At 42.1% G+C, this 144179-nt stretch overlaps 7 protein-coding genes and 1 long non-coding RNA gene across 10 annotated transcripts in view; 4 read left to right on the top strand and 4 right to left on the bottom strand.

Moving 5' to 3' along the window:
• LOC308295959 overlaps window positions 1-2839 on the bottom strand; it is a 4876-nt gene extending 2037 nt beyond the window's left edge. The window contains exons 1-2 of the long non-coding RNA XR_013962596.1: window positions 2257-2839; window positions 1031-1168 (exon numbers count right to left, since the gene is read on the bottom strand). This is a non-coding gene — a long non-coding RNA (uncharacterized lncRNA). The remainder of the gene's footprint in view (window positions 1-1030; window positions 1169-2256) is intronic.
• A 1587-nt stretch (window positions 2840-4426) lies between these two features.
• On the top strand, window positions 4427-10807 carry LOC308295041 (breakpoint cluster region protein-like). Its single transcript, XM_080737984.1, has 6 exons — window positions 4427-4552; window positions 5517-5656; window positions 6035-6169; window positions 6577-6682; window positions 9192-9354; window positions 9954-10807. The coding sequence occupies exons 1-6, from the start codon at window positions 4512-4514 to the stop codon at window positions 10041-10043; spliced, it is 675 nt and encodes a 224-aa protein (XP_080594110.1). The 5' UTR covers window positions 4427-4511; the 3' UTR covers window positions 10044-10807.
• A 19964-nt stretch (window positions 10808-30771) lies between these two features.
• Window positions 30772-45774, bottom strand: ddx28 (DEAD (Asp-Glu-Ala-Asp) box polypeptide 28). 2 transcript variants are annotated; one of them, XM_080739575.1, is made up of 3 exons: window positions 45680-45774; window positions 32585-33803; window positions 30772-32136 (listed from the first exon to the last, which is right to left on the bottom strand). In XM_080739575.1, exons 2-3 carry the CDS (start codon window positions 33779-33781, stop codon window positions 31609-31611), a joined length of 1725 nt encoding a protein of 574 aa, XP_080595701.1. In that variant the 5' UTR covers window positions 33782-33803; window positions 45680-45774; the 3' UTR covers window positions 30772-31608. The 2 variants fall into 2 exon arrangements, with proteins under 2 accessions (XP_080595701.1, XP_080595700.1); XM_080739574.1 differs by lacking the exon at window positions 45680-45774 and adding an exon at window positions 34070-34234.
• Window positions 34967-56644, top strand: smarcb1a (SWI/SNF related BAF chromatin remodeling complex subunit B1a). Its single transcript, XM_080739577.1, has 9 exons — window positions 34967-35073; window positions 36720-36831; window positions 40180-40309; window positions 45012-45149; window positions 45728-45855; window positions 47138-47307; window positions 51444-51634; window positions 54889-55020; window positions 56261-56644. Exons 1-9 carry the CDS (start codon window positions 34990-34992, stop codon window positions 56298-56300), a joined length of 1125 nt encoding a protein of 374 aa, XP_080595703.1. The 5' UTR covers window positions 34967-34989; the 3' UTR covers window positions 56301-56644.
• Window positions 56645-57966: 1322 nt separating this feature from the next.
• derl3 (derlin 3) lies at window positions 57967-65578 on the bottom strand. The gene is made up of 7 exons (XM_080739578.1): window positions 65432-65578; window positions 65063-65128; window positions 64889-64962; window positions 63819-63912; window positions 60870-61065; window positions 59077-59167; window positions 57967-58203 (listed from the first exon to the last, which is right to left on the bottom strand). The coding sequence occupies exons 1-7, from the start codon at window positions 65519-65521 to the stop codon at window positions 58113-58115; spliced, it is 702 nt and encodes a 233-aa protein (XP_080595704.1). The 5' UTR covers window positions 65522-65578; the 3' UTR covers window positions 57967-58112.
• An 8386-nt stretch (window positions 65579-73964) lies between these two features.
• On the bottom strand, window positions 73965-106441 carry mmp11a (matrix metallopeptidase 11a; the record flags this gene model as incomplete). The annotated part of the gene is made up of 8 exons (XM_080739611.1): window positions 73965-74101; window positions 75899-76159; window positions 77241-77445; window positions 80042-80274; window positions 80735-80868; window positions 83092-83238; window positions 92577-92806; window positions 106313-106441. 8 exons carry the CDS (start codon window positions 106439-106441, stop codon window positions 73983-73985), a joined length of 1458 nt encoding a protein of 485 aa, XP_080595737.1. The 3' UTR covers window positions 73965-73982.
• Window positions 106442-123687: 17246 nt separating this feature from the next.
• gstt1a (glutathione S-transferase theta 1a) overlaps window positions 123688-144179 on the top strand; it is a 308697-nt gene continuing 288205 nt past the window's right edge. Inside the window, exons 1-5 of one of the 2 annotated variants that reach the window (XR_013962615.1) lie at window positions 123688-123876; window positions 126720-126807; window positions 129499-129655; window positions 130792-130968; window positions 135912-136178. Coding sequence is in view for 1 of the 2 variants with exons in the window: in XM_080739640.1 (XP_080595766.1) it covers window positions 123771-123876; window positions 126720-126807; window positions 129499-129655; window positions 130792-130968; window positions 135912-136112 (729 nt within the window). In the remaining variant the exon portion in view is untranslated. Of the gene's footprint in view, window positions 123877-126719; window positions 126808-129498; window positions 129656-130791; window positions 130969-135911; window positions 137063-144179 lie in introns of those variants that run through there. The other variant, XM_080739640.1, reaches the window with a different exon arrangement.
• p2rx7 (purinergic receptor P2X, ligand-gated ion channel, 7) overlaps window positions 139100-144179 on the top strand; it is a gene marked incomplete at both ends in the record, with an annotated part of 16229 nt that continues 11149 nt past the window's right edge. Inside the window, 5 exons of the mRNA XM_080738474.1 lie at window positions 139100-139218; window positions 139926-140073; window positions 141111-141182; window positions 141438-141507; window positions 142964-143060. Coding sequence (XP_080594600.1) covers window positions 139100-139218; window positions 139926-140073; window positions 141111-141182; window positions 141438-141507; window positions 142964-143060 — 506 coding nt within the window. The remainder of the gene's footprint in view (window positions 139219-139925; window positions 140074-141110; window positions 141183-141437; window positions 141508-142963; window positions 143061-144179) is intronic.

Genomic DNA, 144179 nt, shown 5'->3' with positions numbered 1-144179 from the left:
TCCCACCGTGGAGAATAGACTTTCAACAACACAAAACTACCTTTGGTTAAGTGAGTAGTAAAGTAGTTTAGTTTATTGACCTAAGTTGAGCCCTCGTAGGGGTATAGAAATCCTGGTCTAGTCTTTGAGTCAGCCGCTTGTCAGAGTGTCAGTGAGAATCGCTGACACTCTGGACCAGAGCTAGGACATGGTTGTCCCGGATGTTTTAGGGTTCTGACATGTTCCCTGTGTTAGCTGATCTAATTTAGAAATTTAGCAGACACTTATATCTGCAGAAGGGCTGCACGATTCTTGTAAATGATTATTTTTCTCCCTAGGAATTGGAAAATTATTCTCACACTTTTATTTTATTTCCCAATTTGACTTATTAAAATAACAAGCTCATGACTTAGTGTACAGAGCAGGCAAGGCAACATTAGAGTTGAAAGAGGCTTTAGAGTAGTCTAATATTGAAAAATTAGATCACATTGCTGTATGAATCGAGAGAGTAAATAATATTCCTGGGAGTTCCTAGTAAGCTGCTTCTTCTACGGCATCTCCAGGGGTTGACACTAAGGTCTCAGAGGCACTTGCCCATCGGGCAAGTACAGGTCATGTTCTACTTGCCCGAAGGTAATGCCCACTTGCCCGAAAAGTAAATCGTCCATTATAAAATGATAGGTACGATTTTAATTACCGCAATTTAACACTTATTTCTTTACTTTCTGGGGCTGTGCGATAAAATGTCATACCTCAATACCTCCGAATCCAAATACCAAATACTTTAGCTATGATTGAATATGTCTATGGTTTCACACTTGTTATTTTATATTTTTTAATGTAGCAACAGTAAAAACAGCACATTATAGGTAAATAGTGCTCTTATTTTACATTCCACAGACCAGAAGACACAGCGCACTGGCCATGTTCAGGTGTTTAGACAGATATCTCGTGTTGTGTTTATAGACATTTGTGTCCCCTCTCAAATGAGCGCACTTGCCCTGTCGGGCAACCTGAAAGCCAACTTCACCTGCCCTGACGTTTTATTTACCTGCCGGGGGCAGGTGAGCCTTAGTGTCAATGCCTGATCTCTTCATTCAAAGGGCGATGTAGACAGTTGTACCGCTGTCTTCCCGCAGGACTGCTATGGACATCATCTTGGACGGTGGATTATGTGATGTGTCAGCACCTTATGCAATTATAGACAAAGAGGAGGAAAAAAGTTTCAGGGTAAACAGATTTTTTACAATGACATTTCAAAATGTTGCCATAGCTTTTACCCCATTTCTAGTAATCACACCATGCAATAATGAGAATCCTAAACCAGTTTGCTAAAAAAAAGAACAGATCTATAAGCTAACAACAGTAACACTGCATTTTACCATGTTACATATTTCATGTAATGTTGGGGGGTTGCTCTCGGGCACAAACCTCTTATCTCCATATTTAAACAGTTTTTTGTTTGTAAGTTTAAACCCTACTTTATAAAACAGTGTAGTACAAAAGAATAAAAAGTAACTGGCAAAAGTGCTGGATGATTACAATTTAGGCATTTAGCAGATTTTAATCCAAAGCGATGTACAATAAGCAGGTAATACAGTATATCAATATAATAGGATAATGTCAGTACATCAACAACAATATAACAAATGCATAGCAATATCAATCTAGAAAACAATAACATTTAGACCACGCACATCAGTAAAAAACATTTTTTTTAAAAAACAATGCGATCTAGCTTCATGTATGGTCAATGAGGGAAGGGGAGTGTTACAGTACTGCTATGTGTTTTAATGGAGTTATGTGGATTCAGTTTGTTTATGAGTTTGTCTGAATAAAATATATTCTAGTGATTCACACTTCACAGTTGTAAGTACCCAACGTTTGGTTGCCTACACTAGGAATCAGAGTGTAGTATCATCATCATCATCATCTTTTATAATAGCTCACGTTACATCATAATTACTGTGCAGCCACTGGGGGAGGGGTTGTTTGTCGATTCATATACATTATAATACAGTCCCCTCTGTTGACTTTTATCTCACCACTTTTGGGTGCCCCGCACATTACATTACAGAGATTAGCATCGCTAGCAATAACAATAGCCTAAAAGTAGTCCTACCTCTTGAAAGAATACACCTTGATATGAAGGCTCTCCACCCATTAGATGGGAACAAAATAAGTGTTACAAACATGAATCAAGTTGCAACCTTTGCTTGTACATTATACATTATGTTTCGTAGAGTGGCATTTTAATTCCAAACATACAGTACATACCTATGTTCTGCTTTACAAGGGACATTTAGCTTTGCATTGTGTCCATCAATCCTGCCATTACATCTCGGTGGAAGTCATCTGTTGTGAAATGTTTACTAATCACTACACAACCGCAGATTCATGTCCCATCGTTCTGCAGGCAGCAGCAGCACCCGGGGCTCGCTCCGTCGCTCGGCTTCATTCAATCATAACACCACGGTAAAACAACAATGCCATGTTGTTTCACCGACACAGTTGCACACGTTTCAAAACTTCTACAACTGCTCAGCATCACTGCGGTCATAACATCCCATCTTCTTACTACGTGACTTCCAACCAACAGCAACAAACAAACTAAAACAGCAACGCAGCGAGGATGTTATTATGGTTACGCTGTTAGCTTAGCTTTGGCTCTCTTCTCCAAGCGCTGCTTGCGCAAAGGATTATGGGTGCTGGAGGAAGTGAGGTTGGTGCTGTAGGAAGTGAGGTCATAGCTTCGCGTTTCCCAAAAAATGGAAATGTACCACAAAAATAAATTTCTTTTTTGTTTTCCAAGTTAGAATATGATAATATGGGGTTACAAAAGCCCTTGAAAACGACCGGAGCTCCCCTTTAAGTACAGTTTTGAGGTATTTTCACTTTGCTTGATTTCCAATATCCAATTATTTTTTGCACTATAATTATTTGAAACCTTTATAGCTACTTTACAGGTATTCATTATAAGATTATAAAGCACACTTTGAAGCTCTTGTACTTTTACTAAAGTACATTTTGAAATCCGGACTTTTACTTGTAATGGAGTACTTCTACTTTGCATTATTGATACTTTTACTTTGAATACTTTTTTACACCACTGCTGTGTGTGTATGTACAAATATATCCTATTTGAAACCTCACAATGGTGAGGTTCCAAACAGAGCTAGCCCTATGTATAGCCTACTATATTATACATTTAGGCATTTAGGTACTGTATACTATGGAATACTTATCTATGTTGTACCTGTATACTGCATCATTTATCATAATTATACTGCACTTTACTGTGTTGTTTGTACTATACTCTGCTGTACTGTGATGCACATGCAATACAATCAACTACAGTAATAGTACTCTGTATTAATATATTCTACTCAACACAATGTTTCTCTCTCTCTCTCTCTCTCTCTCTCTCTCTCTCTCTCTCTCTCTCTCTCACACCCACACAAAGACATCAAGCTGATGAAGTTGGAGGTTGAGAATCAGTCGTTGCCTACGCCAAAGAGGTTACAAACTGAGAAAGCCTACACCCGAGACCTGCAGGAGTGCCTGGATACATACTCGTGGGAGATGACCAGTGGAGTGGAGGACATATTAAGGCTGGTCTGGAGGTGATGTTGCGTTTTCTCAAGAAAACAATGATGCCATGACCATCGCCTTGCTGGAGGGTTGTGATGATGTGGATGTCCGTGGGGGACTTGATGCTTCATGGCCGTGTTCAGGTGTGGAACCCCAACTCTGTCCTCCATAACGTCCGCATGTCTCTCAAGCGGAATAGTCACTACCACCACCTGTTCCTCTTTGAGAGGTCACTGATCTTCTGCAAGGAGATCAAAGACCAGATACCAGTACAACAATAAAGTACAGACTTGTGACTTATGGGTGACTGAACACAATGAAGGGGACCCCGGTACGTTCATTCTGTGGGCAGGATCAGGAAGGACTCCACCCTTTCACAAGACTCTACTTAAAGCCTCCAGTGTGAAAGAGAAACAGAAGTGGATGAGTAACATCTGGGAGGTGAGCCAGGACAGAATGAAGTCACCTCTTCACCTGGACGACACACCAGCACTGTCCAAACCCCCCAGGAACAGGACAGAACAGATAGCCAATCTGCAGCCCCAGGCCTGGCTCTGCTCCCGACACTCCAGCCAACCAGGTCAGAGATTTTATGGATCACTGTGGAAATTGCTGACCAGCCGCAGTAGCAGGCGACATTAGCAATTAATTGCAATGACTAAAACACTTTTACTGTTGTTTGTACTATACTCTGCTGTACTGTGATGCACATGCAATAAAATCAACTACAGCAATAGTACTCTGTATTACTACAATATATTCTACTCAACACAATGTTCTCTCTCTCTCTCTCTCTCTCTCTCTCTCTCTCTCTCTCTCTCTCTCTCTCTCTCTCTCTCTCACACACACACAGACATCAAGAGGTCCTCATACCAGAGGAAGAGGAGGAGGAGGAAGATGAGACAGAGGTGGAAGAGACAGAGGAAGAGGCTGGCATAGAGATGGAGATGAGAGTTAAGAGGGGAGGAGAGCCGAGACTGAGGTAAATTTACAGACTAAGGAGTAGCCTGTATAACTTTATATACGAGGTATAGTGTAAACAATATACCTTATTTCTTTTTTCTTCTCATTATTTTTATCCCACGATTTTGTAATCCATTTTTTCACCCAGTGCCAATTATTGCTTATGTAATCCTGGACTCTGCTCTCCCTCTGCTGCGCCTGACAACGGACTGAACTCATGTTTCCTTCTATGCATGAGTAGTCTAAGACTTAAGTTGCTTCTTTTCACCTGACAGTGGGGATTTCCCTGGTTTGGACGTAGCGTGTGGAAGGAACGCGTTATTCCAACCAGTTCCTTCCCCTTCATCAGGTGCCCCAGCTGGCCAGGGGGAGGCATTATAGAGACCAGGATTACTTCATCCTATGCATATCAGAGAGTGAGACACATCGTGTAGCGACCATTAGTGAGGACAGATATATTGAGTTAAGGTCAAAATAAGATACTGTTCCATTGACATTGCACACAATCTGATACTATGCCTTGTGCTATTTCATCTTGTGTTTTATAGCAGGGGAGGGTTGTTGTTCTTTGTCATTGGGGTTATGACATGCTCACCGTAATGCCTACAGGTAACTTCATAGAGCATCGCAGTGAGGTGTCGAAGTAAAAAACCCCATTCATTTTCACCATAGGGTTTTTCATTATCAGCCACAAAGTCGTAGCAATTCAATGTACACTTACCACTAGGCTGGTGGTTGTAAAATGGTTCTATATGCTCCTGTAGACAGGAACCATAAAGTATTTATGACAATCTTTAAGTTAAGAAAATCAAATGTAAAAGTTCGGGGGAAATGAATGGAATCCTATGGAGAACATGTTGGTACCAGAACAGCGCAACTAGCGGCCAATCCTCCTTCAACTTCCGTGTTTGCTTCATTTTAAATCCAGACAACTGGCCCCCTGGTATTAAGCTACTACGTCTATTCATTTGTGTCTTTTACAGGAGAGAACGCTCCAAAGTGCCCCTAATTGTTAAACAGTGTGTGGAAGAGATAGAGAGGAGAGGAATGGAGGAGGTGGGAATCTACAGAGTGTCTGGAGTGGCCACGGACATCCAGGCACTGAAGGCTGCATTTGATTCAAGTGAGTTCATCTCAGATGCTTTACTTCATACAAAGTGATTCATGTTTGTGTGAACCAGACTTACAATAGACGTAATATTACAATTAATAATTTAGACATTCAGAGTAGCAGGCATTGTTACCCGGAGTGTTGAAAGTGCAAGGTTGGAGTAGTACAATAAACCTAGGTGTCAACCAAGGTTCATGTCTCTATATTATTTGCAAATATTTATGTTTTGTTTTGACCCACCTGGACTGGCAGCTGGATGGGGATTACAATATTAAGAGAATTCATAGTGTCAAGTACTGTAAAGGTTTTGGTCAGAGAAAAGTATAGAAAGTCTGGTGAACACTATGAAACAAATAATTGTTGAATTTCTTTTTATCATTCCCTCAATAGACAATAAGGATGTGTCTGTCATGATGCGAGACATGGACGTGAATGCCATTGCTGGAACATTGAAGCTGTATTTCCGCGAGCTGCCAGAGCCTCTATTCACTGATGACATGTACCCCAACTTTGCTGGAGGCATAGGTCAGTTGCTCTTTTCACACCCATACTTTGTCGTATGATGAATAGCCCAAATAGCTGATCTACAGCTCACTATGCACCACACAATGTGACTTGTTGGGAGCTTTGAATATGTTTTTAAATGTGGAAAATGTGTAGATTTCTTTGAACATTTTCACTGAGAAAATGTTCCACAATGATGGATGCCAGGTTGAAAGTAAATAATAATAATTTGACATTCAACATTGATGAAAGATATATATTAAACTTGACATAAAAGTCATAACAGTAGCCCATTTTAGACACATCCCCTAACCTGCAGTATGCGTGCCATGCTCTACCCACTACCCAGTGAGCTGTGCCAATCAATATTCATGAATACAATAAGTCTGCATAATGGATTTACAGTTGATTTTCCTTTTTTGTCCCAGCTCTTTCAGACAGTGTGGCCAAGGAGAGCTGTATGCTCCACCTACTGCTGTCTCTCCCAGAGCCTAATCTGGTGACTTTCCTCTTCCTGCTCGATCACTTAAAGAGGTAACATACAACACTTCATGTCGTGGACCTCCAAAGTGATGTTATTTGACCACAAATGTCCTTGGCACAAAGACATTTTTTAGAGTAAAAAAGAATATCTATATATCCACCTGTTTCCGCGGGAGTTTACTGGAGATTATTTGGACCTGTTTGGACCACACTTCCAGTTTAACAGCAGACATACAAGCTCACGTCGCGTCGCAGATGTAGCCCGTTGTGAGCTTGTAGATCACACTCGGCTGTGGCGCCGGAAGCTCGGTATAGCTTGTGCGCAATGCACTATGGGGCGTTGGAAACTCATGGATAGAATTCAAAAACAGCAGATCTACAAGCACACAATGCATCGCAATTGTGAGCTTATAGATAGGCAATTTTTTTAATATCCAATGTATAAAACAGGGTTAAAGTGGTTCATCTGATCGTGATGATACTGTATATGAATTCATTTTGCCGGCAACCCTGTGGAATCCCAAGATTCCACTAGCCTCATGTAGCCAGGCTTACTCATCTGCAAAGAGAAAAGCCTGGTGACAATATAAGGCAGAAAGCGTTCAACTTCCGCCGTGAGAATTTCACCGGAAGACTGCAACGCATGACGTAACTTCCGTTAAACGCAGGACTTCCGCCACTTCCGCTAGAACCAACCGGAAGGCATATTGTCTACAGGGTGCCGGTGTACACAGTATACACAGACACCAGGGACGTACTGGGCCCCTGATTCAGCCCGGGAAAAGGAGTTGGAGATGCCCTCATTGCGCGCGGGCATCGGCCACGGACCAGATCTTTTCCCTTCCGGACGCGCCGCGAGGCCCCAAATACTAACCGATGAACGGTTACTGTGATTTTAGGTCTCATTGTTTTTCTGGTACAAAAATAGTCTAATTATGTTGTATGAAGACCACCCAGGAGTAGTCAAGGAAGCTAGGGAGTAGAGGGCCAGTATTCAGATTATATACAAGCCAGTGGGGCCAATGTGATGGCACTGTGGGCTGCTACTCAGCGCTAAAGAGAGAGACCTCTCTCCATAGTTGCTGCTACTCAAAGATTGTCCATTTCAGATCATGAGAGACAAGCCAGTGGGCCAATTACATGAGTTATATTTACTTTGTGGGAAAAAAAATAAAATAATAAAAATACTTTGTGGGCCGGCCATATTTTTTAATGGCTGGCCTGGACCGGCCGGGAATGGACCGGCCTTTCGGGAGTTGTCCCGCTTTTCCCAATGGCCAGCACGTCCCTGACAGACACATGTGTGCCTGTCCCTGCAGGGCAGGGATTTCATGGGGGCCATGAAGGTCATGACCCCTGTGCCCCCTCAGTTTGGCCTTATGCCCCTCAAAAGATGATCTGCCCTGAGGCTACAGTGGTCTTGATGTCCCTCCCTCACTGGCACAGCTGATTTAAAGGATAACTTAGTTTTTTTACAACAAGGGGTCATATTTTAGATAGTCATTAGAAAAAAAGAAAAGATGAGAGTTAAAATGTTCTTCTTTCTATCATGTTAGTGATTTTAACAATTTTGATTTGCATGCATGCATGCAAGTGGCTAAATATGCATGTTTAGACACAATAAGCCCATTCCCAAGATGCGCCGCAATCTTTCATGGGCAGATGTGACTTAAGGGGGCTGGTGTAAGAAATTGCTGGCTTATTGTGTCTAAAAAGACATATTTAGCCACTTGTACGCATGCACAATAGAAAGCAGTAAATGAAAACATTTTAACACTCACCTTTTCTTTTCTCTAATTACAATAAAAAATATGAACCCTTGTTGTAAAAAAGCTAAAGTTGTCCTTTAATAGTTTTCTCCTCTGCCTCTTTCTTGTCGATAGTTTTCACATCAAGTGTCTTTTGTTGAGAATTTTTAAATGCTCCTGACTCCCCATCCCTATCTTGAGAGAATTCCAGTAATTTGGGTTAGTCGAGGGTTGAGCATATATTACCTTTGTGACTACTGGCCAATCACAGTGTGTCTTTTCCGGGACTTATCCAAGGACCACAATTCAATTCAACAGAGCCAGTTCCGATGTTGCGCTTCTCAGCTGTTCTTACAGGCTGCATACGTAAAGACCAGCCCCCACCTGCCTCTGATTGGCTTACCGACTTCCGTATGTGTGACGCACGCGGAAGCAATGAACACGGAAGCAATGAAGATTCCCTTAGTTGCTCAATGCATACGCCCCCTAGCCGAAGGAGGCGTCTACCTTTCTATATGCCTAAAATGATGAAATTCCAGGTTTTCTGGGGAAATAAGCTTGTCTGCAAACAAGCAGAAAATGCTGTGCCTCTCACGGTGCATTGGCTGCAAAGACTGCCTGAATGTAATTAGGAAGAACAATGCTAGATCGGACTTGGAGAAGATCCACATTACAAGAAGAATTGGGAAGATTGCTACCAGTACTAGCTAAATAAACAGTTCTCCCCAATATTGTCCACTAAGATTATTTTGATTACTGTGATTATTCATTAACTGTTAAATTAAAACGTGAATTTCCTATGTGCTTTATAGGATTGCTGAAAATGAGATTGTCAACAAGATGTCATTCCACAACCTGGCCACAGTCTTTGGTCCTACTTTGCTCCGTCCCTCAGAAAAAGATAGTAAGATCTCAACCAATTCCACACAGCCAATCTCTATGAATGACAGCTGGTCCTTGGAAGTTATGTCTCAGGTAAGGTGTTTTTGTTCTTTTCTGTCTTTGTATTAAAAATCTCTTCATTCATTTTGGCTTGATTGTATAATGCAGTGGTCCTCAACCTTTTCAGGCCGTGACACCCAAAATAATCATATTTTAACTGGGGGGACCCCCCCCCCCCTGACGAACACTAAGGCATTGAGGCATTACATTTCATAAAACACGGTTCTATTGTGAAAATAGCAGATCTACGCCGAGGTGTTGTGAGCATGTAGATAGGCTATTTTCAGAATTTCTGCCTCCAATATTTGAAAATGTTGCCAATGTTTAATTTGTCATTTTAGAGGTATTAAAACGTCCTTAAATTGTCACTTTATGAATGTTCAGATAGCCTCCATACACTTAAACTTTATGTTGGTTTGTTCACTGTTGATTGGGAAAACAATGTTGCACATTAAGTTAATCATCTGGGGACCCCCCAAAATAATGTGGGGACCACCTTGGGGGTCCCGACCCACAGGTTGAGAACCACTGGTATAATGTATATAATGTTAAACCAAAAGACAAACAAACATAGGAAGTCTCAGCTAATTAATCCTGTGCATCCGTTGAGCTTTTTTCCTTTATCTCCGCAGGTACAAGTCCTACTGTATTTCCTTCAACTTGAGAGCATTCCAACACCTGACAGCAAACGTCAGAGCCTTCTTTTCTCTACTGAAGTATAGCACAAACATGGAATTGTTAAGAAAGGGTGAACTTCCAGTTCAGAACCAGAATCCATGCTGCTGATTGAATGCTGAAGGCTACTGAGCAGCGATCATTGTTTGGATTACTGGAGATGCCTCTCAGTTCAGCCACCAGGTGGAGCCAGTCACACAGTGTTAACTGGAAAACAGCTACACCACAACCATAGTGTTGTTGATGTGCATTGGTGTATCCTATTGTTTACCTATCTGCTGTCTCGCAAAACACCAACATATGTACAGTCAATACACATCATTACTTGTTTTATGTATGTAATTTACAACTTGTTTTAATTGGAACAATTTATTTTAATCTCCCCATTCCAAGCCGTTATTGAGCTCCTTGCGTTGTATTCATGGCTGAATGGATGGGCGGGTGAATGGAAGGGTAGATATTTCTCTATGTATATGTTCATTTCCACCCAGAAACGTTTGACGTTTGTTAAAAAAATGTACCTCTAACCTGTGCCAATGTTTCCCTGCTGATAACCAATAGGAAAAATGTTATGTTTACAACACTCTTAATTTTGTACAAAGCTTAATGTATGAGACGTGAGACACACAACATGCAGGCATGTTGACCTGACATTTTTACATTTTTCTTTCTCTGTTATACAATTTGTATATTGCCCTACTCAGCTCACATGCCCTTTATGTTGGTGTGCAACCAAACAGGACATGCACGTGTGCGTGGCACATGATTGCATTTTGGGAGAGAGTATTAGATCAAATAATTCCAGGAATTAGCAACCATGTATCCCAGAGAGGCCTTGTCCAGACAGATCTAATCCTTTACACACATGGAATGCAAATCTGTGCGGTGTTTTGCTTTGTAGTCGTCCTCTGCATCCTTATGTCACTTTTATTTCAGTTATGTTGTTCTTGGTTTATTTGGACGACAAATATGTTGCATTGCTTACTCCATTCCTTTGGGGCTTATAGGGTTTTAGTTTACCATGATAGGGCAAAGCCAGTCCGCTGTCACATAAACGAAAGCATCTGGACGTGGTAGGCTGCTTATTTCACGTTACAAAATGTTCTCCGTTAGCATTGTTTTAGCACAGACTTCCAAAGCATTTGCAAAGTGTCCTGGGATGTTAAGAGTTAACTGTTCATAGGCCTACACTGCTTGTAGTATTTCATTGCCTACTGTTGCTATGAAAATGCTCAAAGCAAAGTGAAGATATGTGCTTGCTTAGAGCAGAAAAACAAAACAAAAACCGTCCAAACACATATTCAGCTACTTTATAGCACACTCCCATAGCCCCAAATGCTTGTGATTCATGTAAATCTAAGCAACAATTCCCTGTGATTCCATAATACAAGAATAGCACTACCAAATGATGTATGATTTATGTAAATAAAAATGTTGATTACATGAATCTTGTACTGCTTCCTCTGTCAGTTGTTAAATAAACATGTGGGAATTTTAACCAACTCTTGGGTAATGTTTATCAAACAGTCTATGTTCTATTGCAGTTTACAAACCAAAATAAATTTGAATGTTCATTTTATCCCCAAGTCATGAGAAGTTGAAACATGTTCTTTGGAGTTGCCCAAAGGTGCAAGCTTGCTGGTCTTTTATACATAAAAGATAATTGGTTCCCAGATTTCTGTCCTATAGGTTATTCATTCTGGGTGACCCAGCCTATTTACAGATTTATCTAGTTTTATTACACTTGGTGCACTCATGCTTCATTGGTAGGAGACAATTAATACTGTCAATCTGATCAAAGCTCCATCCAGTGGTATCTAATTAGCAGAATTGTGACTTTAAGTAATCCTATTATAAAGTTGTCATAACCTAAAATGAAATACGTACTTTCTAGTATGATATAATAGGAACCTAAAGATGAAAACACAATGAATCAGGGTATCTTTCCCAAGTACAAATTCAATACTTTTTAAGGCTTTTTAATACCTCTAAAAGACGAATTCAATACCATTACCGCAGCAAAAGAATCGACAAATGTAAGGCTACATTCATAAGTCAGAGAGCAGTGTTTTGTCAGTGGCAAAGTAGTGTCAGTAAAAAGCTACAACATACAGTAGGAATAATCAAATGCACATGCAAACCTGGCCAACCAATATTCTTATTCCGGTCTCTTCATCATGTAGGCAAATTATTGACCTTCATTGTAACTTTGACCTTTCAAATCCGAAAGGAAATCATCTCTCCCAATTCACTTTAGTACAATCCCAATACTCACAGCAATACTGCACAGGACCATTACCTGTCCAATTTGACCCAAACCGGCCTGTGGTCCTAAATGAGTTTGACACCCAATGTCACTCAGTATCACTTAAAACATTGAATATCAACTATTTAATACTTTTTGGGCAATGCTAGTCGCTCCAATACGTGGCTTTGTGTATTTATGCATTACTGAATTTACCTGGGTTATTAATGACCAAGTGCCTGCATGCTTGTGTTCAACATGGAAAAGGCTAGCTTCACTCAGGCGCCCCACAGGGCTCAAGCCCACTTCAAGTGGTCAGAGTTGAATACAGATTGGACTGAATACTTCATACACAATTATTAGCAATACAGGTATTATAGTGAAAGGTTATGCTTAAAGGATAACCAAACAAGCCCCAGGGGCTTTGATCCTTTACCTGTAGCTACTTAATTTAAGAACAGCACTTGAGTAAATGTACTTTCACTAGTAAGAAACCACACCTCTGCTCAAGTTGAACATGTTTATTGATCGAAGTGAAAGTGAATGTTGATGTGAATGTGGTGCGATGGTGAAGGAGCCCGGGGTATGGTGAGACGCAGTATGGGGGTCGTCTCTGGAGTGACGGCAAGGATGCTCTGCCCGGGAGCTATCTCAGGCCTCGGCTCCATTGCTCCCATGCCTTGGGCTCCTGGAGGATGGAGAGAAAAATTATGTTAGGAGAGCAAGGATTGTAAAATGATTAGGTGTTTGGGGAGGGAGGGCGTTTGGGATCTACTTTTGCAGATACAAACAGGTAGGGGAGGCAAACACAGGTGCTTTTATACTGTGGTGATTGCGACGTGGATTGGCCAGGAGATAGTGAGGCAGGTGTATGTGATAAGGTGATTGTGACAGGGAAGTGGCAAGGATGAGCAGAGGTGGGTCTCCACTCCTGAACCTACGTTGCAAGTAGCTCCTTTCGTTCCTGTATTTACTTTTTTTTATATTTTTATATTTTATATTGGTAAATACAGTTACTTGCTTGTAGATTGGGTCTCCTTGATACGCAACGCTACCACTGTCTGGTCTCGGACGAATACAGCGTCGCTCAGATGTTGTTGAGATTCTTTAAAGATACCCAGAACTGCACTAGGAGAGCGCGGAAACGTGTGCGAAGCGCCGCAAATCGGCGATGATGTTAAGTATCATTAATTTATCTGTGAAAATTTAGTAGCTTTTTCCAAACTGTCTCTCGCTTCCTTATTACGTCACATGTCCCGCCTCCCCACGGCGTCTTTTGGCTAGCTGGTAGTGTCAGCATGTCTCTGATAGATCAGAGGCAGGAACGTAGCCAACCACACTGCGGGGAGGCGGGACATGGAAGCGAGATACAGTTTGGAAAAAAGCTACTAAATTTTCACAGATAAATTAATGATACTTAACGGTATCGCCGATTTGCGGCGCTTCGCACACGTTTCCACGCTCTCCTAGTGCAGTTCTGGGTATCTTTAAACAATCTCAACAACATCTGAGCGACGCTGTATTCGTCCGAGACCAGACAGTGGTAGCGTTGCGTATCAGAGAGAGTGAATTAAGGAGCAAGGGACCCCATAATCACCGACGTCAAAATACAAAAAGAGGTGATTTTGGGGTTACGTTGCAAGCAACTACATTAGTAACTTTACACAATTGGGAGACGGGAGATCAAATGTAGGGTCATGCTTCTCAGTGCCACTATGTATGCAGTACTTATGCTAATAATAATAATAGATCATAAAGTCTAATGAACAATCAAATTCAGAACAGAGTAGCTAAGCATTAAATGAAAAGGAAACTTTATATGCCTATACAAAATGACATTGACCCATGGACTGTCAGATTATAGAACCTTCAAAAGATCCAACCTGCCCTTTGAACCAAAAAATAAAATAAAAGTAAGACTGAACAGTCTTAATTCTCAGTCTTAAAAGTAAAAAGGAGAATAGAAGTACCCAAGTTTGTCCATGTGTGCAGTGGGAGCAATGGTGAGTTCTAAGGAAACAGAGGCGGGTTAAGCAGTGGGTTCTCCAGTCACGATGAGCAGTCCTCTTTCCTCACAGTGTCCACTTTAAACAGAAGAGACACACAGAAAAGTGATGTTAGATGAATGAATGCAGGACAACATGTCTCTCACAGAAAGGCAAAAACCATCTGAACCCATTTAGTCTTCTTTTACATCAATCACTTCATAAAAGAATAAGGGTGCCCGCTGGCCTACTGGTCCGGGTGCATACCACTTAGGCATTGCCACAAAGGCATGGATGCCTGGTGGCATCGCCGGTTCGATTCCTGATCCGGACGACCTCATGTCAGTCTCCGTCTGTCTCTCCCCCCATTTCCTGTCAGTCTACTGTCCTATTAATAAGGGCATAAAAGCCCCAAAACAAATCTTTCAACAGATAAAAAAAATAAAAATAAGAATAAAACAATATCTTGTGAGGCAGCACATTAAAAACAGCATAGACTGTTTGTTTATGTTTTGACCACAGAGGTACTGTGATTAATGATGACATTAATTTGGTTGTACAACATTACCATAAAGCAGATTAACAGATTACCATAGGACATACCGTTACACCTCACGTTCAGTGCACACATAGCAGTGAAGTGTCACACAGAAAAGTGATTTGAGATGAATGAATGACACCATAGAACGACTATCAATAAAACGGCCATAAATCACTACACATTGAATGAGACACACACTTATTTAACAACTGGCTAATACCGAGTTACACGTGAGGGATGCATGCTGACCCCAAGTCTGTCACGATAATGACATTTTACATGACGATTAATTGTCACTCAAATAATTGCGATTAACGATTCAATTGTGTTTTTGTCGTTGACAATTACATTTCTTTTTGGCTTTTAGGCTTTGAACTGAAGTTGCACATGGTAGACATGACACATAACCTAAATAGACATTACTGACATATTTGACAACTTTATACTTAAAAATGAACATTGATAGTGGAAATAGCCGACCTACAAGCTCACGTTGTGAGCTTGTAGATCGTCTATTTCCGATATATTTATTTATGTAATAATTGTGACAGCCCTAGCTGACCCCTGTCTGCTAGTAGGACTCCACAGAATGTACCCAGAGTGTGACAATGACGATGATGATGATGGCTGATGATCTCTGTCTGGTAGGTGTAAGCGTGGGATCTCTTCATCCAGATGAGATCTTAGCACTGCTCTTTCAGCCATCGCCTTGAGAGAACTGAGAGGATCTGGAGCCTGGAGCACAACAGACAGAGAGGAAGGAAAGAATATGGTTAAGTGGATAGATGGATGGGGAGGCGAGGACATGATTGAGTGAAAGGGGAGGGGGGACTGAAAGGCAAAGAGTAAAAGCAATGCAACACAATCTAACAACACAAGATGAGGGTCATTTGACTACAGCGCTATCCTCTACATCAGGGGTTCCCAAACTTTTTTGTCTCAGGGCACCCCATACATCTTTTTTTAATCCGAGGCACCCCTACATTATAATTTTCACTCCCAGCACCTTATATTTATAGTATATCGTCGTTGTCGGGTGGAAACCTTTTGTATTTATAATCTATAAAATGCACAAAACTAGTGAAAACGCCTCGCATGTAGATCGGCTGTTTTCACTAGTTTTGTGCGACAGTCTTGTATGATGAAGTAGGGCTATGCTTTAACAAAAGACATACACATTTGAAACTTGAAGATACCTTGTATGTCCAAAATGTAATATCTTAAACATTTCATCAACATCATACAATATTACAAGAGTGTCGCACAGACAAACGTAAAAATGTGATTATAGTAAATCTACCCCCATTGATTCCGGATGGATCCGGAGAGGATACATGTATTGTACATACATCAATGTGTTGTCTTAGGAATGCGACAAAAAACTAAAAATATTATTGAACTCAAGTCTCCACGTGTGAGTAATCAATAGGGGGTGAACTACTCCTTTAAGTGAGCATAGGGAGGCCAGGAAGGAGGGAGTTACATCAGTTTTGAGATGACAGAGGCCTGGATAAGCTAGTAAACTAGCCTCCTGCCTTCTCTGGCCGACTATTCTGCTGCTAGAGAAAAACACACATCGATTGTCTTACTGCTGCAAACTAAATAAAATCAGCTAAAATGCACTCTGATGTTCAACCCACAGAAACAAAAATATGAAGAAATCCATCATCTGAAAAGAAAGAATCACCTCTTTCTTCCTGCCCAGCTTAGCGTAGAGTCCTGACACATCACTGGTCCTGGCTATATTCAGCAGCTGGAGGGAACAAACAAACAACATCACATTAAGGTGGTGGAGTGTTAGTGTTCAGCTTCCTCACAGAGCAAAATGCATTATTTACAGCACAATAATGAATGAGTTATTGCTAATAAATCTACTTTGTGATTGATTGCACACCCACTCCTGTATGGTGCATTGAGAGAAAAGTGTTGACTAAGATAATCTACTCGTTGCTGCTATGTTGACGCACACAAAGTCAGAAACATGTATAACTGACAGTGTACAAAAGGAAAAAAATGGACCTGTTTGGTCCATTTGGTTTTAGACCCCCCTAAAGGAACCCACAGAGTCCCTAGAATCCACTTTGATAATAAAGGTATCCATCTATCTACTTTGATTGCGATTGAAATGGTTCTTATCAAGAGAAAACTCAAGTGAATAAAGAAAAAAAAGAAAAAAAACGTTTGTATAAAGAAATCTACTTTAATAGGCCTGCTGTTCCATTCCAAGACAGACAGAATCGCCAGAGTTCATAACATACTCCAACGCCTACTAATCTTTAGGATCATTTTACACTTGACTGCCCCTTTCTTCTCTGCAACCCAGTCAGTTAAATCTACAGTGCTAAAAGCCATAGGCGGCTGCCCACTCTCACCTGGTCTGCAGTGCGGTTGTAGGCTACAGCTTTTGCTGGGTGGAGGTCAGCTCAGTGAGACGTTTTCTTTTTGTCTCCTCCAGTTGGTCTCCTCTAGCCTGTGGTGTGAACAGAAAACCAGGACATTTACTCATTTTAGTTACCAATGAAAGTCTGAGCCTGATCTACATTTTGGACTGTAAGGTAGTGCAGACAATGAAGTGGTTTTCAAAGTGTTCTCCGGGGACCCCCAGGAATCCTTGAAAGGGCTCCCCAGCTACATTAGTTCATATTAGCATCACAAACAGTTTAAATAGCTTTAACCCTAAATACATTGGCTGTTTGAAAATAACCGATCTACAAGCTCACACCACAACGTATTGTGAGCTTAGATCTGCCGTTTTGAGAAAAGGTTATTTTTTTTTTAATAAATACCGTAAATGTATGGGGGTCCTTGGCAGAAATCTTTTCAGATGAGGGTTCGCAGCCAAATGCATGCCAATTTGGAGGTCCTTGAAATGAAAAATACAACGTGCTGTTCCACTAAGCTTATACGTTGTTATGCATAATTGTAAACATTTATAACCAGTTATTTAAATGAGTGCATTATAGACCTTTAAGTAAAGTGTTACCTCAGTTTCCTTCACAGCAGAGCTCTGGTGGTCTGCACACCATCAACAATACTAAGGGAATATTGGTATAATGAGTCATATAACAGTTTATATAATAGTCCTTACATACCAGGCTCCATCTCTAATGGATTCTTTTGGAGGGGATACAACCTTGCACAACAGTTGTTGTGGCTGGCATCTCCTTGGACGTCTGCTGGAGTGCTTTGGTTTCTTGTGGTGATTTCTGTAACATGTTAGTTTTATCAATGGATTGCTCTTGGTCTGATCCCTAATACCCTTTGAGCTGTCCGGCATGATGGTAGCACCTGCCAGAAGCTTGGGTCATTGGGTCATTTAAGCTCCCCCGCCACTACACGGCGGCAATCCATCGGAGGAGTCCCAATTTAGTCGTTGTCAATTCCCAACTGTCCCCAAGTGTCCTTTCAGTCCTTGTTGCTGCACTAACACCTCCACCGCTGGGGATGTATAAACTACTGTGTGCATCCTCCCATATACACTTGCCAGTAGCTTCTGCAGTGCAGCAAAAAGAACGGTCACTTGATCCAGCCAGCTTTCCACCCCAATTTTAAGTTGCTCTGGGTTAAGAGCGTCTGCTAAATGCTCAATTGTAAATTGTCTAAACACGGCCAATTGTGTTTAGATTGATGAAGCACCAGGCCAAGCTGGAGGCATCGCAGTTACTGCTGCGGTGGTGGGAAGAGTGCCTTTATCTCTACCACACCATGGTGCTCCATAGACAGGCTCAGGTGCAAGACGCTACCTAAAGCCTGGCCCCGCAAGACGCCAAGGCCAGTCACCATCACAGGGTTGAAGGGCGGCTCGAGCGAGCCCGCCAGGCCAACAGAGTGGTGATGACAGATACTGCACGCAGGACAGACTCCCCAAAGGGAGAGGATGAAGCCACGTCAGTAGAAACCTGTGAAAATACATTAGATAGACAGACACTTTTTTTTTGGTTAGTTTTAGTTTTGTGTTTTTTTTTGTTTTGTTTTTTTATAGGTTTTTTCATTTTTTTTGGTACAACAACAACAACTATATTTCTAATACCTACCATTATTACTTAGTTAAAAAGTTAAAAATCTAAACCCTATAAAGTGGTGAAATTCAGTGCTATAAAAATGATAATGAGATCTTAAACAATTATTTCTAATACCAAGTAGGCCTAGTCAGCCAACAGGAACAAAAGTCAACAACCACCCTTTAACTTAACCTTAAACAACCTATCAACATCAACATTATAAACAATGCTATCATCACAATGCACTGAGGCGTCCTCTACACGTTCAAACTTTCAAACTCCCCTCTTGAGAATAATAAAATAATAACTAGAAGACATTTTAAGTGTGTGCGTCATTTAACATTAGCATCAGCATTTTTAAATTTAACATTAGCATTTAACGACACACAAGCAACATCACAAACTGATGACGCCTCCCCTTCAAGTGGTGCATCCTAAATTGACTACAACAACTTGATGTTAAAACTCTAAACCATATAAAGAAACAGACAAAAAGTAAACATGCTTACCTCAGAGTCGTTCCCTTTCTGGAAGCGCTTCCACACGCACCAGGAGCGATCAGGAGGGAGGCTCGACTGACCAACTTCAACTGGGGGGGACATCCACCTCCAGTCCAGGGAAACTCCAGCACAGTCCACAACAAACAGACAGATTTTTGTTGATTTTTTCCCCTTATCTTCACAAAAACTATTTCTAATATATGACAATTACTACTTCATGTTAAACTTTAAACCATATAAAGGTAACATAAAACAGTAAATGTTCTTACCTCAGCTCAGGTTACACAAATAGCCTGTGTTAGTCGTTCCCCTTTCTGGAAGCGCGTCCACACGCAACAGTAGCGATCAGGAGATAGGCTCGACTGACCAACTTTGACTGGGGGGGGGACCTCCACCTCCAGTCCGGGGAACCTCCTGTGTGGTACACGACTGACAAGACAGACAGATGCATTTATGCATGTGGTTTCTTACCCGTTCGCCACACACCGACCTCTGACCCTACATGGACATCAAGGAGGAAACTCCAGCAAGCCTCAACTCCACTAACCCGGTCTCAGCAGCTCCCGCTATCCAGACTCGGCTCCTCGCTGAGTCCTACACTCTTCAAAGACTTTGTATTTAAGCTCTGCCTTCACCCACATCCTGAGGGATCTTTCCCACAAACTTTCTGCATATTAAGAAATAGGATCTCCCTGGCGAGCCCAGAGCTGTCACCGGCTGGGTCTCCGTACGCAGCTGGTCAGCCATTTCCACAGCATCGGACCTGGACGGCTGGACTGCAGCGAGGCCTGAGGCTGCAGGTGAAGAGGCTCCTTCAGGGGTGTCATTCTCTCCTGGATGTTCTTAACCCACTCCTGTTTGGCCTTCAAGCTGGATGCCTTAAGTACAGTATGGTTGTGAGAGGCGGGGGTCCTTCCTGCCCACAGAGCAAACTTACAGGGGTCTTCTCGAATGTGCTCTGTCACCCCCAACTCTGATGTCAGTACTTTATTCACATACCTGTACTTAGTTCTGCCAGCTGAGTCCCTGACCTCCTTGCTGAAGACCAGCGAGTTCTGGAACAGGAACACATGGTGGTTGCGAACCTTCCGGATTAGAGTCTTGGGGTTCCACACCTGGAAACTGCCATGAACAATCAAGTCCCCCTGGACATCCATGTTGTCATCGAAACCGTCCAACATGGCGATGTTCATGGCATCATTCGCCTTCTTAGGCACACTCAGCATCAACTCAAGAGCATCCGCAAGCTCTCCTCCCTCTCCATCCTCACAGCAAGACAGCAAGTCCTTGAGCAGTAGCTGGTACTTGGTGATTCTCTGCACAGGCTTGATGAGGTAGGAGTCGATGGAACTAGCGAAGCCCAGGCCATGTTTCTGCCGGATGTCATCAAAGAAGGTTCCAGCGTGTTCCAGTATGAGTTGACTGGAGTCAACTTTGTTCTTACAGTAGTTCACATACATGTGAAACTCATCAGCCCAGGTAGCAAAGCAGCGTCCCACATCCTCTGGTACCTCACAGTTGGTCAACTCACTCAGGAAAATATTGCTATGAAAGTCATATATCTCCTGGATGTTACCAAAGATGATGTGTTGCTTGTTGCGGATGCCTGCAGGTACCTCCTCAAGCCCACTGGCCATCTCCCACCAGTAAGTCTCCAGACCACGCAGATCTCTCACGTAGGCCTTCTCTGACTGCAACAACTCGGCCATGATGAACTTCATCTTCCGGGCTGCCTTCCCCTTCCTCTTGTTGACCTCCATGTTGCAGTTGCGGTCGCGCAGCTCGACTTTCTGGTCGTCTGTCAGAAGAGGCTGGCATGGATGTTGTTCATGGAGCCTTGAGTAGGCAGCGACTGCGTCCTGTGGCTGGGTGTTCTTCATTGTCAAGTACTTCTTCAAAGTGCTGTGAATGTAGTTGTTAGGCTCTTGGTAGCGTTGGTCTTCACAGATCAGCGCAGTGTTGTTAACGTTGCTCTCCACCGTCACCAAGCGACAGGATGAGTCAGTGATTTAAACGACAACGGCTTCCCGTCTCTCAGTCAAACGTTAATCACCACAACAAATGTAAACCGCAAATGTAAACCACAAATGTATCACTTAATTTCAAAAAGCGACAGGATGACCGAGTTAGTGATTACAAATGCAAACAACTACAACAGTGTACTCAAACCGAAACACGGTTGAAAATGACCCACAACTGTTGCAAACAAGCCTCTCACGGTGTAAATTAACGTCAACGTCCGTGTGTGTGTGTGTGTGTGTGTGTGTGTGTGTGTGTGTGTGTGTGTGTCGTTAAGAAGAGCACACTTACTTACCTCAGTTCAGTTGGTCAAGCTGAAGACTAGGGATCCAAAAATAATTGTTATCAAATGTTTAAAAATATCAAATTAAAAGTTGAAATGACCGGTGAAACAACAGCAACAGATGGACGACAGGCGTCGATGTAAACAAGCAGTCAGCAGTAGTTCGTCAGTAACGTCTCTGGTGGAGCCGCTAAGATGCACGTCTGTTCTCAATAAAGTCCAGATGAGCACTGAACGTTCTAACGTTATCATCCGAAGAACACCTGTTTAAACCGGAAGGATGCTCGAGCGCTGTCCCTATTGGTCCGCTGCCGAGCAGCGTGAGAAAGCCTGGTATCGCGAGGTTACATCGTTACATCCTCGCTGGTCCAACACTGTTTCCCAAACTTGCAAGAGCGTACTTATTATTGTTATTATTTGTTCACAAAATGTCCTCGTAGATCTATACTATTTTCCAAAAACGTAACAATTATAATTAATAATTAATAATGTATTTTTGTAGGATTTGCGCCGATCATTTGCTTCTTCCAGAGTAGTGACCACTGGTCAACAGTAGAGGGCGCTAGAAGCTTGAATGGTGAATGCTTTGTATAAGGTATTTTCCCCCCTTCACAACAACAGGTAGGTCGCGAATAACTTTTGGCGGATAAGTTTGATATTATATTGGAATGGACCTGGCATACATTGGGCTTTTAGTCAGAAATGCATAAAAATGCATTATGTTGAGATGGTTATGTTTTATTAGGGTTAAGAGAGGATTTGTTTAACCCAGGTCTTGTTATGTACTATGGGAAAAGAGCACCTTATGGCCACAGTCAGCCTCTGTGACTGGACTCGCAATGGACATAAGGTTGCCTACTGGAAAATAACCATGAATGTAAGCAATCTAACATGACTTTCTGAAGAAACTTTCAGTGAATTAATTGAGTTTGGAAGTCGTTTTTGCATGCCATGCACATATTACACACATCACCACCATCAAGCCGGGAAGTGTGTAGGACTGCAATGGTTTTTATGCACGTTTATTTATCACTGTGCGAGGAAGTTGAATTTATTGTTGTTTGTTCACCTCTCTCTCTCATTTGCAGTGCTGCAGAGTATTTTAGATGATAATACAAGACATCTGTTGGATCAAAGATCAACAGCAATAAGCTGGTCTTCAAAAGGATAGGCTATTATGTACTGTATAGTGTAGCCTATTTTACTGTTTTCCTTGGAGTAATTCTAATGTAAGGAATTCTCCTACACATTTGGAAGCAGGACAAGCAGAACAGAAAATGACATCACATTTCAAATGGCTATAGTGGATTCACAACACAGCATATATGCAGCCATCATTCACATTCTTATGTAGAGGCGACACAGGCTGATCTGATGCTGACCTCTCTTTTGTACACACATACCCTCTCTAATTCTTGCTCTCAGGCAGAAACCTTGTATTCAACGTGCTATGTTTTCATAAATGAATGCCCTACTTCAGTGGTTCTCAATCTTTTTTGGCTGGAGTACCCCCTTATACTGATTTCTGAAGCCATGTTCCCCTGACTACTGAAAAATTGACATCAAAAGTCCAGTTCCGATGCCAATATGTTCAAAATAAAACAGCATAATGGCAAATAAATACTGCTTTCTATTCAATAACTGTTACTACTAGTAAATGTATTGATGTTATTTGGTTTAGAAATGTACAGATGAGCAGGTTCACACAAACTCTGTCAATGTTTTATCATTAACCATAATAGTAAAGTACAAATTCACATTTTCTAGTTTTTCTGACGTACCCCCTGCGGTAGCCCTGCGTACCCCTAGGGGAACACGTACCCCCATTTGAGAGACACTGCCCTACTTCATCATACAAGTGTTGCACAAAAGTAGTGAAAATAGCCGATCTACAAACTCACAATACGGCGCATTGTGAGCTTGTAGATAGGCTACTTTCTCTCTATTTTATATATATTTTTAAAGGTAATCAACAGACTGATTGCTCACTGCATTGTTCCCTGCCTCCCCCCACAGCCTTCCAGGGATGCACAGCGGCTGATGACAAGACTGCAGCAGTGGAGGGTTTTCTGCACTACCTGTATGGTGCCATGGTCCGTGATGCCATCTGGCAGTATACTAGCAAGGACCAGTTGCAAGATGTCCAGATGCCTATCGAACACAGCATTATGAACCACATCTTCAAACTGGCCTTTTACCCCAACCAGGATGGGGATATTCTCAGAGGTCAGTCTAGACCAGCAGTGCCATGCTGATTCAGTCTGTCTCAATTAACAGTGATTCAGTTCCCTCTGCAACTCTTCCTGGCAGAAATGTGTAGAGGTAACCACTTAAACCCTCTAGACCAGGGGTAGGCAACCTTAGGCACGGGTGCCAACAATGGCACAGGGGAGGTTGATCACTGGCACACTGGCAGAAGTGTGAGAGAGAGAGTTTTTATTTTAAAATCACATGTTGTTTTAAACATGGTCAATTAAATGAAGTCACACAATTTGCACAAATTACATCCTGCACATAATTCTACATTCACTAAAACCCTGAACTTGGGGGAGAGAGTCGGGAGATAGATGGGTTATTGCTTGAGTCTAATGATCATTATAACAATTTCCTGACACTCAAAATGTGTCTGAATCTTTGATGGCGTGTCATTAAAATGTATGTTGACATGGCACACTGACTATCTAGAAAATAAAAACATGGCACTTCATTTCAAAAAGGTTGCTGACCCCTGCTCTAGACTTCCCTACATGGGCCGCTTTCTTCCATCTACACCAACTTTCTTTGCCTAAAATAGCACATATAAGTTCTCAACTTGCTGCATTGCAGCTCACTGTGAGCTTGTCGATCTGCCATTTTTTGCAATGTTCCCCCCAGAATAGGTGTGTTCAAGTGGTTTAGGCCATGGCTACACGGAGCTGGATATTTCTGAAGCTAGACATTTTTTTGTGCTGTTGGGGCTGCAGCCACATGAAGCTGGATATTTCGGCCGCGAAGCTGGATATTCACTGGATCCTTGTAGACACGGAACCCGGATATCTCTTAAGACTTTACTGTGTGTGCTTGTCTGGGAGGTCTGGGGACTATTTTAGACCTAGATATCTTTCTCGTGTGGACCTAGATATTTTTCTATGTGGATATCTGAAAAACCGGGATATATGAAAAATCCAGCTCCGTATAGCCATGGCCTAAATAGCAGGAGCTGTGTTCTCTATTTTCACACAATTATCTTCCAATGTATTCTTCCAGGCTTTTCCGCGAACATGTCCCTCGGCTTCGGCTCTTGAGAGTTGTGACAGCCAATCACAAAGCTCTTCAGATCCCAGAGGTAGGGATGGGTATCGAGAACCGGTTCTTGTTGAGAACCGGTTCCCCGTGGATCGATTCCATGGAATCGTTAGCCAAAGTCCTTAACGATTCTGCTATCGATTCCTGCATATGCGCAATGACATCACACACGCGACGCGCTGCCTTGTTTAGACGCAGCCAACATGTTGTCTAAACAGAGGCGTTCTAAAGTCTGGCTGTATATTTCACGAGAATGTTCATGTTTTGATAATGAGGCGTCAGCTTTCCTAGTTAAGTTGTTACTCAAGCTCACTGCATGAACGGACAAGTCTCCCGCCGTTCTGTGTCCGAGCTAGTGTTTGTTTTGCAAGCCCGCCTGCCGCCTCCCACGTTCTTACTACAAAACGGGCTACATGTCCAATGTGCTCCGTGTTGCTAAATCCTCCCCTATAAATCACATGTGCAAGAAAGAAAAGCATGTAAATCCTTTGATCCAAACTGTAGAAGACAGTGCTTCTGCTTTAGCTGTGTACAGCACACAGAGCTATGTTAAAACAATAATGTATTTGACTTTGGGGAATACACTATGTTGAAACAAGGTGTTTGATTATCACATAGTCACCTTGCCACCTCCAGACAGTTGGAAGGGAAGTTGAATTTAAATTTTGTTTTCAAATAAATCCCGCTTTGATGGCACAACAAAGTCTATTTATTTGAGAACTAGAAACTGTCTGTAGGCTCATTGTTGCAAACTAACACCGTTGTATATGGGGAATAAAAAACTGTAGAAAACCATTACAAAAATAATACCAGATGTTTTAGTGTGTGTGAGTGAGTGACTGTGTGTGTGCATGCGTGCGGCGTGCTGTGTGTTGCACTGTGTGCTAAAATAACTAGTAAACAGCTACTTGTTACACCGTTGTGCGGGAAATAAGCACCCAAAACAGTAATAAAAATAACCCAAAACCTCTCTAGAAAAAGAGGAAAATGACAGGAGGAGAATAAGGAGTGGAGGAGGTAGAAAAGACCATTGGCCACTATTTCTGACCAGCCCCCAGCATGGCGAGGGGGCTGAGAATCGATAAGAGAATCGAATCGATAAGCAGAACCGGAATCGGAATCGCTAAAATCTTAATGATACCCATCCCTACCCAGAGGTAACAACTTGATGATCCAATGTCAGATGCATTCAATGAACATTTTATAAAATAGGCCATTATGTCTGTAATAACTGCTCCACAAAGTGGCTTTAGATGTTAATGTTTTTAAATGTTTACAGGTGTAGCTAAAAGAGGCTCCATGCCTTCTGAACAGTCTGAGATTAGGACCACCAATGCCTGCAAGACCCCAAGAGCCCAGTGTTACTGCACACGTGTTCCACCATCATGAACTTGACAAATCTGGTCTATGATGACTCTGTCCCCGGAGCAGATGACTTTGTAGTTGTACCCGTACTCGTTCAAGAGGTTGAACCTGACCAGTGTCCTGCAGTGTCTTCAGAGGGAGGTATGTATGTACTTGAACTTTAAAGAAAACCTTAATGTATACTGTTAATGTGTTTAGAAACAGCCAAAACAGAAGAAATGGCCTCCCGTGCTTTCAGAGGATTCCTCCAACATAAGGATGTGTGATGAAAGGCTGATTTCCAAACTTACAAAGAGGATAATCCAAGCTTTCCATACAGCTGCTTTTCTGTTTGAAGATATAAAAAATAGGATCTAAGCACATTTACACATTTTATGCTACACCTCTTTTAAGTTGAAATGTGAGAAAGACATTTTTTCCATGTTCATTTAGAGGTAGTCATACTTTATTTTGCAGTAAATGTGTACAGATAATTCAATATATTATCACTGTAATAACTATTGAGTTTATTATATGATATTGTCTTTTAACTCCAAAATACTTGCTTTTTAGGAAAGGAAAGAGCCTGTGTTACAATGGATCCGGTTCACTTATTATTTAGTGTAGCGATGTTTTAAACTTGAAGATGTCAGTTTACAAGTATGCATGTCCTTTTTTAATGTCTTCAGACACACATGGAAAACCCCAGTGGTGACAGAGGAGAAGATCATCCATACTGTACGCCCCCAGAGAGCACACAGATGATATCTCCCACTCCCAGAGACCTTACTAATTTCCTTCACAGGTCTTACCACGTACAGTACACTAATTAACCATTAAAACTGGTAAAGCATCTATGGGTGGAAACTTTGTGTCCAAAACTTTTCAGGATTATAATTCTAAAGTAGCAGATCTAAAAGCTTGCAATCTGCTAATTTTATGGAAAACAAAACATAATATGGAGGTAAGGCTTGCAATGGATTCAGAATCATGACAAACCTCTAGTTAGAACCCTCACATCCTACTTAAAGCAGATTTATTTCTGGGTATTTTCCTCCTGTATAGAGCATCGCAGCGGAAGTGGATGCCTGGGGTCACTTTCACTTTCACCATTCATTTTCGCCATAGACTTTTACAAAAATATTTATAACAATTATGTTAAGCCTCGAACCAAGCCATCCAGGATGGAGGTGAATCATGATCATATAACCTTTGATCCTATGTGAAAACATATTTTAATATTACATTATTTGATATACTACATTTAATAACTACCCTTTGTTTAGCGATTTTCAAAATGTTCTTTTCATAGAAAAAAAGGTTATATGGTCATGATTCACCTCCATCCTGGATGGCTTGGTTCGAGGCTTAACATAATTGTTATAAATGTTTTTGTAAAAGTCTATGGCGAAAATGAATGGTGAAAGTGAAAGTGACCCCAGGCAATCCACTTCCGCTGCGATGCTCTATAGAAAGTCGATAGGAGCCCAACTTGATTTGGCCACTGTGGTGAAGGTTGCAAACTCGGGCACCCTAGCTAAATCATGAGCATGTACTGGGCTACATCTGTGCAAAATTTAGACTGATTCGCAGGAAATGTACATTTTCTCCCCTTAAGGCCCCCGACTATCTCAGGTTCTGTTCCATTAGTGGTTCTCAAACATTTTAATTTCAAGTACCCCCATAACTCTGAGTGTACCAATGGAACCAATTGTACCTGAGTTACACACCCGTAAGGGCCATATTTGAAACCTCCTAAAGGAACCATGAGTGTCCCTGAACTGAAGCCCATTTCTTTCCAATATGGCTGCTGTGCATAGAGAATTTTGTATTGTGCTTAAACAACTGTTGCCTTGCATGTTGATGGTTTGGAGAGAGACTGTCCTTTAAGCACACTTTCACTCTGCAAAGGATTTTCATCAGATTTTCTGTACTACGTTTTATTTTTATTTTTTATCAACATTATTACATCATTTGGTTATCACATTTTTGTCCATGTCAGACATTTGTGGTGTCATTCTTTTGGGTTTTATATTCAGTCCATTTCTCCCATTTCTCAAGGAACAGTTCTTGTATCCTGAGTTTGTGTGTAAATTTCACATATCACATATTTCCTCCACAACGCACAGCCACTGCTCACAAGTTGGAGGGTCACTTTTATACCACAATCTTGTTGCTTTTTTGCTGGCTACCAGCAGCACTTCTGTACTGCTACTGTTTTGGAAGGAAGTGTATCTGACTGTAGAACTATATCTTTACAGTATTAGCCCATATACATTTATACCAATACACACACATTATGAATGTCATGTCAAGGTATATGGAACTGGAACTATAACTTTACATTACAGGGAAAAAAAGGTAAAAAATAATCAGTATTATCCCCTGGTCTACATGGGGTTACGAGCCTTCAGTCGTTCTGCCCCTCGTCTCTGGAACTCCCTCCCCCCTGCCATCAGAAACTGCAATTCAGTCGCCACATTTCAAACCCATCTCAAAACCCACCTGTTTAGACAGGCATATGACTGATGTTGCTCTGCTGCAAACCATTTTTCTTGTTTTTAAACTGTGATTTCTTGTACTAACTGTACGTTGAAAAGCCAATTTTCATTGCACTAGTTTGCAATCATCTGACCAGAAACTCCCCAAGTAGTAGTACTAGTTTAGAACATGGCAAATCTCTGTTACATGGGGTGTTTGCTACGTTTTTTTAGTAATCACATTGTTCAGGCAGTGATAAAATTAAGTGTGTCTTGTGATTTTAGGATACAGCAGTCATTGCAATCAGTAGTATGACTAGAAGCCATTTTGACCGGTTTAGCTTATTTTGTATTATTTGTTCAGAGTTTATTGGTTTAAGGGAATTATTGGCTAATTTGTGTTAATTTGCTCATTTGGGCACGCCTCTCCCAAGCTGGGGCTGATTGATACAGAGGCCATATCAGTGAGCAGGTGAGGGAGGAAGGGCAGTCACAGAGTGGGAATAACAGTTTTTACCAGTACAACAGAGTAGAACAAGGCCAAGAAGCTGTTTGTTTGTTTTTGTATGCATTTGCACATTTTGAGCAGTAAAAAGAGCACAAACTCAACCTGAACTTGTGGACATTGTTTTATTCTTTGCCTGCGTTGAAGACACTCATCGGTGCACTCAGTGGAGTTTGACAATTATTGGAATCCAACAACCTAGCACTTTCAGCTATGTTCTTGAAACAAAGCAGTCACATAATGGCTATATAGTTTATCAACAATAAACTTGAAAACGTACCACAATTTCTATATCCATAATATATGGTTGTGTAATGCAAAGAAGCAGTGAACATTCAAAACTCCCTAATCTTACTTTTAACGAGGTATTTCGTAATTGTGATGCAATAGCCAATCTTTCTTATTGCCAGTTATTAGTTGGTACGCAGTGACATAAGATAAGTCAATAACCTCACATTGAAATAGAGAATTAATTTACAATTTTTTTCTTTCCTTTTTTTAAAATCACAAAAAGACTCTTCCACAAGTAGTGTCAGCAGGAATAAAGCGTCACTATATAGCATATGTCCCACAAAATTATAAAGTTACATGTTTTTAGGCCCAGAATTATTGAATGCTTTAACCAGTGAAAAATAGCAGATATACGAGCTCACAGCGCGGCACCGAGTGCCGCACTGCGAGCTTGTAGATCTGTCAAGTCGTGAAAATGTGTGCAAATCTTTGAATATATGTATTTTCAAAGCAAACGTTTGTAACTCAGATTTTGCTTCTGGGGGGTCCCTGGAACTAGATAATATTTACTTCCAGGGACATTTAGAGATGGGGGTCCGTGGCCAAATAAATATCATTTTGGGGGTCCTTGACATGAAAAAGTTTGGTTAAAGCATTCAATAATTCTATGAGTATTCAAGCCACAACTGCCAGTCAAAGCAAAGACTGGCCAATCAGTGCGTCATCGCTGGACATGCTTTCAGAGACTCTTGGGTAATGTAGTCTCTTTAGTTTTCTGACAAGACTGCTATGTTAATTGTGTCCAAACTAAAGTGCAAACTGCTTCAACCAAAGATGGCTTTCACTAAACATCAGTAGGGTAGGCCAGGGAATGCCTTTTATGTAAAATCCTACAAAGTTGTAACAGTCAAGTTAAAGTAGTTAAAAAATAAATGCATAAAACAAAATGTATGTAAAAAAGATATTTCTATTAAATAAGTTAATCCAGTTATTCCACAAATATTTTATTATTTGTATAATTGTATTTATAAAAAATGTGTTTTGCAAAATACTGCAAACATTTATTGGGGGGAATGGATTTAGACAAAACAGAAAAAAACAAGCTTTAATGTATATATAGCATCTCAGTCTTCATAATACAATATATGCAACTGTATGTTTTGCATTAACCAAAAACGAGTCCAAACGATATATCAGTCTCTGATTGATCAGACATTATTTTACCTTTTGGATGATCGGAATGCCATCATTAGCTAAATTGTTTTCAAGTTTTCAAAGTCTCAAAAAGAGCTTATCTACCAGTAAGACGCCCAAAGGGCGAGAAGCGACCACGCATCTGCCTGGGTGACAGGCTGACAGCAGACTGTCGTGCTGGCGCTTTGGCATGGGATCAACTTTTATCAAAAAAATGCAGACCTGGTTGGTTGTTTAAGTTGGACAAAATGTGGCCATATTTTCCTAAATATGGAGATGACTGACGTCTGACGTCACATCATAGATGTTTGACATCATAGACCACATGAGACTGACACAATATGTCCATATATGGGCATTCCCAGATGTGGGCTTAAATATTGATGACATCAGGGATCTCCATATATGGGCATAAATGGGCTTGTATTAGTGTGGTTGCCCTAACAGGGCATCATCTGGGAATCCCCATATATGGACTTAATAATTAATATTGACGTTTCCGGGCCGGGTAGGGTGTAAAATGTATGCTATTTAGTAAGGCCAGACGGGGCCTTGGGCCGGCCCAGTTAGGGCCCTTCATTTTCGGGCCCGTTGAGAACGCCGAGCTGGTCAAGTCATCATTGTGATGTCAGAACAGGTCAGTGCAAATACATTTTGTCTTGGCCATTCATTTGCATCATTGTGATGTCAGAACAGGTCAGTGCAAATTAATTCTGTCTTAGCTGGAGATTTTCCATACTAAATAGCGCCTACAGTACATCGCAACAAGCTCACAATATGTCGCAATGTTGTGAGCTAGCTTGTAGTGAGCTTACAGAATGAAGCTTTAACCAATAGTGAACTTTGCTACCTATGCCCAGCCTTCCAAGTCAAGCAAAGCCCTTCTAATTAACAGTCTGTGTGTGTGTTTATATTGGATCACTTTTTGAAGTGCTATTGTACTCTTTCTTTTTCACCAAATTAAATCAATCCTACTCCTCTGGTTCCAGTGTTTTTAGGTCATGGAATATGGATAGCTGACTCTAGTGGTTTGGGTTTAGGTTCATGGATCTCAGACTCCATGCCCGGCAGGCTGGTCCTCCTCCTGGCCGCCGTCTCGATCTTCTGCACCTGCTCCACGTCCCAGGGATGCGTGACGAAGCTGAGCACCTCCCCGTCCTCCGCGCTCCCCGCCCTGCCCACCCGCCCCACCCGGTGGATGTAGTCCGTCGCCGACTCCGGGAAGTCGTAGTTGACCACCAGGCGGACCCCGGAGGTGTCCAGGCCCCGCGACGCGATGTCCGTGCAGACGAGCACGTCCGCCTGGCCCTTCTGGAAGGAGCGGAAGACGCCGGCGCGGACGGCGGCGGGAATCTCGCCCTGCAGGCGGAGGTGTTTCACGCCCAGCTCCTCCAGAGAGTAACTCAGCCAGTTCACCGTGGGAGCTTTGTTGCAGAACACCAGCGCACTGCCCCCACCTCCTCCTCCTTGCTGCTGTAGGACCTTCAGGACCCGGTTGAGCTCCAGCACCTTGTCGGCTCCTCGGACCTAGGGGTGGGCGACATGGAAAAATACAACATCACGATATTTTCCCAAGCTGTATCACGATACACAATTTTATCACGATTCTTTTTCACGTTGGTTTTTATGGTTATTTTTCAAGGTACTTGACAAAGACTAGACTCTCTGGGTTCCTTTTGGGAGGTCTAAATTGAACTTTACAAGTATGTAACTCTGACAGTATACAAATGAAACCAAATGGACCCGTAAGTGGAGACCTTGACATTTTAATGTTTGAGAACTACCGATTTAGACCAGAACGAAGGTTTAAATTGAATTCTGCAATGAATCTCTGTATCAACAATTAAACAGGATGTTTTACAAGGCTCCCTCAATTGTATCACGATATACACGATACCTCTGAAAAGGCATATCGGGTAGACATTGTATCGTCTCAACGATAATTATCACCATATCTGCCCACCACTACTCTTACCTTCAGGAAGGTCTGCTTGACGTGGGGCATGAGGAAGTGCAGCCCTTTGCTCTTCACTGTCACCATGCTGCCCAGGTCCGTCACCTTGCTCAGGACCTCGCCGACGCCGCCGGGGAAGGTGGCCCCCACCACCAGCAGCTGAGCCTTGTAGCCCCCCAGGCCGCCCCGCGTCTCAGAGGGGCCCGCGGCGATCTGGGCCTGGAGGAGGACGGTCTCCAGCATGCCGGAGAAGCTGGGGTCGAACATGGTGTCGGCCTCGTCGACCACGAAGAAGCGCAGCTCGCTCAGGTCCACGAGGCGCCTCCGCGCGGCCTTGACCAGGGCGCCCGGAGTGGCCACCAGGATGTCCGGCGGGCCGCCGCTCTTGAAGACGTTCTTCATGTGGCCGACGCCCCGGCCCCCTCCCAAGGTCTTGGTCAGCAGGCCGAACGGAGCGCACAGGCCTCGGGCCACGTACGACACCTGCTCCGCCAGCTCCCTGGACGGCACCAGAACCAAAGCCCGGAGCGAAGAAGAAGAACCCGCGTCGGCCTCCTCCCCCGACGCCTTCTGGGCTTGAAGTCTGTGAACGATGGGCAGGAGGTAGCTGAGCGTCTTGCCGCTGCCCGTCTCGGCGGCACAGAGGACGTTGAGACCTTTCAGGACCTTAGGGATGGTCTGCAGCTGCACGGTCGTGGGGTGCGTGACGTTGGCGCTGGCCAGCGTGTCCACCAGCTGCTGACAGATGTGGAGTTTACCGAAGGTCACCGGCTCTCGCCGACTTTCAGCGCCTCCTCCCTCCGCCTCCTCGTGGTGGGCTTCGGTGACGACAAACGGCGCCACGGTCCTGGTGTTGTTTATGGTGAAGTAGTCGCCGAACGACTTGTTGTGTTTCCAGCCCTTGGACGACAGCAGGGGCTGCTCGAACTTGCCCAGGGTGTAGCCCACCGACTGGTTCCGTTCGCTGTTCTTGCTCTGGATCAGCAGCTTGCCGGCCTTGGTGGTGCTGACGCTGCCTTTAAGACCTCCTCCTCGGAGCTGCTTGGCGTCGTCGACCCGCCTCTGCATGTGTCGCGGGATTCGGATCACTGTGAGCCTGCCGCCCGGACTGGCCGACGTCTGACAGTGATGATGACTGATCGTAATTATAGGATTATTCTTTGATAAGAAAGTCCTCGACGTGAACAGACCCAAGGTGCCGACCTTCACACGTTGCATTTTGTTGCTCTGCTGGGTAATACTGTACAAAGACAGAGAGAGAGAAATGTCAGAAAATCACGATGCAAGAAGACTATCTCAACACTCTGTGTTGCATTATTTGAGCTCTTCATTTATACAGATTTGAATTGCACATTCAATGAATTAATTCAAACCTTTTTGTTTTTGTTAGAATGTTGAATTTTTATGGCATACAGTTCATGAATATCAAAAGTCTATATTTCAAAAATATTACAATATTACACGAGGGCACTCAAAACAAGGATTTATAAAAGAAGAAATGTCAACCTTGTGAAGTCAGAGTAGCTTGAAGTCCAGTGGGAAGTCTCCACAGTCAGTTATGATTTGGGCATCTGCAATGATCTTTTACACAATATTCTAATTTTCTGAGGTGGATCTATCTGGATGTTATGGATAGTGTAAATTGTGGTGTTTCTCACAGCAGTTAGTTGTTTACAGTCCCATTACATGATGCTAGTGTGCTGCTGTGCTAGTGTCGTGGCGAGTAGTGATGACCTCATTGACGTCATATGGCAGCGTGTCGCCACTCTCGACTTTTCCAACGGGTCTGAGGCGTATGCTTATTATTATAGCTCTATGGGCGTATGGTCTGAGGCCTTAAGCTAGATGCAGAATAGACCCAAATTTAGAGTGAACATGTTTTAACTCAAATCTTTGCTTCTCGGGGTCACCGGAACAAAATATTTTGAGATGGGGTCCGTGGGCAAATAGCCAAATACATATCATTTTGGGGGTCCTTATAACCATTGATATTGGCCGATTCTAGGCTATAAATGTCTTCAAAATCCAAACATTTTCTGAAAGAACGTAGGCCTGTGTTGCAATCAGCGTTTCACAGGTTCTTTATCTCCTTGAAAGCGTCTAGTCATAAAGTATAACTCTTGTAGAGTACTTCTATTTTGAAGACGTTTTCTCTCACAAGAGTTGTATGGCTATCAGCCTATCAAAGACCACCAAAATGATATGTATTTTTTTGTCCACGGACCCCTATCTCAAAATAGTTTGTTCCAGGGACCCCTAGAAGCAAAGATTTGAGTTAAAAATGTTCACTCTTTGTGTGGGTCTTTTCTGCATCTAGCTTAAGGCCTCAGACCCGTTGGAAAACGCCAGGTCACCGTCAGCAGCAACGTCACTTGTGTCACTCGGCGCCTGCGCAGTGGCACAGGGCTTTGTTATTGGGTTCCAGTATGGCGCTTAGCAAGACGTTTGGTCAGAAACCTGTCAAGTTTCAGCTCGAGGACGATGGAGATTTTTACATGATCGGATCGGAGGTTGGTATATCATCTACCTGACAGAACGCTGTACCTCACAGTTGTTATTTCGCAGCAATACGTCGCCCTGTTTGATCGTTTGACCCGCCGGTTCGCTAGCCCACAAGCTAATGATACTGACTGATAGCGGTCTAAAGGGGCAGTTATAAGACTCATTCATTTCTTTGTAATTTATTTTAATCTAAAACAACGTGCGGGTCGTATGCGTGTTCCATGTATAACACGCACAAAGTTATGTTTCCATTCATGAGGGTTTTGTCAATGTCTGAATTGAGTACAAAGGACCCCATTGGAAATGAGGTCAAGGGTGCCATGGTGGCATTGGTCCGACATCCCATTAGTCCGACGCTGGTGAATGCTAACCTGGTGAATTCTAACCCTAAAAAAACCCTAACCCTAACCAATGAAGGACTAATGAGATGTCGGACTTGTGGGAAGACCCCAGGTCAAGACACAAGATACCCCAATGGTAAACACAATTTAACTAATGCTGTCGAGGAATATAAAGTTAAGACATTTCATACATTAAAGGACCATTTCACCTCTGAGACAACCAAATCTTATTTTATTGTTGTTTGGGACACGATCAACACAATCCTGAGTTATTTTTCAATCTGTGTTTTAGATATTTTAGTATTTCAGCATGCTCTAATGCATCATATGATCATATGAAGCATTAGAGCAGGGGTGCCCACACTTTTTTGACTTGAGGGCTACTTTTAAAACGACCAGCTCAACATGATATCATCCACCCACCCAAAAATGTTTTACCTGAGGGGGCTTTGGAATAGCGGCACTGGCCTTAAAACGCACTTGGAATGGTAGCTCCTTTCGGAACCCCTCACTCCACTGCTACGCAGCTCCGTAGCAGTGGAGTGAGGGGTTCCGAAAGGAGCTATTGGAATGGGAAAGTCTTCATCCCATTCTGTATGGAAGTGGTAGGTTTTTGGGTTCATTTATCAATGCTACTGACTCTTTAAAACAAAGCATTGCATTATATGGGGGTTTGCCTACTTTAGAAGCCATGAAGGGAGCTGACAGGCCCTTCTTGATGTCAATGCCGAAAAGAGGGGTTTTGTGATTTTTGTTTATAAACACATTTTAAATATATATATTTTTAGGGGCATGTTATGTGGTCTACCTGCACAGCCTTTGTGATCTACTGGTAGATCAAGACCTACCTTTTGGGCACCCCTGCATTAGAGCATGCATTAGAGGATTGTGTTGATTGTGTCCCAAACAACAATAAAATAAGATCTGGTTGTCTCAGAGGTGAAATGGTCCTTAGTTATTATCGGATTACTGTAGTTTATTTATAATCATTTGTTATAGCTTAAACTTTCTAGTATAGTTTTATCAAGTATAGTTTTTACCTCCCCTTTTCCACTGTAAATATAGTTCATTTATTTTCTTCTTTCTTTTCTTTTTCTTCTAATGATGTTATCCTCTGCATAGTACTGTGTTCTATCCGTCTGTCATTCAGTGTTATATGAGATGCATATGGGTTTCCTGTGTAAATAAGCTGAAGAGCTTACTAGGATGTCCTTTTAGTTGACCTTGTATCAGTGAAACGGTAAAGTCTTCAGTCAATCAATCAATGACAGACTGCTTTGCTGAACTGACCTTCTTTCTACTTCATGTATTAGGTTGGAAACTACCTTCGCATGTTCAGAGGCTCCCTGTACAAGAGGTACCCGTCGTTATGGAGAAAACTGGCTTCGTTAGACGAGCGGAAGAAAATAGTGGACTCATCACATGGTCAGTGGAGAACATTCCCCGATACCGTTGATAAGAAACCAAAGATATACAGACAGGTGACAAATGAAGGGAAACACCATGAATGTATGGTCTCGCGTAGCCAGACGACTATTCCACAATCTCCGAAGGCTCATAGTACGCATAGTATGACCGTAGCGTTTGAAAATTGTGGGAGTCAATAGTCTGTCTCGAGAGACTAGCCTGAATGCACTGCATAACAAATGCATCCGCTTCTATACAGATGTACCGCAATATATCTGGTTATGTTCTATGTAGGCCTGTCACAATTATTACATAATCGTCTAATCGCAATTATTTTGTCACAATCATGCAATGCGACACATGAGCTTGTAGATCGGCTATTTCCACTATCAATGTAATTTTTTAAGTATAAAGTTAAGTATAAAGTCAAATATGTCAGTCATTTCTTTGTATGTTATGTGTCATATCTGCCATGTGCAACTTCAAAGCCTACAAGCCAAACAGAAATGTAATTGTCAACGACAAAAACACAATCATTAATCGCAAATTTATTTAGGTGAATCGTCATGTAAAATGTCACAATCGTGACAGCCCTAGTTCTATGTCTGTATAAAAAAATAGTGAACAGGTCCAGAGCGTCCAGTTCACCTCGATTTTGGGCCAAGATGTCAAGAGGAAAAGATCTGAGTGACTGAAAGAGCGCTTGTTATTTGGTCACAGATGGCAGGGCCTCAATTGGCTACCGTTTCCATAGCAGTGACTATAAAGTGTCATCTGCATTTTGATTTATGGCAAAGCCATCAGCAATAGAAGTCGTGGTTGAAAGCTCACATCAGTGCCCATGATGCAGCTCGTCCATTAGTGTGTGAGATATGTATGGATTAATGGAGGGGGAAAAAAGGTGATGTTGTCAGTTCAGATGAGTCATCCTTCACCATATTCTCTAAAAGTGGACGAGTGCATAGTGGTCCTTGAAATGTAACGTCTCGTTTTCAAGGGAGTCCATAGACTCTTGAGGACCCCCTTGAAAATGAGATGTTTCATTTCAAGGGGTTTATCCTTCCAATAACGATACACGAGTGGCGTGCACCAAGAGAGTTATTAACGGCTATTAGTTATTAACTGAATACAGTAGGCTGCCACTCTATTGTACTGTGGGGGATGTTTTCCTGTTTGGGTCAGCACCTTTTTTTATAACGTTATGAAATACATATCTCCTGAGGGGAGAGGTCCCTTCCAGGATGACAATGCCCCAACCACATAGCACAAGGCATCGCTTAATTGCGACCGTAAGGTCGCAGTTTAGTATCAAAACCTCCACCGGCCGTCCGTCACGTCACACGTCACACCTTTGCCCTGCTCATATCTGGGCTCGTTTGTGTATTGTATTGACATCACGCCACATCATCGGCTGAGGACTGTGTGATGTCATCATATCTCCATATATGGAGACATAAGTTGCTCATGCCCAAATATGGGCTGGTGAGGTCAGACTTAGTGTGATGCGCAGGTTATCTCCATATATGGAGATTCAACTTCAATGAGTAACCATGGCAAATCACACCGTACACAAATGATCCTTATATAAGACCGGCATTATCTACCGACAGCTGCTATAAGCCAACCCTGGCGATAAGGTCTGAGTCGAAGAAATGCTTCTTTCCTGGCAAGAATTGCCCCTTTATACTGTAGGGCTCGTTTGTGTATTGTATGACATCACGCCACATCATCGGCTGAGGACTGTGTGATGTCATCATATCTCCATATATGGAGACATAAGTTGCTCATGCCCAAATATGGGCTGGTGAGGTCAGACTTAGTGTGATGCGTAGGTTATCTCCATATATGGAGATTCAACTTCAATGAGTAACCATGGCAAATCACACCGTACACAAATGATCCTTATATAAGACCGGCATTATCTACCGACAGCTGCTATAAGCCAACCCTGGCGATAAGGTCTGAGTCGAAGAAATGCTTCTTTCCTGGCAAGAATTGCCCCTTTATACTGTAGGGCTCGTTTGTGTATTGTATGACATCACGCCACATCATCGGCTGAGGACTGTGTGATGTCATCATATCTCCATATATGGAGACATAAGTTGCTCATGCCCAAATATGGGCTGGTGAGGTCAGACTTAGTGTGATGCGTAGGTTATCTCCATATATGGAGATTCAACTTCAATGAGTAACCATGGCAAATCACACCGTACACAAATGACCCTTATATAAGACCGGCATTATCTACCGACAGCTGCTATAAGCCAACCCTGGCGATAAGGTCTGAGTCGAAGAAATGCTTCTTTCCTGGCAAGAATTGCCCCTTTATACTGTAGGGCTCGTTTGTGTATTGTATGACATCACGCCACATCATCGGCTGAGGACTGTGTGATGTCATCATATCTCCATATATGGATACATAAGTTGCTCATGAGGTCAGACTTAGTGTGATGCGTAGGTTATCTCCATATATGGAGATTCAACTTCAATGAGTAACCATGGCAAACTGTCAACTGCCCGTATGTCTTGATAATTGGTAAAACAAACTTTTGGCCTATTTGTGGAGATAAGCGACCAACGGTCGCTTATCTCCCGATTAGGGAGTCTTACTGGTAGCTCAATAAGTATGAATAATATGCTATGGCCTTTGTTGTCACCACATCTCAACCCAATTGATGGGATATTTTGGACTAATGTGTGTGAAGAGCAACAACCAAACACCATCAAAACATCAAATGAAGCAATATCCTTTCTTTTGTAAGAATGATTTTCGATTCCTCTGCTAGAGTGCAAGAATGATGTAGAATCTATGCTAAGGTGCTCTGAAGCTGTTCTGGTAGCTCGTGGACATGGTGGCCTAACCATATTCATTAGGGATGGGACGATATGCGATATAATTGTTTATCGTGATAAAAAAACACTCACAATAATCGTGTCGTGGAGATTTAATTTATCGTGGTATCGTCCTCTGTCATACACTGGGATCAATTCACCTTTTATTTGCCGAGCTGCATATCCGGTACCATTTAAAGTTTTAAACCCTCTATAACTGGTAAAGGGTACTTATAATATACGTACTTGATACAGTCTTTTTTTCTCTCACTCTATCAAATAATGTCTTTGCCGAAAATAGCCGATCTACAAGCTCACAACGTGACGCGTTGTGAGCTTGTAGATCTGCTATTTTTTGGCAAATGTTCCGCCCCAGGATAATGGATTTTGAATATCGTAAATCGCGATTTCTTGTGTCACAATAATCGTGACATGAAATGTTCATATCGTCCCATCCCTAATATTCATTGTCAGAAACGTGGTTCTGTATGCTTCCACATTACTGTCTCTGATTTGTTTTCCCCTGTTATTTAGATCATGGCTACACTACTCTGGCTACTAGTGTGACCCTGCTGAGAGCTTCAGAAGTAGAAGAGATCTTTGAAGGAAATGATGAAAAGTACAAAGCTATCTCGATCAGCACAGAGCCACCTTCCTACCTCAGGTACAGTACATCTCTGAATAACACAGGGTTCCCACGGTCATGAAATTCCTGGAAATATTTTGAAATTAGAAAAATATTTTTCCAGTACTGGAAAAGTTTTGGAATTGATAAAGGGTCAAGTCCTGGAAATCGGGTTAAATATTCTGGAAATGTTTTGGAAATTAATTGGTAAAGATGTGTGGGAACCCTGATAACAGTTTATCTAAGCTTTCGTACTGATGTGATAGATAAAAATGTCCCTAAGGATGTAATGTTAGGATGAAGTGCTCAGTATAACCACAGGGCATAATGTAATTTATGCAGTAGGCACAGTGATGTTACTAGGTTTTCAATGTAATGGGTCCCGGGACCCACAGGTGGTCATTCAAATGGGTCCCAGAAAAGTTGTATGAGTCCTCAATATAAAGTTTACGCGCGCAAAATGGCGTCGGACGTCGGTGGAATCAAAACATTGACGTTTCTATCGCCTGTTTAAGACTTTCTACGTGGATTTTATTTGTGTTAACGTAGGGTAAAATAGGATGCTTTCACCCATGAACAATGGTGGTGTCTGTGGACATTTTTTTTTTCTTTTACCGCGATTTGGTAAATTATTTTAACTCTTTCTCAGCCTGAACGCACTATTACGCAATTTTGCGCAAGAGCCTCCCAGCCGACACGCACTTTTACGCACTTTTTTTTTTTTTTTTTTTTTGAAACTTCAAAGCCTTCCCCAACTTCTGACATTGTTTGGAGTGAACCACATCAAAGGAAAGCCTCAAATCACCAGCCCAAACACAAACCAGCTGTCTCAGATCAGAGAAAATCACATCACATTACCACAACAATCACCAGACACAAGAGCTGTGGGAACCGTCTTGGCATTCTAGCCGAGTGAGAGCAATTGAGATGGCTGATTGATAAAAAGAGAGAGAGAGAGAGAGAGAGAGAGACACTGAGAGACACTGTGTGTGTGTGTGTGTGTGTGTGTGTGTGTGTGTGTGTGTGTGTGTGTGTGTGTGTGTGTGTTTGAGGAGAGGAAAAAAGAGAAAGAGCTAGTATTTTTTTTTTTCAACTTCAAAGCCTTCCCCAACAACAAACACAACAAACTGTCTCAGATCACAGAAAAACACATCATAATTATATTTACCTTTTGTATAGTCCATCCATAGTTTGTAGTAGTAACAGACAGTAGTAAAAGTAAGAACCATGACGATCCAGTAAAACTTTTTGTAACGGCTGTAGAAGTATAGTCCTCAGTAGTATACTAAAGCACTAAACTAAACCCCCCCCCCCAAACACATGGCTGATCCTTGCCGTGAATGCCGTACATCCAGCAATCCCAGGCCTGGGGAGGACCCAAATCACCATGGTAACACAAGGTAACACAAGCTGATTGGCCACACAATGGTAACCATGGTGATTTTAGTCATTCCAGGGCCCAGGACGAGAGAGAGAGTGTAGCAGACTCTCTATGTCTCTCAACCACTCGCTCTGCCACACCTCTCTCTCTCTCTTGCTCTAATTTCCCTCTCTCTCTTTCTTAGTAAGCGGTCTTTCACTCCCCGTGTCTCTATGTCTCTCGACCACTTGCTCTGCTACACCTCTCTCTCTCTCTCTTGCTCTAATTTCCCTCTCTCTCTCTCAGTAAGCAATCTTTCACTCCCCGTGTCTCTATGTCTCTCGACCACTCTCTCTCTCTCTCTCTCTCTCTTTTTTTTCCCCAACAGCTGACATTGTTTGAGGTGATCATCACAGTAAAGTCTCAAATCACCAGCCCAAACACAACAAACTGTCTCAGATCACAGAAAAACACATCATAATTATATTTACCTTTTGTATAGTCCATCCATAGTTTGTAGTAGTAACAGACAGTAGTAAAAGTAAGATCCAGTGTTGTTGTTGGTAGTGTGAGCCAGGTCTCACAAGCCAAGCTAAAAGAGAGGCGTCAATTGGGTATGGCAAGCTATGGCAGCTCACATACCTTGGCTACAGGGGGAATATAATAAAATGTACTGTAATCGTGCCTGTTGGAAAGGTATGGCAACATGACTGGTGTCTTGCACGCCGGGCCTCGCGCGCGTGAAAGACAGCTTTTTTTTTTTTTTTTTGCCATACCTTTTTTTTGCCATACCTTTTTTTTTCGCTGAGCTAAACGCCCTGCTCGATCGGCCGTGGTCCGCGGACCACCGCCGATCGAGCAGGGCGTTTAGCTCAGCGGCGTCAGTTCAGAAAAAGCTAAGGTTGACGCTGGAATGTCTTTACAAGATTAGGAGCATATGTATCACTGACGCTTGGATTCAGCCGTCCTGGGCCCTGGAATGACTAAAATCACCATGGTTACCATTGTGTGGCCAATCAGCTTGTGTTACCTTGTGTTACCATGGTGATTTGGTACATGACCGTCCTCCCCAGGCCTGGGATTGCTGGATGGACGGCATTCACGTAGCAGCAGCCATGTGTATGGTGGGGGGGGTTTAGTTTAGTGCTTTACTATACTACTGAGGACTTGCTGGATGGACGGCAATCTCTCACCGTGTCTATATGTCTCTCTACCTCTCGCGGAAAAAAAAGGGAGAGAGAGTGTGTAGCAGACTCTCTATGTCTCTCGACCCACTCGCTCTGTTACACTGCTCTCTCTCTCTTGCTCTAATTTCTCTCTCTCTCTCTCTCTCTCTCTCTCTCACAGCCGTGATACAAGAGAGAAAGTTGGGGAGAGAGAGATTGATTGATTGATTGATTGATTGATTGATTGATTGATTGATTGATTGATTGATTGATTGATTGATTGAAGACTTTATTAGAAGTTTGCATAGGAAAAGGTACAGTTTCATTCACTGGTACAAGGTCTACTAAAAGGAGATCCATGAAAATACTAGGCTTATTTCCATAGTAAACCATATATCTCATATAACATTGAATGACAGACAAATAGAACACAGTACTATGCAGTAGATATGTAAAGAAAAACAAAAAAGAAAACAGTAAGAGTGCACGTGTGCGTGCGCATGCCCATGTTCGCGTGCACATGCATGTTGCACGTTGCAGAGGGGGGGGGGGGGGAGAGAGAGAGAGAGAGAGAGAGAGAGAGAGAGAGAGAGAGACAGTGACACAACGTAAACACATGCACGTTGCGTGTGTTTATTGATGTAAACTCAAGACATGCATCAGACTGCATTCTGAGATAGACAGCGCCGCTGTGTGGATGACAGGCGTGCCTGCATCCACTGCTATCAGTATGGACCAGAGCCCTTATAGGTCTATTGTCCACATAACTTGAGGGATTGAGCTGAAATGTGCCTTTATACTTGAAAAGTCTGTAAAACACGTATTTGTTTACCCATTTGTTTGAAAACATACTGCCTGATGCATCATTGAAGCCAAAAATAGAAGGCTGAAAAGAGTTATGTTTGATAGCATCCTTTCGAAAACATGTATTCAGAAAGCTGTTTTGGTGATTACATCGCCTACAAACAGCCCTATTTCTAAACAATAGAAAATGATAGCAACTTACTACTTGGCGGATTTGTAAAGAGGGCGAATTGATCTTTCCATACGTATATGGAAGTTGGTATATTCACAGTAGAATGAATAGATATTCTATTTATTATACTAAAAAGTCGTTTATCTCAAAATGTCTATGCAAAAAGGCTGTTTTGATAGCAAAACAATCTTTATAAAGTTGCCATTTACTAGACTATAGAACAAGATACAGATTTTCTAGTTTGATGTATCGGAAAGAGCGCGAGCAGGCCTTTCCAGTCATATGGGTGTGGTGTGCAATACACTCTACAGACGATGCGTAATCGTCCCCCAAAATGAGTGAAAAATCCGGCAGTAGAGACTTAGAGCCAGATTTAAGGGGGCTGAGAAAGAGTTAACATGGACTCCAATGGAGGCGCATCCCCGGGACCCCAGGACCATGACATGAATGAGTCCCTGGGTGACTTGAATGAGTTTTTGATGCGGGATGCGCACGTAATGACATTACTGTAGGCATGTTCAGTAGCTGATGTTTGTATGCAATGCTTAGTAGCTAACAATTAATGGAAAAGCTGGTGGTTGAGCGTTCAGTTCAATGTCTTGCACTTTGAGATTTGTCTCAAATGTAAAGTGCAATATAAATAAACGTATTATTATTAATATCGGTTAAGGACGCATAACTTCTATAGACTGAAAGAGACACTTTATAACAGAAATGTTGCCTGATAAGGTATTTATCGGACAACCTTAATGTTGGATTGTGATCATTGAGGCTACACTCTGGTAACGATTAGGGATGGGACGATATTATCATTTATCGTGATAAAAAACACTCAGGATAATCGTGTCGCAGAGATTTAATTTATCGTGATATCGTCCTCCGTCCTGCACTGGGATCAATTCACCTTTTATTTGCCGTGCTGCATATCCAGCCCCACCTAAACCCTCTATAATTGGTAAAAGGTGCTTATAATATACGTACTTGATACAGTCTTTTTTTCCCCACTCTCTACCAAATCTCTTTGCCAAAAAATAGCCGATCTACAAGTTCACAACGCGTCGCGACACGTTTTGAGCTCGTAGATCAGCTATTTTTTTGGCAAATGTTCCGCCCCAGGTCAATGATTTATTAACGCGATAATATCGTAAATCGCGATTTCTTTGGTCACAATAATCGTGATATGAAACTGTCATATCGTCCCATCCTTAGTAACGATTCTTGATCCCGTCACCTCCACAGAGAACAGAAAGCGAAGAGGAACAGTCAGTGGGTCCCCACCTTGCCAAACAGTTCTCACCACCTGGATGCTGTCCCGTGCTCCACGACAATCAACCGCACTCGACTGGGCAGAGACAAGAAGAGGACCTTCCCCCTGTGGTAAGCCCAAAGAACTGGCAGAATATAGTCTGCCTGGGACTGGAGTAACCCACGCACTGATATACATATAAATAGAATGTTCAAATGAAGGTATAGTGGTGGTTAGGGCTGTCACGATTATGACATTTTACATGACGATTAATATTCACTCAAATAATTGCGATTTAATTATGTTTTTGTCGTTGACAATAACATTTCTTTTTGGCTTGTAGGCTTTGAAGTTGCACATGGCAGTTATGACACATAACCTAAATATACAAAGAAATTAAGGACATATTTGACAACTTTACACTTTAAAAAGAACATTGATAGTGGAAATAGCCAATCTACAAGCTCACAACGAGTCGCGATGCGGCGCGTTGTTAGTTTGTAGATCTGCTATTTCCACTATTTCTTTTAATGTTTGAATGTATATAAAAATGTTCAACATGTAAACGATTATGACAATTATCACAAAATAATTACGATTATGTCAAATAATTGCGATTAGACGATTATGTCATAATTGTGACAGCCCTAGTGGTGCTTACCGGTTAGTATTAATACTGTGTGTTTTTGTTGTTTGTGATGTTGTGTAGTTTTGATGACCATGATCCTGCCGTGATCCACGAGAATGCAACCCAGTCTGAAGTGCTGGTTCCAATTCGTCTGGACATGGAGATAGAGGGACAGAAGCTCAGAGACGCTTTCACCTGGAATATGAACGGTAGAGTGTCATTTATGCTTCTGCACACGTGTTAGTAGGAGATGGGACGATAAGTGATATTATCGTTTATCGTGATAAAAAACACTCACGATAATCGTATCGTGGAGATTTAATTTATTGTGAAACTATCCTCCGTCATGCAATGGGATCAATTCACCTTTTATTGGCAGAGCTGCATATCCAGTACCATTTAAACCCTCTATAATTGATAAAAGTTACTTGTATACGTACTTGATACAGTCTTTTTTTCACTCTATCAAATGTCTTTGCCAAAAAATTGCAGATCTACTATCTGCTATTTTTTTTAGATCTGCTATTTTTTGGCAAATGTTCCACCCCAGGATAATGGATTTTGATTATCGTGATAATATCGTGATGATATCGTAAATCGCGATTTCTTTGGTCACAATAATCGTGATATGACATTTTCATATCGTCCCATCCCTACGTATTAGCAACTGAAATACATCATTCTTGTGAAGCGAGAAGTGTCCCTCTCATGAGGCATTCGTTGAACCACCATGATTCGAACATGGTCCCTTCATTTCTCTCTGTTGCTGAGATAAACAAGACTGATTTAATCTCTTGAACCCTAGCAGTACAGGACAGGAGAGATCCATAGAACCCTGGGGGACTCCGGTATATCGGGTTTAAGTGGTTAAATGTGGCATAGTGTGAGCTAGGCCAGGGGTTTTCAAAGTGGGTGATGGGGCACCCTGGGGTGCCGCGACGGTAGTCCAGGGGTCCCGGGAGATCATTTGATAATATTTGGAATCATCTATTTTGGACACTTGAAAAAATATTTAGTATCATTTTAAACTTGAAGTTCAGTCAGTTCTAACCAAAATGGCTATTATCTCAACCTTTTTCTCGCAACATAATCACTAAAATATCGCCACTTTCGGGCAGAAACCTCGTATCTCCAAGTTTCAAACGTGTACGTCATTTGGTAAAGCAAAGCCCTGTTTCATCATACAAGACCGTCGCACAAAACTAGTGAAAACAGCCGATCTACAGAGGCGTTGTGTGTTTGTAGATGTGCTGTTTTCACTAGTTTAGTACATTTTATAGATGATAAATACAAAACGAACAGTTTTGAACATACAAGGTTTCCACCCGACAACGACGATGTGCTATAAATATAAGGTGCTGGGAGTGGAAATTATAATGTAGGGGTGCCTCGGATTAAAAAAATATATTTATGGGGTGCCCTGAGACAAAAGTTTGGGAACCTCTGGCATAGTGTGAGCTAGGCTCACTTCTGCACGTTTTGCATGTGCAGAGAAACTGATGACCCCTGAGATGTTTGCTGAGATCCTATGCGACGACCTGGACCTCAACCCCCTGGCCTTCGTCCCAGCCATCGCCTCCGCTATTCGACAACAGATCGAGTCCTATCCAACAGACAGCACCATCCTGGAGGAGCAGACAGACCAGAGGGTCATCATCAAGGTGAGGAAAATCCTATCAGTCTGCAGTCAGCTGGTGGGAGGGCTGTCTTTTTAACACATTTAGGCCTGGAGAATTCCTAAACATGTCTTCTAAATCACAAAAACGTATGTTTCTATGATCAGCGGTGCTCAGGGTTTAAAGGGGTATTTCACTTTCAAAAAAGAATATCCCTTTAACCCTTAAACGCCAAGAACATAGACTGTATAAAAGATATGGACAAAGCGAAGCCATTGGTTTCTATGCAGCGCAAATGACACAATATGGGTCCTTGGCATGGGTGTTGCCATCATAGATTGAAATGCAAACGGGGGAGGCTATTGGCTGCCAACGGTCACGTGCAACCGCAGGGATACATGGGAGAATGTGGTCGGAGCCTCCCGAAATACAGCACACGAAGAAGAACACAGCCGGCTGGTATCAGTTTAGTTGGCCACGCCCCCCGCAACTTTATCATCAATTTTTAACATAAATGGGACCTTATTTTCACAAAACGCATATCATCGTGATTGAAAGGCAATTTTTAACTAGCGATAGGAACCATAAAGTATTCATGAAAATGTTAATTAAGGTTAGAACACGAAAGGGGGAAATGAATGGGATCCAAAGGAGAACAATTATTTTTGCAACCGGCCAGGGGGAAAACAGAGCAACTAGCGGCCAATCATAGGAAGTTTTAGTTCCGTATTGGGCTCATTTTAAATCGGCGGAAGAACCAATAGAAATATATGTATTTGACCGCTGAGGTCCCCAGCAAAATGAGGAACAGACACCAAGCCTTATTGTACAGACGTGTCGTGTGAGCTTGTTGGTCTGCTCTTTTCAGATATTGACAAATCTTCTCTTATGGGACAATATATTTTCAAAAATACATACATTTGTGGGTCCATGACATGAAAATACCTGAGAATCACGGATCTAAAGGTCTTTTTCAATATAAAACAAATATAAAAGTGGCACAATAGGGCTGGCTGTAGATTAGCCCCTCTCGGGATCCCAAAATCACCTCTTTTTGTATTTTGACGTCGGTGAATGGGGTCCCTTGCTTGTAGATTGGGTCTCTCTGATACGCAACGCTACCACTGTCTGGTCTCGGACGAATACAGCATCGCTCAGATGTTGTTGAGATTCTTTAAAGATACCCAGAACTCCACTAGGAGAGCGCGGAAACGTGTGCGAAGCGGCGCTAATCGGCGATGCCGTTAAGTATCATTCATTTATCTGTGAAAATGTAGCAGCTTTTTCCAAACTGTATCTCGCTTCCTCGTTACGTCACATATCCCGCATCCCCGCGGTGTGGTTGGCTACGTTCCTGCCTCTGATCTATCAGAGACAGGCTGACACTACCAGCTAGCCAAAAGACGCCGTGGGGAGGCGGTACATGTAACGTAATAAGGAAGCGAGAGACAGTTTGGAAAAAGCGGCTAAATTTTCACAGATAAATTAATGATACTTAACGGCATCGCCGATTTGCGCTGCTTCGCACACGTTTCCGCGCTCTCCTAGTGCAGTTCTGGGTATCTCACCAACATCTGAGCGACGCTGTGTTCGTCCGAGACCAGACAATGGTAGCGTTGCGTATCAGAGAGACCCAATCTACAAGCAAGGGAACGGACAAATCATGTGCATCACAGTGTATTTAAGCATAGGTGGGACAAACCACCCGCAGAGGTATGACTTCATTGTTCCGGACCATTGTTCCTATTCATAGTGGATTAATAGGTCCCAGGTTGTGTAAGAATCTCTAAATGGAGCTGTGGAGGATGCGTCTAATCTTTTCCAGCTTGATGTTTATGCATCACATCTTTGATCCATTGGTTGTGTGTTGGATTGGTTACATCCTACCATATAAATAGAATCAAGTGTTTGGCAAATAACAAGTCAGTGACCTTCTGTAAGTGAGCAGGGAGTTAATTGGAACCATCCGGAACTGAGACTGCACCAAAAACAGCGATTTTTGTAGGAGAGGGCATAATATCACAGCCATAATCCTTAGAAAGAGTAACACAAAGGGATGACCAGAAAGGGGCAGGTTTTAACCCATTTAGGCCTAGAATTATTGAATGCTTTAACCAGTGAAAAATAGCAGATATACAAGCTCACAACTTGGAGATCTGCTATTTTTGAAAAAGTTGTGAAAATGTGTGCAAATCTTTGAATATATGTAGTATTTTCAAAGCGAACGTTTGTAACTCAAATTTTGCTTCTGGGGGGTCCCTGGAACTAAATATTTTGAGATGCGGGTCCGTGGCCAAATACATATCATGTGGCTAAATATGTCATTTTACACAGAATAAGCCCATTCCCAAGATACAACGCAACCTTTCATGGGTGGATGTGACTTATGGGGGCTAGAAGTGTTACTGTAAATAGCAATAAAGAAACTGCTGGCTTATTGTGTCTTAAAAAATACATATTTAGCCACTTGTACTAGGGCTGCAAGCGAACCTTCGGGGATTCGAACGTTCGTTCGTTACGTTGGCAATCGAAGTTCGAAATTAATGGGTTCAGGTTTTTTTTTTTTTTTTTTTTCACGAAAAATAATTATCAGAATGTGATAGGCCTATTCAGAATATCACAGTAGTAGAGATAGCCAAATACGAAATAAGTTAGGCCTACCGGTAAACACTAACAGTTAATGGTGACCGTTATAGTAGTTATAAAATGCACCAGAACAGCTTGGAGCGATCAAGGACCGTCCTCCGCTCCAATTCCGCTCCTATTTGGGGCCGCGAACCGGGTGGCGAACCAGCCTCGCTGACACACGCTTGATGACACTAGAGTGAGAGCAGCCGAGCTGGGCAGAGACAGACGTGTGTGCTCTGAACAGCGAACACCCATCCTAGATTAAACAGCCTTTCTCCTAAGCATGAGCAAAGATGGATTTCATTGCAATCCCCTAAAGGATCTATAATGCGATTTCTGGGGATGTTACATCGAGACCAGTTCAGCCCGAACGCGACGCGCTCCGACGCAGACACCAAGTCTAATCATCATCCGTGCAACCAGAGGCGTCAATTGGGTATGGCAGGCTATAGCAGCTGCCATACCTTGGCTTCAGGGGGAATTAACAAAATGTACTTTTCATCATGCCTGTTGCTAAGGTACGGCAACATGACTGGTGTCTTGCACGCGTGCGAGGGCGCGCGTGCAAGACACCAGTCATGATGCCATACCTTAGCTTTTGCCGAACTGACGCCACTGCGTGCAACTCCGCTATACATTGAGCCTGTTCGTCTCCGATTGGGTTGGATTTTCCAAGTGTTAGGCTAGGTGTTAATGCGGCCACGCATCCACACGTTTTCAATGGATAAAACAGCGCATTTAAAACATTTCCTACACTGTTTTAGCTGGTTAAAGGTACAGTACGTTCGATGGTTCGAACGTTCGAACGTTCGGTTTTTATTCAATTGAACGAACCATCTAAGGTTCGATGGTCCGTTCGGAAAATCCCCCCGAAGTTCGAATCCCTAAAACAGGGCTAGATTACAGCCCTAACTTGTACGCATGCCCCCATGCGTATGCATGCCCCACATTTTAGCAAGGTAAACGCGATAAAACAATAGAACGAAGCAAATGAAAACATTTTCACACTCACATTTTCTTTTCTCTAATTACAATCTATAATATGAACCCTTGTTGTAAAAAAACAAAGTTGTCCTTTAAGTGAAAAGGACCTTTTCTTTGACGATGGCTGGCAGATTGCTGACATAGAAACATAGGTTTTTTTTTTAAATCTTAAAAGGATTCAAAAGACATAGAATCGGGTCAAAATTCAAATTTTCACGATTTTTCAAAAATAGCAGATCTACAAGCTCGCAGCGCGGCACTCGGTGCCACGCTGTGAGCTTGTATATCTGTTATTTTTCAATAGTTAAAGCATAAAATGATACACAATAATGTGTACCCGTTCTAAATGGGTTAATTAAAGCAACTAAATCATGCTTTAGGTTTTGGGAACATTCTAAAGTTTAGCTTTAGAGAAGTATAACAATAAACTCAGGTTTGTTTCTTTCCCAATTTATTGGTTAAAAAATATGGATGCATACTTCCAAAGCCATCTATCTATCAAGTAGTGGACGATTTCCTTGATTTATATATTCCATCTGTTTGTTTATTACTTTTTCCTCTTATTTTAGTTGAACATCCATGTGGGGAACATCTCCCTGGTGGACCAGTTTGAGTGGGACATGTCTGAGAGGGAGAACTCTCCAGAGAAGTTTGCCCTGAAGCTGTGTTCTGAGTTGGGCCTGGGTGGAGAGTTCGTCACCACCATCGCGTACAGTATCCGAGGGCAGCTGAGCTGGCACCAGAGGACATATGCTTTCAGGTAACACGCACAGACCACAAGTGTACACACACACACACACACACACACACACACACACACACACACACACACACACACACACTCATTGTGATTTGCAATTTACCATAGGGGCGGCATTAGGGATGCACCGATACAGGTTTTTTCAATTTAGATCCGATCCGATATTTCCAGATACTTTACCGATACAGTAGGCCAGGGGTTCCCAAACTTTTTTGTCTCAGGGCACCCCATAAATATCTTTTTAATCCGAGGCACCCCTACTTTATAATATTCACTCCCAGCACCTTATATTTATAGCATATCGTCGTTGTCGGGTGGAAACCTTGTACAGTATGTCCAAAACCATTTCGTATTTATCATCTATAAAATGTACTAAACTAGTGAAAACAGTAGATCTACAAGCACTTGTAGATCGGCTGTTTTCACTAGTTTTCCAAATAAATTCCAAATATTATCAAATGATCTCGCGGCACCCCTGGACTGCCGTCGCGGCACCCCAGGGTGCACCCGTCACCCACTATGCAGTAGGCTACATAGCAAGTATAAGTTCAAATAACAGAGTGCAAATACAAAGGCAACGCGTGTCTCATCTCAAGAGTGGAGTAGCGGCGAAAAAGGTTTGCTGGATAAGATTGTGGGATATCATTTATTTAATTGCGACCGTCAGGGAGCAGTTCACTATGAAAACCTCCACCGGCCGTCCGTCCGTCCGTCCGTCCGTCGGACACACGTCACACGTCACACCTTTGCCCTGCTCATATCTCCGCATCAGTATGACATCACACCACATGTGTACACACACCTTTGTGTACGTTGCTGTGGCAACAGTCTGTTGTTGCTGGTCTGTTAGTGTACGTTAGCAACCATGGTTTTACCCTAGCAACCAACTGTTTACCATAGCAACCATGTTTTTTTACCCTAGCAACCAACTGTTTACCATAGCAACCAGATACGCAGAGCAGGGATCTCCATATATGGGCATAAACAGGTGACATCACACTGATGTCAGATACTCAGAGCAGGGATTTCTCCATAATATATGGGCATAAAAGGGATTCTGTTAGGGATCTCCATATATGGGCATACAAGGGATTCTGTTAGGGATCTCCATATATGGGCATAAAAGGGATTCTGTTAGGGATCTCCATATATGGGCATAAAAGGGATTCTGTTAGGGATCTCCATATATGGGCATAAAAGGGATTCTGTTAGGGATCTCCATATATGGGCATAAAAGGGATTCTGTTAGCTGTTAGTGATCTCCATATATGGGCATAAAAGGGATGCTGTTAGGGATCTCCATATATGGGCATAAAAGGGATTCTGTTAGGGATCTCCATATATGGGCATGAAAGGGATTCTGTTAGGGATCTCCATATATGGGCATAAAAGGGATGGTATCCCAGATGATGCCCTGTTAGGAGATCCACACTAACAGAATCCATATATGGTCCTACCGACAGCTGCTATAAGCCAACCCTGGCGATAAGGTCTGAGTCGAAGAAATGCTTCTTTCCTGGCAAGAATTGCCCCTTTATACTGTAGGGCTCGTTTGTGTATTGTATGACATCACGCCACATCATCGGCTGAGGACTGTGTGATGTCATCATATCTCCATATATGGAGACATAAGTTGCTCATGCCCAAATATGGGCTGGTGAGGTCAGACTTAGTGTGATGCGTAGGTTATCTCCATATATGGAGATTCAACTTCAATGAGTAACCATGGCAAACTGTCAACTGCCCGTATGTCTTGATAATTGGTAAAACAAACTTTTGGCTTATTTGTGGAGATAAGCGACCCGATTAGGGAGTCTTACTGGTAAGTATATGCTAAAATGTTTGGTTATGGGCTTACAATTGCGTGATTTATACTGCAAATTTATAAGCCAGATACTTTTTTATTATTATTTTTTAATCTGTGCCTTGGATCGGTGACATCGTGTCCGATATCTGATATCCCAATATTACTTAAGTCAAATCGGGATCTGATACAGATAAAATATCGGTGCATCCCTAGAGAAACAGTCACTAGAACACAGAGGGTTGCCAGTTCGAATCCGGGCTCCCCCAGAGTTAGTGTCGAAGAGTCCTTGAGCAAGACTCTGAACCCCTAGCTCCCGGTGAGCCTTGCATGGTTTCCTCCGCCATCGGTGTATGAATGTGTGTGTGAATGGGTGAATGAAATGCACAATCTCTGTAAAGCACCTTGGTGAAAGGCGCTATATAAATGCACCATTTACCATAAAGCTGTGTCCAAACCTGAAGCTATTTCTTCTATTCTAGTCGCTTCTATCGCTTCACTTTGGTTGCGCAGGTCCGTGTTGGTTAAAGATCATGTCCCCTTGGAATCGTGGCGAAACACCCTGAAAAAAGGGGAGTCCCAACACCAAACACATGTCCGTGTCTCTGGACAACATCAACGCTGATTGGCTGTCAGAACATGATGGGTGGAGTGGGGGTGAAGCGCCTCCCCGTTTGGTTCGTTCGCGCCGCGCCTCCGTTCGCACCGCGCCTCGTCTTTGCATTCACTTTGTATGTAATCGCGCCCAGTGGCGTCAGTTCAGCAAAAGCTAGGGTATGGTAAAGATGGGAGTCCTCATGGAAAATAGGCATTACATTTTGGATAACACGGTTCTATTGTGAAAATAGCAGATCTACATGCTCACAATGCCTCGCGCTGCGAGGCGTTGTGAGCATATATATCGGCTATTTTCACAATGTCTGAAAAGAAAAACTTTGTCCGTTTTTTACACAGGTTTCTACGGTTTCTTGGGCTGGATATGGCAGCCTGGAATGGTTTTTCAAGTGCAGCTAAACTTAGCATGTTAGTAAACGTGGCACAATTAACAATAATGCATTGCACCTGTGCAGCTGACCTGCGGGACCTGGGAATATACCATTTTGTCAAGCTGGGGCCATTTTGTTACATTTTGCATTTGTAGTTATTTTACTGTAATTTAACAACATAATAACCGGCGCAGATAGACAAAGAGACATTCATGGATTTATATGTAAAAGTAGCTTTTATTTCCCCCCCTGTACCCCAATTGACGCCCCTGATCGCGCCGCTCGAACGATCCAGGTTTGAATGCAGCTTTACCCAGGATCTGAGGTCATCTTCCAATCCCTAGCTGCCCCAAGTTCATGCTGGGATCAATAAAGGTCTATGTTTCATACAGCTGGGATGCAGGTCAAACGTTTGTCTGATAAGGTTTTTGGTTTTGTCTCATTTCATGTTTGTGTGTTTGCAGTGAGAATCCCCTTCCCACAGTGGAGATAGCCATCAGAAACACAGGCGACGCTGACCAGTGGTGCCCCCTACTGGAGACTCTAACAGATGCAGAGATGGAGAAGAAGATCAGGGACCAGGACAGAAACACTAGGTGAGCATCTTTTCATAGTTTCATTTCCTACGGTCAATACAATACTTAAAGGAGGACTTTGCCACTTTTCAACCCATCTTCATATAATAGGTCCTCACTAATGTTCATAATAAAACAGCACCATTTTTTTCTACTCGGTCCAAGTCTCTTAGGAGAGCTGTGGGAAGTTCCAAAATCCATTGTCTTGTGACGTCATCATAAAAAAAGGAAAAAATAAATAGTTTATCAATATTTTTGAAATAAATATTTAGATTTTTATTATCGTGTGAACAATGGCTTCCACTTCTAACATTGCAACTTTTCAGGAATAGAAAGCCTGCATTTTCTATTAGCTTGGATTCCCAATCGATGTCACAAGACGATGGGTTTCTGACCTGCCCACAACCCTCTTGAGAAAAAAAAATAAGCTATTTTATCATTAGAGAGGACAAATTATATGAAGAAGTGGTGAAGTCCTCCTTTAAGTCTGGCCAATACGTTTATAAGCATTGTACCAGGCATCTTGATATAAATGCTGTAAAGTCAATATCTGGTTGTAGTGTCCATTTGCCATGTTTTGTAGTATGTAAGGATTCTGGTATGATTTTGATAAGGAAAAAAGGGACACTTCAGAAAGTAACATGACCATAAAGGCCCTTTCCCACTGGGCACGATTACAATAAAAATATATTGTTTAATAGAAGTGGATGGTAGCGTCCACACCACAAAAAAAATAAAGCCGTCATAATTGATGTGAACGCCAACATATCATTAGCGCGTCCGGTGGGAATGAACCTCAATTGAGTACCTGAGACGAATAACAGTATAAGTCCATATTTGAATTCTTTTTAATATATATTTTTTGGATTTACCAGACTGTAAACCACAAACTATTCATTTTGAATCTGTTAAATTGTTAATGCAATCCCCCCTCATTTTGTTAAATTGTCAGTTAATGTCATCTGCTCCCTTTGTCTGCTGAATATTGCTTGTACGGACTTTATGTCTTATAATTCCTAATATATATGAGTTAAGTAAAAAAAGGTCTAACTCAACAGAATGAGGGGGGAGTACATTAAGACTTTAAGAAATTAAAAACTTCTAGTTTGTGGTTTACAGTCTGGTAAATCAAAAAAATGTCTTTATCCAAAAATGTAAAATACGGACTTAGACTGTTATTCGTCTCAGGTACTCAATTGTAAACTGAGTAGGTTGTTGACGTCACTGCTCTTCATATTCTGTTTTATCTTTTGCTTTGCAGGCGAATGAGACGACTGGCAAACACCGCACCCGCATGGTAGACCATGTAACGTCAGGCATTTTGTACAGTAATAATCGTGGACATCTGACAAAGTACGAAGCTGTCGAGAATTCTTTTGCAGCCTGCAACGAGAGACATTCCCTCAGCTAGTTGTCCTGGACTGGTGCTCTTTGATTACCTGCGTCCTCTCTGACAGTAGTCCCTTCTTTACATGTTAATTTTTGATAATGTTTCATTTGGCAAAACCCCCACTACAGTAGAAAGGAGAATGCACCCACTGAGGGACGAGAAAACACACCGTTTCAGATAATATATTATGTTGTATTTGTTGTCTTTTTTTGTACATTTGAATAATTCTTACAAAATAAAAGGTGATTGACCTTGGATTTCTCTTGTTATAATTTAACCCCCAAATACCTCGCTTTAGATTTTAACTATTAAAAAATAGCAGATATACAAGCTCACAGCGCGGCACAGAGTGCTGCGCTGCGAGTTTGTAGATCTGCTATTTTTGAAAAATCTTGAAAATGTGTGCAAGTCTTTGAATATCTTTGACCCGACTTCTAAATCCTTCCTCCAAATCAGTGGTTCTCAAACTTTTTCCATGTCAAGGACCCTTACAGGTATTTGGCTGCCGACCCCCATCTCAAAATATGTTGTTCCAGGGACCCCCCAGAAGCAGACATTTGAGTTACAAAAGTTTCCTTTGAAAAATATATATTGAAAAATTAGCACACATTTTCACGATTTTTCAAAAATAGCAGATCTACAAGCTTGCAGCGCGGCACTCGGTGCCGCGCTGTGAGCTTGTATATCTGCTATTTTTCAATAGTTAAAAGCATTAAATAATTCTAGGCCTAAATGGGTTAATGAAGCACTGAAGCCATGTTATCATCATGAGACAATGTTTGTGCCGGGAAACACCGGACAACTCGGTTGCTGCTTGTTGTTGTTGTGCTAAGCGATTTCCATTTGACACTAGGTTTTTCACCCACAAAGGCAGTACTGTAGGTGAAAGGGCGGACTGATGGGATTCTGGGGCTGTCGGCACAATTTGCCAATGAGTCCTACAGTGCCACAGCCTTGTATTGACCACAACAGCAACGAAGAGATTTTGTCATTTGGTCTAGCTCCACAAACAAATGCAAACAAATTGGATAATTAAAACCCATTTAGAACGGGTACACATTATTGTGTATTATTTTATGCTTTAACTATTGAAAAAGTCGCGCTGCAAGCTTGTAGATCTGCTATTTTTGAAAAATCGTGAAAATTAGAATTTTGACCCTTGAATCCTAAGGTTGTTTTTTTGAAAAACCTATGTTTCTATGTCAGCAATCTGGCATCGTCAAAGAAAAGGTCCTTTTCACTTAACTGGAGCTCAGTTAGTCTGTTTTTGAGACTACTATGTCAGTGGTTCTCAAACCTTTTCATGTGAAGGACCCCCAAAATGATATTTATTTGGCCACGGCCATCTCAAAATATTTAGTTCCAGGGACCCCCCAGAAGCAAAATTTGAGTTACAAACGTTCGCTTTGAAAATGCATATATTCAAAGATTTGCACACATTTTCACGACTTTTTCCAAAAATAGCAGATCTACAAGCTCGCAGCGCGGCACCAAGCTTGTAGATCTGCTATTTTTCCACTGGTTAAAGCATTCAATAATCCCAGGCCTAAATGGGTTAACTGAAATAAAATGCTAGATGCAAGTAAAACAAAGATTTATATCTACAATGAAAGATGACATTATGGTGTTCACAATTGAACATGGGGTTAAGACACAAATGCACATCATGACATAGTCCTATTTTTGGCTTTCAGTTAGTCTTGGCCGGTCACTTCTGGTGGGTTTATTGATCAGGCTCCTCCTGGGCCGGCGGCTGTTCCTCTGGGAGAGGGGAGTAATCGGGGTCCTCAGCTGGCGGGTCGAATATCATCCTCCTAAAAGACAGTACAGATGCTGAAGAATGGATTTTGACGGGAGGGAAACGTTACTTGTATAGTGTTTTCCTTTTAACTTCTGGCTGGTTAATAGTTGGGGCGAATCCGATACTTCCGTGACCACGAGAGCAAAGGTCCGTTTCTCAGTGGTTTTGTCAACTATGAAGGTTAAACAACAAATTGAGCTCCCATGTGCCTCGCGAAAATGCGGGCAAAATGTTTGACAGCTAGGGTAATTTTCAGTCTCATTCACTTAGTACGGCCAACAAAACTATGGTTTAGTGATGAGTCATCACTTTTCACAGTCTTTTGGGGTCCGTTTTTAGCCCAAGGAATGTTTTTCATGCAAAACCAATGCTTGCAGCGGATTCAGAATAATTAAAAACCCCTAGTTTGACACCTCACATCCAACTTAAAGCAGATTTTTTTGGGAGTAATTTTTTCTTTTATAGTATAGTAGTATTACCCTAGCTGTCAAACATTTTGCCCGCATAGATGACAAAACCACTGAGAAACGGACCTTTGCTCTCGTGGTCACGGAAGTATCGGATTCGCCCCAACTAAGGTGAAAATGATAAAATACTTGTGGTGGCTGCTGTTCTAAATTCTACCATTTCTCAAGCACAGTTTTGCAAATCCAATTTAGAGACTAGTGCTAAATTGCAACCAACTGGAGTCCCAGGCCTAAATGTGTCATAGATTAAAGAGTAGACCAGTGCTCTGGGTGCCCTGGACTGGAATTAAAAAACAGTTTAAGTACAGTACAAGCTCAGTTTGGTAGCCGTAAAAAGCAGCAGGTCCTCAACTATGGCTCCATCTGTTCATGGCCAGAGGTTGTTATCGTTTAGTAGGTGGATTTATTTTGATACGTACAGCGTTTCTGGTGTCGTCAGTAGCTTCCTCCCTCCTGGCTGGTTTGGAAAAACATCCTCAAGAAAGTAATACATGTGACCAACTCCAATACCTGACAAGGAAAGAAGCACAGTTCATAGAATTAAAGGTATATTCAGTGATTGTATTTCATTCTCCTCACTAGAATGTGTGCTGACAGACCATATAAGGACTTCCACCATGGCCAGTGTTGCGAGCATACAGTAGCCAGATTCGGTTTTCAGAGCCAGCCAGTCCTCGACCAATCAGGGTAGACTATGGCTGTAGTTATGTTATGACGCATGGCTACACGGAGCTGGATATTTGTGAATCTAGACATTTTTTGGTGCTGTTGGGGCTTGCAGCCACACGAAGCTGGATATTTTGGCAGTGAATCTGGATATTTTTCAATCCGGATAAATAAGTGGAGACATTGAAAAATATCTGGATATCTGGATCCGTGGACATGGAACCCGGATATCTCTGAAGACTTTACTCTGTGTGCTTGTCCCCCTAGTGGAGGTCTGGGGAATCAGATTATTTTAGACCTAGATATCTTTGTCGTGTGGACATAGATATTTTTCTATGTGGATATCTGAAAAACCAGGATATATGAAAAATCCAGCTCCGTGTAGCCATGGCCTTAGTTATGATGGTCAAAATAAATGTTTTGAGAACCAGAGTCGCTCTGAATTAAGAACGTCTGCTAAATGCCTAGATTGTAAACTACTGAACTCATAAAATGCCAGTCTCGTAGTAAATCAGTATCATACATATCCTGAAGCTGGAGACGTAGGCCTACCGATATTCAGTGATTGGGTCTAATGATCAAAACGAGAAAATTATAATGATGTAAAAAAATCTATAAAAAAACGAAACATTTCCACGCTGTAAGGCCAGTAAGGGACAAGATGACCCCCGGCCACTTTCATTATCACTGAATACACCTTTAAGTATGAACATTTTTATTTTAAAAAAGGGTACCGTATTGTTAAATAAAACTAGTTATGTTTTTTCATGCATCAGGTCTCGCACTAAAAATAGATTCATAAGCTTGTTTGATCTGCTATTTTCAGTAGGAGACACCAGTGCGCAACTACTGTAAGTATAAATCAGCCATAATAGTGGGAGAAATATGTAACAAAAAAAGGCAAATGTGTTCACTTCCGGCAGAAAGCGTGAAAATTTGCACCTAGGGGTATTTTTGTGCGCTGAATTCAAAGATTGACGGTCCCAAGCACTTTTTACATGGGATCTGGTGGCTCTAATTCACTTACCATACTAGGGAAAAAAGACCCCCCAAAACATCTTCTTTAAGTAGCATGTGAGGCCAGGGGTCTATCTAGGGGGTTTTCATGATTCTGAATCCATTGCAAGCATTTGTTTTGCACGAAAAACATTCCTTGGGCTCAAAATGGACCCTACAAACCTGTGAAAAGTGATTACTCATCACTAAACCATAGTTTGTGGGGTCCATTTCTAGCCCAAGGAATGTTTTTTGTGCAAAACAAATGCTTGCAATGGATTCAGAATCATGAAAACCCCCCCCCTAGATAGACCCCTCACATGCTACTTAAAGAAGATCTTTGGGGGGTCTTTTTTCCGGGAGGCTCTCTCCATTCTAAGTGAATTAGAGAAAAGTGAATTTGAGAAAAGTGCTAGGGACCGTCAATTTTTGAATTCAGCACACAAAAATACCCCTAGGTGCAAATTTTCACGCTTTCTGCTGGAAGTGAACACCTTTTTCACATATTTCTCCCACTATAAGATAGTATTTTGGTTGGATGTGTCTCTACCTAGAAGATCAACAACGATGGAGTTGCCGAGCAGCAGTGAGAAGCCCATGAGCACCCAGGGGAGAAAGGGCGCCTGGAAGTTCAGGAGGCCAAAGAAGTTCATCCGTATGAACGGGTGCCGTCGACTCCATATGTACACCAGCATGATGGTGAACGCCTGGCCCAGGAAGAACAGGTTGGCAAAGAGACCAAACAGCTGGAGATTTTGTGGGTTAAATGCAATAAGTAAAAGGCAGGGTTCCCACACATTTTTACCAATTCATTTCCAAAACTTTTCCAGAATATTTAACCCAATTTCCAGGACTATATAACAATAACTCAGCTCAATAACGAGTCGCTTACTCCTATGCGCAATGCCCAAAGACAGGTAGTGTATGCCAGTGGTTCTCAACCTTTTCAGGCTGTGACCTCCGAAATAATCATATTTTAACTGGGGACCCTGGCACCCTGACGAGCACTAAGAGTTGTTGCGAGGCGTTGTGAGCATGTAGATCTGCTATTTTCACAATTTCTGCCTCTAACATTTGACAATTTGGCCAATGTTTAATTTGTCATTTCAGAGGTATTAACAAAATCAATAACGAAAGACAATGCATAGCTATTTTTTCCAGGACATTCCAGGACCCTTGATCAATTCCAAAACTTTTCCAGTACTGGAAAAATATTTTTCTAATTTAAAAATATTTCCAGGAATTTCATGACCGTGGGAACCCTGAAAAGTGAGTCTGTCAGCTAGGCCAGTGGTTTCAGGCCGCGACCCCCAAAACAGGGGACCCCCCCACCCTGACGAGCACTAAGAGCAGATCTACATGCTCACAACGCCTCACGTTCTAGATCGGCATTTTCACAATTGCAGCCTCTGATATTTGACCTTAAATTCCTTAGAGTCCTTAAATTGTCATTTTAGAAATGTGCATATGCCCTCTATACACTTTAACTTGATGTTTTGTTTACTTTTGAGTGGGAAAACAATGTTGCACATTAATTTAATCATCTGGGGAACCCCTCTGGGGGTCCCGACCCACAGGTTGAGACCCATTGACCTAGGCTACTTGAGACCACTTTGACCATACAACTGCTAACAAAATCTAATACAATGCCATATCCAATGTCTTTTGTTTGTCACCAGTGGCCTCAAATGTTGTACTTAGCTGTTAAAGTCCCTATATAGCTTTTATATTAGTGGTTTTCAACGTGTTCATGTCAAGGACCCCAAAATGATATGTATTTGGCCGCAGACCCCCATCTGAAAAGATTTTGCCAGGGACCCCATTATTTTAGCAAGATTGCAGATCTACAAGTTCATAATGTGTTGTGAGCTTTTAGATTGGCTAGAAGCTAGTGTGGAGAAAATAAAAATAACATAGGGTTATTGTAAAAAAAAGAAGAAGAAATACATTAAATTACAGTAGTAGCAGTCCCAAAGTAAATTACGAATATTAGTGGCAGGGCATCCATGACGCAACATCTCTAAAAACACATTGTCCAATTCCACAACAGGCCAAGAGTGCATGCATGTGAAAGGTCCGACATGGTATCATGATTGAGGAATGTGTACAAGGGTTTATGGCGTGTAAGTAATTGGCATCATCACAATCAAACTGGCAGCAGCTCTGTAGCTGCCTTTACAGCCACTGTGGTGCCATCTGCTATTTAAGCTTTTATTTATTTATTATTATTATTTTCACTAGGCTATTACGTTTTCTTTTGAAAATGTTATTATGCATGACATGCACAAAATAAGCGCCGCTAGGCTGGGGTTAATATGGTTAACATGGCATTGGTAATAGTTTGAGCGGCTGCAGTGCAGCCTCGCAGGATGCTGTGAAAAGCTGCCCTTATGGCTGCAGAGAAATGGTTTAGTCCAGTGGTTCCCAAACTTTTTAGCTCAAGACCCAAAATAGGAATTAGACGTTTGCCTGGGACCCAAACTAGTGAAAACAGCCGATCTAGCTCACAACACGGCACAGAGACATTTGTTTTCTAATTTATGGAATTTCTTATATTTTTCTTGTATTTATTCATGAAATTACTTTGAAAAATCATTGAATTTGTTGCTAATTCATAAAAGATTTGGCTTTTTTGGGAATGTTTTTCTTATTTACATTTTTAAAGATTTGTTTTTGGAGGGTTTTATGCCTTTATTGATAGGACAGTAGACTGACAGGAAATGGGGGGAGAGATGGGGAGTGATAAAGGTCGTCCGGATCGGGAATCGAACCGCCGCCGCCGCCAGGCATCCACGCCTATGCGCCTGGACCAGTCGTCCAGCGGGCGCCCCTTTTATTTCAACTTTTGAAATGATAATAAATTAAAAACAAAATGTAGGAAACAAAAGTAAGGGACCCAAGAAAATGTATCCGTGACCCACAACTGGGTCCCGACCAGGGGCGGAGCGTTCGGGACTTCGGGTAAGCCCCGTAAGCGGCCCGCGGTGGTTGGGGATTGGCGGCGGTGGGGGGCCTGGGGGCCAGATCATTGTGGCTTGCTTACCGGCCCGGTTCTGACTTGTTCCGCCAGTTCCGCCCTACAAAGGCAGAGTGCAGTAACTACGTACTCGAATTTCACTAAATAACAGGTTTAAAAGTGTTAAAGCTGATCAGCCAAATGAGATAAAGACATAAAAGTTATATTACACTGATTGTATATCTGTTCTTGAGCTAATTGTTCCTACCCCAATATCAGGCTAATTTGACCTTTGGGCGACACAAATAAGTCGGTGTGTCTGAAAACGTAGTAACCGGTCCCGACCCAGTGTTTGGGAACTACTAGTGGGTTTAGTCCCACAGAGAGCAGGGTGAATGCTACTACTATGCCTAAACCTAACCGTTACCTCAGTAGAACTATGCCTAAACCCAACCCTAACCCTTAGTCGGACAGGACTAATGGGACGTGGACATATCGAGATTTGACTGAAACGGGATACACATCACTGGTAATAAAGGATACGGTCATCACGAAGCCTCCAAACAGGAACATGAAAATAAAGTCAGCCGTTCGGCCCCGGAAGGAGCCTTCTTCCAGCATCCGGCAATATCGATAACTTTGTTTTGGTTTGTTAAGGACTGCAACAAACACGCTGAAATGAAGCACTTCTAGTCTATGATACTTAAAGGGGCACTCCACCACTTTTCAACCTATGTTCATATAATTGGTCCTCACTCAAAAATAGCTTTTCTTCTTTTTTTTCTCTCAGAGGAGGGCTGTGGGCTGGTCAGAAACCCATAGTCTTGTGACATCATCGATTACCAATCCAGCTTATAGAAACTGCAGGCTTTCTATTCCTGAAAAGTCGCAATTTTAAAGTGGAAGCCATTGTTCTCGCGATATTAAAAATCTAAATATTTTTTTCAAAAATATTGATTAAAATTCTTTTTTTGGAAAATGATGATGTCACTAGACTATGGATTCTGAACTTCCCACAGCTCTCCTAGGAGACTTGGACTGAGTAGAAAAAAATTGTGATATTTTATCATGAATATTAGTGAGGACCTATTATATGAAGACAGGTTGAAAAGTGGTGAACTACTCCTTTAAAGGAGTAGTTCACCCCCCAAATTACTTTTGTTACTCACCGCCATGGAGACTTGAGTTCAATAATATGTTTTTGTATTTGTCGCATTCCTAAGACAATTTTATTATAATAAATGTACCCCTATTGATACCAGATGGGGACCCAAATGCATTTGGGTCTCCATCCGGAATCAATGAGGGTAAATTTACTATAACACTTTTTTTGTATTAAGAAAGCGACAAATACAAAAAGATATTATTGAACTCAAGTCTCCATGGCGTCAGTAATCAATAGAAAAAAGTCATTTTGGGGGGTGAACCACTCCTTTAACAGTCAGATACATTCAGAACAAATACAGGTACATTCAGAAGGATATGTCATTGTTACACACGTGGATAGCCACAACTTTTTTTCTTTTTCTTTTTTGCATAGCCTACGTATTTCCCCAGAAGTTCAAGTTGATCTAGGCATAAAGCCAAGGCCGTGATGATGATGATAAGGATACAGAAAGATGATGTTGAATAGGAAACTGAATCCAAGAGAGCCAAAGAAGAGGAAGTTGGTAACGAGGCGCCATATCTACAAAAACAGGGCGAGGAGGGACATTTATTAAAATTATAATAGCTATAAACAGCAACAAATAAAATGCTAACATTTTCACTGATTGATCTCTTCTTACCTGATATCGTTTAACAATCAGGTCGGGGTTAAAGTAAAGCTGGAAGGGGGTGATGAGCTCAAGTTGCTGAAAAAACAAAAACAGAAAGACAGCTTGGGAACTTAATTGTCAATCTAACAACACGCATGTTTTGTTCTCAAGAAAGACGTGCGTGTATAACTTATGATTTCTTTTCATTCTTCTAATTCAAATGTAATACAATAAATAAAAGCGAAACATATGGGTTTACAGCTAACATAAATCAGCTGATCGCCCCACGTCAGCAGCAATGTCGTGGATTATTTGACCACATGAAGCTTTCTCTCCATGTTCGTTCGCCATTATTATTATGAGCTCATCATGATCAGATCATTCATATCCATGTCTTACCACCGCAGCTGTCGTCAGAACACATGCTGTAGTGTAGGCTCTGGTCACCACGGGGATCTGGAAGTATTCTTGGGTAAAGCTGTTGGCCATGGCACTGCGCTGCAACACACATGTGCCATATTATTATTCCATTCTATTCGCCTAGTAGAGGTGGGACGTTCGCGAACGACTCGAGTCCTTTGAACGGCTCTTAAGAAATGAACGATGGGATCCTGGTTCGCAGTGGGGAGCCGTTCCTTCTAATGAACAGTGGTGGGAAAAGTACAAAAAAGCTTTATAGTTAGGGAAAGTTAGCCTCTAGCTACATCAATCTGGGAACTAAATCTAAATGACTAGCTTTCTTCACAAATGTGTTCTACTAGGTGTCTACTATCTCTCACCTCTGAACTTTGTCAAACCCAACTCCCTTGACATACTTTGTGGGAGCCAATCAAAGTTATTGGGTATCCCGGGGGCCTGGGATTAAAGGGGGAAAAATAAAAAATTGCCAATATGAGCGTATGAGGTGTGTAATTTGGGTATTTTTGGGCTGCTGAATCCATTCCAACCATTCGTTTTCAGTTAAAATGACTCATTGGACATAAAATAGGCCACATCTACTTTTGTGTGTCCATGAGACATAATATTGGCAATAAAAAAAAAAGGTTTGAGTAGGGTTTGAATTCATGAAAACTATTCAAGATCAGGTGGGTATAATCACACATGACACACAGGATAACATGATAGCCTACAATCTGACAAGGAACACTCAAACACAGGGTTTAAAACATAGGGACTAACAGGACACAGGTGAACTCGAATGACATGATTGGCTAGGCCTTAGCCAATTAGGCCTTTTTTGATGGCCAAGGAGTCATTTTTAATGATAACTAATGGTTGGAATGGATTCAGCAGCCCAACAATACCCTAATTACACACCTCATACGTTCATATTGGCCATTTTTTATTTTTCCCCCTTTAATCCCAGGCCCTGTGGGTATCCCGATATCCCCAACTTTGATTGGCTCCCACAAAGTATGTCAAGGGAGTTGGGTTTGACAAAGTTCAGAGGTGATAGTTGACACCTAGTAGAACACATTTGTGAAGAAAGCTAGTCATTTAGATTTAGTTCCCAGATTGATGTAGCTAGAGGCTAACTTTCCCTAACTATTACTTGAGGACTGCAATCTTTGCCACAAGTAGAAGTTCGGAATTCAAATGTGTACACTTGAGTAAAATTACAAAAGTATTGGTATCAAAATATACTTAATACTTAAAGTACCAAAGTACTCAATACTCATTGTGCAAAATGTCCCATTTCACAAGTTTTCCAATGAATGTAGAAAAATCATTTGAAAATAGTAGATCTACAAGCTCACATTGCGTCGCGTTGCGACGCATTGTGTAATTTGTGAGCTTGTAGATCAGCTATTTTCAAATGGCAGAAATGTATCATTATGGCCGAAGTGATTAGCAATCATAATCAAAATCCACAAAGTAACCAGTAACTAAAATGAGCCAGTCTTTTGAACGGCTCTTTGAAAGGAACGGATCTCAGAGATCCGGCTCACTTCATAGAGCCATAAATCCCATCTTACCCACTCTGATGTTGTTGACGGAGTCGAGAAAACGCCACGCCCCCTTGGCGTTTCAGCCAATCCAGAGTCGTCTAGAAGGCACTGAGCCAATCACATTCAGCCACCAGCAGCAGTGTCGTAAAGTAACTTTTCAAGTACATTTACTCAAGTACGGTACTTAAATGAGTAGTTCACCCCCTATAGTATTACTCATGCCATGGAGACTTTGAGTTCAATCATATTTGTTTGTTTTAGTCACATTCCTAAGACAATAATTTGATTACAATAAATGTAAACGCATTGATTCCGGAATCCGGACCCAAATGCATTTGGGTTCCCATCCGGAATCAATGGGGGTAAATTTACTATATTCACATTTTTTGTACTCCTTTAAGTACAGTTTTTCTTGTCACAAAGATATTTAGGATATGCTTTATACATTTGAAAACTTGAAACAGGACATTCTGCATAATGGGTAGGCCTACTTTCTACTTTTTGTACTTTAAGTACATTTAGATAATACTTTTGTACTTTTACTCAAGTAACTTTTGAAATCCGGTATTTAGAGTAATAGTAATAGAGTATTTCTACATTGCATTATTGATACTTTTACATGCAAGTGCTTTTTCCACCATGGCCACCAGTCAGCATCACACTTAACTAATGGCCCTTTCTTTCTTTTCTTAATAATAGGCTCTATTATTACAACATTATTTGGTCAAACCACGAATGGCGAGACTATATTGAGATGTATTTATTTATGTTTTTATTAGTTAGTTTGTTATTTTAAATAAATAAAGTATGTAGGCTACAATACAAACATATTCCTTATTGTTTACCTATAGACTATAGGATCTTTGGAGCTGAGCAGATTTACTCTGCAATGAATGCAGTCTTATTAGAGAGTGGTTGAAGGTTCTCAAACATTTTCTTATCAAAAATGTCCAAATTGATTGATGTATTAAGCTGTGGACCCCATTTGAAAAGGTTTTGTGCGAGGGACCCCCATAAGATTCTCATTGTTAGATTAAAGGTTATTAGTGAGTTGGCTTTAACCCTGGTTTATTTTTTTATATTGAACCTCTTTTGTAAGATGTAATTTTTGTTTTCAACAGTGGCCCCATACAACAGCTGTAGGTTTCACTCTCTCACACACTTTACAATTATCATGTAGCCTACTAAAAGTGAACTTGCAGCTTGGTTTCAGTTTCCACTGACAGTTCACTTTATTACCAGAACAGGCAGCTTCTCTAAGTACAAATAAATGACCTATCCCTCATTTCTTTCTTGTTTAATTAAAATGTATATCTTAGCTTTAAATTTCTTGTGATATGATTAATGCTAGTGTAACCTCTGTCTTCCAGTTCAGTGAATGATGCAAGCAGACACAGCTTAAGATCAAGTGATTTTGCTGAGGTCTAGGTAAATGACACTTCACTACAGTATGTTGTCAGAGGCATGTCAGTAGAAAAGCTAGGGCATGGCAAAGATGGGAGTCCTCATGGAAAATAGGTATTACACTTTGGATAAGACGGTTCTATTGTGAAAATAGCAGATCTACATGCTCGAGGCATTGTGAGCATGTAGATCGGCTATTTTCACAATGTCTGAAAAAAAAAATACTTTTGTTTTTTACACAGGTTTCTACGGTTTCTTGGGCTGGATATGGCTGCCTGGAATGGTTTTTCAAGTGCATCTATGTTAGTAAACGTGCCACAATTAACAATAATGCATTGCACCTGTGCAGCTGACCTGCGGAACCTGGTAATATACCATTTTGTCAAGCTGGGGAGAAAACAAGTGTGGAGAATATAATTATAATACCTTGTTAAAGTGACCGTCTATCTATTAAACCAGCAAACTCACTCACACACTCACGCTCTAACGCTTATCTACGTTTATCTATTCACTCGCTTCAGCAACTGATCCCAAAGTTCACATGGTATTGGCCATTAGCATTATACCAACGGTGACGGAGCCCGAATTTCATTTCTCCCAAATTAAAGCTGTTTATTAGCGTTTTCTTAGCCTGTTGTCAGGGTTACGGTCCGTTCCTCCAGGCCATGGGATCTGTAGCCACACACACCCCTCTCTCTCACAGTTAGGAATGTGCATTCTCTCTCTCTCTCTCTCTCTCTCTCTCTCTCCCTCTCCCTCTCCCTCTCTCTCTCTCTCTCTCTCTCTCTCTCCCTCTCTCCCGCTCTCTTTCTCTCTTCTCTCTCGCTTTCACCAGGTGCGTTTGATGTGTGTCTCATCTTCCAACGGGTATGAAAAAACTATGGAGCAAGCGCATTCATCCCCATCCCACTTCTATTCACCTAAATTTGCTGTTAAATCACTCCTCCATGGGCTGCTCCTTACATTATGATGCTCCCACATATTCTCACGCACGCACCAGTTACAGTAACTTTCCCCACAACCGACACTCTGCACATATTTTGGAGCACATATCTTCGAACGGGTAAGGTCTAGTTTTGTTAAATTTTGCATTTGTAGTTGTTTTACTGTAATTTAACAACATAATAACCAGCGCAGATAGACAAAGAGACATTCATGGATTTATATTTAAAAGAAGCTTTTATTTTCCCCCCTGGACCCAGGGTATGGCAGCTGCATACCCCTGCCATACCCAATTGACGCCCCTGCTTTAAATACAGTATGTTGTCAGAGGCATGTCAGTAGTTTCACTCTCCAACTCCTACAAGCTTGTCTCTTCAAAGCTCAAAACAGAATGAAGAGATGTACAAAGCCAAGTGACGCTACTGGCTTCCTCTGACCACACAGTGTCACTATTCACTCTTTTGTGTACAGTAGTACAGTATTACTACAGGAAACAAGTATGCATATTTTGGTGAACTTGGCCTAAAGAAACACAGCATATTTATCACATCTGTTACACAAGCCCAATTTAATATTAAGTGGGTTCAAGTCCCATAACTAGTATATCGGTTAGAGCGGTGGTTCTCAAACAGTGGGTCATGACTTGAGTAAAAATCCCATTACCTTTTCCTACTTTAAAATGTTTAGTGAAAATAGACAATCTACAAGCTCGCAACGTGTCGCGAAGCAACACGTTGTGCGCTTGTAGATCTTCTGTCTTCTAAGTTCTCTTTTGGGTCTGGACCCGAAAAGATTGTGAACCGACTGAGCTAGAGTCTCATTTGTGTAAGCAGTTTTGTGGGGTTTGAGTCAGGAATCAGAAGGTCCCCGGTTCAATCCTTGGCTCCTCCAGGCTTCGGGTTGGCGTGTCCCTGAGCAAGGCACTTACAGTATAGCCTCCAACTGCTCCCTATACGCTCACCTGAACAGCACACTGCTGCTGGGTCAAATGCAGTAAAGCAGGGTTCTTCAACGTTTTCAGGCCAAGGACCCCTTAGTTGAGAGAGCGATGAAGCAGGGACCCCCACAACCTTATCATCGATTCTGTTTAGTTTCATCGTTTGACAGCACAACCATCAGTGTATTTTGGATTCATGTCAATTTGTGGTTCCATATATTTAACCACTTGAACCATCGATACTTAAAGGACAACTTTGTTTTTTTACAACAAGGGTTCATATTTTAGATTGTAATTAGAGAAAAGAAAAAGTGAGTGTTAAAATGTTTTCATTTGCTTCGTTCTATTGTTTTATCGTGTTTACCTTGCTAAAATGTGGGGCATGCGTACGCATGGGGGCATGCGTACAAGTGGCTTAATATGTCTTTTTAGACACAATAAGCCAGCAGTTTCTTTATTACTATTTACAGTAACACTTCTAGCCCCCATAAGTCACATCCAACCATGGAAGGTTGCGTTGTATCTTGGGAATGGGCTTATTCTGTGTAAAATGACATATTTAGCCACTTGTACGCATGCCCCAACCACTGAAATAAGAATCTCTAAAACAATAGAAAGAAGTAAATGAAATAATCTTAACACTCATCTTTTATATTCTTTAATTACAATCTAAAATATGAACCCTTGTTGTAAAAAACTAAAGTTGTCCTTTAATAAACTTGACCTTTCACTCTTTTCCCCTTCTATACCAAAGCTCTTTGCTGAAAATAGCTGATCTACAAGCTCACAACGCCTTGCCCGCACGAGGCGTTGTGAGCTTGTAGATCTGCTATTTTTTGGCTAAAGTTCTCAGAATATGGACACTAGGGTTCTAGTGGTTAATATAAAAAAAGGAGAAAAAGTTTCTATCACACAAAGATTTGGAGAACCAACTGTAGTAACTCTGAGGACCCCCTAGGGGTCCCGGACCACCTGTTGAAGACCCTTACAGTAAAGTCATTTCCATCTGGGATCAGTAAATCCCTTTATCATACAGTAAGTGCATACTAAGCCAATACACAGGGATTCCGATTCAATCTCCTTCTCTAGACAGACATCAGCAACTGAGTATGAGGTTAGGATTTTATTAGAAAGAAAAAAAAACAATAATACACAATTCATACATGTCAATTTACAGGCTGTAGGCTACATATGAGTAGAAAATAATAATAATAAAAAAACTCACATACCTGTTATGTACAAGAAAAATGTTTGCCTAATGGTGTGCTTATAAATACAATGGTTTTCACACTAGTCAGAGTTCAGTGATCAGCATCAATGCTTCAAAAGAGTTGTGGGCAGGGACGTGCTGGCCATTGGGAAAAGCGGGACAACTCCCGAACGGCCGGTTCATTCCCGGCCGGTCCAGGCCGGCCATTACAAAAAAAAAAAAAAAAAATGTCGGCCTTTGTTCCATTTTGGGGGCTGGGCGGCCAACAAAGTAAATCGTCACTGTCGGGACGAAACCTTGTATCTCCAAGTTTCAAATTTGTTAATTTATTTGCAAAGCAAAGCCCTGCTTCATCATACAAGGCCGTCGCACAAAGGTAGTGAAAACAGCAGATCTACAAGGACACAACGCCTCGCACTGTAGATCGGCTGTTTTCACTAGTTTAAATCATTTTTAAAATGATAAATACAAAACAAACGGTTTCCACTCGACAACAGCGAAATATAACTCATGTAATTGGCCCCACTGGCTTGTCACTTTGTCACAAATCTTTGAGTAGCAGCAGCGCTATAGAGAGATCTCTCTCTCTATAGCGCGCAATGAGGGCCTCTCCAACTCTTTTTTCCGGGCTGAATCAGGGGCCCAGCATGTCCCTGGTTGTGGGAAAGGAAAAAACAACGCAACTACAACGACACACAGACTATATAGACCTATAATAAACACTGGATGAATAATGAAATGAAGTGCCTGTGTCCAGCACTGGCAAACGTTCATCTGACTATCATATCTGTCTGTGCTGAGAGAGAATTCAAACATCCCCTGTATTTTAAGTGCTGAGATCACCACATAGTATGGTATTAAGGTATTTCAAAGATGTGAAAATAAGACATGATTGTAGGTTGATTTCAGGTAATAAATCTATACAGTAGTTACTCTTCCTGAATATCCTTGATAATGTGAGACCTGAATAGAGCACCATGTAATCGGTAATGAAAGACTTCATCGGGATGAGAACAAACACACACAAAAGAAAATCTCAACAAATGACAAACTCTCCTGCAGTTAAACATTGTTATGCTGTAGATGGCACTCTAGAGCTTTGTCAGCAGCACACATAGTACAGCGCTCATTATCCCTGCATCTAGCTCCCGGCAATGGTATCCTAGAGATACATCCATGATGTACACACAGTAAAAAAAAGAGATAAAATGGAAAGATTCCACTATAGGATGACACATTCTACTGTGCTTCAGTCTGTGAACCAAATCAATCTTCCAACCAATATTTGGATCGTTTCCGATACTTCCGTGACCGCGTAGAGCGATGGTCCTTTTCTCAGTGGTTTTGTCAACTATGAAGGTTAAATAACAAATTGAGCTCCCATGTCCCTCGCAAAAATGCGGGCAAAATGTTTGACAGCCGCTGAAAGTGTGGGTCTCATTCACTTACTATAGACTATACTATAAAGGAAAGAAATACCCCCAAAAAATCTGCCTTAAGTAGCATGTGAGGGGTCAAACTAGGGGTTTTTAATGATTCTGAATCCATTGCAAGCATTTGTTTGGCATGAAGAACATATCTTGGGCTAATAACGGACCCCTCAGACCTGTGAAAGGTGATGACTCATCACTAAACCGAGCCGTTTTAGCCCAAGGAAGGTTTTTTTGTGCAAAACAAATGCTTGCAATGAATTCAGAATCATTATAAAACCCTAGTTTGACCGCTCACATGCTACTTAAAGCAGTTTTTTTGGGGGGTATTCTTTTCCTTTATAGTATAGTCACTACTATACACTACACTATAATAGTGTATACTAGTAAGTGAATGAGACCCACACATTCAGCGGATTCAGAATCATTAAAAAAACCCTAGTTTGACCGCTCACATGCTACTTAAAGCAGTTTTTTGGGGGGGTATTTTTTCCTTTAAAGTATAGTCACTATACTACTATTCTATACTATAGTGTATAGTAAATTAATGAGACCCACACTTTCAGCGGCTGTCAAACATTTGGCCCGCATTTTTGCGAGGGGCGTGGGAGCTCAATTTGTTATTTAACCTTCACAGTTGACAAAACCACTGAGAAACGGACCATCGCTCTCCACGGTCACGGAAGTATTGAAAGCGACACAACTACAACTCGACCGACCCAAATCAACCAAATCATTTTTTCCAACTCCACCGAAAAAGGAGGTGAGAAGGATGGCAGTTCACGACATCAGGACAGGGGCCCAGAAGAACAATGTGCAAAAATAAATATGAATATAGCTGCACATGAAGTGCCAAACTCTGAGGAGACATCAATTAGTTTTCCTGAGAAGAAGGAGGTGTAATTGATTTGATCAGTAATCGGTACAAGGAGAGAAAAACCATCCACGTCATCGTCTGATCAGCCCCGCCTCCACAGGATGGAGTACATACGAAAGGTTCCTGTGACCAAAAAGCTCCTCGTCATCGCAAAAACAGAAACCGTCGATTCAGATTCTCACCGCGGCCGCGCGCCGGCGTTCACACATTTCTGCAGCCGAAGAAATCCATGCCGACGTAGCGAGGGTAGCCTTCTAGTGAGTTCATGTTGACGGGGTCGAATTTCCAGTATTGCCTTCCGCGGATGAAGTGAGCATAGCCTGATGATAGAGAACACAATTAAAGGTAGGCTATATTTATTATGATTGTATTTCATTCAAAAAATATATATAATTGGTACATTTTCCATTCATTCTCCTCACTAGAATGTGTGCTGACCATATAAGGACTTCCACCATGGCCCGTGTTACGAGCATAGCTAGATTCGGTTTTCAGAGGTGGCCAGCCAGTCCTCGACCAATCAGGGTAGAGTATGGCCGTAGTTATGTTATGATGTTTAGTTATTATGATGGTCAAAATAAAAGTTTTGAGAACCACAGTCGCTCTGAATTAAGAACATCTTAAATAAAGTATAGTTATATCTACCAAATGTGTACCAACTTATATTATATGCTACAATGAATAAACTGTATCGAAAAGAACTGGTGGGATCTGAATGTTGGCTACCTAAACTGGAAAATAGATCTTTCATAGAGCAGTGGTTCTCAACCTTTTCGGTTCGTGACCCCCAAAATAATCATATTTGAACTGGGGACCCCCACCCTGACAGGCAACTAAGTGTTGCGAACTTGCAACCCATTCTCACTCCCTTTGCTTCACCCTCCCGACGCCGTGTCTTTCTTTCCTTTGCTTCACCCCTGTGAAGTTTTGGGAGTGACTATTGCGTCTAGGGTGTGACGGAGACGGAGAGTTTTTGGACGAGACAGAGTCTTAGTACGCATGCGCCGACATGTGTTTACTGGAAGATTTTTCACTGACGGCCGTCACGGGGAATCGAACCCCGGTCTCTGGATTTGTATCTCCATGCTCTACCGACTGAGCTAACGAGAGTGACTGGGAAGTACCTTTTTTTTGTGCTTTTATCTTTGACAAAACGTGAAATGATAACGTAGTCCCTTCTTTGAGCCACATTCGGAGGCGGAAGCAGTCCCCTGGTCAAGATTTACTATTCTGTCCATAACGGCACGTAATTCGGTAACGCGGCTGAGTCGGCTCATGCGGCGTTCCCACCGCTCGTCGCGGCAACTCGGCTCGCTATCGCTCGCCTCGGTGGCGACTCACGGGGGTCATCGCCGCCTGAGACGGCGCCGCTCCGTCGTTTATAGTGGCGTGAACGGTAGCGACGGGTGGCTGGTAAACCAAGAAGCCTTCAGAGCGTATCGAATCCCGCATCAGGAACTACTTTTTTTTCTTTCTTCTTAGACCACCCAATGCGTCTAACCCTTGAGACATTAGGCAATCCGTCCGCGTCTATGGTGAGAAGCATTCGGTATTTAAGATCGCGTCGGTTGTATGACGCAATAGGGGTGAGAACCTGTTGGAACTTGCGAGGCTTCTAATATTTGACAATATGGAGAATGTAAATTTTATTTCATTTGAGAGGTATTAAAAGGGTTTTAAAAGTCCTTAAATTGTCATTTTTAGAAATGGGCAGATACCCTCTATACACTTCAACTTTATGTTGGTTTGTTTACTGTTGAGTGAGAAAACAATGTTGCACAATACGTTAATCATGATCTGGGGACCCCCCCCAAAATAATTTGGGGACCCCCCTGGGGGTCCCAACCCACAGGTTGAGAAACACTGCCATAGAGCATACATATCGTCGTTGTCGGGTGAAAACCCTGTATGTCCAAAACCGTTTGTTTTGCATTTATCATTTAAAAAATGTTTAAACTAGTGAAAACAGCCGATCTACAAGCACACAACACCTCGCACCGCAAGGCGTTGTGTGCTTATAGATCAGCCGTTTTCACTACTTTTGTGCGACGGCCTTGTGTGATGAAGCAGTGCTTCACTTACATACTGTATATCCCACACACAGTGACAGATCTTACCGTATATGTCTTTGAAAGCAGCATCAACGTCATCAGGAATGCCAGCCCAGTCCTGCATCCTGCGAGGGTAGACGGAGTCGACACGATTCTCCCGTGGGCTGAACTTCCAGTAGCTGCCCGACTTGAAGAAGTACGTGTTGTAGTTGCTGTCCTGACCCCAGCGAAGGGATGCCTGGATATGGGACTCTGAGAGGCCGAGGCTCCTGATAGACTCTGGACCCCTGATTTGTCTTTCGGCATCAAACACCCAGTAGTTATCGCCTAGCAAACGAGGAGGAGAATCAACACCAGAATACCGGTCAGAACATAGACCTCAGAACTGGGTCTGACAGTATTTGTGTTGACGTAGTGGATGAAGAAGAATCCCCACAACAGTGACACGTCATAGTGAAGATTCCTTGAGCAAGACACTAGTCACTTCAAAAATGCGCATTAAGAAAAAGCGAATTTAGCCTGTTTCCATTTGCGGGTGTCATTCGATTTAGCGACGGTCGCATGAGCCGACTCAGCGCGGTCCAGCTGAACACAGCGAATCGCCCCCTACCGCCTTGCCCACCACTGGTTCTGTTGGAGGTTGTCTTTGCACAACAGTCTGTAAAGAGCTACAGCTGGCAGCCTGGCAAGTTGTGAAAACGGGAGGAATTTACACATGGTCCGTGTCACGACTTTCCGACGTGCAGCTTTCCGAACTTTAATTTGGGGTAATGCTTTTCAGAAGATGCGAGTGACGTCAATTTGTAGTTGAACCGGACCTTTCCAACGAAAGGTTTGGTGGTCTGAGGCAGTATATGGACAGGCCTTCAAGTTAAGGCATAAGAGCTGGTACTTAAGACAATCAAAATAGAGCCCACTATGATTACTTTATCCATGCATTCATTAGGTATCATTCAGAAGTGCACCAGGCTGCTGTCTAAACTGTCTAACGCTTTTTTATATATATATTGAGAGTCAAAAAGTCTAGCCAATCACAACTAATTCAATTTAGTAAATTGCGCTGAGATTGACAATATTGCCAACAGTAAACCCCATTCATCTGGCACAGCAAGGTGGATCAAACAAACATCAATTATGTCCCACACATTATCTGATCTTCAGTAAGTGTGATTGAAATATTTACATGAAAGACTTCAATGCCACTGATGCCAAAGCCCCGGTGTTTAGTTTAAGCTCGGTAATTAACATTCTTTAAAATGGTTATCCTCGGCTACAAGGATTAGGTGTTTGACTTATGTTATGTTTATCCCTGGTGTGTGAATTGTCTTGAGGCTCACTTGATCCATCCCTCTAACATTTTAACCATAAAACCACATAACAGCGAGGTAGCATCTCCAGCCGCCCCCACCTTGAAAGAACCAGATATTCCCTGACTGGTCTTCAAAGGCGGCGTCGATGTTGTCTGGAATCCCCCTCCAGTGACGGCTCGCCAGCGCAGGGTAACCCCGCTCCAGGTGCCCCTCCCTCATGCGCCACACGTAGCCCGCCTTGAAGAAGAACAGCTCCCCTCGGATCATAGACACGGCATCAAAGTCCGTCTGGCAGGCATCGGGCTGGGAAATGAGACAGATCACTTGTAACACTTCCGAACGCTGTAACACACACCGATGTTGGGCTGGTTGCTGCCGGGTGCTTTCATTTGAGATGATACGTTCAGTGTTGTAAAGTAACTAAGTACTTAAGTACTGTACTTAAAGGGGAGGTCAACCCATTTTCAAAATTGAACTATGTCATTAATATACCTTAGGAGTTAGTTCCCCCCCTTCTGTGTTGCTTAGAACTGGAGGATTGATTTGGGGGTTTGCATTGTAAAGTACAATGTGATGACATCACACCATTTCTACATTGCGATATTGATACCTTTACATAAGTACAAAATGTTTGTTCTTTATCGACCACTGGATATGTTCGGGTATGGTTTTGTTTGTGAGTAAAAAGAAGGAAGCTAAGAGGGAGAAAAAGGAACCCTTTCACCATATGTCACCCTGAAATTGTACAAAAAAAAAAGAAAGGAAAAAAAGTAGCATGGTGGTATAGAGATAGGTAGTAGTAGGTTAAAAAAAAGTAGATGCCATCATTTGTTTGACCTTTGGTCATCTGTTCAAGTACAACTTCAGAACCGTACATTCTATGGAGTTGAGTGTGCCTTAGTCATAGTAGAAGACATTTCCAACCTTCCTCCCTAATCTGAACTTTGAAGATACCTCTCTGAAAATGTGGGAAGTCTGTCCCCCTTCAGTGTCAGCAAGCTCACAGACACACTTCTTGCTATTGATCCCGGTAAACCTAAACGTGCTGATCCTTTTGATGCATAGCACTATTTCTGAAATAAATAAATAAATACATGCCTAGGTGGTCTGTTATTCTTCAGGGTAATGGTATAAATACATTCCTCCAGCCAGTGTTTATTTACCCTGGGTGAGGGGAGTGACACAAGGACAGAAAGGGTAATAAGCTTGCAGTGATTGGTCAGCTGCTGTGACTTCCCTAGGGGTTGAATTCAGGCTAAATCGGGAGATAAGCGACCGTCAGGTCACATACACAAACTTTAGAAAGCAATGGTAGCCAATCAGGAGGGAAACTGGGAAATACTGTGTACCGCTTTGGGTGATTTTAGGGCAAACTCTGTAGGAGCAGTGTCCAAAAATGTGTTTAGCAAATATCGGCCTGATGGTGGCGCTAATTGGGACAGATGCATGTTGATGACATGACTTTAGAGATACTGTGCAGCGCTTTGTGTGATTTTATAGGGCAACATTTGTAGGAGCAGTGTCCAAAAACCAGCGCGCGTGCCTCTGCTGTGCACGCTGCTGTGCGCGCGTGCCTCTCTCTGAGGAGGGGCTGTGGGTCTCTCTGGGACATGGACATGTCGTTACTTACTGCACTGTGCCTATGCCTATGTGGGCGTGGCTTCTTAGGGGAATGTAATAGTAGATGTGTTTTGCAAGAATCAGCCTCATGGTGGTGCTAGAAGAGGGCCATGTGAGAAATGAGGGGTGGAGGTTGTGGTTTGGCAGCCAAGGAGTGTGTGTGCAAAGTTTGGCATGGCTAGGGGCAACGGTGGCGGAGATGAGTAGGGCAAAAGTGTGACGTGACGGACAGACAGACGGACTGACTGACAGCCGGTGGAGGTTTTGATAGTAACTGCGACCTGACGGTCACAATAAAATTGTGTTTCAGATTTTCATTGACTTGTTTGACAGCCCTGTTATCAGTATATGTTGGATTCATGTTAATGTCACTTATGTCACTTAAATCGTCGATACTTAGTAAAATGGTCTGCCAAAAATAGACGATCTACAAGCTCTCAACGCCTTGAGAGCTTGTAGATCGGCTATCTTTGGCTAAAGTTCTCCTCAGAATAGGGACGTGAGGGTTCAGGCTGTTCATTTAAAAGAATGATCCTAACACACAGAGATTTGGCGGCCCCCCTGTATTCACACTTCCACAGCCTGCCCAGAATGGCTGACGGTGGACTAGACGGAAATTTCTATTATTGTATTGTGATCTGAGACAGCATTCATTTTACAAGACAATCAGCGCGATCCCACGTAACGTCTTTCTTTTTCCCCCATCCCGATCGGCTATTGTTTACTCACCAGCGAATTGTCTCGATCTGCATTGGCATATAGTGGGAATTTTGCCAGAGGCATCTTCCCCCCCGTGCATTTCGCGTGCACGATCCGTGCACATCGAGGTAAGCGAATGTAATCCACTACGTATACAGCGCCCATGTCAACTTTTTTCTGATCAAAAACATCACGGACAGATGCTATGCTAACACCTCCTCCTACAATGAAAGTGAACGGGACTTTGGCTATAGAGTCTGAAAAGCTACCAAAGGTACTTTCGGTTCAAAGGGTTGAGAGAATGACCCTTTTAGATCAGTCGAAGAAGAGATGGAGAAGAGCTGCCGATCATTTTTTTTTGATCATTATCACTTATTTAGTTTTTAATGACCTAGTATGGAAAATTCCGGTCCGGCTAATTTAAGTACTGAAGAAGTACGGTTTAATCCGGTTTTAATATTAAGTGGCTCCCCGTGGCTGAGAAAGAGTTAACTCTGAGGACCTGGACCCCCTGTTGAAGACCCCTGGAACAGAGCCTTCTGACTTTTACCCCACTTTCTGAAGGGTCACTCTCTCTCACCGTTGTGATAATGATCTCGTTGGTCTCCGGGTTGACGGGAGGCGGGGGTGGAGGAGGCAGGACTTGTGGACGTTTGCCATACAGGTGCTGGATGCCTTGCTTGTCGTCCTCGCTCAGCTCCAGCGGGTAGGAGAAGCTGTAGTAGGCAGACATGACAGCCCCGGGCTCATTGGAGTGCTGCAGGCCCAGGACATGCCCAAACTCATGGGCAGCCACCTGGAGGAGGTCTGTACCTGCAACGGAGCAAGGGAGCCAGACAAAACATCAGACAATGCACAGCCACAGCCTGCATTAAACAGGCTTATTCCCTGACCCTGACCCTGACCCTGTGCTACTCTTCTTCATCATCAGGGATGCTAGGGTTCAAGTGGTTCAACTTGAACCCTAGCATCCCTATATTCTGGAGGCGAACAATCAGCTAAAAATAAGCTCACAACATGTCCCAACGCGTGAGCTATTATCGGCTATTTTGGGAAAAACAATGTCTTAAGTTGATTTGCAACCGATCTGATATCTGACCTAGACCTAGAAAACGAACACATATTTGGTGTGAGGAGATTATATCAAATGCACATAAATATACCTTTATGAAAATACCTTTATATTTGCCTCATGTCAGAATAACAACGAGTCTGGCAGTATCCAGATCCTGTACTTACTTACTTATTATAGCCTCTCAAACAAAAGGCTTACCCATGTTGTTGCCGACGGTCCATGACTCATCGTAGTCAAAATGGATGTCCCCCTGCCTGTGTGTGTTGGGGAAGAAGGCATGGGCGAGTATGCCTCCAGGACCATCGAAAGGAAGACTGTCTCCATGCCAGTACCTAGTGTTCCATTAGAGAAAATATCTTAAAGGAAAACTTCACCCCCAAAATGAAGATGTTTGTATCAGTTATTCACCCCCGTGTTGCCTTGTGTCTTTTGGCACCCTTTCCCTTGCCTGCTTGCCTGGGCGAGAATGTGTGCGTGTCGACACGCACGCGCTCATACCAGGCACGCTACCCGTTTGATTGTGTGCGAGACTGTTTATACCGAAATGCATTAAATAGTTCAGGCTTAACGAAGATGCATGTGTTTTGGACGTACTGAGCATACAACATCGGATAAATGGACTGCACTGTACTAAGTTACGTGACAGTTTACTGCCGGATGTTTTGACGTTTTGATGTGTTGCTTTTGTTGGCTAAACTCGGCCGCTAAATTCATCATCAAGCATTTTCTCCGTTCTTTGTTCATTGTGGAGGCATGTGAGGGAGGGAAAAAAGAAAATCTCCAGGCATTCAAAGGCAACATGGGGTGAGTAATTGATATAAATATTTTCATTTTGGGGGTGAAGTAATGTGGGTATTGCAGCATACTATAGGCTGGCTAACACAACTCTGCACTCCTTTGATCTTTAACCCATTTAGGCATAGAATTATTGAATGCTTTAACCAGTGAAAAATAGCAGATATACAAGCTCACAGCGCGGCACAGAGTGCTGCGCTGCGAGCTTGTAGATCTGCTATTTTTGAAAAAGTCGTGAAAATTTGTGCAAATCTTTGAATAGACAGTATGTATTTTCAAAGCGAAAGTTTGTAACTCAAATTTTGCTTCTGGGGGGTCCCTGGAACTAAATATTTTGAGATGGGGGTCCGTGGCCAAATAAATATAATTTTTGGGGTCCTTCACATGAAAAAGTTTGAGAACCACTGACATAGTAGTCTCTCAAGAACAGACTAACTGAGCTCCAGTTAAGTGAAAAGGACCTTTTCTTTGACGATGGCTAGCCAGATTGCTGACATAGAAACATAGGTTTTTCAAAAAAACTTAGAAGGATTCAAAAGACACTTATAGAATCGGGTCAAAATTCTAATTTTCACGACTTTTCAAAAATTAGAGATCTATCTGCTATTTTTCAATAGTTAAAGCATAAAATAATGATACACAAAACGTGTACCCGTTCTAAATGGGTTAAAGGAACAAATAGGGAAGAAACAACTGTATGCGCTTTGTCGCAGCTGTTTGTTGTTATTTGCTCTTCGTGATTTAAGAAGGATGACACTGGCCCCGCTGTTTGTCATTACAGTCATTCCTGAGGATTGCCTTGTTGTTGCTGCTTGGTCTTCGCATATTTACCCACCCACCCAACCACCCCGCGCACCCACACAAACAACACACACACACCCACCCACACAAACGAAACAAAACACACACGCACAAAAAAACATGCTGACAACCTCACTCTCTCTCTCTACCTCTGAGTCTGAACCCACAAATAAGCTCTATCAACATATTTTGGATTAATGATGTGCTTGTTCCTTCTTGTTTTCAACTCTTGTTGTTAATCAGTATTTCTGTCCTTTGTTCCCGTAAAGCACTCTGTGCAGGGACATGCTGGGCCCCTGATTCAGCCCGGGAAAAAGAGTTGGAGAGGCCCTCATTGCGCGCTATAGAGAGAGATCTCTCTCTATAGCGCTGCTGCTACTTTGCCATTTCAGATCATGACAAGTGACAAGCCAGTGGGCCAATTACATGAGTTATATTTCGTCGTTGTCGGGTGGAAACCTTGTATGTCCAAAACCGTTTGTTTTGTATTTATCATTTTAAAAATGATTTAAACTAGTGAAAACAGCCGATCTACAAGCGCACAGCGCCTCGCACCGCGAGGCGTTGTGTGCTTGTAGATCTGCTGTTTTCACTACTTTTGTGCAACAGCCTTGTATGATGAAGCAGGGCTTTGCTTTGCGAAAAAAAAGTATACATTTGAAACTTGGAGATACGAGGTTTCTGCCCGACAGTGACGATTTACTTTGTTGGCCGCCCAGCCCCCAAAATGGAACGAAGGCCGACATTTTATTTTCATTTTTTTCCTAATGGCCGGCCTGGACCGGCCGGGAATGAACCGGCCGTTCGGGAGTTGTCCCGTTTTTCCCAATGGCCAGCACGTCCCTGACTCTGTGGGCAAACTTTTTTATGTCAGAGTCACCTCATAAATATGTTTGACTTGATTCTGCTAGCCTAAGCTCTCCGGCTTTGCTCGCACACACGTAAAAAAACATCTTCACCTCGTGAAGTCGATCTCGATGTCAGCCTTTCCGCTGCGAGGAACCTCGGTGAAGGTGAGGGGCGTCACGTCGCTCCACACTCGCAGGGCTTCCTGCAACACCCGTCGCACCTTGTCCTCCGTCATCTGCCAGGGGAAACGCACCACCCTGCGGATGACGCACACACACACACACACACACACGCACGCACGCACGCACGCACACACGCACACACACACACACACACACACACACATTTTAATTCTTTATTTCATGGGTCTTCAACAGGGGGTCCGGGACCCCTAGGGGGTCCTCAGAGTTACTACAGGGGGTCCTCCAAATCTTTGAGTGATAGAAGGTTTTATTTTTTCTCCTTTTTTATATTATATCATTATATATATCCATATTCCGTGAACTTTAGCCAAAAATAGCCGATCTACAAGCTCACAACGCCTCGCTATTTTTGGCAAAGAGCTTTAGTGTAGAGGGGAAAAAGAGCAGACTAAGTACAGAGTGAAAGGTCAAGGTTATTAAGTATTGACGGTTCAAGTGGTTAAATGTCTGAAAACACAAATTGACATGAATCCAAAATACACTGATGATTGTGCTGTCAAACGATGAAACTATATGGAATCTATGAAAAGATTGTGGGGGTCCCTGCTTCATCGCTCTCTCAACTAAGGGGTCCTTGGCCTGAAAACGTTGAAGACCCCTGCTTTATTTGAATCCACAAATTACAATTAATTTACAGGGAAACAAATATTGACGGGCTTGATATTTCATGGACACTTCATGGATATACATAGCACCTTCTCCTCCACACAGACAAACTGCCCATAACTGCTGAAACAGAGCAATATTTGGCTGTTTGGACTTACTCTTTGTCATGCCGGCGATTGCCAGACCACTCGTGGTCAATTTATGTACATGGCCCCAGGCTTCCAAATATGAGTATAGAGAAACGACATCTATACCCAAGATCTGTTATGATTTCAAGCAACGGTTGGTACTTAGAGTGCTTATCTTGGAAAGCCTGGTCCATGTAGAGGTCGAAAACACAACCCACCTCCAAAATCAGAACCTCTCTGTGTCTGGGGTCAACAAAAACAATATCTGGTGTGTTTGGGATGCCAGCAAAGACATCGTAAGCACAATCAAACCAATCCGGGTAACACTCTGGAATGTTTATGCATTGCTGCACTAGATGGCAAACATTTTCTAACTGCATCGGACACTAAGTCGACAATGCGGTCGTGGCGAGCAATGTATAGGTTTTTATAAGCACTGCAGCCGTTTGTTATGTGTGCGATGGATTCTAGATGTTGTTCAGAATCATGATGGTTAATACAGAGTGGGCTATGGATGTCGGGATACCAGATTGAAAGATTGTACTACACACACACACACACACACACACACACACACACACACACACACACACACACACACACACAACCCTGGCACTCACGCACCAACACACATGAATGGATGGGGCGGCAGTGGCTCAGGGGTAGAGAAACCGTCATTAGAACACGGAGGGTTCCTGAAAGTTTCCCAGTTTGATCCCGGGCTCCCCCAGAGTTAAGCCCTTTGCACACAGGACAGTTGCGTTTTTTCGTTCACTGCATGAATAAAATGGATTTGGTGTGCAATGCTGTGCGGAATCGGCACTGCGGATCCCAAAAGGAGTCATAAAAGGTGAGTTTTTTACCACATGCGACAAGACGCACAAATCGAACTGGGTTCGATAGAGAAAAAACGCACGGCCGCAGCCACTCGTCGCACGGCTAATTCGGATCCGGTGTGCATGAGGTCGTAGAGAATCATTGTTTTCTTTTAAAAAAATGAAATTGTCCGTTTTATCCGTGCGGATAAACGCGCCTCTGTGCAAAGGGCTTTAGTGTGGAAGAGTCCTTGAGCAAGACTCTGAACCCCTAGTTGCTCCCGATGAGCAGGTTGGTGCCTTGCATGGTTTCCTCTGCCATCGATGAATGAATGTGTGTGTGAATGGGTGAATGTAATGCACAATCTATGTAAAGCGCCTTGTTAACAACAATTAACAAGTATTGCCATCAAAATGTACTTAAAGTACCAAAAATAAAAGTACTCATTATGCAGAAAGTCCCATTTCAAGTTTTCAAATGTATAACAATCTTTTGAAAATAGCAGATCTACAAGCTCGTAATGCGTCACATCGCGGCACATTGTTAATGTATGTATTAAGATGTAGTGGAGTAGAAGTAAAAGTAGCCTACTGGAAATTGGAAATTACTCAAGTAAAGTACAAATACCTCAAACTTTTCCTTAAGTACATTATTTAAGTAAAAGTACTTAGTTACTTTACACCACTGCACACACACACACACCGTATAATGCACAACAGGGACCACCGACCTTGAGGGTGTCATGCTCATCTGATATGAGGTGTGCAGTTGCCAGCGCCCCCAGGGCTCTCTATGAGATAACACTGTATCATGGTCTTCCTTCTTCTCTTGGGGTTAAAGCCACCCAGCATGATAACTGTGCAACACCCCCCCGTGTGTCATAAACAAGCAACAGACATAACTCACATACAGTACATTTATGGGGCCTTAATGCCTTCTTAACGCATTTAGAACGGGTACACATTATGGTGTATCATTCTTTTATGCTATAACTATTGAAAAATAGCAGATATACAAGCGCGGCACCGAGTGCTGCGCTGCAAGCTTGTAGATCTGATATTTTTGAAAAAATCGTGAAAATTTGAATTTTGACCCGATTCTATGAGTGTCTTTTGAATCCTTCTAAGATTTTTTGAAAACCCTATGTTTCTATGTCAGCAATCTGGCTATAGCCATCGTCAAAGAAAAGGTCCTTTTCACTTATAGCTGGAGCTCAGTTAGTCTGTTCTTGAGAGACTACTATGTCAGTGGTTCTCAAACCTTTTCATGTGAAGGACCCCCAAAATTATATTTATTTGGCCACGGACACCCATCTCAAAATATTTAGTTCCAGGGACCACCCAGAAGCAAAATTTGAGTTACAAACGTTCGCTTTGAAAATACATATATTCAAAGATTTGCACACATTTTCACGACTTTTTCAAAAATAGCAGATCTACAAGCTCGCAGTGCGGCACTCGGTGCCGCGCTGTGAGCTTGTAGATCTGCTATTTTTCACTGGTTAAAGCATTCAATAATTCTAGACCTAAATGGGTTAATAATGACTTCATGCCAAAATATAAACAGCTGTGAAAATGGTTTACGAGCGCCGTATGGGGTTCGTCGTGTTATGCTGTTTATTATAGCACACGCTAGTGTAATGTGGGTGATATTGCTATTCCTAGACTGAAATACTCCCCCTCTACCACCGACTTGGCCCAACAAACAACAGGGGAAGACCCATGAAACACAAATGTTTGCGGGTTGTTCAAGGGGGCCTGTTTATTGTGGACGGATACTGAAAAAGATGGTTGGTTACACTCTCCTATAGTGAAACTTCTCGCCAGTTACAGGCACACATACAGTAGACATCAAAGGGTGCTTATTATTATTTATTGTAAGTCGCTTTGGATTAAAAGCTTCTGCTTAATTCCTGAACTGTAACTGTAAACTGTAACTTGAGCCCCTGCCCTTTTATCCATCTGTAAAAAGTGCCCTCTCCAGACCATGAATGCAGTTTTTACTATGGTGAAAGAAATGCAAATGCCCCCTCTTTCCATGCCATACCTGAAGGCAGCATTCAAGAGAATTGCCATGTCCAAACTCTCCTGAACTTGAATGCAGCATCTTGTGTTGAAACAATTGCCCTCTCTGTGTAGAAGTCCATGCCGCTACGCCACATCTCCAGTATTGACTTGATAATGCTTAGTTTAATGTGGTATATCAAGCATCGAAAATAGCCGACGTCCAAGCTCACAACGCGTCACAGCACGACGTGTTCTGAGCTTGGAGGTCTGCTATTTCCGATATTTTCACCAAAGGCCCTTTTAGAAATGTCTCCCCCTGCCTCTCTAGCATTCTCTGCAAGTCCCTGCTTTCTCGTTGTCAGGTTAAAAGAGGTGGCTGCGGTTCTCGACCGAGGTTCTCTGTGACAAATGATTAAACAAAGACAAACTTTGCTACTTTTGAACTGGATCCTTTTCAGGTGGTGGAATGGCTCAGATGTATTCATATTTCAGCTCACTATAGATCACCCGATACCTTTGAGCAGAAGGTTTGTGGTTCACGCTCAAGTGCAGTCTGCCGGCCATGTGACCGGGCTTCGGTTACACCTGCATTAATAGCCACGTTTCCTGTCTTTCAGCAACAGCCATCCTCTTACACGCTGAGCCGTAGCAGATACGGTATATTAACCCATTTAGAACGGGTACACAGTATTGTATATCATTATTTTATGCTTTAACTATTGAAAAATAGCAGCTATACAAGCTCACAGCGCGGCACCGAGTGCCGCCCTTCGAGCTTGTAGATCTGCTATTTTTGAAAAATCGTGAAAATTAGATTCAACAAGTGTCTTTTGAATCCTTCTAAGACTTTTTGAAAAAACTATGTTTCTATGTCAGCAATCTGGCCAGCCAGCGTCAAAGAAAAGGTCCTTTTCACTTAACTGGAGCTCAGTTAGTCTGTTATTGAGAGACTACTGTGTCAGTGGTTCTCAAACCTTTTCATGTGAAGGACCCCCAAGATGATATGTATTTGGCCATGGACCCCCATCTCAAAATAATTTGTTCCTGGGACCCCCCACCAGAAGCAAATTTTGAGTTACAGATGTTCGCTTAAAAAATACATATTCAACGATTTGCACACATTTTCACGACTTTTCAAAAATAGTAGATCTACAAGCTCGCAGCACACGCTGTGAGCGTGTATATCTGCTATTTTTCAATAGCTAACGTTACTTGGGCCCCTCCACCTTGGGCCCTAGTAACTCAGTCCCCCCCCCTTGTGACGCCCCTGGCGGTAGTAGCAGATATATTAAGCAGAAGCTAAACATACCTGGCAGGGTGTGATGAATTCAATCATTTATTGTAACTTTTATTTACCCAGAGAAGATTTGCTGCGCATAATACCGTGTGTTAGACACCATCTATCATGGTGTTGTTGAGGTTTATGAGTGCTCAGTCATAAAGCTTTCTCCCACTGTTGTATCTTTGCATGCAAAAGTGGAACTGGCTTTCATCTGTGTCCATACAAAGACTATGCCACATTGGTGTGTTATCATTTCAAAGTCCATTCTTGGCTTTCATTTCTCCTTGTTTGCGCTGCTACAGAGCACATACAGTAATCCCAAAAATGGGATGGAATAATAAGCTGTTGTTTTTGACGGGACTTGTTTTTTGCAGTCCGTTCCCATTATAAGGTCTAAATTGAAATGGGCCATGTCTCCTACTACAGCCTAGAATTATCTTGCAGAGAAAGTTAAGAGCTGGTCTCAAGGATTTCAAATACCTGTTAAGCTCACTCGTTTCATATCGCATTACTGTATGTGGGTCCAAAGAAGGCAAAATCCTTTGTTCTGTGTCTGTGTGTGTGTGTGTGTGTGTGTGTGTGTGTGTGTGTGTGTGTGTGTGTGTGTGTGCGCGCGCGCGCGCGCGTGCGTGCGTGCGTGTGTGTGTGTGTGTGGTGGAAGCCTTTCTCACTCACCAGGGAGGGGACACTAGGCTACAAGAAGATACAGCTAGAAGGGTTCTGCTTAAAGGACAACTTTAGTTTTTTACAACAAGGGTTCATATTTTAGATTGTAATTAAAGAATATAAAAGATGAGTGTAAAGATTATTTCATTTACTTCTTTCTATTGTTTTCGAGATTCTTATTTCAGTGTTTGGGGGCATGCGTACAAGTGGCTAAATATGTCATTTTACACAGAATAAGCCCAATCCCAAGAAACAACACAACCTTTCATGGTTCGATGTGATTCATGGGGGCTAGAAGTGTTACAGTAAATTACAATAAAGAAACTGCTGGCTTATTGTGTCTAAAAAGACATATTTAGTCACTTGTACGCATGCCCCCATGCGTATGCATGCCCCACATTTTAGCACGGTAAACGCAATAAAACAATAGAACGAAGCAAATGAAAACATTTTAACGCTCACTTTTTCTTTTCTCTAATTACAATCTAAAATATGAACCCTTGTTGTAAAAAACTAAAGTTGTCCTTTAATGCGAAACGGACTGAGGCCAAACAACATTGGCGTGGACTTCCATTGCAGGGAAAGTTGGCCCGTGTTGATTCCGCTGATCATTCTGTTTCACATTCAATCTACAAAAATGCTGCTATAGGGGAGGATGTTTTAAAATGTACCATCAAAGCAAGACCGCAAGTATTACCAACTAAGTACAATCTGTCAACCTGGTATCCCGACATCCATAGCCCACTCCGTATTAACCATCATGATTCTGAACAACATCTAGAATCCATCGCACACATAACAAACGGTTGCAGTGCATATGAAAACCTATACATTGCTCACCACGACCGCATTGTCGACTTAGTGTCCGATGCAGTTAGAAAATGTTTGCCATCTAGTGCAGCAATGCATAAACATTCCAGAGTGTTACCCGGATTGGTTTGATTGTGTTTACGATGTCTTTGCTGGCATCCCAAACACACCAGATATTGTTTTTGTTGACCCCAGACACAGAGAGGTTCTGATTTTGGAGGTGGGTTGTGCTTTCGAGACAAGCACTCTAAGTACCAACCGTTGCTTGAAATCATAACAGATCTTGTGTGTGTGTGTGCGTGCGTGCGTGCGTGCGCGTGCGTGCGTGCGTGTTTTGACAACTGAATCGTATCTTATCTTACCCTTTCTTATCTTAATTTGATATTTTATCTCAAAGAGTAATGAGCTGTGGTCATGATTTACGTATGCCAAACACATCCCTTTTTTCAGTATCAATCATCTTGACTGATAGTTTACCTACAGTACATCCTTTTGTGGGCAAACAAAAGCCCTTTCTCTGTCTCTCGTTCTTTATATTGTATAAAATAAACAATGGCTACAAGGAAGGTATTCATATGAAGCCAGACGGAGAGCCAAACTGCACCAGCGTAGAGATAGTACTGTATGCTGTACTCAGGTGCGTCACACCAAATTCTGGGCCCTGGGTGCAAGGATTCACTGCGGGCCCCCCATGAATGTTAACTATTCAAAAATAGCAGATATACAAGCTCACAGTGCGGCACCGAGTGCCGCGCTGCGAGCTTGTAGATCTGCTATTTTTGAAATCTTTTGAAAGAAATGTGTGCAAGAAACCTATGTTTCCATGTCAGTGGTGCTCACACTTTTTCATGTCAAGGACCCCCAAAATGACATGTATTTGGCCACGGACCCCCCCCATCTCAAAATATTTAGTTCCGGGGACCCCCCAAATGCAAAATTTGAGTTACAAATGTTCACTTAAAAAATGCATATATTCAAAGATTTGCCCACATTTTCAAAAATAGCAGATCTACAAGCTTGCAGCGCGGCACTCGGTGCCGCGCTGTGAGCTTGTATATCTGCTATTTTTCAATAGCTAAAGTTACTAGGGCCCGTCCACCTTGGGCCCTAGTAACTCAGTCCCACTTTCCTCCCCCTTGTGACGCCCCTGGCTGTACTCTCTGTTGTGGGACTCAGATGAAAGAAAACCATCACATTCTTCTTCAGATGCAGTGTTTTCCGTAACTAATTTGAAGAGTTCGTTTCGTCACAGGACCGACCACAAAGGAAACAAACCCCCGGGGCCTTTTGTGTTATTCTTTTAGCAATCTTTGTAAACCGTAACCTCTGTACAATCTGATACAGTCAATCAAGAAAAAGTTTAAAGAGACCGTCCAACTTGTGAGCAGCGGCTGTGCATTGTGAAGGAAATATATATCGTCGTTGTCGGGTGGAAACCTTGAATGTCCAAAACCGTTTGTTTTGTATTTATGGTTTTTAAAATGATTTGAACTAGTGAAAACAGCCGATCTACAAGCACACAACGCCTCGCGGTGCGAGGCGTTGTGTGCTTGTAGACCTGCTGTTTTCACTACTTTTGTGCGACGGCCTTGTATGATGAAGCAGGGCTTTACTTTGCGAAACACTTTGAAACTTGGAGATACGAGGTTTCTGCCCGACAGTGACGATAGTCTGATGGAGAGATTTACACATACGTAAACTCAGGATACAAGAAGAACCGTTCCAAGGGAATTGGGAGAGAATGGACTGAATTTATAACCCAACAGAATGACACCACGAATGATTAGTAAAAAAAAAGAAATAAGCTATTTAACTTGTTATTTAAAATGTGTGACAGCAAGTATCACAAGTTCAATGGTCAGTATCTTTAAAACTATACTGCTATCACTTTAAGATACCTGTTATCCTCTAATAGTTACCATATCTTTCTTTTCCTTTTTTGTATTTTTGAGCCATCCATCATTTTACCGGAGTATCTGTCACTTTTTACAGATGGTGGATGTCTTATCTGTGCAGCTTAAAGCTTTGTATGTCTTCTTGGCAGTAGGTATATCATGACAACACACGGCTCAATTATGGCTTGAGGGCTATGATGACAAGTAGCCAAATAAATCATAAAGTATGGAATTTTCATGAGTGGAAACTCCTTTTATAAAAATATACTGCCAATCAATTATATGAGCAAATATAACTCATCTCACCATCTTTGGCTCAGCTTCAACAGCGCAAACCACATTGTGCCCCAATGTTGCTTTTAATGCAAGTGGTTATGTACACTTGAGTATATATTGTATGTATTGCACCATGCGTGACAACCCCATGACCCTGTACAACTATGTGGATATTGAGTATATGGTTGAGACAGAGGCTGAACAGCCAAAAGGCACGCACATCCGAAGACATCTAAGCTGGGTCTAGGACTAAAAACAGGATAAGAATAAGAAAAAAATGTCGTTGCACACTGCTGCGTTTTTTTCCCCCCGGACGAATATAGGAGCGAATTTCGGAGCATGTAAATAAAGAAATCATCCTCACGTTATGTCAATCACGTTTGCACACTGCCACCCGTTTCCTATTTATTTTCGGACCACTGGCTCTCTCTGTCTCTCTCTCCTTGCCCTGAAAAACTCATTTTGCAACGAAAAAACGCAGCATTGTACAACCAGCTTAAACTATATATTTGGGAGCAGTAAATTGGAGTGTGGACAATTTTTGCCAACATAATGTATTTTTATTTATTAAAAAGAGTGACTGTCTGATACTCGAATGGCACTACAGTATATCGTCACTGTCCGGCGGAAACCTCGTATCTCCAAGATACGCAAAAGCAAAGCCCTGCTTCATCATACAAGGCCGTCGCACAAAAGTAGTGAAAACAGAAGCTCTACAAGCACACAACGCCTCACGATGCGAGGCGTTGTGTGCTTGTAGATCAGCTGTTTTCACTAGTTTAAATCATTTTTAAAGTGATAAATGCAAAACGAACGGTTTTGGACATACAGGGTTTTCACCCAACAACGACGATATATTGAACAGAACAGCATACTGCAGAGTTGAGGGCTGTGGTGTGATACATACTTGTAGGTGAGGTCGGTCTTGCTCCAGCGGCCTCCGTAGAGGACGAAGCGCCTTTGCCTGTGCTTCCCTTTGTAATGGACCTCCTTCTGGGTCGGGAAGTCTGGGACGCCGCAGCGCGGCCGGTTCCACGTCATCTCGCTGGCGTTGGCCGGCAGGCCCACCTCCTTCACCAGGTCCTGGGCGTGAGCAACCCTTCCTCGCTTCTTAAGGTCGTGGAACTTCTCGGACATGTGGACCAAGCCCTTCAAAACACAGGCGTTTATGATCAACACTCATCATATCAGAGAGACAGTAGATGATTTTAACAGACACGAGACAACATATCAAGTTATAGTTGTGATGTTAAAGGACAACCTTTGTTTTTGGTTCATATTTAGTGGCCAAGCCACAAAGTGGCTGAGGCCACTCATTGATATTGGTGTTTCTATTATTATTATTAGTATTATTCCGCCACTTTTTCTGTCCTGGCTTGACTGTGCAATCACTTTTTACGAAACTTGGCAATATGGTAGAGGACTATGCCAAATGGAAAAAACACGAAGCTCGCAACAATTGGCCAAGGGGTGGCACTGTAGGAAGCCTTTGAAAGTGCAAACTTACAGGTATAGCTCATGCTCTGTTTGACATACAGCCATCAAAGCGGTATACACATATGCATCTCCTCATGCCGAACAACTTTGCCAACTTTTGACCTCTGATCTTTAGATCTCCCACCATTTGAATTATATGAAAAACAGTTCAAATCTATCTCCTCCTGGGATTTCCGCGTCACATGCACAAAACTTTTTTTACATGAACTGAATGAATGCAAATTATTCTTCTGCCTCTAAAACATACATTCAAAGTCACATGTTCATGACATTTGGCAAAGATGTAGAGGGTTAGTCCAAATATCACTTAAACCAATCTTATTCAAATTGGCCAAAGGGGGGCGCTATGCAAAGCGTTTGAAAATTCAAACTTTAAACAGGCATGCCTTGTTTGGCTTTAAGACATGCAACTTGCTTACACGTGTGCCTTGACTCAAGAGGAACACATCTGTGTCATTGTCAATAAGCTCCGCCCTTAGATTTTCCGCCATTTTGTACAGTTTGTAAAACACTTTCCCGTTTTTATCCTGGGATTTTTGAGGAATTTGCATGAAACGTTCTCAATATTTGAAAATATTTCCAAAATATTCAGTTTATTTTAAAGATGGGGTGCCATCATTTGTTTCCCCCCTAAAACATGATAATCGGATATTATGGTTAGGAGGAAGATTTTCTAAAAAGATACAGAAAGAGTACAGAAAGAGTTAAATTATGTTTTTATGTGGCCACAAAAAAAAAAAAAAAAATTAAAAAAAATAAAGTCGGTTCATTCGGTATATGGGATGTCTCGGTTCGGGACAGGGCCATTCGGTTCGGATTACCGGTTCGGTTCAGTATTGTTGCACCCCTAGTTACAATCTAAATTATGAACCTCAACCCTTGTAAAAATAAAAATAAAAGTTGCCCTTTAAGCACATATAGTTAGTTAGTTGGTCAATAGGGTAACTACGGAGATATGGCTGAGACTTTATCAGTCAGCATCTTTCCACTCTGTCTGGGTCAGTTGGTCATTCACATCCTGTCAACACTTATCAACTGCATAGTACAGGGTTCCCCAATTAGTTTTCCCCAAGGGCCGAATTATGTCTAGGCCTCTAGGGTACCAAGCCGAGGGCCACAGCATTGAATATATGTCTAGGGTACCAAGCTGAGGGCCACAACATTGCAGGGGGCGACGGCGGCGATCCTGCTACTCCAGCGACAGTTCAGATATCGTCGTTGTCGGGTGAAAATCTTGTATGTCCAAAACCGTTTGTTTTGAATTTATAATTTTTGAATGATTTAAACTAGTGAAAACAGCCGATCTACAAGCACACAATGCCTCGCGCCGCGGGCGCGAGGCGTTGTGTGCTTGTAGATCGGCTGTTTTCACTACTTTTGTGCGACGGCCTTGTATGATTTGCGAAAGAACGTACAAATTTGGAGATACAAGGTTTCCAGCCGACAACGATGATATACTAGTGTTGTTACTGCTCTTATACCACCATTATTACTGGGGTTGGTGGGGGCCAGACAGTAGCCCCCCGCGGGCCGCAAATGGCCCGCGGGCCGCCTATTGGGGAACCCTGGCATAGTATAATGTGAGACTGGCATTTGGGGCAAGAGAAAGGGGGAAAAAACATGTTATTCTTTAATTCTGAACTGAGGCAAACAACTCAGTAAAAAGGTTTGGATCACATAGTTTTTCATCCTATTCATTGAGAGATTTACATGGTCATAGAAACACTTGTAATCAGGTCAATGAGCCATATTTCCTCTGTCGTAAAGTGGGCAGGCACGTGCACACATAGACATCAAAGGGGGCTTGAGCCCCTGCCCTTTTACCCGTCTGTAAAAAGTGCCCTCTCCAGACCATGCATGAGTGCAGTTTTTTACTATGGTAAAAGAAACGCAAATGCCCCTCTTTCCATGCCATACTTGAAGGCATCATTCAAGAGCATTGCCTTGTCCAAACTCTCCTGAACTTGAATGCAGCATCATACGTTGAAAGAATTGCCCTCTCCGTGTAGAAACCCATGCCGTTACGCCACATCTCCAGTATTGCCTTTTTTATGCTTAAAGGGGAAGACCACCCATTTTCAACATTGAAATATGTCATTAATATACCTTAGAGGAGTTGTGTGGAAATAGAAAAAAAGTTCCCCCCCTTCTGTGTTGCCTAGAACTGGAGGATTGATTTTGGGGTTTGTATTGTAAAGTACAATGTGTGATGTCATCAAGTTGTACTTTACAATACAACCCCCAAAATCAATCCTCCAGTTTTAGGCAACACAGAAGGGGGGGAACTTTTTTTTTCTATTTCCACACAACTCCTCTAGGGTATATTAATGACACCGTTCAATATTGAAAATGGGTGGTCTTCCCCTTTAAGTTTAGTGTGGTATCAAGTACTGAAAATAGCCGACCTCCAAGCTCACAACGCGTCGCAGCGCGACGCGTTGTGAGCTTGGAGGTCGGCTATTTTCTATTATTTTCACCAAAAGGCCCTTTTAGAAATGTCAGCCCCTGCCTCTCTAACATTCTCTGCACGTCCCTGAAAGTGGGTCCCAAAAGACTACCACTATCACCCTTATCCCTCTACCTATTAGAGTAAATATCCCCCTGCCAATACGAGAGGAAATGGCTTTGCTTATTACATCAGGAGAAAATTACAGAGGATGGCTCTCTCCTGACCGCATAGTGTTTCACCAGCGTCTCGTGTGGCACCAACCAAAGCTCCCGAATTACCAGCTCAAAGTTTTTTTACAGTTCTGGTGAGCTTTGGGGCTGTTCCTTAAAATGACTAAATTACATGCATATCCTCTTCTACTGCTGAACATGCCCCATGGGCATGCTCAGCCGTGATGGTGACCCCCAAAATAAACATATTTGAACTGCATGGGGACCCCCACCCTGACAAGCACTTGGAATTGTAGGTATTACATATAATGTACTCTGTTCCACAGATGAATATTGTGAAAATAGCAGATCACAACGCTCACAACGCTCACAACGCCTCGCGTTGCGAGGCGTTGTGAGCATGTGGGTCGGCTATTTTCACAATGTTCGCCTCTTGCTTACTTAATATTTGACAGTTTGGCCAGTTTGGTATTAAAACGGTCTTGAAAATCCTTAAATTGTCACTTTATAAATGTGCAGATACCCTGTGTGACACTTAGGCCTATGTAAGTTTGTTTACCGTTGAGTGAGACATTTTTTTTACATTAAGCTAATCATCTGGAGACCCCACAAAATAATTCGGGTACCCCACTTGGGGTCCGGACCCCAAGTTTGAGAACCACTGGGTTGTTGGGGTGGAGGCATTGTCCCACATGTAAAAATGTGGTTGGATTAATTCTTCCCGGGTAGGGATGGAAATCGGCCAATATCAAAAATCGGCAGGTATGATATAAAACCGGCCGAATCGGTGACCGGCAGGTCACTGACATAAATACCAGTTTTATGCCAATTGTGTCTATGGCACTGCACAGCATGATGCTCTGGTCCTGTGACTAAAGTAAACATTAGCAAGTAGCAGCCAGTCAGTCTACTTAGTGGCGGCCTACAGAATACAGATGGTGCTGATTACCTTTGCAATGTAAGGATATATTCCATAATCCTGTGTCAAAGTCGTCTCCAAAAAGAAGGGGAAAAAAACATGCGTCACCTGCTTTCCTCCTGCCTAGTCCAGACGGTCATATTAGACTGGATATTGTCTGTGATTTTGGATATTGTACTATTGTGATTGATTTGGCATTAGTGTTCCTATAGCTTATTAGTACTCAAATTGAAGTATGTCTTGTAGGCCTACTTGGCCTGAAAAAAGGGGTATTGGAGCAACCCTACTTTCTAGTTCTTAGCTAAAGAAATCGGTATTGGAAAACTCGGTTTTGGCAGGTCAGACCTTCATAAAACCGGGGGATCGGTATCGGCCAAGAATTTTGCAATCGGTCCATCTCTATTCCTGGGTAAGTTTTTTTTTTTATTATGTTCTGAATCTGAAGTGACCCCATCACTGTCCCTTGTTGCTGTGTGGGGGCTACACTGCTGTGCAGTTACCGGCCACAGAGAGAACAATACCCAGCAGGGTTCGTGGAATGTGCTCCATTCCACGGTCTGACCACAGAAGTAAAGGGGCTTTGCAGTGAGTGATGGACCTTGATCGAGGGAGAGACGCACGCCTCTCTGAGCCATCCCCCCCCCCCCCCCCCCCCACCCCCTTCCACCAACCCCTAGCCGCCATCTCCATTAGAGTGGCTCCACCGTTCTTATTGCCTTTTACGTTTCACTTAGTTTGAAAGATACCTTGACATTTTGGAATTTCAGCTTTTTTTTTTTTTTTTTTTCAACGGGTCGCATTAACGAAAAGAGGTTTTCACGTTTGTCTGCAAGTTTTCCCTGAAATGGATAGTAAACTTGTCCCTTAACACTGAGATTCAGGCTTTGCACTGACCATCAATTCAGAATGCAATACAGCCAACTAATCGTCACTGTTGGGCAGAAACCTTGTATCTCCAAGTTTCAAATTTGTAAATCTTTTCGCAAAGTGAAGCACTGCTTCATCACACAAGGCCGTCGCACAAAAGTAGTGAAAACAGCTGATCTACAAGCACACAACGCCTCACACCGCGAGGCGCTGTGTGCTTGTAGATCGGCTGTTTTCACTAGTTTAAACATTTTTCAAAAAATAAATGCAAAACAAACGGTTTTGGACATACAGGGTTTTCACCCGACAACGACGTAATGCAACATTACTCCTATATCAAAGCTGTTCCTTAATTTTATGTGACTGTTGACTGTTGACAAACAGGGAGTCAGGGACTGCCCCCGCCTGCCCCCGCCATTTTGGTCAAAACCTTAAAAAGTCACAACACGAAAGACACAACCCATGTTGAGCTTGTAGATTAGCCTATTTTTGAATATCCTGAACTTCTGAAGTATAAACGAGGGATTACAGTAAGTGGTTAAATGAAGGGGCGGATATGGCTAAATGAGTCTCTCGGTTTTGATGTTGGAAGAAAAACAACTGGCTAAAATTGGCACGTCAACGTAGTCCTTTCAGGTGGGTTTCGACTGTGGTTTTCCAACAGACCGATCTCAATCAGTAAGCGGAGAGGAGTATTTGGCTTTCATGGTTGTAAAACACGGCTAATTCCAAGCAGTAGGTGCATGTGGCCTCCCCTGTCCTTTCAACAGGGGCGTCACAAGGGGTAGGAAAGTGGGACTGAGTTACTGGGGCCCAAGGTGGAGGGGCCCTAATAACTTTATCTATTGAAAAATAGCAGATATACAAGCTCACAGCGCGGCACCGAGTGCCGCGCTGCAAGCTTGTAGATCTGCTATTTTTTTTGAAAAGTCGTGAAAATGTGCGGAAATCTTTGAATATATGTATTTTTTAAACGAACATTTGTAACTCAAGTTTTGCTTCTGGGGGGTCCCTGGAACTAGATATTTTGAGATCCATGAGGTCCATGGCCAAATACATATCATCTTGGGGGTCCTTGACATAGGTTTCTTGCACACATTTTCACGCGTTTTCAAAAATAGCAGATATACAGCTGTGAGCTTGTATATCTGCTATTTTTCAATAGTTAACATTCATGGGGGGCCCGCAGTGAATCCTTGTACCCAGGGCCCATAATTTGGTGTGACGCCCCTGTCCTTTCAAAGGCAGAGATGAAAAGATTGCGCGGTCAAACCAAATAACCCCCCGACTCAAGTGTCAAATGGACCATTTGGCCTGTCTGACCTCCTCGTGGGTTGAGTGAAAACACAGCCCAGTCTCCAAGAGACCCGACAGGCTTGGATCAAAGTTCAAGGTTACACCCAAGCCCAAGTTCATTATCGAGAAACTTGGTCAATACATGATAATAACAACGTGTAGCACTATTGATAGTACAGGGTTGTCGTTGTGTGTTTCTGACAAACTAGGGTTTTATTCCAGGTAGACATACAAAAAAAGGGCAGGAAGAAATTTCATTTGATTTATTTACAGTGTAAAAACAATACAAAAAACAGTACAAAAAATATAAAAAGAAAGGTGCCAGGAGCAGCCCTAAGGGCTTACTACCCATGTAAAACACAATACAATACAAATGGAACATTATTTGATAACAACAGACATATAGCATTTTTACAAAATTACAGGATTGCAGTATAAAAATCTCAAGCATGTTTGAATAACCTGATTATCCATAACAGATACAAGTCATACAGGAGGTAGGTAGATGTGGTCTAAATGGAAACAGGCACAATAGCAAAAATAACAGTGCTTGATACGCAATACATCAACAACTGAATAAAGAAATGAATGAACAGCATACTGTTAACTATAGCTAATATTACTATAAGCAAATAATAATACTAGCAAGTGAATGCATATTAAACGTGAACATTTCTCTTTCTTTTCAAAATCTTTTTATTCCGTTTTTAGACAAAGCCCAGGGGCGAGTATACTTCAACAATCCCCAGGACAGTTGTAAGACACAATCTCAAAACGTAGAATAATCACACACACAAAAAAAGCATTAAAATAATCAGAGCAGGTAACATTCTAAGAGGTCCATTCGTTTGTGAATCTATGGGAGCTGCCATATTGTGGAACACAATGTAAAGCCATACTTAACAACTCACACGACTGAATTGTATTTGTGTATATAACAAAACATTACAGAAATCAATATACAAATCAATATTACCATCGTCCTTGCAGGTGGGCTTTCAGCATGCCTACAAGGGCCTGTACTTGTTTCAAATATTTTTTATTGTCAAGCACCGCATAAAAATATACATTTTCAAATCAGACATTAAACAGTGCTTCCTTATTTTTTAAACAGAAATACATACACACACCAAAAAAAGAAAATACATTACAGTGAAAGAGAACAAATATTCCTAAATGTACATTTCTCATAATTGTTTACAACCAAGGCTGCTTTGCAAAACCAAAAGTGTACATTCAAAATCAATCGATTTCCTTCGAGGCGAATTGGTAGAGGCCGCCCGTATCTTCTGTCCAGTGCCTGTGCCGGTCTTCCTTTGTGAAGTCGGGGAATGTCGGACCCTAAACATTGTGGTATGCGTGGAAGGGGACATAACCTGGAGCATCAGGTCGAAGCGTGGACTCTGGAAGAGGGTTGGACTTAGGGAGGGAAGTGGGGTCAGATGGTGGTAGTTGGGAATGGTGTATCTGGGCTTGTGTCCACTTGGTGTTGGTATAACTGATGGGCTTGCACATCTCTTTCTGGAGCAGATTGGCCAATGATCCATTGGTCGGCGGTTAAAATCCCGGCTCCTCCTGTCTACATGTCGAAGTGTCCCTGGGCAAGACACTGAACCCCTAGTTGCTCCCGGTGAGCAGGTTGGTGCCTTGCATGGTTTCCACCGCCATCGGTGTATGAATGTGTGTGTGGATGGGTGAATGTAATGCACATTGTAAAGCGCAAGTGAGATGGAGCTCATGATGGCTCAGCTGTACCCTCCCCACTGTTTTCAGAGAAGGAGCCCGAGGTGACAAGTACCGGGATGACCCTCTGGAGGAGGACCTTAACAGGACTTTGCTCGAGGAGCTCTGTCTGGCATCTTGCTGTCTCACTTTGTAGTCTAGGAGTCTCAACGATCTGCTGCATGAGGCTACTGGGTTGACTTGGCTGAGCTTGGTCGTGCGTCGATGGTGCATGGCTGCTTGATGGACTTAGGTCTCATCTGGGTGAAGGTAGGGGTGACCTGGTTCCAGAATTGACATCAAAGTCTCTAGCTAGATGTGCTGCACCGGCGGTAGGACTGTTCTCTGTGGTTTGAATGGTAACGAGTAACTGTATTAAGTCTCACATGAGGTCAAGTCGTGGGATATTGGCGATCTCGTGGGATGCTGAAGAAGATTCTATGTTACATTGTGTATGCCACCAACACTACCAGGGTGATGGTAACAATTCCCAGGCTAGCTCAATGATTCTAGCATGGTGGGGTCTGGGGTGGGTTAAGCTAGCTGGCTTTTAACCAAACAGATTCGGCCACGAATCGGCGGCGGAAGTACCGTATCGACCAGCATCGACAGAAAACTGGAACAAGCCCAAAAGAAGCGACCGTTTTTACTACTTTAGCCCTATTACATCAGCTTTTTATTTTAATAATCTTGAAAGCAAGACCCAAATAATCAACTACACTAAGGAAAATAAACATTAACAAAAGCAACCCGCAAATGAATATTTACAAGCTACTTTACAAGAAGACCTAAAGTCGCTTATAATGAGCAGACCTGGTAACAGACTGGCAGACGGTGATCAATGCAAAAACAATGTTATTTCTGCCGACTAGTGCTTAGTTTGTGCCACTAAATGCCACCGACTGCCAGTCTGCCAGGAGTTGTAAAGAGTTTCTTGTAGACTGTTTGGTGTGAAGACACCTTTAGAGGACTGCTAAGGTTGTGGTTGTCCATCATCTGTTGGTATGGAAACCTGAACATAAAAGACAAAAAACACCTTGGAAGAATAGTGAGAACGGCTTCAAAGATAGCTGGAGTAAACTTCAGTAGCCTGGATCACGTCTTCCAAAGACAGATGCTAAAGAAAGCCAAGTCCATTCGTATGGACAGCTCTCATCCTCTCAGCTCTGAGTACAAGCTGCTTCCTTCTGGCCTTCGCCTGGAGTGTGCAGTGGCCACAACAAACAGGCATAAGTTCTCCTTTGTGCCTGCTTCAATACAGGCTTTAAATGCTGATATGAGGAGGAGGTAATCTGTTGCTTTGGGAGACCTAATTTAAGTTTCTAAAGTATGAAATGATGCAAATTTCAATATATGGCCTATTGGCCTATGATTGCTGCTTTTTCTTTTTTGTTTTCTTTACTTCTGGCTGAGATCTTGAACTGCTACCCTGTTTTTATTGCTCTATGTGTCCTATGTGTTTTTATGTGTCCTTTGTGACAAATGTATGCTTTTATATATTGCTGCAACCAAATCGCCCTTCGGGAACAAACAATAAATGAACCTGAACTTGAACTTGGACTCCATGCCCTGCCCTGAGTACCTCAATGAGCAGATCATGCTAAATGCATGACAGAGTCAGAGGTTTGTTTCCCATTGGGACCGCACGCACTAAAACATATCATATGCTCCTCTGGTTAAAAATGCATACCATATTTTTTAAATGATTTGCTCATCGGAAATGTCGATGGAAAATGTAAAGACCTTTAGACGTTCTATCAAGGCCAGCGGTTCGTTTTGGCAGAGACGAGGCTTTTTACAGTCAACAGTCACGCAGATGTGGAGAGCTTTGTGGCAAATGCTTGATGTAATGCTCATGTAATTTCAGCGCAGACAATGGAAATCCTGTTTAGGAGACTGTATCACAATGTTTCAGAAAGTCCCCGGAGAGAATAAGCCCATCACAATTTGCTGAGTGCGCAAGAAGTGACGAGAGTCAGTGATGAGATACTAACCTCAACAGCCAGACTCAGCCTGAAGGCCTTGTAGGATGCTTTATCATTATGTGCACATGAGGATAGAGGGGGTGGTGGGGGAGGGGGTCTCTTACATGTATGGACACATCTAGCTTCTGGTTATGTTGATGACAAGATCTGTGAACCACAGTGGAGGGGATCTGACTGTGGTATTCACAAAGCGCAGGTTAACATGCCTGTACACGGCGCGTCTGAAAAGTGTCTCTGTTTTAACAACAAGCTTTGCGTTCGCAATTGAGCATTATTTCAGCGACGTATTTCTGTAAAAGGTGCAGTACACTCTTTTTAAAAAAAGCGAGCAACTTTGTGCCAAAAGAAATGCTTGTGCTTCAGAAAACAGGTCATGTTTGCAGCGTGTTGTCATATAGCAACAGCAGCAGAACTGCTGACTTGCTGATTCCTAAAAGGATCTCCTTAATGTAGCTTGCCAAGAAAAGGGGTAACCGAGGGACACTGGGGCACTAGAGTAGATTTTCCATTAAGATTGGGTCTGAATGTCTAAATAACACAAATAAATATACATGCACTCAGTTCAGGACAGTAGGAAATAGGTCTTAAGTGATTGTTTACGTGAGGAGACAGATATACAGTCTTGATTTGAAGGGCGTGTTTATGCTGATAAAACAAGGACAAAGGGGCTGCTTCCTTGAAGAGGATTTACAGTTGCAGATACGGGGGAGACTTCCTTTGGAAGAGGATTCACCGTAGCAGATATGGGGATGATGATGTAGATGCTTTTCTATCTATCTGCTTCCTTATCCTCCCAATCCGATACATCAGCAAGAAAATCTGAAACAGCAGGCAGTGCATGTTAGGTGATACAAACTCCCAGCCCGGGGTGTGAACGTCTTATCATTCCTGACACCAAAATCTCCTCTGCTGAGTCCTTATAGGTTTCCTCTATATCTCTTAAGCCTGCACATCATAGCTTAGTTCAGGGGTCTTCAACAGGGGGTCCGGGACCCCTAGGGGGTCCTCAGAGTTACTACAGGGGGTCCTGCAGATCTTTGTGTGATAGAAACTTTTTTTTCTCCTTTTTTATATTAACCACTTGAACCCTTGTGTCCTTATTCTGAGAACTTTAGCCAAAACTAGCAGATCTACAAGCTCACAACGCCTCGCGGGAAGCCCACAACGCCTCGCGCTGCAAGGCGTATTGAGCTTGTAGATCGGCTATTTTTGGCAAAGAGGTTTGGTGTAGAGGGGAAAAAGAGCAGACTAAGTACAGAGTGAAAGGTCAAGTTTCGGTTCAAGTGGTTAAATATCTGAAAAAACAAATTGACATGAATCCAAAATACACTGATGATTGTGCTGTCAAACGATGAAACTATATGGAATCTGTGAAAAGGTTGTGGGGTCTGCTTCATATCTCTCGGGCAACTAAGGGGCCCTTGGCCTGAAAACGTTGAAGAACCCTGGCTTAGTTGTTAAACAACCTGCCCCAAACTGCACACACAGTCATGGATAATAATCTTTACTTCCTATCTGTGGAGCATGGAATACTGACAGTGATGCTCCGCGCTCCCCTTGCATGACCTGGCCACATCAATGGGGATTCACATCAAGGCAAAAGGCCCCTCCTCCTCCAACTAACAAACTAAAAGCTTCTGATTAATTTCTAGAGGGAGGCGCACATGTGCCTTTTAACTACAGACCCTACAAGTGTCTTTCATTGGGGGTAGTTAGTCAGCGCAATGCAGCTGTGACCTAGTTCTGCTCGATGGGAAACCAAAGTGTTCTCTGATGTCACCTGGGGTCTCACGCTTAACTTTGACCCATAGTTTTTGCCCAAAGACATGGACAAGATGGAGCAAAAACAGGAAGGATAGCCGAGGCACTCGGGTTTTGTTGACAGTGGGGATATCTAAACATTTAGACGCGGGGTTCGCTCCATTTTTTCCCGGAGAGAGAAAGCAGTATGTTTTGTGTATCCTGCTGCCCCGAATGCCACAGACCGAGAGACTTGTCCGAGCTTGTATAATCACTGGCGCTTTTGTCAACAATGGGGAACAAATTGACGAAACTAAAGATTAGGGTTTCCAGTCAAATGAGCGAGAGACATAACAAGGTTGTCAACACAGGTGCAAAACATTTCTGATAATGTGCGGGGTGGATACGCATAGCTTTTCACGCATTCCACTTGATTTTGTTACAATTCTCTCAGCTAAAATCACACTATTGACAAAAAGCGAGGTTTACCCCGCCACAATAACCTTAATCCACTCTGTCAACAACTGGTGTGTAAACCTATGGAGTTATGCAAAGGAATACCACAATAATAGTAGGCTATACACAGAAGAAACTTGAAGTTGTTCATACATAAATACAGACACACATACGTACACTTACACACAATTCACAGTTAGTAGTAGCCTACACATATCCACTCTGTAAACAACTAGTGTGTAAACCTATGGAGTTATGCAAAGGAATACCACATTAGTATACACAGAAGAAAATTTAAGTTGTTCATACATAAATACACAGACACACATAAGTACACTTACACACAGTACACAGTTAGTAGTAGCCTACACATAGAGTGCTTCCATATGTCCATAGGCTACATAGGCCAAATGCAATAAAGCTGCAAAACAAAGTATGATCTTGATAAGTGAAATCTCAATGTGTTAATGTGTGATGTCTGCAACTGCTGCCAACAGCCAGCATGCCGGCTTCCATCGCCACAAAGTCTATGGAGGTCCCCTCCTCATCTTTTTATGGTGTTGTTGACAAAATGCCTTTAAGACCTGTTATTACTGCTTCCTGGCCGGCAGACACGGGAACCCAACAGTGGCGTCAGTTCAGAAAAAGCTAAGGTATGGCAACATGACTGGTGTAAGACACCAGTCATGTTGCCATACCTTAGCAACAGGCACAATGAAAAGTACTGTTTATTATTTCCCCCTGTAGCCAAGGTATGGCAGCTGCCATAGCTTGCCATACCCAATTGACGCCTCTGGAACCCAACAACCCATGCATGTCTTTTCCTACAGCAGTGGTAATCACACCGGTTGGAGGTTTTGCTAAGGATCATAGTGTCATCATATCAGACATGAAGTTTTTGCTGTCAAGACATGACTACTCATGAGTGCTGAGCATGCAAAAGGAAAAAGAGGTTGATGACAGTAATTTATTCAAAGGAACACATGCCAGCAGCACAGCCAGGTCCACCAACTATGGTCCATAACTCCATCCATATACAGTTTTGTAAAGCGTAATTACAGTGACAGGTCAGCGCCTCGTTGTCGTTGTAAAATACCCATTTTCGTAATTATAATATCATAACAAGTGCCATAGGACAGGTCCGACGCCGACTCCTGATGACTTCCAAATTGCATTGCAAGCATGGGTACCGTGCACGTTTGCAGGGACACAATGCACAGGAAGGTGCAAAGCGACCGTGCTGAAGCAGCAGAACAATATCATCCCAGTGGCACTGCACAAGTTGCACAACCATTCATAACTCTTTATAATAACGCAAACAATAAAGTTCACGCATGCATGCAACTTTTCCACGATAAACATGTCGGACCAACGACAACAGAAAATGCAAAAAATAAGTTAACATAACATTTGCTTTTTACTCGAGTTGGGTGTTATTTTCTTTCTTTTTTTCCCCCTCCTCTTTATTAACTTTACGAGAAAATAGCTGCAAATTGTGCAAAAAAAAATCCCCGAATAAAGCATTTTTCTTTTTCCACTCACCGGTGCAACTTTGTACCTGCTGCTGCCGGCTGATCCTCCACGGACGGGCAAACAATGCATGCTTGGAAAGCAATGCAGCGTGAAGTAGACGCAGGACACGAGCAGAGAAGTCCGCATCATCAACATCATCATCACCCGTTGGAAACCGTTGGGAGCCAGAGAGCTGTGCAGCTGCTGTCTGTCCAGGAGGTTTTCCCTTTCCGCCGGAGTTGTAGAGTGACTAAAACTCTCCTCTCGGGGGCTCTTATATAGATTCTGATTTCTTTGTTCTCTTTTTTACTTCACATACACTTTTTTTTTATAGCCTGGGGTGATAATACCACCCGCGCCCACGTGACACTTTTAACCCCTTCGGTGCTGGTGCTGCTGCTGCGCAAACTTGGGGATTCAAAACAGATGACCCACCTGTGGTTCTCTTTTTTTGTGTGTGTTTATGTGCACGGATAATGCAAATGTTTTAGGAACGGGGAGAGGAGGAGAGGGGGAGCAAAGAAATACTACAAACCCTGTGCACGATGAGTCACTGAGGAGACAAAGGAAATCTCTCAATTTAGTTTATAATCATCCACACACACAGAAACAAAGAAAAGTGTATGGGTTCTGCGTGCGTGCGTGCGTGCGAGAGAGAGAGATAGAGAGAGAGAGAGAGAGAGAGATAGAGAGAGAGAGAGAGAGAGAGAGAGAGAGAGAGAGAGAGAGAGATTATATGACAATAAAGCCAAGGACAGTAAAAAAAAATCAGTATTCTGAACAATGGACTTCTATATAAGCCAACATAAATCATAAATAATTTGGCAACCAAATAAAAAAAAAAAAAAAAAAAAGAATAGGCCTAACCAAGATGCAGACAATGCTAATAATTTCACATGACGTTTATGTTTGTTTGTGTTGTGTGTGTGTGTGTGTGTGTGTGTGTGTGTGTGTGTGTGTGTGTGTGTGTGTGTGTGTGTGTGTGTGATTGTGTGACTGTGTGTGTGTGTGTGTGTGTGTGTGTGTGTGTGTGTGTGTGTGTGTGTGTGTGTGTGTGTCATGGAGAAGCAAATCCAGAAACAAGCCTGGGTTCAATTCCAGTAGGCCTACAGTATATGGATTATGGATGGTCGACAATGTGAGAAATTGTGAGGAATGTGTTAGGACAGTCATTGGTTTGATATAATGTGAATTCCTGGATAGCCTATCACATTCATTCATCACAAATTTTCTGTAGTTTTGTTGTTAAAGTGTAGTAGTATATCACCAGTGGTGGAAAAAGTACTCACATATTTTACTTAAGTAAAAGTATCAATACTAAATACTCTGTTACAAGTAAAAGTCCAGAATTCAATATGTACTCGAGTTAAAGTACAAAAGTATTGACATCAAAATATACTTAAAGTACCAAAAGTAAAAGTACAAGATGTTTGAAAATAGCAGATCTACAAGCTCACAGCGCTTCGCGATGCGACACGTTGTGAGCTTGTAGATCGGCTATTTTCAAATAGCCTAGGTATAAAATAGGGCTAAAGTGGATTAATGTATGTTTTATAATAGCCTATAATCATTTATATCTGCAAAGTAACTAAAGTTTTGAAATAAATGTAGTGGAGTAAAAGTACAATGTTTGCCTCTGAGATGTAGTGGAGTAGAAGTAAAAGTACTGAAAACTGGAAATACTCAAGTAAAGTACAAATACCTCAAAACTGTACTTAAGTAAATAATAATAATAATAATAATAATAATAAAACTTTATTTGTATAGCGCTTTTTAAGAACAGAGTCACAAAGTGCTTGACAGGAGAATCATCAAAACAAACAATCAGCAAAACAAGCAGTAGGCTACAACACATTATAGATTCAAAATTAATAGATGAAAAAAAAAACAATTATAGCATACATTAAAATCAGGACAATCAGGGGAGCTAAGGGTTGAAGGCAGTTCTATAGAGGTGAGTTTTCAGGAGAGATTTAAAACGTGGCAAAGAGTCAGCAAGCCTTATCTCTTCGGGCAGATCGTTCCAGAGCTTTGGGGCTCTAAAAGCAAAGGCCCGTTCGCCTCTAGTTTTATAATTGCAATCTGGGACGATCAGTAGTCCTTTGCCTGAGGATCTGAGTTCACGGGATGGGACATAAGGGTCAAGTAAGTCTGAAATGTAGGATGGAGCAAGGCCAGATATGGCCTTGTAGGTGATAAGTGAAATTTTAAAATCAATTCTGAAGGAAATGGGCAACCAGTGCAGGGAAGCTAAAATGGGTGTAATATGATCAAATTTCCTGGTACCAGTTAAAAGCCGTGCGGCTGCGTTTTTTTCTTTCTCAAATCATACAAGGCCGTCGCACAAAAGTTGTGAAAACAGCAGATCTACAAGCACACAACGGTTTTTTTTTGTACTTAGTTACTCTACAACACTGGTAGTATATCCCATGACATGTTGTGTTGGTAAAAACAAAGCTTAGGCCTATACAGTATACCAGGGTTCCCCAATTAGTTTTCCCCAAGGGCCGAATTATGTCGAGGGTACCAAGCCGAGGGCCACAACATTGCAGGGGGCGACGGTGGCATTCCCACTACTCCAGCGACAGTTTTCATCGTTGTCGGGTTTTGGACATCGTATGTCCAAAACCGTTCGTTTTGAATTTGTCATTTTAAAAATGATTTAAACTAGTGAGAACAGCCGATCTACAAGCACACAACGCCTCGCGGTGCGAGGCGTTGTGTGCCTGTTTTCACAACTTTTGTGTGACGGCCTTGTATGATTTGAGAAAGAAATTACAAATTTGGAGATACGAGATTTCCACCCAACAACGACGCTATACTAGTGTTGTTGCTGCTCTTATACCACCATTATTACTGGGGTTGGTGTGGGCCAGACAGTAGCCCCCCGCGGGCCGCAAATGGCCCACGGGCCGCCTATTGGGGAACCCTGCAGTATACTGTATGAAGTGAATCATATCAGTCATATCTTTGTTTGATTTTGAAAGAGAACTTATTAACTAGTAATAACGATTGTACTCATCTCTAAACTCTTCCTTTCATTTGTTTCCTTTAGATATGTGTTGTTTTTCTAAGAAGTATTGAGTGGTTATGTCAGAGTGATAGCGATTACTATTTGGGGAGCTTTAACTGTGCACTCTCCCTCGTGCCTTTTGACACATTGAGAGATGTTTTCTCATCTTCCCTGCACTATTATTATTGTGTGTAACTGGATGTTTGGTTTAAAAGAGAATCATAATAAACCAGTAAGACCCTCTAAGGGCGAGAAGCGACCTCACCCTAAAGGGCGAGGTCGCACACATGGGCGCGTGCACATGGGCGCTTTGGCATGTATAACCTTCTGCTGAGCTGGTTGAGTCATCACTGTGATGTCAGAACAGGTCAGCTATATCCACATGGAGTCTGTGAGGTCAGATGTAGAGGTATTCATGGGTTGCATTTGTAGTCCTACACCGGCCATGTTGAGGACCAACACAGGTGTTCCGATTGGTGTAGAACATGAGTTCTATGCCAATCAGACAAATTGACACACCTGTGTTGGTCCTCAACATGGCCGTTTAGGACTACAAATGCAACCCATGAATTGACCATGCAGCTCCATATATGGAGATCTAGGTGATGATCCAGTTGTCTCCATATATGGATATCCAGGGTTTGATGAGGTCAGTGTCATGATCTTCATACATGGAGATCCAGGCGATGATAGTCAGCAGTCTTGATTTGCAATTTAATTCTGTCATATATGGAGTGTCCATATATGGGCATTGCCAGATATAGGCATTGCCAAATATGGGCTTAAAATATGGGAATTCCCAGATATGGGCTTATTATTGATGACAGGGATCTCCATACAGTATGTGGGCATAAAAGGGATAAGAACGGAATTCATTTGCAAGTGTGACTCATGTTTCGCAACCACACTGGTTAGACTGACACAATATGTCCATATATGGGCATTCCCAGATATGGGCTTAATATTGATGGGCATAAAAGGGATACTATTATTGTGGTTGCCATAACTGGGCATCATCTGGGAATCGGATTTAGAGGTCAGCTCCATATGGAGATTTAGTTGATGATCCAGTCATCTCCATGTATGGATATCCAGGGTTTGATGAGGTCAGTGTCGCGATCTTATGTGTAGCAGAGTGAATCACAGCCTCAGCCTGATGGCCTCAAAAGTCTAGTATCTCCCTCGGTCCATAGGGATATCCCTCTGGATCAATGGTTAACAGATATTGGACTTTCACGTGGGAGACCCAGGTTCGAATCCAGGGCGTTACATACTGTATATCCAGGTGATGATACTCAGCAGTCAACAATGTGATGTCAGAACATCAGCTTAATATGTTTCTCCAACAGTGTGCTATAGGACTGACAGATACATATCTCCATAGATGGCCATATCAGTTGGATCACTCTGCATCATAGCTGTGAGTGTCCACAAAGCAGGCACGACCTCCCAGAAGGGCTGCAAACTTCTAGTTTGAATCAATAGGTGTTGTGTGGGAGGAAAAAAAAGAAATCAACATGCAACCAATTATATCAATTATATCCAAATATGTTTTCTTCCAAGGAGCTCTAACAGTGCACAAACATTTCTGTGGAAGTGAATATAGAGACTAAATGACCATGGTATCTCATGATGTGAGTCAGTGATGTTGTCAGTCACTGTGGTCGGATGTCACGAACCTTCACAGAATTAGGAAATTAAGAAACGTTCCCCTGGGCAAATGTGTCTGCTCACTCATACATACAGATACAAATCAGTATATCAGTTAACATGAGTTTAATGGATGGTTGGATAAAGTAAGATAATGGAATAAGGGTAACCATGGGATAGGAATAGATCAGTGTTTTCTTTTTCTTCTTCTCTGGATGCCTGGGATTGATATCGTTTGTTGCACGTTGTATCGTGCAACAATTGAAATCAAACCCTTAACAGTCATTATTTAATTCCAAGCCTTTTCTCCCACACCACGCCAATTAATTAAAAACAATTAGATGTCTGTCTGTCTGTCTGTCTGTCTGTCTGTCCTTCCATCCGTCCGTCCGTCATGTGTGTGTTTGTGTCCAGCTAATCTCCAGCATTGTCAGTCGCTGCCAAACACACACACACTCCCTGGATGCCAATTCAGAACCTTATTTGTAAGACACATTTCTCATGCAAACTGGTAGACAGTATCTCTATAGTCATGTGAATGACATGGATCGTCCGATTTTCCATATTCCATCCTGATTGGCTATTGCTTTTTGTGTTATGTCGAATGTGTGTATATAATGTCTTGCAAGGCTACTGTGTCACAAGACACATTTTTGGTGAAAGCTGATAATAAACTAGTATTATAACATATTGCCAACACTATTTATATCTAAGTTATCTTATGATCAGCGCTACTCAACTCAACTAAACTAAACTCAAAATGTATATAGAACATTTAACATGACCAAGTCAACCAAAGTGCTGTTCAAGTTAAAAACAAAGAGCAAACAATGCAATAAAAACAAACAATAGCGTACAATGAACTAGAAATACTGTTCCTACGAAACAGTGTGGGCTCGCATGGCACACCATGTATGGGCACAAAGATCTACTGAAACATAAATGGGCATAAAGATCTACCCAACGGGCACTCCAACATTACTTCTCCTGTATTCAATCCTTAAGATCCCCTATATAAAGATTTGGGAGAACATACTGCAAAAGATGTCATGAGGGTGTTGTTGTTATTTATATCAGGTCGCACTTGTTGGTGGTGATGTCACCAAGAACGCTGCTCCTCATTGGCTAAAGGCCCTGCCTTTGTACTGTCGGAGGGGAGAATCTTTGAGGTCTATAATGATTTGGGAGAACATACTGGTCTTTCAGCGAGCCCACAATTAGGCACAAACAAACAAACATTAGCTCCAGTGAGGGGAAACCGGGCTACATCAGCTGTCACTATAAGCACTAAGCAAGAGCTAACCTTGTCTAAATCTAAATGTACCGGTAAACAAAGCTGTACTCCAGGCAACAACCTCACATAGCTCAATCCCATAGTCTGGAGGGACAATATAACAGTTTTGAGCTATAGTTATGCCGACCAAGGATAGACTAGCTCTGTGCCAATTGTTTTTTGAATGAGCTGACCAGTGCTTATGAGTTAGTCAGACAGTCAGTCAGTCAGTCGTACCACTCATGCCTGCTTGGTGAGAACAGTCTACAGACCCTAATTTTAAGTTAGGAATTAGGCAGAAAATAGTTACATTGACAAAGTCTGAAGCGGACTTGACCTACGCTACGAGAGGCACCACGAAGCGAGTCGCTGCGTCAAACGTTGCGAATTCCACTTCAGCCGGCTCCACGGTCTCGGTAGCCCAGAGAAGTCAAACGTGGCCGAGTAGGTTCCAGTGGCCAGAAATGTTTGTTGGGCCTGGCCGTTTGTGGGTCTGACCGTTCCGAAGTCGCTGGATTTGTGGGTCTGATCGTTCCGAGGTCGCTTGATTTGTGGGGCCGACCGTTCCAAATTTGACCGATTGGGTTGTTGTACCGACTGTTCTTATTCACTCAGTTGGTCAGTCAGTCTGTCAGTTAGTTGGTCGGTCAGTCAGACACACAGACAGACAGACAGACAGACAGACAGACAGACAGACAGACAGACAGACAGACAGACAGACAGACAGACAGACAGACAGACAAACAGTAAAAGACATGTGAGTCTATTAGGCTGGCCTCCTGGTCCAGCCAAAACATACAAAGTATATGGGAATGAGAAGATGTGGATGGAATTTTAATGCCTTATATTATTGGTTAACAGTTATGTTTTCAGAAAAACTTGGAGCAGTCTTTGAAAGTCAAATTATTCGCCTGGCCCCTTGCCAGAACATTATTCCATGGGTCAATTGAGTTCATTTCTGTAATTATGGGCACTAATAGCAGTGAAGAATTTAGCTGTACTATTCTCAGTAATGGCTGTCAGGTTTTAAAAGTTGTTTGGACAGGAAAAGGGCTCTAATAAAATCTAATTTGCCTGACAGGGAATTGCAAGCTCCAAGCCACAGCAAGCCTGTTATCAAAACGAATAGTGAAAGAGAGAAGGGAGAGGCTTCGAGACTTCTGAGCTATAACATAAGATAGTGTCACTTCTAATTAAGACATGGGTACTGTAATTAACCTTATTGCCTGCAGATTTATTACACGCAGTAGCCAATTACTTTATATCCAAGGCTGACATGTTGGCTTGGTCAGTTATCTAATGTATAACCAGAAATGGTCCATTTGCCATGTCCTGTAAACGTATAGGCAACAGTAGTCTAGGTCAGGGCTTCTCAACCTGTGGGTCGGGACCCCCAGGGGGGGTCCCCAAATTATTTTAGTGGGGTCCCCAGATGATTAACTTCTCACTCAACAGTAAACAAGCCAACAGAAAGTTTAAGTCTAGGGTATCAGCACATTTCTAAAGTGACAATTTGAGGACTTATAATACCTCTATTAAACATTAAATATTAGAGGCGGAAATTGTGAGGTGTTGTGAGAATGTAGATCTGCTATTTCAGTTAAAATATGATTATTTTGGGGGTCACGGCATGAAAAGGTTGAGAACCACTGGTCTAGGTGAAATTGATACAGAAGCCATTTATAATACAGTTAAATATAGAGATTTATATATAAAATATATATAGATTTATTTCAACTGAAGGTCGCAGTTTACCATGAGAAATGTCACAGCTTGTCCGTGTGTAGATGTGTGTACACATTTTTACAGTCTATGGGTTGGTTCCCTTGACACATCACTGTGACATCACAGGTGATATCACAGGTGACATCACCTATGTAAAAGTCCATATATGGGTCTTCCCCAGAATCCCTTTTATGCCCATATATGAAGATCCCTGATGTCATCGATATATATCACTGGCCAGATGGCCAAGACATGGCCCATATCTGTGTGGCTGGTTCAGATAGGGATCTCCATGTATGGGCATAACATATATTGTATGTTGTGATGTCATGGGAACCACTCTAACAGATTCCCTTTTATGCCCCTATGGAGATCCCTGATGTCATCAATATTAAGCCCATATCTAACAGAACTTCATATGGGAATGCCCATATACTGTATGGAGGAAGACAGGCCATATCTGTGCGGCTGGTTCAGACAGGGATCTATCTCCATGTATGGGCATAAAAGGGATGTACATGGATCTCCATATATGGGTAACTGGTCCGATATACGTCACTGGCCAGATGGCCAGCATCCGACCAGAGAAGGTGCGTATCCTGGTTTGTGTGGACGATGAACTGGATGACTCATTCCAGTGCAAAGGGAAAGTGCAAAACAGATAGACAGATAGATACATCATCACACCTATACAGTATGGTTTCTGCTGTAGTATTGTGTCCAGTTTTGCATTGATCCAGTATTGCATGATGGGGAATTCAAATAATACCAAATATCGTCACGGTCTGGCCAAAATCTTTTAACTCCATTTTTGAGGTTTTCGATTTTTGGGCATAAATCAGGGCTATTGATGAACTCCACCCGATTGGCCCTCTCTGTATAAATATGTGCTGAACACCCTTTATGTCTGTGTGGTGGTTAAAATAATATTGCACTAATGAAAAGTAGTAAAAATCCCGTCAAAACCTCCTAACTCCACTTGAGCTCGATTTTCCCGAAAATTAACATTTTGGAGTTAGGAGGTTTCGGCCCAACAGCAGAGATATATTGGGCGGGAAAATCACATATCGGGCAGGAAATCACACAATTACAAGGACCTATATGGAATAAAGATACAAGAACATCAAATCAACTTACTAACATATCATATTTGACATATGACGGCAACTTGTGTTTCCATAGCCTGGAGTAGAAGACAATCCCAGTTTTTAGGTTCATTTCGGGTCTCTAATCCCAGCTATAGTAGGTTCATGTCGGATCTCCTGTCAAGATGTGACTTAACAGGCGGCTACAGGCCCAATTACATGGGTGTTGCATTTTAGGTTGTGTGCCCTGGCCTGTACAGTATGTACAGTAGTTACTGTTAGTCCTGTAAGGCTTTATGGGCTTCCTTGACATTTAATAAAGAAAATCAATCAATCAATCAATCAATCAATCAATCAATCAATCAATCAATCAATCAATCAATCAATCAATCAAGCATAGTGGACTCTCACTGTCTCCGCCAGGCCGAAAGGCATGGCCGAGACTGTATGAAAGGCATGGCCGAGACTATCCACATGGTCCAGTTCTAGTGTCACACATTTTTGGACTGTACTCTTACAGATTTTGTCCAAAAAATCACACAAATCGGTACATTGTATCTCTACAGTCATGTGATGGACATGGATCTGTCCGATTTTCCATACAGTATACCATCCTGATTGGCTAAGATGGGCTTCCAACAGGAATGGGGCCGTTTTGAAGAAAATGCGGCGAATCAGCTTGCGATTTGTGGAACAAAATTCCTCAAATCATGCATGCAGTGTCTGATTGCTGTGAAAGGCTGAAGAACCCTTTTCACATTGGCCTATTATAGCGCCACCAGGAGGCCACAATAACCTACCTGATCTGGCGGAGACCTGTGCTCGGAAGAGCACTGCTTCTAGTTACTAATGTTTTCATTTGTGTTTAAGGACATACAAAGAAGGTTCATTGTAAAGATACATGATAATGAAATGATGGCCGATATCCAAATGATATTTGCAGGGTCATATCTGACGATACCTACGGTACAGTATATTATAATGTAATATATCGTCGTTGTCGGGTGAAAACAGTGCAGTGCGAGGCGTTGTGTGCTTATAGATCAGCTGTTTTCACTACTTTTGTGCGACTTTGCGAAAAACTTTACAAATGTGAAACTTGGAGATACAAGGTTTCTGCCCAACAGTGACGATATATATCAGTATCGGAATCGGTATCGACAGATGTGACCCTGCAAATATCTAAATGTAATATTTTGTATTTACAATGTTTCCAAATAGAAACGCTTCTCCAGAAAACACGGATCGAATCTTCAGCCTTCATCATCACAAAGGGCTTTTTCAGCTTCACATTCAAATATGAATATTATAAAATAAAATATCTGCTAAAACTGATCAATTATTCTGATATCAGGTCGATACCGATATCACATTTTTTATGGCCGATATTGCCGATACCGATATGATGAGCGATTAATCGTGCATCCCTCGTTCATTGAATTTCTAAAGGCAGGTTGGACTGATGTTCACATTGACAGAATATTATTTCAAATTTCCAATACTTTTACTTCTACCCCACTACATCTCGGATCCAAATATTGTACTTTTACTCCATTACATTTATTTGAAAATTTTAGAGTTATAGTATAGTTATAATATTATATACATTAATCACTTTATTTGACACTTTCTATACCGTGGCCATTTGAAAATAGACGATCTTCAAATATTCTATAGGCTACAATATTCTACAACACGTCGCGATACGACGCGTTGTGAGCTTGTAGATCTGCTATTTTCAAACATTCTGTACTTTTACTTTTGGTACCTTTAGTACATTTTGATGCCAATACTTTCATATTTTGAATTCCAGACTTTTACTTGTAATGGAGTATTTCTACATTGCAGTATTGATACTTTTACTTAAGTAAAACATTTGAGTACTTTATCCACCACTGGTATAGAGGGTATGCATGCATCATATGCCACTCATCTAGACTGAGTGGCAAAACATATAAAGCAGCATGAAGCATTGGAGTTTGGAGGGACTCGTTGGGAAACTCATACTGACTCCTCCTCACTCCTATTGACTCCTCAATGACTCCTGCTGACTCCTATTGACTCTGTTTTGTTTGCCACACAGTAGGCGTTCCCACATAACTTCCAGTTCCAGGTACAATGATGTCACGCGAATACCCTCTATACTGGAAAGTGTTTTTGTGCATTTCACAGTTAATAACACTAAACACTCCATGGTTCACAGCAACAAACACCCCCACACATGTATCCACTGTCAGTGGTGTCAGTTCAGCAAAAGCTAGGGTATGGCAAAGATGGGAGTCCTCATGGAAAAGAGGCATTACATTTTGGATAACACGGTTCTATTGTGAAAATAGCCGATCTACATGCTCACAACGCCTCGCGCGAGGCGTTGTGAGCATGTAGATCGGCTATTTTCACAATGTCTAAAGAAAACGAGTTTTGTCAGTTTTTTACACAGGTTTCTATGGTTTCTTGGGCTGGATATGGCAGCCTGGAATGGTTGTTCAAGTGCAGCTACACTTAGCATGTTAGTAAATGTTCCACAATTAACAATAATGCATTACACCTGTGCAGCTGACCTGCGGAACCTGGGAATATACCATTTTGTCAAGCTGGGGAGAATACAAGTGTGGAGAATATAATTATAATACCTTGTTAAAGTGACCATTTTGTGAAATTTTGCATTTGTAGTTATTTGTAATTTAATTTAACAACATAATAACCAGAACAGATAGACAAAGAGACATCGATGGATTTATATTTAAAAGTAACTTTTATTTTCCCCCCTGGACCCAGCGTATGGCTGCTGCATACCCCTGCCATACCCAATTCTGACGCCCCTGTCCACTGTCTGTCAACATACAGTATTTTAAACATAATTTCCATTGCATGTGAACTAGGTATGGCCTTCTGTTTGCACATGTGTTGACTGTCTGTCTACTGGACTGTGTTATTGTTTCCCCATAGTCTACTCTATACTGTATTTATCTGTGTGTTGATGCTGTGTAAGTTACCTTGGATGCCTCACAGGTGGTGTTGATAAAATATCCTCCTCTCTGTTTTTACAAGATGTGGCATTGCTCCAATATACTGTAAGGGTAAATGTATACAGTACTCTGTCACACAATGAAGTGACACATATCAAAAATATAAATAGAATATAAACTAGATATAGAAGAGAAAGATGCAATTCTGGGAAATTACAAGTGTGGTTGCCATTTTTGCATTTTCCCATTCAAGTCATTGGGGAACATTACTTCACCAATACATTATCTCAACAACAACATGTCTCTTAGCAAAATGCAGCACACGATGCCCGATGAAGATGGACGATTTGACATTATGACTCAAGTGTGTGCCACCAAAATTGCATGTGGGAGAAGTAGTCCGGGAAACGTTTGTGGTTACTCTATACAGTAAATAAAAAGTTGGTCAAGTACCACACAAATTAACTGTTAAAAGACACATTCTAATCTAATTGAACATTGAAATCTTTGGAGCATATGCTGACATACCAGGATATGGGGACTTTGCATATCCACGCGTATAGTGCACAAAGAATTATGCACAACAATATACTAGTAAGACGCCTCAGGGCGACAAGCGACCTCGCCCTAAAGGGCGAGGTCGTGCCACAGTGATGTGGACATCAGGGATGTGGATATCAGGGATCTCCATATATGGGCATAAAGGGGATTTGTTCCCCCTGGTATCACAGGGATCTCCATAGCTCCATAGGTATAAAGGGATTTGTTCCCCCTGGTATCACAGGGATCTCCATAGCTCCATATATGGGTATAAAAGGGATTTGTTCCCCCTGGCATCACAGGGATCTCTCTAACAGGGCATCATTAACATTGATGACATCAGGGAACTCCATATACTGTATGGGCATAAGAGGGATTCTGTTAGTGTGACATCACAGTGAAGCCAGAGCGTGATGTCAGAGCGGCAAACCCATAGTAAAAATGTGTACACGTCTACACGGACGGACGCTGACAAGCTGTGACGTTTCTCATAGTAAACTGCGACCTTCGGTCACAATTATGACAAAAACTCCACATTTACATTTACATACATGTATGGCTATGCTCATTTGCTTTATAATGAAGGAAGGAACACTAGTAAGACGCCTCAGGGCGACATGCGACGAGGTCGCGCCAATTCGTGGCTATCTGGCCAGTGATGTATATCGGACCAGTTACCCAATCTCAACAGTGCTTGGGCATGTTCCTTGGCAGAACATGCCCATATATGGGCATTACCAAATATGGGCATTCCCAGATATGCCCTCAATATTGATGACATCGGGACAGGGATCTCCATATATGCGCATAGAACGGCAAGGGCGTAATTAATTTGCAAGTGTGATCTGGGAATGCCCTTAATATTGATGACACTGGGAAAAGGTTCTCCATATATGGGCATAAAACAGACAAGGATGTAATTAATTTGCAAGTGTGATCTGGGAATGCCCCTATATGGTCATGTTCTGACATCACATTGTCGACTATATATGGGCATAACATATATGGGCATAGAAGGGACATCAAGCCAGAGCGTGAGGTCAGAGCAGCAAACCCAGTCTGTTTAGTGTGGTTCCCTTGACATCACTGTGACATCAGAGCATGATCTCAGAGTGATGTCACAGTGACAAGGGAACCAATAGACTGTACAAATGTGTACTGACTGACTGACAGACTGAACAGACAGACAGACGGAGACAAGCTGCGACATTTCTCATGGTATACTGCGACCTTCGGTCGCAATAAGATGGCTGGGAAGCGAGCTCGACCTCAGTTACAGCGAAGCCATGGTTCACTATCTTTACTTTAACGCCGTCCAAGTGAAATCAACCTCATCTTTTGGTACTACATAAAAGGCTTTGTTTTTAGCAAAAAAAACCTGGAGCCTGAAAACAAAGCTGCTGCCAACACGCCGTTGCTGCTGCTGCTGCTGTCACATTATGAATGGAGACTACATCCAGTATGTCTGCTTATCAGATGCACAGATTATTGTGCTGCAGCTTGAATGCTTTCCTTTGTTGTTTGCTGTTTATGGTTTCGGCAATTTCTCTAAACTGCACGGCGTTGTTATCCTGTGAGCTAATGCTGCCATGTGGGGGGTGGGATGGCATGGGGGGAGGGGAAATGATGTTTTCGAATGGAAATCACCCTCATAAACTTTGACTGGATTAACCCACGCTACCTCTTTCTGTTTACAATGAGTCAACGACACACAGGGTGCTTTATGGACCTTTCAGAAATCTGTCCCTTTAAGGTGCTCTGTAACAGGCCAGAATAGCCTTGTGGTAAAGTGAGAGTCCAATAAATTACGAGTTTGATAACTGCTATAACTAATTTATGTCTGCCAATAGCCATTGTGAATTGGTCTGGCAGGGAGCACAGATTACTCATCACAGCAATAAATCCTGCTGTGCCATGTTCGATCAGTTAGAACCATATGGTTACTAGAGAGACATTCTAAATCCATTTAAATCCATCCAATACATCATTTGAGTTATTCGGAAACAAGGAGCACTGCTTTATCACACAAGGCCGTCGCACAAAAGTAGTGAAAACAGCTGATCTATAAGCACACAACGCCTCGCGGTGCGAGGCGTTGTGTGCTTGTAGATCGGCTGTTTTCACTATAGTTTAAGTTTTAAATCATAAATGCAAAACAAATGGTTTTGGACATACAGGGTTTTCACCCGACAACGACGATATCCATTATCTATACAACCACTCTTAAAAGGTCCCGTCACAGGCTTCATGCCTTTATAGGCTAAACCCCTTTCCGAAACATTAATTTTAAACAAAAGTATCTCCTATATCCATTCCTGAAAGAATCCATTTTTCATATGCTTGGTTATTGGCTCATGTCAGGCCCACTTCACAAAACAAAGACCACATGTGTCCATTTAATGCAAACCAGACCTGGGATGTAAGCAACCAGGGGCGTCACAAGAGGGGGGGGGCCCTAGTAACTTTAGCTATTGAAAAATAGCAGATCTACAACCTCACAGCGCGGCACCGAGTGCCGCGCCGCAAGGTTTTAGATCTGCTATTTTTGAAAAGTCGTGAAAACGTGTGCAAATCTTTGAATATGTATTTTTTAAGCGAACATTTGTAACTCAAATTTTGCTTCTGGGTTGGGGTCCCTGGAACTAAATATTTTGAGATGGGGGTCCGTGGCCAAATAAATATCATTTTGGGGGTCCTTCACATGAAAAAGTTTGAGCATCACTGACATGGAAACATAGGTCTCTAGCACACATTTTCACAATTTTTCAAAAATAGCAGATCTACAAGCTCGCATGTAGATCTGCTATTTTTCAATAGTTAACATTCATGGGGGGCCCGCAGTGAATCCTTGCACCCGGGGCCCAGAATTTGGTGTGTTACGCGGCCGCCCCTGTAAGCAACCATTCCACAGCCGGCTGCTCTCATTGGATGACTAAAGTAAAGTAGAGGGCTATGAAGCCGGCCTTAGGGGGAACCATTAGCCCCCTTTCTCTCTCCCTCGGTATGACCCCGGCTGACCCCCAGTGGGACTCACCACAACAAAGACTCTGAAGTGAGAGCATGGTCCTGTCCCTACTCGGCAAATGGTGAAGATCAAGTGAAGTGGTGAAGTGCGGTTCAAAAATAAGATGTTTTCGGGATGATCGTGCACAGCCTTTGTCGGCAATTTCAGAGCAAATCTCTTCGGTTCTTTTACTTTACGTCACCCGACAGCTTGCTCTAGTTCCTGTGATGATGACATGCTGACTTGCAGTCGTTTACCACTTTTGATCAGGAAAATCATATGAAACTCGTTGCTCTTTAGCCCCTAGACCCTATGTTCTAACTGAGCATGAAGACAATCAAAAGGAAAACAAACAACACGCAATTCTTCACGTGAAGTTATCCTTTGTAAAATGTATTTCAGACCTACTTGTTATTTCTGGGGCAACATGTCCTACAACTACACAGCACCATATTCCAAAGAAAGGAGAGTGTAGGCCTACGTTGACATATGAGGGACAGTGGCGTCTACATGCGCTGCGAGGCGTTGTGAGCATGTAGATCGGCTATTTTCACAATGTCTGGGAAAAAAAGAGTTTTGTCAGTTTTTTACACAGGTTTCTATGGTTTTCTTGGGCTGGATATGGCAGCCTGGAATGGTTGTTCAAGTGTGGCTAAACTTTTAAACTTTTAAACAATTAACAATAATGCATTGCACCTGTGCAGCTGAACTGCGGAACCTGGGAATATATACCTTTCTGTCAAGATGGGGAAAATACAAGTGTGGAGAATATAATTATAATACCTTGTTAAAGTGACCATTTTGTAAAATTTTGCATTTGTAGTTATTTTACTGTAATTTAACAACATAATAACCAGCGCAGATAGACAAAGAGACATTCATGGATTTATATTTAAAAGTAGCTTTTATTTTCTCCCCTGGACCCAGGGTATGGCAGCTGCATACCCCTGCCATACTTGACGCCCCTGATGAGGGACTAACTAGACAAGGCTAATTTACACTCCCTATAAATCAGGCTTTTTAGTCCTCTGCCTGTTGCCTGGAAGGTCAGAGTCCCTAGAGGCCTAGACTTTACCCAGACAATCTGTGTCAGAGGCATCTAAACCATCACTTTAATAGTAAACACATACGTTTCAACATAAGGGATGAAGTCCAAAGGCAAGGATCAATTAAAGGTTATCAGCTATGATTTATGGCTCACCCTTTTAGGATGTCATGTTGCCATTTAGATAGCCTGCATTGTCAATGTTTTTCAGTGTATTGACTTCACAAGTTTTATCATATAAAGGTTTGTGTGCGGGCATGTTGACATAAGATAAGATAAAACCTTGGAAGCAAATGCAGGTGCCATATAGGGATACACATAGCAGTAGCCTGGGGGTGTCGCACCAACTTCTGGGCCCTGGGTACTTACTTTAACCATTGAAAAATAGCAGATCTACAAGCTCACAGCGCGTCACCGAGTGCCGCGCTGTGAGCTTGTAGATCTGCTATTTTTGAAAAATCATGAACATTTGTGCAAGTCTTTGAATATTTCAAATCCTTCTATGTTTATGTTTCTAGTGGTGCTCAAACTTTTCCATGTGAAGGACCCCCAAAATGATTTGGCCACGGACCCCCCATCTCAAAATATTTAGTTCCAGGGACCCCCCAGAAGCAAAGTTTGAGTTACAAATATTTGCTTAAAGAATACAGGCTGTATTCAAAGATTTGCACATTTTCACAACTCTGCTATTTTTCAGTAGTTAAAGCATAAAATAATGAAGGCCCCTCCACCTTGGGCCCTAGTAACTCAGTAACACTTTTACCCCCATAAAAGAAATTGCTCAATGTTGACAGGCGGTCAGCAGGTGGATTCATGACTGTGTGTAGGCCTATAGACAATATTTTAGGCCAAAAAAAAAAAAAAAAAACTATATACCACATTTCAAACCCCATCTCAGGGGCAGCCGGACTATATCAGACAAAGTTCACAACCTAGTTGCAGTTGGTGGTTAAGCATTTTCAATGTGCTAATCCCGGCGGGCAGTGTTTACACAATATTGAGCACTGATTTTACCGCTGTCGACCAGTGCGTGTGTGTGTTTACTTTTGAACTGTCACTGTCACTTAAAATCATTGTCGTCTTGAAGGGGGAGGGGCCTGTGGCACGTGAAGTCTAGTGGGCTGCAGGGCAGACAGAGAGATTCGGACCACAGACATCTCAGCTCGCTCCCACGCGACAACACAATGGAACTCTACCTAGATCTGCATTCTCAACCATGTCGTTCAGTGTATCTGTTTGCCAAAATAGCAGACATTCCGTTTGAGTACAAGGCTGTCGTCCTGGCCGCAGGTAGGCGACTGCCGAAATAAATCCACTGAAAGTGATGTGAATTAAAGTATTACATTGTGCGCAGATGTTTTTTTGCACCTTGTTTTGCATATTATGTGTTTACAGTCAGGGTTAGTTCATTCAGCTTTTCACTGTTGTATTTTCGAGTTTGTCTAGCCTTGACGGGATTGAACGCCGCGCCGAAAACTTAAAAAAAAATAAAAAAAAAAAAAAAATACAACCTTGATAAAAAGTCCTACTTTCTTTAGGGATTATTAAACAGGGGTTGAATTTGGGATTAATTAATTGATGTTCTTCCCCAGATCGATTTATGGCTGACTGCAACTAACCTATAGAATGAGTTGTTTAAAGATTAAAACAACACATTATTTATTAAGCAATGCCAGGGTAAGGCCCACCGACACAACATGATGAAGAAATGTGCAGTTGTTTTGGGGGGAGGGGGAACGGGTTGGGGTCACAGGGTGCCTGTTGGATGTGGGTCAAAATAAAATATTTTATAGGCCTAATGTGTAACGGATTGCTATTGGAAAAAATAACTATAGCTCCAAGAAGAGACAATGTTTTGTCAATGTTTTTAATGCCTATTAAAACAGAGATGATGAATTATGTTATTATGTTATTTAGATTTTCAGAATTGAATATCCTTGAAGCTAATCTTTCCAGCGAAAAGATGACTTCAAAAGTGATAACAAAAATCAACCAACGAACTCGTTTCCTACAGAGGATCGCCCCAATGGTCAACTTCAACACACTGAAGACCATAGCTGGTGCAATAATCCAGCCCCTCTTTGACTACGGAGTCCACGTATGGTATCGTGACGCCCCACAAGCCCTTAAAACTAAACTCCAAACAGCCCAAAATAAACTAATTAGGGTCCTGCTTAACCTTCCCTATCAGACTCACCTCACCGCTACTCACCAGTTAAGAGTAGGGTGGCTCAGAGTAGATGACAGAGTACAGCAACTTGCAATGGGCCTGGTGTACAAGATACACCACACCACTATGATACCCAAGTACCTGTCAAAATACTTTATAAACGTTAAGGATGTCCATAATTACAACACCAGAGGCAGTGCCACAGATCACGTTCAACCCAGAGTCAACTCAAAGAAAGGGTCGAACTCGTTCTTCTGCTACACCACAAAAATGTGGAATGCCTTACCGAAGGCCATAAAGGAGTGTGGATCACTAGCATCCTTTAAAAATGCCCTGAAAAACCACTTACAGGCAGCAGCCGTTCGCAACTGGTAAAAAACCTAGCCCAACCCTACCCTCCCTGCCCCTTCCTTGTATATACTGTACATACTGATTGTTTAGACTTACTGTTACCTGCCCCTTCCTTGTATATATTGTATATACTGTACTTGTATAGACCTACTGTTTTCTTTTTTCTTTACATATCTACTGCATAGTACTGTGTTCTATTTGTCTGTCATTCAATGTTATATGAGATACTTAAATGGTTTCCTGTTGAAATAAGCTTAGTCTTTTCATGGATCTCCTTTTAGTAGACCTTGTACCAGTGAACTGTACCGTCATGAATCTGTACATTTTCCTATGCAAACTTCTAATAAAGCCTTCAATCAATCAAAATCAATAATAATAATGAATTAGCCTATAATCAGTTTGATACTTGCCAAGATTTTAAAGAGATTTAGCGCAGCGGTGCTTTACTCTTTGCTTTAAGCTTGTGTCCATCCAGTGGTGCAGGCCTAAAGTAACTATAAAGTACATTTACTTAAGTACTGTATTAAGCATACAATTTTGAGGTATTTGTAGGCTAGCCTAACTTTACTTGAGTATTTCCAATTTCCAATATTTTTACTTCTACTCCACTACATCTCACCTCAGAGGCAAATGTTTTACTTTTACTCTACTACAATTATTTAAAAACTTTATAGTTACTTTGTAGATTTTGATTATTATTTATTTTGATTAGGCTATTATTATTATTATTAAAACATACACTAACCACTTCAGCCTATACATTTCGGCTGCGTCGCATCACAACGGCATTGTGAGCTTGTAGATCTGCTATTTTCAAAAAGATTTTTATACATTTGAAAACTTGTGAAATGAGACATTCTGCATAATGAGTAGCCTACTTTTACTTTTAATACCAATGCTTTTGCACTACATTTTGTAGTAAGCCTACATTTTGAACTCTCTCTACTAGAGTATTTGCACAGTAGTTGCAGTATCGATACTTTTACTTAACCCATTTAGGCCTAGAATTATTGAATGCTTTAACCAGTGAAAAATAGCAGATATACAAGCTCACAGCGCTGCACCGAGTGCTGTGCTGTGAGCTTGTAGATCTGCTATTTTTGAAAAAGGCATGAAAATGTGTGCAAATATTTGAATATACCGGTATGTATTTTCAAAGCAAACGTTTATAACTCAAATTTTGCTTCTGGGTGGTCCCTGGAACTAGATACTTTGAGATGCGGGTCCGTGGCCAAATACATATAATTTTGGGGGTCCTTCACATGAAAAGGTTTGAGAACCACTGACATAGTAGTCTCTCAGGAACAGACTAACTGAGCTCCAGTTAAGTAAAAAGGACCTTTTCTTTGACGATGGCTGGCCAGATTGCTGACATAGAAACATAGGGTTTTCAAAAAACACTTATAGAATCGGGTCACAATTCTAATTTTCACGATTTTTAAAAAATAGCAGATCTACAAGCTCGCAGCGCGGCACTCGGTGCCGCGCTGTGAGCTTGTATATCTGCTATTTTTCAATAGTTAAAGCAATCAATAATGATATACACAACAATGTGTACCCGTTCTATTAAGTAAAACATTTAAGTACTTTTTCTCCACTGTGTCCATCCCAGGTCAACAATATGCTGAGGAGTTTGGCAAAATCAGCATGGTGAGAAAAGTTCCAGTGATGAGAGACGGGGACTTCATTCTTACGGAAAGGTAAGCGCTACAAATTACATTGTCGTGAAGGCAACTTTTATCTTTTATTGGCTAGGCAGTTAACTGCCACTTTCCTTTGAGGAGTCGTTCTCCCTTTAGTTGTTTATGGGCTTTATTGTACATAGACGTACTGTAGAGACGCTAAATCCTTCCGTGCTGTTTACTTTGTATTATGCTCATAGTCACACAATTCATTTCAATTCAAGCTTCATTGGCATGAGAAAACATATGTTTACATTGATGACAAAGCAAGTTTCAAGGAGCTACAAGCTCCCAACCCATCCCAATGCGACACATTCTTGTTGTTCTTGTTGCCATGTTTGGCGTGCGACTCTGTATGATGAATTACAGTATAATTCAGGCTTTAGCCTACCACCCACTGTTAATGTGCATATATCTCCTCTCTGCAGTCTTTACTGACACATTAAAAGGGCTCATATTGTGTTTGGTACGGCATTAACTGCATGAAAAGGAGTAGTGCTCAGAGCTGCCAACCCTCACGCAATGAGCGTGAGACTCACGCAAATGACCCTCTTCACACACTCTCACGCCACACATCGTATTTCTCACGCCGTCATATCACCAGCCGTCACAAAGTGGAAAACTGCGTCAAACCAGTGTCACTGAGACATCCACTTCGGCCGCGATTTGAGCAACAAAGGGCTTAAAATACTGTATCTGATTCTGAAGTAATCCCACCCTTTAACTATAGTGGAAAGCAGAAATGATTACATGCGTGTGTGCGTCTGGTGTGAGGAACGCTGCGTGCACGTTCCCTGCTCACGTCACTACAGTAAGATCTTCGGCGACAGGAGGAGGATCTACAGCATAGATCAATTCATGTTCTATGTTGTTCAACACATCCAAAACGCCAATTAGTTACTAGCACGCAGTTTAAATGGGCAGGGACATTTGGATGGATGCGTGTGCAAAAAGAACAGATCTTCAAGCAAGACGTGTTGCAGCTTTTAATGGATGACCCCCAGACCCCCTTACCAAAATGATCACATAGGCTACACAGTATTAACTATGTTTCTGCCTCAAAACTACTTATTCATTATTGAGGGTTAGATTTGAAGAATTAAATAACACCCACCCAGTGCAGTACTGTACCTGGTTGGCTTACACTAGTGACTCCAAGGGTCGATACATGTATAATAATTAACAAAAAAATAAATATACAAATTATTATAATATTGTTGGACACAAAAACGCACTCCAAGGTTCAAAATCATGTATAGCTATATATATACCTGGTGAAACGTAGGAGGGGCCCGGACAGGAGTAAATCCACAGAGCCTAGTCCTTCCTAGCGCCAGACTTCCTTTCCTAGTCTTGGCAGAGTAGTTCTGGAGTGGTGGAGTGAATGGTCCTGTCTTTCCCTAATGGAACTGATCGTGGGTAGCTACTGGGACGTAAGTCGGGACTTGATCAACCCCGGCTGGGTCACCCAGGTGAGGGGTATGATGTTGCGAGACCCGAAACCCCGATGAGCTTGGGCTACATCACTGAGGATACGTCCCAGGTGCATCCATGCGATGCACCCCCCCCCACACACACACACACACACACACACACACACACACACACACACACACACACAAATCTCACTCTTAGGTTTTCCTGAAAGTTGGCAGCCCTGACTGGTAGTGCTACAGTACATGCATGGACAACATGCACTATGGACGGCCATAGTTGAGGGGCTAGAGAGGCCCTCTGGGAATAGAGCAGGGGTCTTTTCAGTCCAAGGACCCCTTAGTTGAGAGAGAGATGAAGCAGGGACCCCCACAACCTTTTCATAGATTCCATATAGTTTCATCGTTTGACAGCACAATCATCAGCGTATTTTGGATTCATGTCAATTTGTGTTTCCAGATATTGAACCACTTGAACCGTCAACACTTAATAAAGTTGACCTTTCACTCTGTACTTAGCCTGCTCTTTTTCCCCTCTACACCAAACCTCTTTGCCAAAAATAGCTGATCTACAAGTTCACAACGCCTCGGCTATTTTTGGCTAAAATTATATCACACAAAGACTTTGAGGACCCCCTGTAGTAACTCTGAGGACCCCCTATGGGTCCCGGTCCCCCATTGAAGACCCTTGATATAGATAACAAGCAGAGCCACTGAACACAGAAGAACAGATACTGTATGTGCGAACAACTTGGAATACACTAATCATAGATGCTAATCCTTACATACACTAACAGGGGCGTCAATTGGGTATGGCAGGGGTATGCAGCTGCCATACCCTGGGTCCAGGGGGAAAAATAAAAGTTACTTTTAAATATAAATCCATGAATGTCTCTTTGTCTATCTGTTCTGGTTATTGTGTTCTTAAATTACAGTAAAATAACTATAAATGCAAAAATTAACAAAATGGTCACTTGACAAAAGGGTATATTCCCAGGTCAGCTGCACAGGTGCAATGCATTATTGTTAATTGTGGCACATTTACTAACATGCCAAGTTTAGCTGCACTTGAACAACCGTTCCAGTCTGCCATATCCAGCCCAAGAAACCTTAGAAACGGGGGAAAAATTGAATGTACTTCTTAAAATAAATGTACTGTATCATGCCTGTTGTCGCGCTTGTGCAAGACATCAGTCATGTTGCCATACCTTAGCTTTTTCTGAACTGACGCCACTGTACACTAATAATACAAAATACATAATATTTTTTGTTGCAGTGTTGCAATCCTGAAATACATGGCAGAGAAATACAAAGCCACAGTGCCAGACCACTGGTATCCAGCAGAGCTCCAACAGCGTGCCCGTGTTAATGAATACCTCGCCTGGCAGCACGCCGCCATCAGAGCCCACGGGTCAAAGGTGTTCTGGTTCAGGGTAGGACATTCATAGCGTCACTGTTGGGCAGAAACCTCGCATCTCCAAGTTTCAAATGTATAATCTTTTTCGCAAAGTGAAGCACTGCTTCATCACACAAGGCCGTCACACAAAAGTAGTGAAAACAGCTGATCTATAAGCACACAACGCCTCGCACCGCGAGGCGTTGTGTGCTTGTAGATCGGCTGTTTTCACTAGTTTAAACATTTTTCAAATGATAAATGCAAAACAAACGGTTTTGGACATACAGGGTTTTCACCCGACAACGACGATAGGAACCTTTATAGTGTAACTTTGCCTACTTTCCGTCCTGTTTGTCTTTGTTACATAATGTTACATAATGACCATATCAGTACATACTGTACAACAGTGTGTACAGTGTTGGTGTAGCAAAAACCCTGATGCTCCATGCTCAGACAGAGCTCGGCAAGTCAGCATTTTCGGTGTCAGCGCTCCATCTGTTTGGAATGAGCTCCAGAAGTCCTTAAAATCAGTTCACTTCCTTCTCTGGGTCAATTCAGGGCAATGGTTTCCAAACTTTTGTTCGATATTTGGATGTGTTGTTCTGTATCGCAGTGGTTCTCAACCTGTGGGTCTTATTTTGGGGGGGGGGGGGTCCCCAGATGATTAACTTAATGTGCAACATTGTTTTCTCACTCGACAGTAAACAACATAACATAATGTTTACGTGTATAGAGGTTATCTGCACATTTCTAAAGGACTTTTTAATACCTCTAAAATGACAAATTAATCATTGGCCAAATTGTCAAATATTAGAGGCAGAAATTCTGAAAATAGCCAATTGCAAGGCATTGTGAGCATGTAGATCTGCTATTTTCACAATAGAACCGTGTTATACAAAATGTAACGCCTCAACTCTTAGTGCTTGTCAGGGTGGGGTGGAGGGGGGGTCCCCAGTTAAAATATGACTATTTTGGGGGTCACTGCCTGAAAAGGTTGAGAACCACTGCTGTATTGTATCTCGGCTACATTGAAAATGAGGTCTTGCCCCTCAACTGTAGGCCTACCCCGAGCTTAAGTAAAGGTTTATGATGATTAGTTCATCATGAATGTGTTGGTAAAAGTTGCGGAACAAAATATCTTGAATAATCTAAAAGCGTAATCTTTCCATGCAGGCTGTACTTCCTATTGTAAGTGGTTCAGAGGTGCCCAAGGAGAAGATGGACACTGTGGTGGAAGACCTCACACAGTCCCTGACCGTCTTGGAGCAGAAGTTCCTACTGGACAGGCCATTCATCATTGGGGAGAAAATATCTCTTGCTGATCTGGTGGCAATAGTTGAGGTTATGCAGGTAATTCTGATAATGCTACACATAAAATACTGACTTCTTGCCTGCGGGTCGACTTTGAGAACGACATTCTCATTAGGAGCGGCTCTGCCGAGCGACTTTAATCGACTTTTATATAAAAAGCATTTTATAAGCATTTATTTGGGTATTTTGACGGCGCAAATGGGTTCCCTTACCTTCAGCTGGTTATAACGAGAGACCGTGGAGAAAAAAAAGGATACGATGATGACGTCACCGCTAAACCAGGCCTCGTCTGTTTACAATGGCATCTGCTAGCCGTTTAGTTCAATACAAACCATCGTCCATTACGCAGCTTCACTAGGTCGGATTTTGATTCGGAAATTTTGTGCGTGGCGTCTGTATATGATCCGTTGCCCAGACCGATGGTGGTTTAGACGATCAAGCATGAATTGAGCAGTAATGAGCACATATGGTGCGCCGTTGATTAGCCGTGTCTCCCATTGTGAATCCATCGAGCGACGTCACTTATCCATCCTTCAAACATGGATTACTCTGAAAGTTTTAGTGTTACGATGGTGCGGTTTATCATCATAGCTTTGAAAACAATGAAATTATACCCTATCATGTTAATAAAATGTAGCTATTTCCCGGCAGTTTTAGCGCACATCCATATTTTAAGTTCGCAGGGAATGGGTTAATGTAACTAATCTGAGTGTGTAATGGACCCAAATGGACATTTAGAGGTGCAGGTCCATTTGGGTCAATTTTTACATTGTCAGTTAAATGAACAATGAGAACGTGTGTGTGTGTGTGTACTATCAACTGCTTGTACTGCGCCACAAAACAGCTACTATTAACTGCGACCGTCAGGTCCCTGTTACTATCAAAAACTCACATCACGTGTCACGTCACACATCACACATCACACGTCACACTTTTCCCCTACTCATATCTCCGCCACCGTTGCTCCTATCCATGCCAAACTTTGCACACACACACACTCCTTGGCTGCCAAACCACAACCATCATTTCTCACATGGCCCTCTTCTAGCGCCACCATGAGGCCGATTCTTGCAAAACACATTTTTGGACACTGCTCCTACAGATTTTGCCCTAAAATCACACAAAACGGCAGACAGTATGTCTACAGTCCTGTCATCAACATGGATCTGTCCAATTTAGCGCCACCATCAGGCCAATTTTTTTTAACACATTTTTGGACACTGCTCCTACAGATTTTGCCCTAAAATCACACATGTGACCTGATGGTCGCTTATCTCCAGATTAGGGAGTCTTACTATTATTGACTACTTGTTTTATTGATTTTATTAATATGTTTTAGTTTTTTCTCCTGGGCAAGAATTTGATGACCAGCAGTGGTTCTGGGACACAAAGATCTTTGTTCTCTATGTTCCCTATGGATTTCTGCAATGAGGATTTAGGAGATCCTACATCCTCAATTTTGGGGTTTAAGTATTTAGGAAGGGGCGTTCCTGCACAAAAGTTGCTATTTTGGGCACCTGCTATATCCCTAAAAACACCTCAGGATTTAGGATCCCCTAAATCCTCAATCTTGAGCCCTTTCCCTCTCTCTGCATGACAGAGCGGAGTTGCCTTGGAATAAAATTATATTGATACTGTACAGAGAACCAGTAAGACTCCCTAATCGGGAGATAAGCGACCATCAGGTCGTATCGACAAACATTAGAAGGCAATCATAGCCAATCAGGAGGGAATATGGGAAATGGGACAGATCCATGTTGATGACAAAATCGGCCTGATTGTGGCACTAGAAGAGGGGCAAGTGAGAAATCGGGGTCAGAGGTTGTGATTTGCCATCCAATTTGCGATTTTAGGCCAAAATCTGTAGGAGCAGTGTTCAAAAATGTGTTTTGCAAACATTGGCCTGATGGTGGCGCTAAGTGGGACAGATCCATGTTGATGACATGACTCTTGAGATACTGTGTACCGCTTTGTGTGATTTTAGGCCAAAATCTGTAGGAGCAGTGTCCAAAAATGTGTTTTGCAAAAATCGGCCTGATGGTGGCACTAGAAGAGGGCCAAGGAGTGTGTGTGCAAAGTTTGGCATGGATAGGGGCAACGGTGGCGGAGATATGAGTAGGGCAAAAGTGTGACGCGACGTGACGTGACTGGCAGACTGACAGACTGACAGACGGTGGAGGTTTTGATAGTAACTATCAGTCACATATTGCTGGTTATTGAGAACTTTAAATTGCAGCAATCTGCTTGTGTTCTGGATTAATTCAATGAAATGTCGGGTTGATGCACTGCTGTCTCCATTGCGCCTCTATAAATGTGCCCAAAATAACAGATGTATGAGCTGTCGACACGCCATGACGCAGTGTGTTGATAGCTTTAAGTCTGTTTTTTTGGTGTGGCACATCTATAGGATCTAGGAAGCAAAGAAAGACACCACAGTTTGATTCGGTCAATTATGAAGCGATTTTTCAAATCGCAAAACACATCTCTATATTCCTTGGAAAGTCCACTTCCATGACCCATGACTGTATTGTGTCCCTATTATACAGTATCTGTAAATACTGTATTTAAACGTTGGCTATTTGAAAATAGCTGATCTACAAGCTCGCCAGTGAGGCGCTGCAGTCCAAAGTGGACATTTCCCGACCTTGATTCTCAAAGCTCTGAGCTTTGATTGGCTTTATATAAAACCATATTTGATATCACCTACAGTTGCTGATTGTAGAGAATGTTATATAATTGTAATCGGGTCTTTATATCCTGTGCAATGAAGAATTAATCAGACTGACATGCAGAGCGAATGGCACGGCATGACATGACATGACACGCATCGCAAATCATTTCTTTGAATAGACCATCATCTTATATAAACAGAATTGACACAAGGAACTGACACTCACTTCTGCTGATTATATAGGAAAAAGAGAAACCCTGAGGATAATTAGGGCAGAAGGAGAATGTTATGTCATTGTGCGCCCAAGCAGCCCGATGCCGGTATGTCCATTGGCAGCTCGCAGTCTCGCACTCGACCAAACAAAGTGACATAGCGGGTGCTTTTAGGATCCTATACACGCTTTCCTAAATCTGTGTTCAATCTTTCCAAACTTCCAATTTCAGGGAAATAGCAATAGCCACACCTCCATGCGCAAATGGGAAGCGGGTATAGCGCCCCCAAAATACCATTTAGGGAAAGAGCAAGTTGCCTTGTCCACATTTCGCGCGTATAGGGTGAGGATAAGGGGTAAAGTCTCTTCAAATTATTGTTTTAGGAATGCGACAGAAAATAAAAGATATCCATGAATTCAAGTCTCCATTGGTTGCCTGGCTCCAGCCCATAGATCCGCCCACTCTCTGAGCGGACTGGTTCTCTTGGTCTGGTGTTGTCATATGACGCTAAAGTTTCTCTAGTTTAGGCAGAACCAAGCCAATGAGAGTCGGAGCCTCGGAGGAGGGTGTGGGTCTAACTTTTGAAAATCAACAGAAACAGTGGAGGGAGGGGGAGCTCAGCCAAAGCTCTTAATTGCTCCCTTTGAACTTCAAAGGGGGTTTTGCACACCTCGTTAGCATCAAAGACAACTACCTGTTTGATGCCTGTCATAGAGGGGAGGGGAGGGGGAATGTTTTTGTGTACGCACAAGTCAAACACAACCCCTCCCACCAGATCTCCTGTGATTGGGAATTTCAAATCCCCTCCCCTTTAAAATATCTTGTCAATGGGACAATGTCAGACTCAAGCTCAGCACAGAGTCTGAAATCAGGCTACTCCATTGGGTGAGTAATTGATAGGAAAGGCATTTTGGGGGTGAACTATCTCTTTAAACACTGTGTGGCTAACACGATGAAAATCCTGATATACTGTTTCCTGCAGCGCTTTATTGGCCAGGCGGGCCACCCGGCCTAAAATCTGTAGCACCCGGCCGAGAGTCTGGTGAAAATTATGCAAAATCCCTCCTAACCCCCCTGCTCCACTGCAGCCATCGAGCGTAGCGTCTGTGTCAACGCCGGGAACGTTCCTTTTTAATTAATGAAGGGTGCTCCACTGCCGACGTTGCGCTTGATGCCGGACGCCAAATTCGCCCCTGTTCATTATTTTTTACGCCATCCGACTACATCTTTTTGGTGGAGCCCTGCACTAAGCGTGCAAAACAAACTATATTTTTGCGTTTGTTTAAGCAACTTCTCCTCCTATGTTGAGGGCAAAAATAAGAATTAATCAAAATTAAGGGAATTCATTTAATCTAATGATTAATTAATGAATTAATGAATGAATGAATTAGTCAATTCATTCATTCATTAAATAATTAATTAATTTCGGCACGCTCGCTTTGCCACAGTCCCACCCCCTAGCCCATGGGTTTTCAAAGTGGGTGACGGGGCACCCTGGGGTGCCGTGACGGCAGTCCAGGGGTGCCGCGAGATAATTCTATGATATATGGAATTTATTTGGACACTATTTAATATTTAGTGTCCTTTTAAACTTGAAGTACAAAGTTATTTTCAGTCTGTTCTAACCAAAATGGCTATTATCTCAATGTTTTCCTCGCAACATAATCACTAAAGTATCGTCACTGTTGGGCAGAAACCTCGTATCTACAAGTTTCAAATGTGTACGTCTTTTGGTAAAGCAAAGCCCTGCTTCATCATACAAGACTGTCACACAAAACTAGTGAAAACAGCCGATCTACAAGTGTGTGCTTGTAGATCTGCTGTTTTCACTAGTTTATAGATGATAAATACAAAACGAACAGTTTGGACATAAGGTTTCCAACAGACAACGACGATATGCTATAAATTTAAGGTGCTGGGAGTGAAAATTATAATGTAGGGGTGCCTCGGATTAAAAAAAATATTTATGGGGTGCCCTGAGACAAAAAGGTTTGGGAACCCCTGCCCTAGCCTACCACCTGGCCAAGCCTTTTTCCTGCAGGAAACCCTGAAAGGAGGTGACCATTTGTACCTACCGTATGTCCTTTGTTTTTTTATAGCCTGTTGCGACCGGTCTAGACGTTTTTGAAGACAGGCCCACTCTGAGTGCCTGGAGAGACCGCGTGAAGAAGGAGATTGGCGAGGAGCTGTTCGACGAAGCCCACAAGACCATCATGCACGTGGACCGCCTCAGCGACACCTTCAAGGACAACGGCATGCTGGAGTTTCTCAAGCCTAAGCTCCAGAAGATGTTCAACTGAGGACATCTGTCTCATAGGCAAGGATGCTTTTACCATCACCCAGTCAGACTATTCGGTTTGTTAACCATTTAGGCCTAGAATTATTGAATGCTTTAACCAGTGAAAAATAGCAGATATGCGAGCTTGTAGATCTGCTATTTTTGAAAAAAAGTCGTGAAAATGGGTGCAAATCTTTGAATATTATGTATATTCAAAGCGAATAAACTTGAACGTTTGCTTCTGGGGGGGTCCCTGGAACTAAATATTTTCAGATGGGGGTCCGTGGCCAAATTCATATCATTTTGGGGGTCCTTCAAATGAAAAGGTTTGAGAACCACTGACATAGTAGTCTCTCAAGAACAGACTAACTGAGCTCCAGTTAAGTGAAAAGGACCTTTTCTTTGATGATGGCTGGCCAGATTGCTGACATTGAAACATGGGTTTTTCAGAAGGATTCAAAAAACACTCATAGAATCGGGTCAAAATTCAAATTTTCACGATTTTTCCACCCCAGGATAATGGATGTTGGGGATATTTTGATTATCGCGATAATATTGTAAATCGAGATTTCTTTGCTTACAATAATCGTGATATGACATTTTCATGTTGTCTCATCCCTAAGTGTCACATTAATAAACATAGCGACCACTTAGAGTGTGATGGTCTAATCTTTTGTAGTGATATTGCTCAGTCATAGATTCTAGCACCAACCAAATATTCAGATGCAGAAATGAAAGTCTCAGGAGTAGGGGATTTGGAAATTGGACCTGTTTTAAGCTGTGTTAAAGCATCCTGAATCCCACTGGACTATAAGGCCTCCTCAGAGAGTCTCCGATGGAATACAAAAAAAACTGTTAAGATCAGACAACATGGTCGGGTCTTTTGTCTGTCATGCATTTATAGAACTGATGGATGCACTTGTACGCCACACTATGAATACTGTAGGTTATTAAAGATCATTTTGTAAATAACCTGTCTTGTATGTGTGTATGTGCACGTATACTGTATGTATCTGTGTGCGTTATGGGGTAATGTCATACTTGTTACCCTGGCCAGCCTCATACTGTGCATTCACTCACTTTTTGCTTCCCCCAATATAAGTCTGGACTTTAGGCTATAGGCAGCTTGAAAAGTCTGCGGGAGTACTTGCCTTGACAGACAGACTCCTCTAACCAATCAGCATAGCAAAACATCTCTCAGCCAGTCGGAAGAACGGCAAACAAACACGTATTTTTGGCCGATGAACTCCGCTAGCAACTCTCCAACTCTGAAATAACTTCACTTATTGCTTGTTTTATTGTTTCAGCGTTGACTGTTACACTTGTTGCATCGAGGGCAGCCATGTTGTTTTGAAAATGCTGCAGCAAGCGTCTACATCACCGTCATAGACTGTAGGATCACCATCTACACATGGACCAATCAGGGGAAGCTTTTCACAGTTGAAACGCTGATCAGGGCCAACTTCTCATACGCTGTGCCTATCTGCTGAAGTCCAGACCTCATACTGTGGGAAGGAGGAATGAGTGAACGCAGTATGAGGGATGGCCTGCCAGGCTAATACTTTTACACTCAATGGTTACGTTTAGAGTTCGGCATAGTCTTACTGAAGTTAAAGGAGTAGTTCACCCCCAAAATGACTTTTTTCCCCTATTGATTACTCACGTTATGGAGATTTGAGTTTAATAATATGTTTTTGTATTCCCATCCGGAACCAATGGGGTTACATTTATTGTAACGAAATTATTGTCTTAGGAATGCGACTAAAACTAAAATATATTATTGAACTCAATTCTCCATGGCATGAGTAATCAATAGAAAATGTTCATTTTGGGGGTGAACTACTCCTTTAAGTTTAGGAATAAGTTCAGGTTTAATACTGAGGTTACTTTTAAGAATACCAGGTGGTGACTGCTCTGAGTTGCCAGATTTGACCCGGGGCAAGCATGTTTTGGGGCAAGCGTTCTCGTATTCAAATGGAGAACTGTGCACTTGACAGAACTGGTTGTGTGTTTTGTGGAGAATTGATGCGGCCAATTCCATATTTTGCATTTTAGACCCATTTTTAATCACTCAGGAATAATGAGATGCATTATACAACATTTACATTCACATTTATGTTTTACCCCTGATGGTTCCTATAGGCTATAGCCTAACAGATGCTGGGTCAAGAATATCCTAGACCTAGGCTATAGACACAAATGTATGCTTTGCTGTTTACCAAACAAATTAATAATGGCGGTGGACAGTTACTAATTGGGGGCTTTTCAGCACTCTCACCCGTCACAGATAGGCTACAATGATATAGGCCTATTACCTAAAGGATATTTAAAACAATGATTAAACTTAATGCTTAAGACAATGATAGTACATAGTTAGAGATTGACACAGGAGTCAGGACCCACTTCATCCCTAGGCCCACGTCTCTGTGATTGGTTTATTTAGGGGGATATCCTGGGAATGACAATGCCTCCATCTAGTGTACAAAGCATTGTATTGCAACATGAGATCCCTGAATTTCACCCTGACAATGCATACACGAAACCTTTATGCAATGTAGAATTGCCGGTAGTTGATTCATTTAACTACGGCAAACTGTGCATTTGTCAAGCTGCATTCTTTTATTTCCTCACCATCCACCAATAGTTAAATTCGGTATTGAACATTTTAAAATCTAACGATTTGTTTGGTTTTGTTCTACGGACATCCAGTCCAGATGCTGTTAAACAAAACTGATGTTTGTTTGAAAATAACTGCGGCTGAGTGTGGGAAACTAAGTAGATTCGGGTGTGGTGTGTGCACTCAATCTGGCTGACCGCTGAAGAACGCCACAGTGGAGCAGCGAGCACAGACAAGGGAGAACTGACGGACTCTTTGTTATTGGCAAGAGGATGGAAAAGTCAAAGAAAACCACAGCTGCACATGTGACCGTGACCGGCCGCGCACACACTCACATCCACCAGAGGGCCGAGGAGGAGGAATGAGTCAGAGATTCCTTCACACAAAACAAAATGTCAAGCAAACTGCTGAGCTGTTGTCAGTACGAAACAAACAAACTGGTCCGGATAGAAAGCGTCAGGCTCGGCTCTCTGAAATGGACCCTGAACGTCGTGATTCTGATGTTTATTTGGTGAGTATATGGGCTTACAGCCAGCAGTAATGATTTGTCCACATGCTGCTGCAGCAGCGATGGGAACGCCTACACATCTTCATAGTGAGAGTTCTGTAGCTGAGAGAGCTACCAGCTTCTAAAAACCCACAAAACTGTTAAGAAAATGACATTACTTTAGCCCATTCTCTATTATGTTTATCTTTTTGTAATAAAACGATTAAAACCACTTTAATGGTAATTCTGTTATAGGCTACTAATACTAAAACTAATTAACTATAGCCTACTAATAGTAGGCTATTAGGTCTACTAACTATAGCTATAACACATACATAGACTATAGGGTTTTCTATAGGGTAGGCCTATAAATATTTATAGACTAAGCCCATACTTACCTCCCCTTTTCCACTGTAAATATCTGCTTCTTCTGTTTATTTTATTTTCCTTTTATTTTCATTTTGTTCTGCTTTTGTATTTGATGTTATCCTATTAGGGTTAGGGTTAGGGTAGTTAGTTATATGCAGTACTTTGCATATGCAAAGTACTGTGTTCTATCAGTCTGTCTTTCAATGTTGTGAGATACATAAAGTGGTTCCTGTGTAAATAAGACGAAAAGCTTACTAGGATCTCCTTTTAGTTGACCGTGTACTAGTGATTTGTACTGTCATGAAACTGTACTTTTTTCCTTCTAATACATTCCTCAATTTACCAATCTATATATTTTACAGCATGATGATGCTGTGGAACAAAAGCTACCAGGAGTTTGACTTGGTGGTGAGTTCTGTCACCACCAAGGTGAAGGGGGTGGCCATGGTCAGCCTCCCAGGAGTTGATGATGTGGTCTGGGATGTTGTCGACTACAGCGGTACTGTACAGGTGAGTGAAGGGATGCTGACTGTTAATGTTTGGGATGGTTTCATCCAGGGGCGTCAATTGGGTATGGCAGGGGTATGCAGTAGAGGATGACACGGGAGTGGATTTTCACTCCTGTCCCATCCCACTCCCACAGAAAAAATCCTGTCCCATCCCAATCCTGGGCCAGAGTAAAAAAATAAATCCCGTCCTGTCCCACTCCTGTACAATGACTCCTGGTCCCATCCCGCTCCTGGTCAAAATCACTCCCGTTCACATCCCGCTCCCGAAAAAAAAAAAAGATCGCGCAGATGTTTTTCTATTTTGATCCATATTATATTTGATATCATGTTTATTATTATATAATGTATAATTTTATAATGTTCGCAGTTCAAAGACCTCACTTTCCTGTGCAATTAATTTCTGCGATTTGATGAACGGATCTGGGATGATTCCCGCTCCTGCCCACTCCTGTTGATTTTCATTCCTGTCCCGTCCCGATCCATTTTACTCCTGTCCTGCGGGAATCCCACGGGACCCACAGGAATTCCTGTCAAATGTCATCCTCTAGTATGCAGCTGCCATACCCTGGGTCCATTTGTAAAAAACTGTCAAAACTTGTTTCGTTTTTTTCAGACATTGTGAAAATAGCCGATCTACATGCTCACAACGCCTCGCAGCGCGAGGCGTTGTGAACATGTAGATCTGCTATTTTCACAATAGACGGGTTTCTTGTTTACAAACATTGAGACTAAATGCACAGGTGACTGTATCATGATGTAATCAGTCCGTCCAATCCCCAAACCTGTTGTTTTGGGGAGCGCTGGTTAAGCCTGGTTTCATTGGCTAATTTTGGTACCGAATCAAACGTGACGTGGACCAGAAACCCGTCTATAGAACCGTGTTATACAAAATGTAATGCCTCTTTTCCATGTGGACTCCCATCTTTGCCATACCCTTGGCCTAGCTTTTGCTGAACTGACGCCACTGGTTTCATCTTTGGTGCTCGATTGGGTGATGTCGACAGGATGATTAAAACTCTCTTTCTTTTACTTTTTTAGGAAAAAAACTCTTTTTTCGTGGTGACCAATGTCATTACTACAAAGAACCAAAAGCAAGGAAAATGCCCAGAGGTGCTTTTATGTTTTATATTCTTATTATTATTATTACCGTCATCATTATTACTAGTAGTAGTAGTAGTTATTGCCAAATGTTAAGCCTTATTTATATACTTTGTCGCATAGCTGTGTCTTACTGATTTTCAAGCTAACATGCCACACTAATAGTATTAGTTATTCGTTGAGATCACAGATCAGTAACTGAGATATGCCTCAACCATTGATCTCAAAGCCTGCTAATCTTTTCATTGGTGCTTATATACATTACAGGTGCCCTCTGCCAAACTGTGTCGTACTGATAAAGACTGCGAGAAAGGAGCTTGGGACCAACATAGCCATGGTACAGTAACTAGTCTACTGTTTGTTTGCTTTATAGCTGTATTATACTGTCGTCTCTTTGCCGAATTAGCTCCAGTTTTAGGAGCCATTTGTACAAGATGAAGAGGAATTTGTCAGTGACATGTTGCAACTACTTTCACTTCTCTGTGAGAAAGGTGCCTGTGAGGTCATCATTGCCAGTTACTTCCCTACTACACACCCTTTCAACTTGTATCATTTCTTTCTTTGGTTGGTGTCAGTCATCACCCATTAGTAGCTACAAAGCAGTTTAGCAAGCAGTGTGCAGTGTGTCCTTAAAGGACTCCTGATCTCAAATGACTGTCCATGGGGTCTATTGGGCAGAAATACCCCAGTCGTCCAGTGTTGTTTTTGACAGCAAATTTTGATTTAGTTTTAGTCACAGTCTTTTAAATAAAATGTCATTTAGTTTTAGTCATAATTTAGTCACCTGAAAAGTATTCGTTTTAGTCTTTTGGCAGGCCTTGATGGCATCGTGTTGACTGATTTTACACTTGGTTGTGTGCTGAAAATAGCAGATCTACAAGCTCACAACGCGCCGCAGCGCGACGCGTTGTGAGCTTGTAGATCTGCTATTTTCGCAACACCCGAGAGCAACCAAACATAAAATTACTCTCTTCTCCCTCCCTAACATTTAAGTCTAGTTTTTATTTTGTTGACGAAAGTGTCAATATATTTAGTCTTAGTTTTAGTCACCACAGCTTAGATTCTGTTTAGTTTTTAATTATTTAGTTTTCGTCAGTGAAAGAAACACAGTCGACAAACTTTTTTCGTCATAGTTGTAGTCGACGAAATCAACACTGCTGTCGTCCAGTTTCCCCAGCAGGACCCAGCAGCCCTCATAGATATAGAGTGGAGGCCATAAGCCTATTGCTTCTACACTAGTTGCAGTCAAACAAATCTTTTTTTGTGTGAATCTGTTATTAGTTGTCAACTTGTCATTACACTACATTACAGTGTCCATGTCCCACACGAGCTGCCACACCCTGCTAAACAGATGTTATGCTGTTGTGTGTTTTGCCAAGTCCCGGAAAAGATCCACTGTGATTGGCCAGTACAGTCACTTTGATTGGCAGTTGTGCCGAATGCTCACCCAAAAAACATGATTTATGAAACTGTGGCGGCTTGTGCGGGACAACCAAGGCATGGATGTGTTTCTAATACACACACACAAACACACTTTCGATGACAAAATGAGTGTAAAAGCGATAGGCTTATGGGCTCCACTCAATGCTATGAGGGCTGCTGGGGAAACTGGAAAAAATGAGCATTTCTGCATAATATACCGCATGGACAATCATTTGGGATCAATATTAGTAGGAAAACGAGCTTAGATGTTATTTAGTGCGGATTTGTACTTTCATTTTAAGTAGAGAACATAGTGAATGATGTACATTGCCAGGAATGAAGACCACACAGGCTATTTCTTCCTCTTCCAGGGATCCAGACTGGTTTGTGCGTTAAATATGATGTGATGAGAAAGACCTGTGAGGTGTCAGCGTGGTGCCCCATAGAAGCCAAAACAAAACCCCCAAGGTAAACCTCAGTCGAATCAACAACACATCACTCAATAGTTTCTGTATTTCTATGTATGCTCAGATCTACCATTATCATATTTGGGTATAGCATTTTAGTGCATTATCAATCGCACAAGATAAAAACGTGTAATTTCTGTGTACGTAAAGAGAGTCTAACAAATCTCTACTCAACTCTACATAGGTTATATGTGTCCCAGCATAGCAGAGGGGCAGTCATTTCGGAAAGCACAGCTTTAGACCAGCCCTGAAATTATTTTTTTATTTTATTTTAAATGTGATAAAGCCACAAAAGCATTTCATAAATATCAGGCTACATTTCACTCAAACGCCAGAGCTTAACTCTGCATGTAAATAAGACTTTTTTGAATTAATGTGAAGAGAAACCTCACATTTTGCAGGTTACATTTTATCTAAAAGGCTGAATTTCTCAGATCTTGTATTTCTGCACGGCATAACTCTATAAGCTTTAGCTACAAAACTGTTGGGTCAATCTTCACAACCAATATATCATTTTGTAGCTATGATTCCCAGCTTTCAAATGAAATGAAAAAATGAAAATGAAAAAAATGTCAATGACTAGCCCTCAGCTGTGTTCGGTCACATATGTTTTAGTTCCTCTCCTAATGAAACAAACTTAGACACTGTAACATGGAAAAGGTCATCTTTACCGGTGTTCTTTATCAAGATATTGTCAAAACATCGAGATACATGTATGTAATGGACATTACATTCATAGCAACAATGTGCTCCTGTGTCAAACAAGGAAGATGGATTAAATCATGTGATGCATTTTTTTGATATGAAGATGCGTTGGTTATTGTATCCATAACAATGAGCATGGGCTGACCAAGCAAAGTCGGTGACTGTGAACACGGAAGTAGGGCGCTTAGGACCCATCTATTAGGGCTGTCACAATTATTACATAATCATTGAATCGCAATTATTTGACATAATCACAATTATTTGACATAATCGGAATTATTTTGTCATAATCGCCATAATCATTTACATGTTGAAAAATGATCATATTTTCAAACATTTAAAAAAATTGTGGAAATAGACGATCTACAAGCTAGATGCGACAAGTTGTGAGCTTGTAGCTCTGCAATTACCACTA

The sequence above is a fragment of the Nannobrachium achirus genome, assembly GCF_963921795.1.
Source record: "Nannobrachium achirus genome assembly, chromosome: 12".
In the NCBI taxonomy this organism is placed as follows: Eukaryota; Metazoa; Chordata; class Actinopteri; order Myctophiformes; family Myctophidae; genus Nannobrachium; species Nannobrachium achirus.
The sequence above is the reverse complement of the archived record's forward strand: the minus strand, read 5'-3'. Positions and strand labels throughout refer to the sequence as shown.

What these genes read in the sequence shown, in the direction of transcription:
- derl3 (XM_080739578.1), bottom strand. Translation starts at nt 65,521, where the DNA reads ATGGCCAACAGCTTTACCCAAGAATACTTCCAGATCCCCGTGGTGACC. An exon ending in CTATTCAACATCATCTTTCT is followed by an intron (nt 63,913 to 64,888) that starts GTATCCTTATCA and finishes ACCAAAACAAAG; the next exon opens with TTATCGATATTGCCGGATGC. An exon ending in CATCGTTGTTGATCTTCTAG is followed by an intron (nt 59,168 to 60,869) that starts GTAGAGACACAT and finishes TTTCCTTGTCAG; the next exon opens with GTATTGGAGTTGGTCACATG.
- smarcb1a (XM_080739577.1), top strand. Translation starts at nt 34,990, where the DNA reads ATGGCGCTTAGCAAGACGTTTGGTCAGAAACCTGTCAAGTTTCAGCTC. An exon ending in AATAGTGGACTCATCACATG is followed by an intron (nt 36,832 to 40,179) that starts GTCAGTGGAGAA and finishes CCTGTTATTTAG; the next exon opens with ATCATGGCTACACTACTCTG. An exon ending in ACCAGAGGGTCATCATCAAG is followed by an intron (nt 47,308 to 51,443) that starts GTGAGGAAAATC and finishes CTCTTATTTTAG; the next exon opens with TTGAACATCCATGTGGGGAA.
- ddx28 (XM_080739575.1), bottom strand. Translation starts at nt 33,781, where the DNA reads ATGCAACGTGTGAAGGTCGGCACCTTGGGTCTGTTCACGTCGAGGACT. An exon ending in TCAAGCAGACCTTCCTGAAG is followed by an intron (nt 32,137 to 32,584) that starts GTAAGAGTAGTG and finishes GCCCACCCCTAG; the next exon opens with GTCCGAGGAGCCGACAAGGT.
- LOC308295041 (XM_080737984.1), top strand. Translation starts at nt 4,512, where the DNA reads ATGGAGATGAGAGTTAAGAGGGGAGGAGAGCCGAGACTGAG. An exon ending in GAAGGCTGCATTTGATTCAA is followed by an intron (nt 5,657 to 6,034) that starts GTGAGTTCATCT and finishes TTCCCTCAATAG; the next exon opens with ACAATAAGGATGTGTCTGTC. An exon ending in CAACTTTGCTGGAGGCATAG is followed by an intron (nt 6,170 to 6,576) that starts GTCAGTTGCTCT and finishes TTTTTGTCCCAG; the next exon opens with CTCTTTCAGACAGTGTGGCC.